Genomic DNA, 128,147 nt, shown 5'->3' on the forward strand with positions numbered 1-128,147 from the left:
CGTCGCAAGCAAGGATGTGTTGACTGCCGAATGGCTGGAGAGTGGGGGCAAGCCATATGATGAAATCTCCAGGAATACATTTAATCACAGTTGGCAACCCTAGCTCTAACTCACACCAAGTCCTCTTCACACAGCACTCCTGTGCTCATTGGCTCGCAGTCCAGCATTGCCTTGGTTTTTAAAGTTCTCATCCTTGTGCTGAAATCCTCCATGGCTGCACCACTCCCTATCCCTGTTGCTTCCTCCAGTCCTGCAACCCTCCAAGATCTTTGTACCCCTCCAATTCTGATGAGCATCATTCCCTCACTTGGCATGCTGGAGTATAGAATCAACAATGTTGGTAACGTTGTTATCTTTAAAAATAAAAGATGAAAGGCTTGGCTTTATATAGCACCTTTCACAATCTCAGAACTTCCCAAAGTGCTTTAGAGCCGCTTTAGAAGTGTTGTCACTGCTCTACTGTCCAAAACATGGCAGCCAATTTGTGCACAGCCACATCCCACAAATAGCAATATCATGATGACCAGATCATCGTGGTATAAGTAAAAGGATGAATATTGACCAGGACGATCCCCCATTTCTCCTTTGAAATAGTGTCACGGGATCTTTCCCCAAGAGGGAAAATGGGACCTTGGTTTAAAAGGCAGCACCTTCTTAGTCCTGTGCTGGTGTGTCACCCTCGTACTCAAATCTCTGGGGTGATGCTTGAAGCCACAATCCTCTTCCCTAGAAGTAAGAGAGCTACCTACATGAGCCACGTGATGCTATGGAAAGTTCTGTCTTTAAGTACCAGGCCAGAACTTGAGCATCTACCTAGGTATATCAATCCAGTAGAATGCTCGAGGAGTGCCGCATTATTAGGATTGTTATCTTTCAGCTGAGACAACTGATATTTTGTTGATTACCTGCTTTTTTGAGGATAAAAGGCTGTAGTGGAAAGGTTGGCATTCAAAGATCAAAGGAGTCAAGAGACTTCTTCATCTACTGTCTTCTAATAGTTAAGTGGAGAAGAACTACACTAATATTGCTTTTCCAAATGTTCAAGCTACTAATTTGCCTTTGTACATTATTACAATCCATTACTGGCAAAAGAAGCAGGGCAGAGATGAGGAGAATTAATTTTTATTCAGCGATCTGAAGAGTGCTACCTGAAAGGATGGTAGAAACTGATTGAGTGGCAAGTTTAAAAAATATAGAATTACATATATATTTGAAAAATTGCAGGTAATGGGCAGTAATCAGGGGAATGGAAATATTGGAATCAAAGAGGCCCAATTGATTGAATGGATTCAGGCAGAACTTTTCTCTCGTCAGACAGGTGCACACCCGACCCGAACGAGAGTAAAATAGTGTGCGATGATGGTGGCCAAGTGTCCTGATGTCATCACTCACTCTTGCAATATTTCATTTGGCAGTCATGCACGAGAGGTGGTAGCTTGCCCATCGACAACTAAAAGGCCTTTCAAGGCCCTTAATCAATTAATTAAATTGGATTTTTCACTGTCTGCCCAACTGCTCGGGTTCTGGATGTTTTATGAAACCTCACTTACAGGCGGGTTGAGGTTTCCAACAGGAATTGAAAATTTTTTAAAAATGTTTAAATCTCATTTATAACATGTTCCTGTTCATGTGACAGAGTCATGCTTTTAACATTTGTAAGTTTTTTATTTTTGATCGTGAAAATCTTCAGCTCCCTGAGGCAGCTCTGTGCCTCAGGGAGCTTTCATTGAGCGCACCCACGTGCATGCGCAAACTTCCACGCTCGCCCTCCTCCCGCCCCCACTCTGGCAGCGCTCCGCGTTGTAGCACGCGTTTCACGCTGACTGGCCGTTAATTGGACAGCCAGCGTGAAATCGATGTCGGGGCCCGATCGCGGGCGGTGGTCAGTTTCACGACTGCTACCAGGCCTGCCCGCTGCGCCCGCCCGACAAGCCAACCCCTTGTGTGCTATATGATTCTGTGACCTACTTCCAAAGAACTGAGGACCACCTGAAGATAAAGGGGCTGCCCTGCCAATTGCAGCACGCTCAGGAAGTTTGAAGACAGCAGGCTATCTTGTCTGCGAGCACCCAACATCCAGTTGCTTGAGTCTTTATACCTTTTATGACATAATTTCCACTTAATGATGCCTAAAGACCCAAACATTCCTGGAGCGACAATTTCAGATTCAAGCAATATACTGGGCACCCCTGGAAGTTTGTAATCCATCCCACTGATTTAAAGTAACGAGTAATCCACAGAGAAAATGTGCCAGGATGATGACATATTATTCTGGTGGAGGCAGTTAAAATGATTTGCGTGCTCCAAACACAATTTAACCATGACAAATGGATTTCCTCTCCACCAGCATAAAACAACAATTAATGTGTTTTGCACGGACAACATGCTCAGCTCCTAAAAATCCAGGATTACATTGTGAGAAGCCAATAATGATTGCAATGAAAATAAATATAGCAAGATAAATGATAGTTATCTTCACTGAAGCTCCTGTTTTGAGAGATGGGAATCAGATTGACAACTAGACGCTAGTGAGGGATCTTTGAAATGTGCAGCATTTCCTCTGATAGCTCATGCAAATGGCTGCTTTACTCAGTCTGCATTTTAACAGGGCTATGGGGCAAGGGCAGAGAGAAAAATAACAAAAAAAAAATTGATTTACGCTCAATGAAGTTTCTGAAGTGTCGTTACGGTTGTAATATAAGAAATATTGCAGCCAGTTTGCACATAACAAACTCCCACAAACAATGTGATAATAACCAGGCAATTTGTTTCTGCAGTGATCTTTGTTGAAGAGCAAATATTGGCCAGAACACAAGAGAGAACGACTCTTTTTCAGAGTAGTGCCAAGGCATGTTTTATGTTCACTTGAGAAGGCAGACAGGGTCTCAGTTTAACATATCGTTCAAAATATGTCACCCTGAATAGCTCTTTCAAAGAGCTGGCACAGGCACCATGAGTCAAGTAGCATCCTCCGGTTCTGTACGATTCTAAGTCCAGGACCTTAGAGAACAAGTCACATGGCCAGTTAGTGTACTGTCCTTTCAGCTCTGGGTTTGAATCCAGCAAACACTGACAAGTTTCTTCTTCTGGGCTGTGTTCATCTCATGTTTGGACAATCTCAACTCAGTTCATAGCGGCGGTGGATCCACAACTTGGCATTGGTTTGGAATCAGTAATAATTATCATGGAATTTTCATTTTCGTTTAGATTAGCTGGTGTTGGAAAAGGAGTAGGGTGTGATTTTGTGAGATATGGGCTGAGGCACATTATTGAAACACAGAATCACAGATTCTTTACAGTGTAGAAGGAGGCCATTCAGCCCATCGAGTTTGCACTGGCTCGTTGAAAGAGCATTCTATCTAAGCACTCAGGAGTCAGAGCCACGCCCACCGACAATTAAAGGGCCAATCAAGGCCATTAAAAATCCTATTGTGCAAGATTTTATGTTGCCTGTGCGATTTTGCACTCCTTGCACGGGCAAAACAGGCAGGCGGGGAACCCGCTTTTAATGAAACCTCATCCTATGGTTGGGTAAAAAGGGTCTGGAGCATTGCCATTGTAGTTAATGAGGAGTTTAGGAGATATTTTGCTGCTGTTTGCTTTGTGAAACTTGACAGCTTTATCTCTGTTTTGATCTTCAGTCTTTGCATTGCTAGCCTTCATTTCGGGACTCATTGGTATCTCCAAGGCCCCTGGAAGGTTTATACCATGTGGACCCTTCCAGTCACCTGACAGCCTTCTGTCTCTCTGGCAATGTGGATAGTCTACTCCACTAGTGGGATCTCCTCTGAGGAGGAAGCGAGGGGCAGAAGGGAGAGGAGGCCAGATGTCCTTCGACAGCGTCCAAAGGAGTGACCTGTGTGAGGAGAGGTGCAGGCACAGGGGGTGCAGGGCCAGCAGGTAGGCCAAGGCAGAAGAGGCCACAGAAGACGCCACTATCCTGCTGCCAGGGTTTACAGGCAGCGATGCAGCTACCTCAATGCAGTGCCAAAGGAGGCTCCACTGCTCCAGGAAGACTGTAACCTCCATTTGTCAGATGATTGGGCCTGAGATCAGCTCCAACAGTGTGGCTCTGAAGGTCACAGTGGCTCTCAACTTCTAAGCCTCCGGCTCTTTCCAGGGCTCAGTGAGGGAACTGTGTGGAGTCTCCCAATCAGCTGTCCACAGTTACGTGAAGCTGGTGACTGATGCCCTGTTTAGGCAGGTATTGGCATTTATATCTGGATGGATGAGGCCAGCCAGGCTGAACGAGCCAGAGGGTTTGCAATGATTGCTGAGTTCCCCTGTATCCAGGGTGCAATCAACTGCACACATGTGGCCATCAAGGCGCCAGCGGGTCAGCCGGGTGCCTTCATCAACAGGAAGGGCTTCCACTCCATGAGCATCCAGATAGTTTGTGACCACAACACACAAATTCTGCAAGTCTGTGCAAAGTACCCTGGCAGCTCCCATGATACTTACATTCTCCAACACTCCCAGGTGCCAAGGCTGTTCATGGATCCAGCCTGATTGGATGGATGGATGGCTGCTGGGTGACAAGGGCTATCCATTGAAAAGGTGGCTTATGACACCTCTCCACCACCCAAGAACAGAAGCAGAGCAGGGGTATCATAGGAGTCATGTCTCCACAAGGGTGTTGGTTGAGAGGACCATTGGCCTGCTGAAGGTGATATTCAAATTCCTGATGTTCAAGTGGAGCACTTCAGAGCGGGTGTCACGGATAGTCATTGCATGCTGTGCTCTCCACAATCTGGCTCTGGCAAGGGGGGACTCACTGGAGGAAGAGGATCTTAAGGCAGCTCCACAGGCCATAGACGATGACTCCAGTGGATCAGAAGAGGAGCCCATGGAAGAACACAGTGAGGCCATGGAGGCAGACCTTCAGGGGGGCAGGGACACCAGGGATGCCTTGATCCAATGCTCCTTCAGCTAGGCTGCCAAAGATCTGCTTCCACCCCATGCTGTGAGTACTGCCTCCTTACCGGGTGTTTGAAATGACCCATTCCAGTGAACCCAAGACCACTCAGTGCCTGTGCAATAATGTTTAGAGCCACTCACATCCAGCATGAGATACTGGCGTGCCCTGCATCTACAAACAAGTGAAGCATACTCAGGCCATTAAGACAAAAGCAAAATTTATATCATGTTGGCACTCAAGGAACATAACAATATAAGGTGTTAATGGTCACAACAGTAAACAAATTAACAAAACATGGCAGAACAGAAGATCATTCGTGAAAAGCCCCTCTTGGGCTCACGGTGCCTTAAACTTGCTTTTGGGGTCTGTGTCTTGGTGATCCCACCCCTACCCCCACCACCTGTCCCCTCACTGGCAGTGCCATTGAAGACAGCCCGCTGACCCTGATGTCCTGTTGGCCTTGATGACCTTGGCGGTCATCCTCTGGCCAGTGGAGCCTGTGCTGGCCCCGTCTGGGAGGGAGAGTCCAGCGCCATGGCTGGGCACTCCTCAGTCATCGAGCCCTCATCAGATGCCATAGTCATTGGCAGAAGGTGGGGGAAGCTGCTGCCATCATTCAGAGTGCCCTGAGAGGGACCACAGAGACGACAAGAAGCTTGTACGCCAACATGAGGTCGACCTGGACCTCACTGCTCGCTATTGTTGGACGGATACGAAGCAGAGATATTAGTTGCCTCATCCATTTCTCACATTGGCCATGACCTCCTGAAATCATTGCCTGTTTGAGGGCTTGCAAACCTGAGTGTAACCCCGGAACCCCTGATTCTGTCCCTGGAGCTGAATTTCCATATGAGTCACCGCTCTCTCAATGGAGGAGGTTGTGCGCTCAGTGCTGAGGCTCATGCTCCGCATGGTCTCCTCCATGACAGAGACCACAGCACGCAAACCCTCAGGAATCTTTGCCAGATTCTCCCGCACATCCTGCTGGACAGCCAGCATTTGCCACCTAATGGATGACCGCAGAGGCTCATCATCTGCCTCGGACTCAGCATGGTCCTGATCTCCAGCAGTCCTCCGGCTGCTGGCACCCTGGACACTCTCTGCCTCCACCTGCTCCTCATGCGAGTATACCGTGCCCTCACTGCTATGCACCAACATTGTGCCAACGATCTATTGCCCTGCGAGGTGCTGGTATCTGCACTGGTGCCTGGTGCAGAGAGGGGGTTGATGCAGATGCATCTGGTGGGCATTAGTCCTCCAGTGTCAAGAGTGGATGAACAGGGTCCTGTAATCGTTTGCCTAGGTGGCAATTCTAAGGGAGAAAAGCAACATGTCACTAGTATTAGTCACCACACTGTCACTGTGCATGCTGGGCAGGCTGGTGAGACAATGGAGATCTGCATCATGGTGCTACGTCTTTCAATGATCAATGGGGACTCTAGGTTTGAGGCTTCCATTACAAATGAGACAATACAACAACATTTACACACTCCGACGCTCTCACATCTGTGCACTGCACTCTTAAGTTTGTCAGAGATCCCTGCCTCTCCATGACTGCTGGAGTGAGATGGGCATGTGCATGCCATCTCTAAGACATCCATCTTGTTCCTTGTCAATATGAGCAGGTTTTGGGGGGGGGGGGCAGTGGGGCTTCTGCCTGTTCTTGACCTCTTGATGTTGTTATGGGTCGTCTTCTCCTGAAAGTCCACTCTCTACCTGCAGCGCCATTGCAGTCTGGCCAACCCCACCTGAGGGGCACCTTGCAGGGCACACCCGAGTCATGGCCCTCAACCCGCAAACCAATTAGGCCAAGCAGCCAGAGCTCACCGCCTTGGCCGGCGCCTATGTCAGTGACAGGTGGCACTCAGATTCTTTACACTCCTGAGCACCCTGGTGGGGTGTGGGGGGAGGGGGTTGCCAGCCGTTAACACTTCTCCACACAGATCCATGCCAACTGGATACTCACCCTTGCTGATTGCAGCAGATCATTGAACCTTTTGCAGCATTGTACCCATGTGAGCTGCAGAACATCATGGCCGCTGAACTGTGCTGCTGCTTCTGCCCATGCTTTCTTGGTCAGGTGCGGTGACCCCCTCTTGCCTTCCCTGGGAATGAGGAGGTCCCACCTAGAACTGATCTTCTCTACGAGGATTCCCAGGCACTCACCCAAGAACCATGGGGCCGAGTACCCACAGGACTTGCCCTCCAGCTTGGTGTGCCCAGCAGCTGCAGCTGCCACTGCAGCTGAAAAACACAACTCCAAAGATACAACGCGTCCTCTGGCAGCCTTCAGGGAGCTGCCTCTGCTGCTTTTAAATCCCCCACTGGGTCACCATTGATCCTGGCCCTCGACAGTCTCCCAAGCCCCGCCTGGCCCTTCCAGCCATTGAGCAGACAAGTTTCACGCTGGGCGGCCCTTAGTTGGCATCCAGCATGAAATCACGTTGGAAACGCTATCTTGCCCGGGAGTGGATTATACGTCCACTTCCAGGCCCCGTTGCCGCTGTTGGAAATTAGCTGTTGTCTGTATATTTCGAGAAGAAATTTGATTATCATGGACTTGGGCAGGCTAAGTGAATCGGCTAGAACATGGCAGATGGAATGTAACGTGAATAAGTGTGAAGTTATTCACCTTGGTAGAAAAAAAAACACGAAGGCAGAGTATTTTTTAAATGATGAGAGGTTGTGAAGTACAGGTGTCCAAAGGGACCTGGGTGTCCTTGTTCATGAGTCACTAAAAGCCAGCATGCAGGTGCAGCAAGCAACGAGGAAGGCAAATAGTATGTTGGTCTTCATCGCAAAGGGACTTGAGTAAAGGAGTAAAGATGTCTAGCTCTAGTGACATAGAGCATTGGTGAGACCTCACCTAGAGTATTGTGCACAGTTTTTGTCTCCTTATCTAAGGGAGGACATACTTGCCATAGAGGAAGTGCAATGGGGCTTCACCAGATTAATCCCTGGGATAGTACGAGTGCCTTAAGAGGAGAGATTGAGGAGACTGAGTCTGTATTCTCTAGAGTTTTGAAGAATGAGGAGTGAACTCATTGAAACTTATAAAATTCTTACAGGGCATAACAGAGAGGATATAGATAATGGTACGACAAGGATGGGAGGAGTGTGCAGTTTCTCTACAGGTCGCACCATAAGTGTAAATCTTTAATTCACTCACCAAAATGGCCAAATGTTTACTTCCACTATTGTCAAAACCAGAATAAAAGAGACTTTAGCCAGGCTTCTTTCAATAAGGTTAGAATCATTTAATTAATTATGTCTTTCTTAAAACAAGTTGAAAAAAATTGGTTAACGTACAATTTGTAGTCCAAAAGTGTAACTACCTACCCCTTCTAAACTCAACACACACATTCATAAACACACACAGAAAACTGAGGACAACACAAATAAGGTCTCTGCAGAGGTTGTCCAATTGGAAAACTTTATAGAAAAGGATAAAATTTGAAGGGCTTTGATACTGTTGATCCAGTTGTTCCTATGTGCGGAGATTGAGTGCTGGTCATAGGAGTTGTCTGGACATTCTTTCCAAAGGAGCTTTAACAGGGAGGAGAATAGAGCCGGATCAATCCTTGAGATCTCTCTCTCTCTCTCTTGTCTCAGCTTTTCAGGTTTCCAAGCTAGTAGTTTTTTGTCTCCAACAATTAAAGTAATTAAAGTTCAAATAAGCAAATAGCTCTCGCCTCCTCAAGTGCTTTGCTGGACATTTAGCTGAAGTCGTGTGATTTCTTGGAAAAGGCAGGCTGCTCACAGTCCAAGGTGAACTTGTAACCCTTTTAAAAAAACTCCAGTTCAATTCCTAAGAAAGTGTCCTGACATTCCAATGCCCTTCCAATTTTTCAAGATATGCATAGTTCATGAAAATATGGATTCCTAACAATAAGATATTTCCCCTGGTTGGTGAGTCCAAAACCAGGGGGACAATATCTCAGGATAAGGGTAGGCTATTTAATACTGAAATGAGGAGGAATTTCTTCACTGAGAGAGCAGTAAATCTTTGGAATTCTTTACCGCAGAGGGCTGTGGACTGTTGTAATACGCCTTTAAGGGATATCCACATGCCATCACTAGAAGGAAAATGTGTCAGGGATTACAGGACACATCGGGCAGATGTGATGGGTTGTCTCGGGAGTGGCCGGTCAACGGTCCAGCTCCTGCAATCGGACGCTGACTGCAGTTTCATGCTGACTGGCCAATTAACGTCCAGCCAGCGTGAATCGCGCGCTGAAATGCTCAGCGCTGCCTGGGTGGCGGGGGAGGGGGGTGGCTGTGTGGGAGGAGGGCAAATGCGGAAGTCAACCCATTCGCATGGATGTGCTCAGTCAAAGACCCCTGAAGGCACCGAGGCTGCCTCAGGGATTTGAAGATTTTTAACATGAAAAATAAAGAATGGAAAAATAAGAGAAACATGAGCAGGGACATGTTAAAACTGAGTTTTAAAAGTTTTTATTTTTTTAAAATCACTGGTTGAAACCTCATCCCATTAACCTGTACCAAGTAGAAACCCTGAATCTCTTCAATAAAAACCCTTATACTTGCTCGAAGGTCCTCCAGAGCTCAATCAGCAATATCCAATTACAATGCTGATTGATTATAAAAATTCAACCAAAGCATATAGTATTCTGGAGCTAAGTGAACTGGTAGAGGATACATGAAGTTGAGAATTGATGTGCAGTAACCAGGAACCAAAGCACGGCAATCTAGTGCTTGCCTTTGACCGTTTCCATTAAAAACAGAGAAATCATTCTCTGAGCAGCCTGCAGTTTTTCAGCAGACCCATGAGGAGAGCCAGCAAGCTGCTGAATTCAGCTGGAACTAAGATCTCATAATTATTATGTGACAGGATGAAAATCACACTTTGGGCACTGAACTGAAAACTTCAATCATTTTCTCATCTTCATAAGTGTGACAGCAAGCTGCGATATTAACACAATTCCTGCAATGCAGATGCAGTTTTGATTTACTCTGCTTTGTGTCAGCATATACAACAATATGGGATATTTCCAGCTCTTTTGACGGACCCAATGCTTGGATCCTGTGGCCACATCGCTGACCACAGGTTAGCCAATCAGAGCAAACTTACTTTAGACAATATAGAAACATAGGAGCAGGAGTAAGCCATTCTGCCCCTCGAGCCTGCTCCACCATTTAACTAGATCATGGCTGACTTTCTATCTCATCGCCACCTTCCCTCATTATCCCCATTTTCCCTTGATGCTACTGGTATCTAGGAATCTATCGACCCCTCCTTTGAACATCCTCAATGACTGAGCTTCCTTGAGTAAATAATCTGAAGTGGTAAACATTGGAGGAAATTGCACCTCAATTTCTAACACGGGCCAATTAGAGATGGGCAATAAATGCTGCTCTTGTCAGGGTCGCCTATGACATATGAATGAGTAAAAGTTCCTGTTGTATTCATAAATTTGTCAGCTAGGACTCAGCAGTAACGCTTGCACCTCTGTTGCTCTTTATAGGAGCTTGCTTTGTAAAAGATCGCTATCTTGTTTCCTACATTACAATAGTGGCAACACATGAGAAGTACTTAATTAGCTGTAAACCATTTTGGGATGTCCTTGTAAAAGGTACTATGCAAATGCGAGTCCTACAGGTATGAAATACACACGTGCAAATTTCTTTGTTACACAATCACTTGTTGATTAGTTGCTTATTGTGAGGGTCTAAGACCTCACAATGTATATTTTTATAAACTATATAGATACCCTCATGACTATTTCTAAAATTTTTAAAGCTGAACAAAGATTCTTAAAATGGTTGAATCTATGTCTGTCTGTGACGCCTGAACAAAAGGAGCTGCCTTGCAGTATAGGGGAAATTCACACATGTTGTTTCTGGGGAGCTACTAATGATCCTGTGGGCTGCACAGGACAAACCCAAAGAGAGATATGCAAAGGCCATCCACATTTCATAACTCAGGCTGCTAAGACAAAGGGCTCTGCAACCTTCCTTTCAATTCTTAACAGTTGAAACATCCAACATTCTCAGCAACCCAGGCAAGTGATACACATCCTTGTCAAAAGCAGTGTGGAGAGGTGGGAGTCATGTGACATAGGTCTCTGGCTTGTGGAACCAGTAATATTGCCTTGTTCAATTGCAAAACTCAGTCTGCTGTTTACCATTTAACTAGCAGCCTCACAGAAAAGGAGTTCTGGTTGAACACCTCACCCCATCTACACTGCTTATGCAGGAAATTCTGTACTATTGCCAACAAGATTGATTCATCTCTTGTGCCAATCTCATTGTGTGAAGTCAACACCATCAGAAATGTGAATCATATAGCATCGATTTTCAACCTGCCAACCTCCATGAAGGATTACCTCACTGGGCTTTGATTCTGGACTCTGGAACCCACGTGAAACAATTTTTTTCCTCTGTGCCCCTGCACTGTAAATATTTATTTTCTTTACCCCTCTCTTTTCTGCCTGAATGTGGAGGCAACGTTACGGCAAATAGACTAACCCTTTGAATTCATCCTATCTCAAGTTTGCTTTGGGGTTATTAATAGAAAATTGGATTGCACGAAAACCAAGGGGTTGGGGAATATGCCACCGCTTGTAAAGAGGGAAACAAATCAAAACACCTTTCTGTTTACAGATGAGTGGTGAGAGGAGAAATTAATGCTGCTTAAATTAAGACCCCCCCGCCCACCTCCCCCCCCCCCCCCCCCCCCCCCCCCCCCCCCCCCCCCCCCCCCCCCCCCCCCCCCCCCCCCCCCCCCCCCCCCCGCCTCCCACTCCATCTTAGGTGATATTTCATTACTTATCAAGAACTAGAAATCTTTTTGGAGACATAAGAATAAACCCGCTCTGAAGAAGAGTCATACGGACTCAAAACGTTAAACGTTGTTTCTCTCTCTGCATATGCTGTCAGACCCGCTGAGTTTTTCCAGCATTTTCTGTTTTTATTTCAGATTTTCAGCATCCACGGTATTTTGTTCTTTCTAAGAATAAATCCTCTTGCTTAAAAGTGATTGGCCAAGATTTCCGATTGATTGTCCCAAGTACATTACTGAATGTTTTACCTACACAGTAATAGAAGTGGAGCCCAGCAAAGTGGAGAATCACTTAGGAGGTTGATCTAAGGTACAAAAGCCGGGAAATCCTAAATAGAAAAAGGCCCAAACCAATCAATGCTTTATATGCAGCATTCACTGCATCCATCTCTTCCAGTTAGTGCCAACTTCCATTTAATTATATACTTGCAATACTGTTAAATCCAGGTTTTAAGAATATACATCACGTAATGTTCTTGGCCTCTTCCCCACATTAATTTTCTTACCTCTGCATAACGTGTATTTGATCTGTTGTCACTATGCCTGAACAACACAGTACACAGAGTATTTAATTTAGTATGTGTTAACCTTTAATCTATTTCCACTGAAAAGTTATCAGTGTCAGGTATGATAAATAGGAGATCTATTGCTATGCAGAAGTGATTTAATAGCCTTACCAAGATATATTGTCATGCAAATAAGTTCAACTAATGGGAATTGATGGTGACCTTTGCTTTTTGGGTTCTTCAGAAGGTTAAAAAGTCTAAATTTGCTTACTAAGATGAAAGGGAAAGCTCAGTAACCGTGAGGAAGAAAGGAGGCTTGTGTGGAGTATAAACATTAACATAGACCTGTTTGGCTGAATGGCCTAATCCTGCACTGTAAAATATTATGTCAAAAATATTGGATTGACAGATCTCAAAGACCAATTTACTCTTTGTACTGGCAATATAACTCCACAGAAAAGCCCCAATCTAACTGCAGTGGAAATCGGGTTCTGCCTGTTTAGAAATTGGAGACCCAATCCAGGTCACCTGTCTAACAAGGCCGGCTGCAGGATTGGGCCATATTGGACTTCTGGTCTTAAATGCTTAGTGCCAGTAGAGCTGTGGTCACCAGTGATGGACCTAGGGTTAGCTCATTGCTCCTGGTGTGGAGTATGTGTTGTGGGGAGGGCGTTGTCTGGGGGAATTGGGTGGTGGTGTTGGGGGGAAGGGGGGGTGGGGGTTGATGAATTGCAAGATTGGCTGGCTTGCAATGTCCGAGGCACAGTTCTGCTGGTGGGGGCAGTGGGAAAAGGAATTAGAAGTGGGGGGAGCGGTGAGTGGTGGCCATCAGCAGCCTGTGGTTTTAATGTGGAAAAGCAAAAAAGCGGACATATCTTATCTTTGGCATCTCTTTAAGATTTGGCTATTAAACACCTGAGTAAGATCAACAACAGCTTACATTTATATAGTGCCTTTAACTCAGTAATACATATGGTCATTTGGTAGTACAGATCTTGAGTATTGCTGGAATAAAGACATTCTAATATATCCATAAGACATGAAAGAGATTGTAAACTGTTTAAGTCGAAACCTTACCTTCTAACTTATTTAAAAAGTGGACTTTCCTGAACCAAAAGATGGCTGCTACTAGTCACATGAATCACAAGCTGGCTACAGTTTCTGGAAATTTCCAACAGCAGCTTTGGACAAAAGCTCAACCCTCATCCTTGTGGAATCTCATGCCTCTCATTGTGAGAGCACATTACAATCAACAAAACCAGGTATTCGCAGACGATCTGTCTCCCCAGCCTGGTCCTAAAACAATGGAGAGCTATCAAGACATGTTATACCTGTAGAGGTGCTAATTGCCATTATCTACCTCTTAAGGTGAGCAATAGATTTTGACGAGAGGCATAGAAACTGCTTGTTAGCCTGAAATTGACTCATTAATGGGCAATATCACATGGTCTAAGCTTCTGGCCTTTGGAAATTTTTAATATTACATTTCTGGACTTGCAACTCAGCCTGCTGTTTAATCTTCAGCCTGCAAACAGCACAGCAGGACTCCAGGCTGACCAACAGCCTGAATCAAATCTAAGCCTCCTCGAAGCCTGTTTCTCTGGAAGATTCCTGCCATTGCCTGCTGAACAGAGCATGTTTCTGTATACCAACTTTATTTTGTTGCGTCACCATCAACTTTAAAAGAATTCTGCAACTCCTGCTTCAGTTAGCTGAACCCGCCTGGACCTGTAACTCCTCCATGAAGGAACCCTTACTGGCATCTGATTTTCTGGACTCTGGCAACCACTGCACTGATATCCACATCTGTGGCTCTTTTTCTTTTAATTTATCCCTAGTTGTAAAAACTCCTCTTTCTATCTTCTTGTTGTGTACTTGTGTGTGTGTATGAAGTTGTGACCATTCCCCGGGTTTGAATGTATGAATAAATCATACTTCTAATTCACCCTAAAGAGAGTTTCCTGTGAGTTACTTTAAAATTGACCTCACAAACAGAGAATTTGGGAAACACTCCACAGCCTCTTTCAGAAATTAAAACACCTCTGCTTATGGGAGGTGGCAAGAAAATAAAGGAGTTTAGTTTTGCATCTCTCCCCTGCCCACTATCAAAGCTTTTCATCCTGCATTCATCAGGACAGCAAGATCAACAAACAGTAAAGGGAACAACAATTTATACTGCATGAGAAGAGAGTGCTGATTGGATGTATCGTAAAGATCCCAAGGCACTTCACAGGATCATTATCAAGAAATTTAGCACTGGGCCACATAAGATAGTAATAGGGTAGGTGACTAACAGCTCGGTCAAAGAGGTAGGTTTTAAGGATCATCTTAAAGGAGCAGAGAGAGGTAAAGGTAGAAGTGGTGGATTTTATGGAGAGAATTCCAGAGCTTAGGGCTCAGGCAGCTGAAGTCATGGCCAGCAATTAAAATTGGGTCACTCAGGAGACCACAATTGGAGGATCACAGAGATCTCAGAGGGTTGTGAGGCTGGAGGAGGTTACAGAGACAGGAAAGGCAGTGACCATAGAAGGATTTGAAAACAAGGATAAGAATTTTAAAAATGAGGTGTCGCCTAACCGGGAGTCATTGTAGGGTCTGCACTGGGAACACAGGGGGGGGATGAGTGATTATTGTACTTGCTGCAAGTTAGGGTAGCAGCAGCATATTTTGAATTACCTCAAGTTTACATAGGGTGGAATGTAGGGGGTTGGCCAGGACTGTGCTGGAATAGTAAAATTTAGAGGTAACAGTTGGGCATGAATGAGGGTTTCAGCAGCAGATGAGCTGAGGCAGGGCAGAGTTGGGCAATGTTACAGAGGTGGAAATAGGTGTTCTTAGTGATGGCACAGACACATGGTTGGAAGCTTATGCCAGGGTCAAATACGACACCAATTTGATGGAAAGTCTGTACCAGCCTCAGTCAGTTGCCAGGATGAGGGACAGAGTTGGTGGCTAGGGAATCAAGAGTATGGTGGGGACCGAAGACAATTGCTTCAGTCTTTCCAATATTTAGTTGGAGGAAATTTCTGCTATTCCAATACTGTATGTTGGGCAAGCAGTGTGACAATTAAACACAGTGGAAGGGTTGCAAAAGTGACTGCTGCATGCTCCCTGACCCAAAGAATGAGAGCATTTGCATAGCACTTTTCACAACCTCAATAAAGCACTTTACAGCCAATGAAATACTTTTAAACTGTAGTCACTGTTATATTGAGGGAAATGCTGTAGCTAATTTGCAAAGCAAGATCCCACATAAAGCAATATAATAATAATTGTTGGCACGAAAATGATTTTTTTGTGTTGTTGGTTTAGGGTTAATATTTGCAATGGCATCAACTTTTCTTTGGAATAGTGCCATGGGATCACTTACATCTACCTGACAGAGCAGGCAGGGCCTTAATTTAACATCTCATCTGAATGACAATGCATCACTCAGTGCTGCACTGAAGCATCAGCTTAAATTATATGTACTCAAATCTCAGAATGGCATCTAAAACCACAATCTCTGATTCATAGGCAAGAGTACTCGAGCCACAGCTGATACTTTATAAAGTCTGCAAAGTCAAACATTTGACAGAATGGTGTGTAAAAGCCAGTCTTATAGTCATTGAAGGAGAGTTAGTTGGAGGATGAGGACTCAGTGATTACTACAAAGATCTCTACTGCCCAATATGTAATCTTTCTAGATCCAGCCCCTATATTGATGTCAGATGTCCTAACTTAGCACTTTTCTGAGAAGCCTCTAACATCTATAAGTGAAATTATAGTAGCCAATGTCGTGAGTGCTTTTTATTCTGTAAGTCATTCGAACCACTGCATGTATTCTGTTTATTTTGTTCCAGCTTTCTAATTTCATCTATGTTATGATGAGCATACCTATCAGGAAAGATTGCTCATCTGTAAATGGCTGCTCAAAAATCAAACTACAATTGTATATTGAGGCTTGCTGAATGCCACAAATCATTATTCAATTTTTGGAATCCCTGCTTTCCAGATACATAGTATTCCCTGATATAGAGGGTCCAGGCTGGGGCTGGTTGTCGTACCTAGCACAAAGAAAGGTGGTTGTGGTTGTTGGACGTCAATCATTTCAGTTCCAAGACATCACAGCAGGAGGTCCTCAGGGTAGTGTCCTCAGCCCAACCACCTTCAGCTGCTTCATCAATGGCCTTCCTTCCATCATAAGGCCAGGAATGGGATATTCACTGATGATTGCACAATGTTCAGCATCATTCGCAACTCCTCAAATACTCAAGCAGTTCATTTCCAAATGCAGCAAGACCAGGACAATATCCAGGCTTGGGCTGACAAATGGCAAGTAATAGTTGCATACAAGTGCCAGGCAATGACCACCTCCAACAAGAGAGAATCTAACCATCACCCCTTGACATTCAGTGGCATTGCTATCGCTGAATCCCCCCACTATCAACATCCTGGGAGTTACCACTGACTAGAAACTGAACTGGATTAGATATATAAATACTATAGCTACAAGAGCAGGTCAGAGGCTTGGAAGCCTACAGTAAGAAACTCACTTCCAGACCCCCTAAAGCCTGTCCACTGTCTACAAGGCCCAAGTCAGGAGTGTGATGGAATGCACTCCACTTGCCTGAATGAGTGCTGCTCCAACAACACACAAGGAGCTAGACATCATCCAGGACAAAGCAGCCCACTTGATTGTCACCCCGTCCACAAACATTCACTCCCTCCACCACCGATGCATAGAGACAACAGTGTGTGTCATGTACAAGATGCAATGCAGGAACTCACCAAAACTCCTTAGATAGCACCTTCCACACCCATATCCACTACCATCTAGAAGGACAAGGGCAGCAGACACACGAGAACACCTCCAGCTAGACATTCCCCTCCAAGCCACTCACCATCCTGATTTGGAAATGTATCGCTGTTCCTTCACTGTCACGAGGTCAAAATTCTGGAACTCTCTCCCTAACAACACTGTGGTGTACCTACACCACATGGACAGCAGTGGTTCAAGAAGGCAGCTCACAACCACCTTCTCATTTGATAACCTACCACTCATAAGTCTATGGACAGGATTTTCCGGCCCGGGTGTATGAGAAAAATCCAAAATAGTGCAGGTTGAGGGTAGAACTTCGAAATGGGTGGGTTGATGGTAGAACACAACATGTGCTGGTCAGGGATTAATGCTGGAGTATGGGGTATGCATGCGGATGGTGAAGAGAGCACTGAGTCACAGGGTTTAGTCTTGGGATCCTGAATTATTTCTAATTTATGTCAATGACTTGTATTACAAACTGGTCGAATGTGCAGACAGTGCTGGAGCTAGGAGAGGGACTGGGAAATCAAGTTGATTACTAGCTTCGTGTTATGATGCAGCAGGTGATGTGTGCCAGGCAGAACAAATCCACGAGGGGAACTTGATCATGCAATCGTAACAGTTTTGCAATTTGTATTTATTTCGAGATGCGGGCCCTGAATTCAGAAGTAATAAGTCCACCAAGACTTCAGAGATTTTTTAGAAGACTAAATTAAACATTTATTAGCAAAAAAAAAGATTTCAAGCACACATGTAGGTCTACAAATTATTACTTTAACTCCTAAAACCCCTAATTAATCTGGCTTCCAGTTACACTCCCGTTAAGGCAACAGTAAAAACAATTAGGTTTTAAACAGATCTAGGCAAGTCAATGCAATACCCTGGACAGTAGAATTCAAAGTGGCTTTTCCCAGCTTTAGTTTCTGTAGACAGCAGCTTAATGCACAAACACTGGAAGCTTCTCACACTTCTGGTAGATCTTACAATGCTTTCCCTGACACATAGTCTCACTCTCCTTTATAAATGTTTCTCCCTTTTAATGTAAATCCCATTGTTCCTATACATCTTTGGAACTTTACCTTTCTCATAATATAAATCTTTTCACAGTGCTAATATTGTCGGTATCCTTTGGGAAAAATAAGCACTCTGCTTAGCCTAGCTTCTCTATGAAATTCAAACTGTCCTGATCTATCTAAAAATGTAAATTTTCCTCACCTTACATTCTAAGACTTCAGCCATGTTCATGTATTTAGCATTTCAAACCTAGCTTCTTTTGATGAGTCCGGACCAGCTGTCTCTAATTCAATTAAATCACACACACACACACACACACACACACAGAGGCACACACACAGAGACACACACAAACAGACACACACACGGACAAACTAACCAAACCCCACTATTAACCTATTTTTTACAATAAATCACAATAATATTATGTTCTGATTTTAAGGAAGGCTGGGTTGTTTTTAATCTATTCATTCATGGGATATGGGTGTTGCTGGCTGAGCTAGCATTTATTGCCCATCTATAAATGCCCTTGAGAAGGTGGTGGTGAGCCACCTCTTGAACCGCAGTCCATTTGGTTAAGTTACATCCACAATGCTGTTCGGGAGGGAGTTCCAGGATACTGACCCAGTGACAGTAAAGGAATGGTGATATAGTACCAAGTCAGGATGGTGTTTGTCTTGGAGGGAAACTTGTAGGTGGTCGTGTTCCCATGAACCTGCTGCCCTTGTCCTTCTAGGCAATAGGGGTCAAGGGATTGGAAGGTGCTGTTGAAGATGCTTTGGTGAGTTGCTACTGTACATCTTGTAGATAGAACACACTGCTGCACTTGTCAGTGGTGGAGGGAGACAATGTTGGAGATGTTGGATGGTATGCCAATCAAGCGGGCTGCTTTGTCCTAGATGGTGTCGAGCTTCTTGAATGCAGTTGGAGCTGCACTCATCCAGGCGAGTGGAGAGTCTTCCATCACACTCCCGTAGATGGTTTTCAGGCTTTGGGGAGTCAGGAGGTTAGGTACTCTCCACAGAATTCCCAGCCTCCTGTAGCCACAGTATTTATATGGTTGGTCCAGAACAGTTTCTGGTCAATGGTAACCCCCAGGATGTTGATGTGGGGGTTCAGCAATGGTAATTGTCGTATTGTTATAATGATATAAGCACTAATCACTCATAAGGGATTGTGTAAATACATTGTGGGTTCATTTATTGAGACTAGGCACATGAGAACAGATATACATGGATAGCAAGCTTGAAGATATCAGCAACAGAGCTGCGTGTGTGTGTTTGTGCTCTGTTCAAGAAAAATGAAACTAAGACTGGATCGCATGATACACCTCCCTTCTAGTTATGTCATGCTGCTATCCCTTAAAGGCATATTACAGTAGAATGTTAAAGGGAAATGGTTAGATTCTCTCTTGGCTCCTGTAGATGGTCGTCAGGCTCCAAGGCTCACTAATATTTTTGAGGGAAGGAAATCTGCTGGCCTATGTGTGACTCCGACCCACAACAATGTCATTGACTCATAACTGCCCTCTGAAATGGCCTGGAAGCCAAGGGCAATTAGGGATGGGCAACAAATGCTGGCCTTGCCAGAGGCACCCACATCCCATGGAAGGAAAGAAAAGAAGGAAACTGACGGTTGATTTGGTCAAATTCTTCCCAGAGGGAACATGTGAGGCTCAAGTTAAAAATGAGGAAATCAGGGGGAAGAACTTTCTTCAGGGCTGCCCAAATCGATAGCAAAATATCAGATAATTCACCTGGGAAGAGCTGTTTTTATACCTTGCAAATAATACATCTGCACCATAATACACCTGCATCTGCACCATAACACACCTGCATCGTAATACACCTAGACTGTAATACACCTGCATCGTAATACATCTGCACCTGTACCGTAACATACCTGCATCTGTACCATAATACACCTGCACCGTAATACACCTACACTGTAATACACCTGCACCTGTACCGTAACACACCTGCACCATAATGCACTTGCACCATAATAAACCTTCACCTGTACCATAACACACCTGCACTGTAATAGACCTGCACCTATACTGTAACACACCTGCATCTGTACCGTAATACACCTGCACTGTAATACACCTACACTGTAATACACCTGCACCTGCACCATAACACACCTGCACCGTAATAGACCTGCACTGTGAGTTGTCAAAATTCACCAGGACCACTCACCAGGAAGGTCTGATATATATAAAAGAACCCTTGTTTTGCAACTGGTCCTTCAAGATCCATGCATTGGGAACCAACAGTGCTAGGAGAGATCCCTAGAGTGTTAAGCACAGCTTTAATACATTTCTCGAGAAAGTTGGGATTTGACTCATTATTGGGGCTAATTGTCTTTTTGCAAAAGTTCTCATGTTGTTACATATTTTAGTGTGTTGAGATAGGTTCACAAGCAGTGCTGTACTGTCCTCTACTGGCTTAACAATGGATCAGGTATGGCATGATTTATTACTGTAAGAATACATGCACATGTATGTAAAGCAAAAATATACAGGACTATGGGGAGAGAGTAAGACTAATTAGGTCACTCTTTCAGAGAGCCAGCACAGTGATGATGGGAAGATTGCCCTCCTTTGGTATTGTATGATTCTACTTTTGTTGAAGTTACTGTGTACAGTTTGGTCAAGCAGTACTAACAGGAGGATATACTGGCAGACCAAGGTTGCTGGTGGTTGTAAACACAGTGGGAGCAACAGGTTGCCTGGGAAATCAAAATAGATCAGTAATGTCCCTTTAATAGCTCATAATAGCAGAGGAAAGAGAAGTTCTGCTAGAGCAGGGGGGATTTAATACTTTCAGATAGTTTCAGTTACCTCCCCGAAGCTGGAAATTTTGAACTAGCTTCTATTCTCTGCACAGAAAAGACTCAAATCAGTCAATTTAAGTTGTGCGCAATTTGATAAGGCACAAAATTTCAGACTATTCTTTAAAATCAGTAGGAGACTGCAGGGTATTCTGGCTGCTTTAGAATTCCTATAATTCACCATTTCAATTTCTATCCTGAAGCACTTTACTTCTAATTTTCTCTACTTCTCTCTCTGTAACTGGAGGGGTTACATAGAAATGGGCCATTTAGTCCAGTCTGGTGATGTTCCTCTTCCAAATGAGCAATAGTCTCAATCCCATCTGCCCACTCGCTTTCTAATATCCTTTAATTTCCTTTTCTTCAAGCACATATTTAATCTATTAAAATATTGACAAGCTATTCCCTTCAAATCCAGTAGTGAATTGCAACCTTTTGTGTAAAAAAAAGATCTCTCCTGCTCCCTGTCCTACATCGCTTGCATTTAACCTTAAATCCGTGTCCCTTCATTCTGGATCTCTTGACAATCAGAAACACATTTCAAACAATTCCAGCTTCAACAGGCCAAATAATGGCATGAATACCAAGCATATCAACAAAAATAAAACTGGTCAGGAGCACAGGTGACAAAATTGCACTCCAGAGATTTCCTTAAGTACAGTCGCATTTCCGAAACTGTGCTCCTACCTCAAAATCTTGCCCGTTGGAGTACATCAGAGGCCCGCAGGCAGCCGGATGAAGAGCATCGTGACACAGGAGGTCATTGAGAAGTCATGGCCCAGCATGAAGCCCTATCCCCTGGGAGCACATCATGGAATCATGTTCCTTTCCCATCCATTTGTTTATTCTATACTCTCAGGGTGAATGTACCATTTTTGATGGTTTGGGGCATTTGTTCTATTTGAGGGATTAGTCCTGTAAGCAACTTTAGCACACACTCTAAATGGTTAGTTCATGAGGCCTTTCAAGGGGAGTTGATGAAGTTCACATGCTTCTGTCTTTCCAGGGTGGTGTGCTCAGCTTCTCAAGAATTTGGTCATTCATTGATTCATCATCACTTGGTTTCTAAGCAGTAAGATAATAAAAACCATTCTCTGAAGTGATAACACTGCTTTCCTTTGAGTAGCTGCTGCAGAAATTTGGGTATTAGAATAGGGAACCACATAAGAGTGTCAACATATGCAGGAGATTCCCCAAGGGCCTGCCAATATCTGCAGGGGATCCTCCGGCAGTGTGCCCATGTCTGAATGGGAACCCCAGGAGTATGTCAATATCTGCAGGGGATCCCCCAGAAGTATGCCAATGCCTAAATGGGAACTCCATGGGTATGTCAATATCTGCAGGGGATTCCCAAGGAGTATGCCAATATCAGTATGAGTGTGCCAATACTTACAGGAAGTAGAGGGGTGAGTAACCAAGTTAATCAGGAATTTAAGGTGAAAGCTTGAAGAAGTTGGGGGTATTTTGCTTGGAAAGAGAATACTTCAGTTGACTTCACTGAAGATTTCCCTGATTATAGAGGGATGGCGCAGACAGAGGAAAGGCATCCACAATGGTGATAGGTCCAAAGACCAGCAGGCAAAAGTCCAAGATAAAGGAATTAGAAATATGAAGAGAAATCAGATGGAATAAGTTACAAGGAAGAATGTGGAAGTGGACCATTTGGGGCATCTGTTGCAAGTACTGAAGTCAGATAGAGCATAGCAGAGAATTATGGAAATGCTATATCTGATTCCCTGCCATGTGCTCAATTTCTGGAAGCCTTGCAACATTTACCTTTAGAACCGTAGTCCAGAGGTTGGTCATTTCCCAGACATTATCCGTCAGCCCAAAGAGGAGGGAACCACGCTCTTCTAAAAAGATTGTGGAAGGAGATTTGTTTTGGGCATTTCTTGCTATTTGTCTTTTCTGGAAAGCTACATATCATGGGTGGTGTGAGTTGTGAGTGATTTACAGGGTGTATTAGCTCAACTTGTATCGAAATTCAGTGAACTAGGTCCACTTTCTTAAAAGCCATAAAAGATTGATGCTTACTTTGGAAACTATACTGGAGACCACTTTGTTTGATGTTCTATTTTTGATTAACTCAAAGTTATGCAAGAATCCAACCCAGACTTATGGGGACAATTACTCTTTGTTTCTTTGCTCTTCTAGTGCACAAGTCTGCACTGTATAAACTAGCCCTCCCATTCAGCATGAGTTTGACAATCCTATTCAGAGGGATGACAAAGAGACTGGTGTGTAGCGTAGAGAATTAGGAGGAAAATTGCAGCACAGAAATAGGCCAATTGATCCACCAATTCTGTTTTATCCACTGTCTATGCTGAACACTTCCTGCACCCTCTCCTATCTGAGTGTCACTCCCTGCACTCATTTCTGCCTATGTATCACTCCCTATGCCCATCTAGCCCATTATGCCCAGCCTCCTCATATTTGATCCCCATACCTGCTCCTCACTCACTCCCCCCATCACTCCCACTACTCCACATTCTTTCCCCACATCCTCTGCTGCTCTTTCAGAGGTAATATGTATAATAACAACAGTTGGAGCATGGGAGCAACAAGAAGCACGTTCAGGACAATGAATTTCCCTGGGAAGTCACCACCAGGTAGAGGAACATGATGGACTAATTGGCTAGAATTTCTAAGATTCTATGAAATGTGAGGAGGAATTGAGCACTGAATGTTCATGTGCTGCTAAGATATTATCTTGACAATTCAAGATAAATACGTCTTTAACAGAACATAAAAAATGATGGCAATGGGAGTTCTATTCTCCCAAACCATTTGTTCTAATTATTTTCTCAAGACCAACCTATTGTATTTATTGCTTCAAAACCTTCAATAATTTCAAAGCAATATTCATTAAACAAAAACAGGGGCAAGTGTACAGTCAAAGTAAACTGCCTTAGTGATAAGAAAGTCTGCCACTTTCTTATTTATCTTTGATATTTGTTCGTCTTTTGGTTATTTGTAATTTATTTGTGTTTTGGTCTAGAGAAGCCATATTTTGCCATTCGACTCATAATATGTCATCCACCTTAACTTCAGAAGGTATACAAGGTAGCCATGTAAAACTCATTGTTAATCCTGGGGCCCTTTACATAACCTGGTATGTGCCTCCTGTGCCATTATGGAGTTCAGGATTGTACAGCCATTGAGAGAGAAAAATTGTTTTTTAAAAGGTTGAATTGTAATAATTTCCGAGCATTGTCCATTTAAGATATTCTGTGCACTGCTCTCCCTGAACAGGCACTGGATAACCTGGTAAAGGCTGCAGTGTTACTCATTGCATGACACAATCTAATTAATTTCATGCTCTAAAAAGGGATGGTTTGGCTTGAACATTTCTCAAGTAGGACAGAAACCCAAGTGGAAAGAAATCTGTTTATTGCTAAGAGTGAGGGCAGGTGCTAGGAGACTGGAGAATAAAGGAGCGATCACGGATGCCCTTGAAATTAATAATAAATGTAGCTTCTACAATAATATTCTCTATCAAAATTCCCAAATGCTGACAATTTACCTTTACATGATTCCGGATCCAGTCAGATTGGGGGCTGCCTCTTCTCAGGGTGCGGGCATCTCTGGCTAGGCCAGCATTTGTTGCCCAACCCTAATTTCCCTTGAGAAGGTGGTGGTGAGCTGCCTTTTTGAACCGCTGCAGTCCATATGGTGTAGGTACACCCACAGTGCTGTTAGGGTGGGAGTTCCAGGATTTTGACCCAGCGACAGTGAAGCAATGGCAACAGTTGCTGAGTATAATAACTCGACAGAGCAGACAAGAACAGTTTCGTCAAGAACAGTTAACGTTATTACAGAGAGATTTACAGATGCTCTCACGCTCGACCAGGGCTCTCATCCAGAAGCTCCGGATCAACCGCGCTAAAAGCTCACTGGTCAGAGCCCCTGCAGTGCATCACATGATCTCCGATTGCTAGAGGGGAATACTGCCAGTTACCACATTTCCTCCCCCTTTAGTTTTTTACAATTGCTATTTACAGGAAAACATTTGAACAATCCAACAAACATATGTACAATTTCAGCTGATTATAAATCAAGTCCCTGAGGTGCTCCTCTTATACAGCTAGAGCAGTGTAGCTCTACCACGGGATTGACAAGGTCTGGAACTGCAGTATGAGACACACCATCGGAATGTGGCAGTTCAGGATTTGGCAACTCTTCAGAGATATTTGGAATGTTTATTCTAGGTCGATCAGGCACCTCAAGAAATGATGGTTCAACTCTAACCACAAGTGGAGGGAGGCGATGGTGTAATGGTATTGTTGCTGAACCAGTGATCTAAAGACCCAGGCTAATGCTCTGGGGATCTGGGTTCAAATCACCATCCATAGCAGATGGAAAAAAAAATCTGGAATTAAAAGTCAATTGCTGTTTAAAAAAAAGCCTACCTGGTTCACTAACCTCCCTGGGGAAAAGTAATCTTCTGACCTTACATGCGACTCTGAAATGGCCCAACCATCTTCAGTTGCTTCGTCCATAAGGTCAGAAGTGGGATGATTGTATGATGTTCAGCACCATTTGCAACTCCTCAGAAGCAGTCCATGTGCAAAAGCTGGATAATATCCAGACTGGGCTGACATGTGGCAAGTAACATTCACACTACACATCTCCAACAAGACAGAACCATTACTGAATTCCTGACTATCCCCATTCTGGGGTTTACCATTGACCAGAACTGAACTGGACTAGCCATATAAATACTGCAGCTACAAGAGCCGGTCAGAGGCTGGGGATAGTGTGATGAGTCACCCACCTCCTGACTCCCCAAAGCCTGTCCACCATCTGCAATCAGGAGTGTAATGGAATACTTGCCTGGATGACACCATCCAGGACAAAGCCTCCCACTTGATATTCACCAGTGCACAGTAGCAGCAGTGCAGTGTGTACCATCTACAAGATGCACTGCAGGAATTCAACAAGGCTCCTTAGACAGCACCTTCCAAACCCGTGACCACTACCATCTAGAAGGACAAGGATAACAGATAGATGGGCAAACCACCACCTGGAAGTTCCCCTCCACTCACCTGACTTGGAAATATATTACTGTTCCTTCACTGTCGATGGGTCAAAATCCTGAACTCCCTTCTTAACAGCAATGTAGACATGGACACATGGACTGCAACAGTTCAAGAAGGCAGCTCACCACCACCTTCTCAAGGGTAACTAGGGATGGGCAATAAATGCTGGCCCAGCCAGTGAAGTCCACATCCCATGAATGAATTTAAAAAAAGATCAGTTGATTGTTGGAATATCTCTCTGACACAAATATGATTTACGTGCTTTCGGAATATTCTATGTCCTACTTTCACTTGATAACATAGTGGACCAGACTCTGAGACAATGGTTCCAGGAACCCAAAAGGGTCGATGGCCAAAATTCCATACGTATACCATGCCACCCACGCTGAAAGTGCGAGCTTTACTGTATATGTCATGGTTAAACTTCTGATTACTTTGGCTCTGTACCACCTACCCCTCTAAGTCTGGCAACACGAGATATAGACATGTATGCAGACGGTATTGAACCCGTAGGCAAGTGTGGCATTGTATGATAACTGAAAAGAAACCGGGAAAGTCAAGATTCCAGAATGCCTTCCAATAGCTTTTTCATACCAGATTTTAAAGTTTGTTCTGCCCTCTCGGTTAGGCCATTCGATGAGGGATGGTAAGGGCTGTTTTTATATGTCAGATTCCATTCAGATTCATAAATTTCTGAAACTGTGCTGGTTAAAGTAGTGCCATTATCTGAAACAACAAATTCAGGTAAGCCACATATGCTGAAACTGTGACATACCTTCTTGATAGTTGCATTTGACATTGGCAACTTGACTTCATACACATCCATCTGGAATGTGCATCTACGATTAATACAAACATGGTACCCAACAATGGTCCTACATAATTGGTATGTAATCAAACCAGGATCTTCTGTGGCTATCAAGTCCTGAAGCAAGACTTGAACCTGGAGCCACTGGCCCAGAGGTAGGGAACACTACCCACTGCACCACAAGACATCCCATGCAACAATGATTACAATTCAAAAATACTACACTGGCTGTAAAACATTTTGAGACGTCCAGTGGCCATGCAAAGCACTATATACATATCCAAATCTTTCCTTCCTCATGAATCACAGGTGGAATATAGCTTAGCTAAAGGCTACACAGGTTCTGTCCAGAGTTGGAGTGCAGTCTTGACCTGGCAGTTCAGTGTTATACTGAGGGAGGGAGATGTTATACCAAGACCCTGTCTGCTTGCCCAGGCAGGTATAAAAGGTCCTGTGGTCATATTCATAAATGAGTTAAGGAGATCTTCTGGTTTCCTGGTCAACATTCCTAACTCAATCCACACCAAATAGATGAACAGATCACCCATCTCTTTTTCTGTTTGTACAATTTTGCTGTATATAATTTTGGTTGTTACATTCAGCACAGGAAACAACAGTGATCACTCTTCAAACATCTCCCTTGGCTGAAGTGCTTGGGACAACCAGCACATGTGTTAAGGTGCCATATAAATGCAATCCCTTTCTGTACAGCAGTACTAATCCCTGCCATTACTAAATGTTCAGCCACAAATGCAATTTATCTCCTTTAAACACAAGTCTTTTAAATTCGATAACAGCCTTAATCAATGGTTGGTGCAGGCTGTGATGCTTGTATGACAATTTTGAGGTCAGGGCTGTCGGGGTTGACTGGAAAGTTGAGCTCACAAATTTACCTACGAGTCGATTGTTTTAAAACAAGGACAGCAGTAGGCCATTCGGCCCCTCAAGCCTGTTCCAGTGCTGAATTAGATCATGGTTGATCTATTATTTAACTGCCTGCCTTGGTTTCAAAATCCTTAATACCCCTAAAAAAGAATCTATCAATCTCAATTTTGATACTTTCATTTGACCCCAAGTTTCAACAGCTTTTTCAGCTACTTTTTGTGTGAAGAAGCACTTCCTGACCTCCGCCCTGAAAGGCCTGGCTCTAATTTTAAGGTTCTGCCCCTATATTCTCAACTCCCACACCAAACGAGTTTCTCTATATCTTACCCTATTGAATCGCTCAATCATTTGACACCTCAATAAGATCACACTTCCACACTCAACAGGATACAAGCTTCAATGTGAGGAAATAAACTCAAACTTTGAGGGAAGGGGAGCTTCAAAACCCCCAGGCCTGATTTTTAAGCCAGAATTAAAACATAGGAAAACTTAATTTTACTGGAAATCATGTCCACCTTCAACATTTTCCTTCTTTATTCTTTGATGGGATATAGGTGCCCTTGGCAAAGCCAAGATTTGTTGCCCATCCCTAGAGCAGTTGCGTCAACCGCTTCTGGAGTCACATGTAGGCCAGACCGGGTAAGGATGGCAGATTTCCTTCCCTAAAGAGGTATTAGTAAACCAGTTGGATTTTTACAACAATTGATGATAGTTTCATGGTTACCATTACTAAGACTAGCTTTACATTCCAAAATTATTAATGGAATTTAGATTCCACCAGTGGTGGGACTTGAATCCGTGCCCCCAAAGCATTAGCCTCTGGATAACTAGTCCAGTGACATTACCACGACGCCTTCATCTCAAAAAGAGGAGGCAGTGACAAAAATTTCAACTTATGCAAAGTTTTATTTAATATGGAAATTCATTAAGTTTCAGGTTACGCTGAACAGATAACGCAAAGAACTAGTTTTGCATCAGAATTTAATTAAAAACCATTTTTATGAGAAAAAGAAAGCTATCATACTTGGTGTGTTATTAATATTAATAAATGTCCACCCACCAGAGAATCACTTTTGCTGGTGGAGATAAAGTACACTTGGATCATTAAGTACCATAGGGAAATTAAGGAAAAATATCACCTCCCTTGTCACCTCCTGTTTTCATAACATGCAGACATTTAATAACTTGTATTCTATAATGTTCCAGGATTTGTAATTCATTGAACATATTCCTAGAAGATTTGTTTTCTTTCAAATACCAAATCTGGCTTTGCTAATCTCTAAATCTTACATTACCCTACGTTGGAAGAGAACATGGAGGCGGGAAGTGATGGACATCTAATTGAGTTTATTTAAAATTTGGGGATTTTGATAGGAATTGATACATTAGGTAGAGAGAAGCTTTTTTTCCACTGGTGGGGGAGTCCATGAGAAGAGGGCTCAACCTTAAAATCAGAACCATTCAGGAGAGAAGTTAGGAAATACATCTTCACACAAAGGATGGTGGAAGTACACAACTCTCTCCCCTAGCAGATACTAGCTCAATTAATCATTTTAAATCTGAAATCAATTGACTTTTGCTACACAAAGGTATAACAGGATATGGAGCCATGGTAAATGGAGGTTCAGATATGGATTAGCCATGATCTCACTGAATGGCAGAACAGACTTGAAGGGCTGAATAGCCTCCTCCTGTTCCAAAGCTCTTTTGTTCTAAAATTGAGGCTATAAGAGCAGAAATTGAGGCCACAATGCCCAAGGAAGCTTCTGGCTCTGGGAAAACCACCGTTCCTTTGTTTTGGTCCATGCATGTGCAGTACTAAACAATAATACGACAGTAATAAATATGGATCATCCCCAGTGCTGCCTTGATTTAACACAGTCAGGCCTTCCTGATCTGTTTGACTCAGCAACTCACTGAAGAATGTCACTGAGCCAGCAGAGAAGTTAGATCCTCCACAACAACAAGGGCTGTTCCTGGATAAATTATGAGAAGTTTATTTAAGGGAAATAGTTTTTCCCCATTTCAACTGGCGATGAGTCAGTAACTGGAAGTGAATCAGCAACTGGAGATGAGATAGCAACCAGAAGGCATAAGATTAAGGCAAAATACTGCGGATGCTGGGAATCTGAAACAAAAACAAAAAATGCTGGAAAAAACTCAGCAGGTCTGACAGCATCTGTGGAGAGAAAGACAGAGTTAATGTTTCAAGTCCGTATGACTGAAAAGTCACACGAACTCGAAACGTTAACTATGTCTTTCTCGCCACAGATGCTGTGAGACCTGCTGAGTTTTTCCAGCATTTTTTGTTTTTTGTGTGAGCATAAGATTAAGGTTAGTTCCAAATGACACAGGGAGAAGTTAATATAGGGAGAAGTTAGGATGTGGAATGTAGAAACATGGTGCAACACAATCCACAGAACCGTAGAAAAGTTATGGTGCAGAAAGGCCATTCAGCCCATTGTGTCTGCGCCGGCCAAAAAAGAGAAAAAAGAAATAGCCGCTCAATTTAATCCCACTTTCCAGCACCAGGTCCATAGTCTTGCAGGTTACAGCGCTTCAGATGCAGGTCCAGGTACCTTTTAAAGGAGCTGAGCATTTCAGCCTCAACCACCAATGTAGGATCACATTTGAAGGAATATTATCATAAAAAACACTTGGCAGATTGATAATAAGTTTTAAAAGGGAAAGAGGATAAATCATCATCACCAGATAAAAAGTACAAGTGAGGAGCGTGATGAAATACTCTCCACTTACCTGGATAAGTGCAACTCCAAAAGCACTCAAGAAGCTCAACACCATGCAGGGAGCAGCCTGCTTAATTGGCACCCCATCCAACACCTTAAACATTCATTCCCTTCACCACTGATGCAGGGTGGCAGCAACTTGTCAGGCTCCTTCCAAACCCCATGACCTCCAGCATCTAGAAGGACAAAGGAATCGGACACACATAACACCACCACCTGCCAGTTCCCCTCCGAGCCACACACCATCCTGACTTGGAACTATATCACCGTTCCCTCATTTGCCAGTGATGCTCACATCTCATGAAAGAATTAAAAAATAATGGGCAGAATGTTCTGTTTGGCATGCGGGGGTTGGGCCCCACCGGCTGATGTGTAAAATGATGCGCGGTGACGTCGGGTGTGTGTCCTGACATCACTGTGCATCATTCCGATCTTCCGCCCGCCGAACTGTCAAAGGCCTGTTAATAAACTAATTAATGTAATTGTCAGGGCTGCCCGTTCAACCTTAAGGTTGGCGGTGGGGGGGGTGTGGTGGGCAGGCGAAAAGCCCAGGCGGCCTTCGCATTTATCATGAAACCTCATCCACGGGCGGGATGAGGTTTCATGAAGGGTTTATTAATTTTATGAAAATTCATAAACGTGTCCCAGCTCATGTGACACTGTCACATGTGGGGACCATGCCTGAATAATTTTGTTTTTTCTTTCTTTCTGAACTTTACAACTGCGCTTAATCTCCCCCGAGGCACAGAGCTGCCTCAGGGAGATTTCTGCGCACATGACGCAGGCCCTGACTCTCCCTCCTCCTCCTGTCCATACAGGGCTACTGGGTGCCTTGAATGGCCCGCCTACATAAATTGGTGGCGCGCAGCCGATCGCGGGCGGCTCTCAGCTCCACGCCTGCCTGCGCCCGCCTGCGCCCGTGCCCACTCTTGCCTGCGCCCATGCCCACTCCTGCCTGCGCCCGTGCCCACTCCTGCCTGCGCCCATGCCCACTCCTGCCTGCGCCCGTGCCCACTCCTGCCTGCGCCCGTGCCCACTCCTGCCTGCGCCCATGCCCACTCCTGCCTGCGCCCATGCCCACTCCTGCCTGCGCCCGTGCCCACTCCTGCCTGTGCCTGTACCCACAACCGCCTGCACCCATGCCCACTCCTGCCTGCGCCCGTGCCCACTCCTGCCTGCGCCCGTGACCACTCCTGCCTGCACACATGCCCACTCCTGCCTGCGCCTGTACCCACTCCCGCCTGCACACATGCCCACTCCTGCCTGTGCCTGTACCCACTCCCGCCTGCACCCATGCCCACTCCTGCCTGCGCCCGTGCCCACTCCTACCTGCACACATGCCCACTCCTGCCTGCACCCATGCCCACTCCTGCCTGTGCCCGTGCCCACTCCCGCCTGCGCCCGTGCCCACTCCTGCCTGTGCCCGTGCCCATTCCCGCCTGCGCCCGTGCCCACTCCTGCCTGCGCCCGTGCCCACTCCTGCCTGTGCCCGTGCCCACTCCCGCCTGCACCCGTGCCCACTCCTGCCTGTGCCCGTGCCCACTCCCGCCTGCGCCTGTGCCCACTCCTGCCTGCGCCCGTGCCCACTCCTGCCTGCACACATGCCCACTCCTGCCTGCGCCTGTACCCACTCCCGCCTGCGCCCATGCCCACTCCTGCCTGCGCCCATGCCCACTCCTGCCTGTGCCCGTGCCCACTCCTGCCTGCACACATGCCCACTCCTGCCTGTGCCCGTGCCCACTCCTGCCTGCACCCATGCCCACTCCTGCCTGCACCCATGCCCACTCCTGCCTGCGCCCCTGCCCACTCCCGACCGGCCTGCCCGACAGGGAGAAAATTCACCCCATTAACTACTAAACTAAATCTTAACTTTACATTAAATTGAAAGTGTCACTTCTGCTTGCCCTGTCACTGTACTCTTCACATCTGCCTTTCTTAACTTTAGCTTTATTTTCTGGATTTTCCTGACCCCTTCCTCCCACCATCAAATCTGCCCTTGCATTAGATGGAAATGCGCTGCCCATTAGGTCGTTTCCCTTTTATCTTGACCATTGCACCAAAGAAATGAAAATTGATGGTCCAAAGTTTGGAAAATTGGCCCCAGGTCATCTTTTCTAACCAATTATTACTTGTCTCCTCCTTCCATTTTGGAGGTGGAGGAAAGTGTTTCATTAATTTGATAAAATCTACAATGCTTTTCAAAACCCAGAATGAAAGGATCATAATAATCAGATCAAGGATAGACACGTTTTATGCATCACAACATTACAACATTTTACAGCAGAGAAAGAGGCCTTTCAGCCCATCACAACAGTGTCAATTCTATCAAAGGCTTTTCCTTCACTGTTCCACTGTTATTTGTAAAAGTTAGTTTTTGAAATATAAACCCTTTTCCTTTTTATAAGCTATAACGGTTTCTGGTTTCGCCACTGTTCCTAGCAGGACATTTCACACCTTAACAACCTTCTATATAAACAGAAATCTCTCTTCCCTTTGCCCTCTTGTGTTGATTGGAAACTTACACTCTGTAGTTACCGATTCACCAACCATAGTTTGTCCACATTTCCCTTCTGAAAACTTCTCATCAATTTTAACTATATCAAAATGCCTGAAAGTCTACAAACCTTGCTACTGAAGCAAATATAACTCCTCTTATGTGGCTCAGTGATCTTCTCAAATGAGTTATGAATCTTACAGACTAGGAAGGTCACAGGTTTGAACTCTGGTTTATGTTGAGTTGGGTAACGTGAAGTGAGATTGCAAAGTGGGTGCGACAATTGATCTCAGTGCCTGTGAACTATTTTGGCATATGAAGAAAACAATCGGGCAGGAGTCCCTTCGTCAAAGCTATCTATTAGCACAAGCAGCTGAGAAATTCTCTGTGGCCAAATATAAATAATCCAGCGAACAAGGGTTCAACTCTCACAAAGGCACTTTGGGAATTTGAATTCAATTTAAAAAAACATTTAAAATAGGGAAATAAAAAAATTGGTATCATTAAAAGTGAACATTAAGCTGTCAGATTGTTGTAAAAATTTAATTGGTTCACTAGTGCCCCTTTAGAGGAATAAACCTGCCGTCCTTACCCAATATGGGTCTATATGTAACTCCAGTCCCACATCAACAATGTTGGCTTTTAACTGCCCTCTCAAATAGTTCAGCAAGCCACTCAACTACATCAAAGCAGCACCTGCAGTTCAAAACACCAATACCACCAACCCTCACGTGGCAATTAGGGATGGGCAATAAATGCCACTTTTGCAGTGTCACCCATTTCCCGAGAATAAATAATAATTAAAGAAGAAAAACAGCCTCCCAACGTTTATTGCCCAGGTTTGCACGCAGAGGATGGAGTACAGAGGGCAGTCGACGTGATAACACCTGCTTTTTGCTGCCACCCAAGTCAGGTTTACACCCATATTCTGGTACCAGTCAGTGCTTTCAGAAGAAGGGAGAACCAGAACTTGTAAGTGGTTGAACTAAACTGCTGAAACTTTATCTCAATTCATGCAGGTACCTAGAAACCTCAGTTAACCTACATTGTGATTCATTGATACCTGTCCAATGTTTTGTAAGCAATGCTGTCAGTGTAACTGTAACACTGCAATCATTGGTGTGCTTTCTGAGCAACCCTAATTACCTAATTAAACATTCGTCAATAATAAAATGTATTCTGCAGCAGAGAGAATTCAAGCACCAGTGCACTGAGTGGAGACGTTCCAAAGCAATCTGTCTGCATAAAACCCGATATAATCATTCGTACAAGGAGCGAAACAGCACAAGAAATTGTCTCTTCAATTACTTGCTCCACATGCTGCAGTCATCAAAGGACATTAAGGGACTGGCAATGACAGGAGGTGTGATTGTCAATGGAGGAATAATAGATTTAAATGTTACCAGCTGTTCATTTTAAGAAGCCAAGTAAGGTGCAGGTTGGTGCAAAAGACATCTGCCATTTTTCAACCTAATAGTCTAGCTTCCATTGGATTGAAATCAAGCAGTGGGCTGTTTCTAAGCATTGCCCACTATTTAGTGAGGGTGCTCATTTGGGTTAATTCTATCATTAAAATCTCAGTTGATGAATTTGATAAGAATTGCTCAATCAAAAAAGACCGAGGTCCATCTAGTTTGCCTTTCCAATGAAAGGCCATTGAGCTGAAATGTTAACTCTGTCTCTCTCTTCACAGATGCTACCATGCTGTTTTTATTTTGCCTTTACCATCCTGATAGCTGCATGATAATGGAGCTGTTGACTGATCAATGCAACTCTATGAACTAGACCCAGACATGAAGTGAGGAAAACCCCAATGGTGCAGAGCTTTGGGAACCCTTTCTTCTTCCCAAGCACTGCCACACTCGTCACATATTATGCCTCAAATGTGAGGAACACAAAATATGCTTGTGTTAAACTCATCCATTATTAATATCACAACCCATAATTTCAATACCAAAGACTTAAACCAGGCACCAAAGTGAGGATTTTCTGAATCCACACTCTCAGCTGGAAAGCAAATGGGGAAACCCTGAGAATCGTGATGTGTGTTCCTAGCCCATGAGGTTCACATCTTTTGAATATTGTTTGACTTACCATGTAATTTCAGCACTTCTTCTGTATTTCATACAGAAGGAAGCCATTCTGTCCATCATGCCTGTGCTGGCTCTTTCAAAAAGCTGTCAAATTAGTCCCCATACCACTGCTCTCTCCCCATTGCTAGATATCCTTTCCTTTACAGATATTTATCCAATTCCCCTTTGGAAAGTTCCTATTGAATCTGCTTCTACCACCCTTTCAGGCAATGCATTCCAGATCACAACATCTTGCTGCGTATAAGAATTCTCCTCATTCTCCTCATATTTTAAATTTGTGTCCTCTAGTTACTGCCCCACTTGTCAGTGGAAGCAGTTTCTCTTTATTTACTCTTTTGTAATAGCAAATATCTTTATTATATCCGTTCTGTACCATCTGTGCTCTGCGGAGAACAACCCCAGCTTCACTAGTATTTATTTGAAAGACTTTGAATGTTTATCTGGAGAAAACATGATTAAAACACAATACAGTGGATGAATCAATAGGCTTTACACACACCAATTGATCCTTTGGTTGGGGAGTGGTGTTGCAGGGGGAGAGGGAGGGAAAATTCCTGCAATTCTCTTGGCTAGTAGGGCTCACTCAAAACCAAGACAACTTGCATTTATATAGCATCTTTAATGTAGTAATGCATAGCATGGTGACTCACAGGAGCATTATCAAGCAGACTTTGGCACTGAGCTACATAAGGAAATATTAAGACAGATGACTGAAAGTTTGGTCAAAGAGGCAGGTTTTAAGGAGCATCTTAAAGGAGAGAGAGGTGGAGAGGTTTAGAGAGGGAATTCCAGAGCTAAAGGCCTCAGTAGCTGAAGGTCCGGCTGCCAATGATGGAGTGATTAAAATCAGGGATGCGCAAAACAACAAAATTGGAGGAGCGCAGAGAACCTGGGAGGTTGTAGAATTGCAGGAATTTACAGAAGAGGTTAAGTCTGGACTTAAGCCAACATGCACTGAACTATAAAAGACATCATTATTAAACCTACACTGTGTACTTTTAAATTAAAATCATAAATGCTTTGTTTGTGAACACATTAATTTTAAAATTTATGTAGGGCCGGTTAAGGGGACAAGGCAAAATCTCCTGAGCAAGAATTTTGATGAGATGCCTGTAAATGTGAATGCGATAATAATGAAGGAAGCAAAAAGACCAGCTTGAAATTAAGCCTGATCACAGGCACAGCTGCTAACTGTCCAAAGAATCTTAATTGTATCACATTAATCCAATATGGTGTAAATGAGTAAAATGAGAGGATGACTGTGTCACTACAGCTCTGATATACTGCTTTCGAATGCAAATCAAATCACTTCCCTTGTGATCCAGGAGCTGTATTAAAGTGTCAATCAAACAGAATCTTCCACAGGCTATGGAAACTAGTTAATCTCTGTGCGAAGCTCGACTCTATCCACCCTGCAGGCAATTTCATAAAGGAAAGTGTTACAGAAAAAGGAGTTAAGTTACAAGTGTTTTAAACCTATGAACTTCTAAAATACCACTCACCACCGCCCACCCAACACCCCACCCCCCTCTCCCCACCATCACCCCAATACAGGCAGGATAGGTTTGGCATTAAAGAGTTAAACATGGGGAAGATGAGCCTAGCATGCAGCACACAGCTTTAAAGAGCCTCAGATATGAGGGTGCCAGAGTGCCTCACTATGGAGGCGTAAGGCACTGCAATTGGGACCCTGATTTAAAAATTTACAGTGGGTACACAGGTGGGGTGGGAAACTCAGCAGTGAAAGGGAGGCGGGAGCTGTTGGATCCACAAGGGTAAATGCCTCCTTCTGTACTGCGGCGCTCCCATGCCTCCCCTGACCCATGAAGGAAGCCCTCAGCTTCCCTTGATCACAGGCCTCTTCAACTCTCAATTGCTGGGGTCAGTGTCCAAAGGTCCTTTGTGCCGCTGGGGTTTCCTCCCAACTGTCGGCCATATTTTCCATTTGACTGGCTATTGCATGGAAAATTAAGCTAAAAATGTTAAGTTTGGCAGGAATTCCGCAATCCCAGTCTTGCCAGATTTTTCAGCCTTTGTCATCAAGTTGGTTGACATCCAAGCAGAAAACGAAGGAACAGCAATATAGTTCCAAGTCAGGTGGCTGCGTAACTTGGAGTAGAACCTGCAGGTGGGAGGTGTTCCTATGCTCCTGCTGCTTTTGTCCTTCTTAGATAGTACAGGTCGCAGGTTTGGAAGGTGCTGTCGAAGGAGCCTTGGTGAGTTGCTGCAGTGCATCTTGTAGATGCTACACACTGCTGCTACTGTGTATCAGTGGTGGAGGGAGTGAATGTTTATTGCAGTGGATTAGGGTGTCAATCAAGCAGGCTATTTTGTTTTGGTTGGTGTCAAGCTTCTTGAGTGTTATTGATGTCACATTCATCCAGGCAAATGGGGAGAATTCCAACACACACTGACTTATGCCTTGTAGATGGTGGACAGGCATTGTGGAGCCTGGAGGTGAGTTACTCTCCGCAAAATTCCCAAACTCCTGTCCTTGTAGCCAAAGTATTTACATGGCTGGTCCAGTTAAGTTTCTGGTCAATTGTAACGCCAGCAGTATGTTGCTAGTGGGAGATTCAGTGATGGTAATACCATTGAGTATCAAGGGAGAAGGTTAGATTCTTTCTTGTTAGAGATGGTCATTGCCCGGTACTTGCTTGATGCAAATGTTTTTTGCCACTTATCAGCCCAAACCTGAATATTGCTGTATGTGGGCATAGACAACTTCAGCATTTGAGGAGTTACAAATGGAACTGAACATCATGAACATCAGCAAATGTGCCCACTTCTGACCTTATGACGGAGGAAAGGTTATTAATGGAGCAGCTGAGGATGGTTGGGTCTAGGATACTGCCCTGAAGAACTCCTGCAGTGATGTCCTGGGGCTGAGATGATTGACCTCCAACAACCACAACCATCTTCCTTTGTGTTAGGTATGAATCCAACCAGTGGAGAGCTTTCCCCTTGATTCCCATTGACTTCAATTTTACTGGGATGCGTTGGTGCCACACTCAGTCCAATGCTGCCTCGATGTCTAGGGCAGTCACTCTCACCTCTGTAATACAGCTCTTCTGTCCATGGAGCAGAATTTTGCCCTCATCAGGAGGTCTTGGCAGGGGTGGGCAGGAGCAGTCGGGAAGCAGACTGCCGCCCACGATCGGGACCGGGCCGTGATTTCACGCTGGCGGGCCGATTAAGACCCGCCCAGCGTGAAACGCGTGCTGCAGTTCTCAGTGCTGCCTGGGTGTGGAGGAGGAAGGAGGGCGAGTGCACAAGTTTGTACACGTGTGCAAGTGCGTGCAGGAAAAGCTCCCTGAGGCACAGAACTGCTTCAGGGAGCTGAAGATATTTTTAAAAAATAAAGAATTTTAAGGTGTTAAAAAACACATCCCCTCGTGTGACTCTGTCTCTGAGCAGGGACATGTTAGAAATTAGGATGAAAGTTTTAAATTTTTTTATATGACGGATCGAAACCTCATCCCGCCCATGGATGAGGTTTCGCAAAAAATGCAGAGGCTGCTTGGCCTTTTCGCCTGCCCGCCAGCTGTAAGGTTGGATGGGTGGCGAAAAATTTCATTCAATTACATTGTTAATGGCCTTAATAGGCTTTTTCATTGTTGGCGGGCACACTGCCAACTTCCGCGCACCTGCCGACTGAAATATCACGCGAGTGCGCGATGAAGTCCGGACGTTCGCCTGACATCATCGCGCGTCACCTTACGCTGGTTCAGGTCGGGCGCCCGTCTGCCCGACAAGCTGAAAATTCTGGCCCATGTTTCGACCATTTCACTCAAGAGGTCAGAACCTGAATGGCCCTTGTGGAACCCAAACTGAGCATTCAGTGAGCAGGTTAGTGCTGAGTAAATGCCACTTGATAGCTTTGTCGATGACACCTTTCATCGCTTTGCTGATGATTGAGCGTAGACTGGGTGATAATAGGCCAAAATGGGTTTGCCCTGCTTTTTTGTGGACAGGACAAATTTCCACATTGTCAGTAGATGCCAGTGTTCTAAGTGTACCGGAACAGCTTGGCTAGGAGTGCGATTAATTCTGGAGCACAAGTCTTCAGTACTCTGGTATGTTGTCAGGGCCCATGGCCTCTGCAGTATCCAGTGCCTTCAGCCATTTCTTGACATCATGTGGAGTGAATCGAATTGGCTGAATAGTAACATCTGCGACGCTGGAGATCTCAGGAGGAGGCCAAGATGGACCATCCACTCGGCCCTTCATGCTGGGCTCTCCCGTCATTGAGTATGGACATGTTTTTGGAACCTCCTCCTCTGGTTAGTTGTTTAAATGTCCACCACCGTTCATGGCTGGATGTGGCAGGACTGCAATGATTTGATCTAATCCTTTGGTTGCACGATCAATTAGCTCTGCTACTTCCAATTTTTAGCATACAAGTAGTCATGTGTTGTAGCTTCACCAGGTTAGCTTTTCATTTTTAGGTATGTCAGGTGCAGCTTCTGGATATATCTGTAAATGTACAGAAGGGCCAAAGTAGTAACTTTATAGGGAAGAAGCACTTGTTTGAGAAGCAATGTCAGAAAAAGGGCCTTACAGGCATAAAGTTGCAACACAGCATTTACTGTTGAACTGCTCAAAGTCCAGACTGTTGTTACCATGAGAGTTGTAACAAACAACATCAACCTTCTATATATGTTTTGTAGATAAGTTCACCAATTCAAAATATTAATCTAGATTAGCTAGGTGGAGGCTGAAATGAAATGTCTCCAGGTTAAATATTAAAGGAACGCACAAAAAAGATAACATCAGCAGCTGAACAACTTGCAGTTTTTGGAAGCACATTGTAGGCTCTTCCCCAGGGCCAATCATAAGGATGCAATTACCACATCGCTATATAAATAAACGTCTCTCTCTCCCATCGCCATAAAGAAACAGTACCTGAAACTGTGCCTTGGAGGTTACACTGCAGCTTGACAACTTGCTCAGCTCTAAAGCTTCAAATCAGCCCTATTTGCCATTGCGAGTTTGTAACCAGGTACCATCTTGCGCATGAGACCTTTCCGGAGAGACTACAGTTCAGGTTGACACAGCAAATCATCATTTTCTAATCCGCTGCAGGGTAATATTTACTGTGGGCAGAATTTTGCCGTCGGCGAGCAGGGGGTGGGGCCCACTCGCCAATGCGTAAAATGACGCAGGATGACGTTGGGCAGAACCCCCGACGTTGTCCTGCCCCATTTAAATTTTCAGGAAGGTGGGGCGCAGTGAAATCAACTGTGCGCCCACCAATGTGTCAATGGCCAATTGAGGCCATTGACAGGATCATTAAAATGATTAAAGGACCTGCCCTTCCAAGCTTAAAGTTGACGAGTCAGCCAGGAGCTCCGGCGGCAAATAGAGAAAACAGGAAACCTCATCCACGGGCAGGATGAGGTTTCATGCAGGGTTTTAAACAGTTTAATAAAGTTTTAGTGTAATTTATGAACATGTCCCATCTCATGTGACATTGTCACATGAGGGGGACATGTTAAGGATTTTTTTTCTACTTTTAATGTTTTTAAAAGCGTAAGTGATCTCCCTGAGGCTGCACTTAGCCTCAGGGAGATGTGCGCTCTATCGTGCACATGCGCAAAAGAGCACATGCTCACTTTTGAGGACTCCCCCTTGTCCACACAAGGAGCGCATAGTGCTTCCCGCCGGACATCACGCTGGGCAGGCCTTAATTGGCCCGCCCACACAAAATGGCCGCGGGGCCCGCTTCTCCGGCAGGGATCAGCTGCCCACCCGCCGGAGATTGGTTCAGGCCCGCCCGCCCGGCAGGCAGAAAATTCTGCCCTGTGTTTTAAAAGAAGAACATTGCCCTTTGTTTCAAATTAACGCAAGAACAAAATAATCTAATTAGCAGCAAGTTTCCATTTTCACTTTTCGAACTTGTTCTCACGTCTGAGAAGGTGAAAGTAGGTGAGTGCAACCAACCAGGGAGCTCCATTGCAGGGCCTACAATTGACGTAGGACCTCCACCGCGCCTGGGTCTGCCTATAATGCATACTGCTGCGCAGGTAAATGCAGCTAACATAGGGATTAATTACCAGTTTGTGTAGCTGTCACTGGAGGCCATTAAGTTGACAACAGGTTATTTTACAATTGCAATTAGCAATGTTGCTTGGTGAGTGTGGGGGATGATTTGCTATCTGTCTAATTATCCCAAAACCTTTTGCAATGGGAACCTGTCTGGAGATACTGCAGCAGACCATATTTTTTTATTCAGCCATAGGATATGAGCATCACCAGCATTTATTGCCTATCCCTAATTATCTTTGTTCAGAGGCATTTTTAAGAGTCAACCACATTATTATGCCTGGAGTCACATGTAGGCCAGACCAGGTAAGGACAGCAGATTCCCTTATCTAAAGGACATTAGTGAACCAGATGAGGTTTTTACAACAATCATTTCATGGTCATCATTAGACTTTTAATTCCACATTTGTATTGAATTCAAATTTCACCATCTGCTGTGGTGGGATTTGAACCCAGGCCCCCCAGAGCATTAGCCTGGGTCTCACTGAATAACTAGCGACATTACCACTATTATTCTTCCTCCTCCTCGTCCTCCTCCTCTTCCTCCTCCTCCTCCTCCTCCTCCAGAATCACAAGTACAATCTTTTCTAAGTGGGATCCGCCCCTTCCTGCTGCAATGACAGGAACTTAAATCCCAAATTTGGAATCCCCTAATTAATATATTTTTGGCTTCAATACGGAATCACGGAAGGCTTCAAAACTTTGGGAAATGCATCATAACATTGTCATTTTTGGTTTCTATTCTGGGAGGGCCTCCTCTACATCCAGCAGTAAGTTGAGCTTCACAGCAGGGAGAGAGCAGGATTTTTGCCGCAGTGTGTGAGTGGGTGAGTAATTTATTGCTGCCTGCCGGAGTGCTGGATTGCTGGCTCGTTAGCAGCATCCCACTCACCCCCATCCCCTCCCTCCCTCCCCGACACCGCCCTCCCTCCCTCCCCCACCGCAGTCATTTTTACTGGAGGCTGGACTTGGAGTGGAATGGCTACCTGCCCACAAGCACAGAGTAGCTTATGAAGCTAATTAACATGCCATTTAGTCATGGATCAATAGGCCGACTGGAATTTTCCAGCCAATCATTGGGATCCTTATGGCTCCGACAGCACATCAGCTGTCTGGAGGCGACCTCCTGGAGGCAGACTGGGACACCATGCTCCGGGTAGATTTCCGGGCAACCCCTCCCCCTCTCCACTCCCCCAACCCTCCCCACAACACCGCCCCCTCCACCACCACTCCCCCCAACACAACCACCTGGCCATAACACTATGGACTCAAAACGTTAACTCTATTTCTCTCTCCACAGATGCTGTCTGACCTGCTGAGTTTTTCCAGCATTTTCTGATTTTGTTTCGGATTTCCAGCATCCGCGGTATTTTGCTTTTATCACCCGATCATTGCTGTGGCCATGGGCTCCCAGTGTAGGGTTTTCTCATCCACAATAGTGGCCCAGCAGCTGTGGCCATCTTTTTTTCATATTTTTCAAAGTTGCTGTCAGGGCACTTCAAGATGGAAATGTTTTCTCTCGCCCTCACCTGCAGTAGCAGGCTGTGGTTCCTTCCCTGCTGGAAGGCTTTCTATTGGCCCTCCAGTTTTGAGCGCCCACCTGCTGTCTTTAGTTGCACAGGGATTGTGCTACCTGGCCACTAATTGGCTAGTTAGGGCAAGATCACTGTCAGGTGATTGTACTCCAACAAGTTGGTGGGGGAGGGTTGGGTTGGGTGGGGTAGGGTAGGTAGAAGGAAGGTGTCTTAGCCCCCATTTGACCCCAAAGATAGGGTCCCCACCCAAAGCCCAAAATCTAAATCCACCATTGAAAATATCATGTTTTGTGCATATTTCAGTTTCATTTCCCCTATGAGCCGATTACGCTAACATTTTGCGGATTTGTGGGAAAGAGCACAGACCCCGACTCTCCCTCCTTCCCCCACCCACCCACAAAGGTAGCGCTACCGGACGCCTGTCAAGCTGGGCGGACCTTAATTGGCCCGCCCACGTAAAATGGCGGCATGCAGCCGATCGCGGACAGTGATCGGTTCTGCACCCACCCACGCCCGCTTCTGCTCAGCCCCTCCAGACGGGGAGAAAATTCTCTCCCATAAACTTCAAACATATTCAGCCAAACTGAAGCATTGATAATGGATCTAGATTCAAAGCTGCTCAGTGGGAGCTGTCGGTCTTTTTTTGGATTTGTGGAGAGAAAAACAAGAGTTAACGTTTCAAGTCAGTAGTCTTCTTCTTTAGACCTGCTGAGTTTTTCCAGCATTTTCTGGGGTTTTTTCGGATTACCAGCATCCGTAGTATTTTGCTTTTAATCCTTTTTTGGAGTTCTGCTCAGCTTTTTTAAACTGTATGATAGATAAATTCATATTTAATGTCCCCTTGTATCTGAATAAAAGCTTAATTATCACACACCAATATAAGGGCTTTAAAATGGTGATGTATATTGCTTTAGTAGTCTGGGTCAAGAGGTGAAAAAGTCAGCCAACATTGACTTCCTCCCTCACTCCCACCCATCTCCTTTTCTTCTCCCAACATACACTCTCTTCCCAAACATCTCCATCCCACTGCCACTAAACAACTATCTCCCTCCCCCATGCACACACCTGCCTCTCTCACCCTCACATACATACACCTCCCACCCTTACACTTCTGCCCCATTCACCCCTCCTTCTGCTCCCCTAACCCACTCCCCTACTGCCCTTTTCAGTTCATGCCAAGAAAGGTACAGAAGGATGAGCGGATAAGGTTAGATGAAGGGAGAAGTGGGACGAGGCTTGTGTGGAGCATAAACACTAGCATAGACCAGTCAGGCTGATTGTCCCAATTCTGTGCTGGATTCTATGCACCCTCAGTGTGGATGATGCTGCTTCCTATGGCTGAAACTTTATATAATTCTTCCCCAAAGGCTTTTTGAGGAATAAGATTCATGTAACAGATTATTGTTAGCAGTGGAACGCCACTGCAGCTAATTCATTCTCAGTTCAGAGAGAGGACAGCAGGGAATGCCGACTGTTGGGTGCTTGGAGGAGAAGGACCATCAGTCGTGCTGAAATAATTAACTCTGTCGTGTGCCACTGCAGTTGAACAAGGCTTACAAGAGCACCGCAATCAATTGACCTATACTGACTTATTGCATGTCGCTGAGTTAATCTGACGAGATTGAAATCACCCAAAAAAAGATTTAAATGGATCAAAGGAACAAACTTCAAACTAGCAGAGCACTCATAGGGTGAGATTCTGATTGGCTGAGAACCACTTTAAGACTTACAATTGAGGCTATCCTTCGAGCATGTCACTGGATACCTTGAGACGATATTGAATTGTGAAAATGAGTTGTAGCAAAGTTATCATCAATGCACAGAGGAGAATAGGTTACAAATATAACTGGAGACCACGTACTAAAGATGCAAACTGATATGAATTGAATTTATCTATTCTATTCTTCATTTATCCTATAAAGTGCAAAATAAGATAATTAGAGCATTGCCCATTCTGAATGTCCTTAGGGTTTTCAAATTTGCCAGTCTGGCTTATTGAATCGTCTGTCCAGATGTTTCTAAAATCTAAACTCCGCAATCAAAATTTAGTTTTAAATAAAAGCCCATTTCCCCCTTTGCTTCCAACTATTATATGGAGGTTTTGGGAATTAACACTTAAAAACAAAAGCTTTTCACAGATGTGCTGATCTCCACTCCCTCTTCATGTATTGCTTTGTACTGAGAGTATCAGCCTTGGATTATCAAACCCCAAAACTCAATCGAGAACCCCTTTCCCCTGAGTCAGTTACAAAATAAATAAATTTAAAAACAAAAAAACTGCAGATGCTGGAAATCCAAAACAAAAACAGGATTACCTGGAAAAACTCAGCAGGTCTGGCAGCATCGGCGGAGAAGAAAAGAGTTGAAAAGACTCAAGAAAAGACTCGAAACGTCAACTCTTTTCTTCTCCGCCAATGCTGCCAGACCAGCTGAGTTTTTCCAGGTAATTCTGTTTTTGTTTTACAAAATAATTAAATCCTGGTTTCCCTGTAGTTAAACAAAACCTTCTATACTGCACAGTCAGCTTGGCACTGCATTTATCATCATGAGACGAAAATCCATCACAACTAAGTATAGGCACCAAAAGAAAATTAGACACTTCAATCATCTATGCAGCTTAAATACCAACTTGTCCTATTAGGATTCAGAGGACTTTGGAGTTTGAATCTTTCTTTACAATTTGTGTCGAGTCAGTGGTGATATGAATGGCACATTTCCAAAATCCAAGACAAAACAAAACCAAGTTCAATGTCTGGATCAGGAATATTTCTCAGTAACTAAAATAAAAGTAAAATGCTGCACATTCTGGAAATCTGAAATAAAAGCAGAAAATTCTGGAAAAGGTCAGCAGGTGGCAGCATCTGTGGAGAGAGAAACAGTTAACATTTCAAGTCCAATATGACTCTTATTGGACTCAAAATGTTAACTCCGTTTCTCTCTCCACCTCCAAACCTGCTAAGTTTTCTTAGAATTTTCTGTTTTTATCTCTCAATAACTGCTCAGCTCTCTCATACTCCATTTATATTGATACCAGTAATTTCCAACTGTTGCTAACAACCACTCCAATCAAAACTACAGTCACATTCAATTCTGTAGGTTTCAGGGTGGTCCTGGAGGTCTTGTGGCGCAGTGGGTAGTGTGTCTGCCTCTGAGCTAGAAGCTCCAGGTTTCAGTCCCACTCCAAGATTAGATGACCAAGGAAGGGGTGTTCATAATGTGGCCAAAAAAGTTGAGTATCAACGTGCAAATCCTTCCAACACACAGCAATGGCAGATGGTAAGAGCAGGAGAGATTCCTGGTCAACCGTGTGATGGAAAGATAGTTGAAGCCTCTACCATCACCATCCATAGTTCTCAACTACAACATGCATGTAAAAGTGTATGTTACCATGGCAACTTGGACTCCTTGAGCCAACTTTAACACACCATCATCACCACAGGCCAATTCCCTCTCTTAAAGGGGCACTGTTTCCATTAATAAGAAATGTTCTGGCGCAAACAAAAACACATATCTCATGGCATAGCATCCCAAAGTGCTTTAGAACCAATGAAATATTTTTATCGTGCAGTCACTGTTGTAATGTAGGAAGCTCAGGGGCCAATTTGCACACAGCAAGCTCCCATAAGTAGCAATATGATAATGAGTAAATAACCTGTTTTTATGATGTGATTGAGAGACAACTATTGACCAGGGCACCGGGGATTACTCTACATGTTCGTCTTTGAAATAGTTCCATGAGATATTTTACTTCCACCCGAGAGAGCAGACGGAACCTTAGATTAATGTCTCATCCTGGCATTTCTAACAGTGCAGCACTCTCTCAGCAGTGTCAGCCTTGAGTTTCATGCTCAAGTTTCCGTTGACGAGATGAGGGGGGGTGCGTATGGCTGGAGGACTTGAGTCAGAGGTAAGAGTGCTACCAAGTGAGCCACAGCTGATACAAACTAGGTGCTATTAGCACTGGTTACGACAGCACCTTCCAAACCCATGGACTCTACCACCTAGAAGGGAAATTGCAGTAGTTGCATAGGAACACCATCACCTCCAAGTCACATACTATCCTGACTTGGAAATATATCACTGTTCCTTTGTCATCACTGGGTCAAAATCCTGAAGCTTCCTCCTTAACAGCACTGCAGGAGTTCATTTGCCACCCAGACTGTAGTGGTTCAAGAAGTCGACTCACCACCACTTCTGAGGATAAATGCTAATGCCGTCCACATCCCATGAATGAATGAATTTTTTTAAAATGATTTTGGAATTCTCAAACTCAACGCCTCTACTGCCTCACTTTCTCTTTCTGTTTTCAAACCCTCCTAATGGCCCCTCCCCTCAATCATATTTTTCCTTCTCAGTTTTTTCTCCCATTTGTGACCTCTGCCCTTTAATTGTCCCTCCATACAAGAAGGACGTGATAGTAATGTAGGGTGTAACTGTAGTCACCTGTTAGATGAGGTAATGCCTGCTTTCAACATTCATGTCATTCCATTCAAATTTTGACAGACTTTTTTTTGTTTTCTTTAACCCTGAAGGCACCATCCCTTTAAAGGGACATGGGGCACATATCCAAGGGCGAAACTAAAATCACTGGATCAAGAACAACTCGAGCTTAAAGGTGTGGCCAACACAAAGTACAAATTGCTATGTTCAGTGGTCATATTTTACTTGTGAACTCATACAAATAGTGCATAAAGTCAGGTCAATGCAGAACGATACCTTAAAACAGTTTTGCTGTGTTGTGAAAGTTTGTAAACCACAAGACCCAACTCATCAGCATTTCCTGAAATACTGAGAAAAAGATGAGATATTTAGAACGAGTTGGATGTATTTCTGGAGTTATCATCACATGACCCTCCCACCATCCTGCCCTCATTAGTCACCCACCCTTGTGCTCGCACACCTCCACACAATTGGAAAACACAACAGACTCTAAGACTGGGTGATTCATGGATTATCAGTCAAAAAGCATCTTGATCCCATTTCAAATATTTCTATAACCAATAAATGAAATTTTCAAACAAAATGGGAAAAAAACACTTTCTTAATTTTATTTTCAAAGGTTGTGCACAATGAAATTAAATTTTAATGCTTGGAGACTACAGAGAAATTCTGGAGGGGTCAGAGCTCCTCGGCTCCACACAGAGAATCAATGAGCTGCAAAAGAAGTCACGGACTGCCATTGTCCGATACATCCTGGCTACGTGCAAGAATCCAGATCATTTACCTCAATATGTGTAGGGTGAGTTCAATATGGAGCCAGATTAGGCTTCTTCCGTTGAAAGAAAGACTTGTATTTATATAGAGCCTTTCATGGCCACCGGACATCTCAACATCCTTTATAACCAATCAATATTTTATTGTGAAGTGCAGTCACTGTTGTGATGTAGGAAACACAGCAGCCGTTTAGCACGTAGCAAGCTCCCACAACCAACAATAGCCAGATAATCTGCTTTTGTGGTGTTGATTGAGGGATAAATATTGCCAGGACTTCAATTAGCTAGAATTTCTTTAAACTTCACTTTTAGCATCCGACATGGATGAATGCTTCATTGATTTTCTGAGGATTTAATGTGTATATTATAAGCTAGTACATGATTTAATTCAATTCATGCCTAAATGGGTTGACCCAATTTATAACCTTCCACTTCACAAATCTGCCATAGATCATGATGATTCCAATTGAATATGGTTGCTAGGCACTTGAAGGTACAGACACAGCTTTAGATAGATTAATGAAGACAATGGGCTTCAATTTTTCTACTTCCACTGACTTCACAAGCCAAGCAGAAGATCACCAGACAGGCAGGCAACCAGATTTCAAATTTAACCAAGTCAGTATCATTGTGGACATTAAGGTGGGGGTTAGCAAGCTGTCTTCTAACACAGGGATGCAAGTTCAAATCCAGCTAGACCAGCTGAAAATCTCTGCTCCCTTTGTGGATCCCGTGTTAAATAAGCTTAGAGACTCTCAATTCAATTCATTTTAGGCAACAGCCAAAGGTTAAAACTGTTCCTAAATAGACCAGAGAATCATGCAGCACCTGAGTAAGCCATTGTGGTCAATTTGTCTGTACTGGCTCTTTGAAAGAGCTATCCAATTATCCAACTCTTTCTCCCAGAGCCCTGCAACTTTTCCACTTTTAAGTATCTATCCGATTCTCTTCGGAAAGTTATTATTGAATCTACTTCCACCACCCCATAGAGTACATTTCAGATCATAACAACTTGCTGCCTAGAAATATGCTCCTTGTGCCACCTCTGAGTTACCTTAAATCTGCTTCTGCTAGTATTCTTGCCAAAGGCCAGATTTTCTTATTCAAAACCAGGACAGAGGTAGGATGATGCCAGCGGCCTGGCCACATTAGCTCTGTTCCTGACTCTACTAACTTTCCCAAGGACAGGTGGGGAGAGCTGGGGGGGACGGGCATGCTGGGCATGAAGAGAAGCCACCTGCCTCGATGATTGGGCATTTTGAGGTCATTAGGAAGTTGGTTAAAATCTCGCCTTCTGACATTCCGAGATCTTCATAGTGACCATCAGGAGCTTTGTAAAGCTGACCAGCAGCAACTTGGCGGGAACAGGAGCAGCAACACCGAAACAGTTTTATTGGATGCAAACGAGTGAAAATTCAGGCAAAATACTACTTAACAGCAATGACATTTTAATAACCAACCTCTCCCTGTCCTATCCTGGGTCCCAGATCTCCATTTACCCTGGTCACTTTGGAGATGAAGATCCTCTCATTTTTTGAGACCACACACAGATGGCAGCCACAGCAAACCTGATTCGGTCCAGAATGTGTCTCGCCTCCAACCCCATCCCCACCCTGACCACCGATTGGGTGGCAGAGCCATCCCTCAGGTCATTAAGACCCTCAGTCCGTGAAAATTGCGCTTGCCAGCAGGCTGGAAGTGGAGGTGGAAAACACGGCGCATGATTATTCCCTCCTTCTGATTCCCACCTCTGATCGGAAAATCCATCCACATGTCCCCATCGCCTTTACTTCCAACGCATTATGCAAATCTGAGGCAAAGTTGGGAGGATTCCGCCATGCCCAACCCTATTCAACCTGAAGTCTGCACACATGCACGCTCACCAGCTGGAAACCTTAGATTGTGATCAGTCACCATTTTCTCCCCTTCGATGGACTGAGGTCAGTTATTGTTTCTTACATTGTAACAGTGGCTATACTTGATAAATATTTCATTGGTTGGAAAGTGCGTCGGGACATACCAAGGTTATGAAAGGGGCTGTTTAACTGAAAATCTTTCTTCCTACACCCACAGTCATTACAGGTAAGACCAACTGACTGGGCAGAAACTGGGATGGAATCGGAGCTACTTTGGTCTCCATGTTTCAGTATCAGTCTGTTTGGTCCTTACCATTGGGGTAACTGCCCTTCCTAAAATAACTTTCTGAGACATAGTTGGTTACTATCAGCAAACATTATGTGGTTGCCCAGCAACGGTTCAGATATATTTGTAGAATTTGTCTACATTTGACAGTGGGCAACTGGTTGTACCGGCTGAATAGCTTTTGTGATTGCTCTATTAAAACAGAGCTCATTCTGATTACAGCATCTGTCAGTGCGTCACAGGACTAGGCACTTAGTCTAAAAGCAAACACCCGAAACACATGAGCTACTGACAGTCATGAATCGCGTGTGCTGAAAACATTTCATAATGGTAAGACTGAAAAATGAGAAATTTAAATCAGTGTTTCTGAAGTATTAATTATTATCTATCTTTATAGGAGTTTATGGTGTATAAGGAGTAAATGCTGGATGTACACAGTAGGTCAGTCAGCTTCTGAAAAGGGACAGATAAGCCAGAGCTTCAGGCGGACACTATCCACTGGCTCTACATCTACTGGTTCTAATGAATGACCTGTACCCAAAGTGTGAAGTTGCTCTTTTCTCTTAAGTGCCGAGTAACCGGCCATGTATTTACAGAATTGTACTGAAAAAATGCTACAAGATAAAGGCTCAAATGATGTGGATCAATGGACTGTGCTCTTGTGTAGTGAGTTAGACGGTGAGGGGTTCAAGCCCCACTCCATGAAAGTTGAGCATAAAATCTAAGCTGGTACTGAGGGAATGCTGTGCCATCTTTCTGGTGAGATGTCGAGGCTATCTCTGCCCGTTAGATGGCTATAAATGATCCCATGGACTTACTTGAAAGATGGGAGGTATCCTGGCCAGCAATGACTACACTTCAGAAATACCTAATTGGCTATAAAGCATTTTGTGATGCCCTGACACTGTGAAAGGTGTCATGTAATTACAAGTCTTTCCTATTTACAATACTCGTTAAGCACCGGTTTCTCATACAAAGTTCAGTGTGAATAGTATATAGCTCAGTGTGTTAGGGTTTTATAGAGATTCCTTGCAGATTGCCCAAGGGACTGGTTCTGCTGAATTTTGTTGGTATTTTCAATGGGCTCCCAAGGCACCATCGTCTCGTGAATTTGTTTATTTGAACACATTCCATAGCTTTAGAAGCTTCTGCAGTGCAACAGGTTTCTACGTTTCCCTGCCGCACAGTGCACAGACTATTTCCTTTTTTTAAAATATTGTAGGAATTCAGCCTAATATTTCTGAATGTAACCTTTTTTTTAAAATCTTGTCAACTAATGGCAGGTGCCAGTGAACAATCCATGTTAACCTGATATTGCCCAAATTTACCATGCAATTTGTGACTAGAATGTGAAACTTGCTGCCACAGGGTGTGGTTGAAGTGAATAGCATAGATAAATTTAAGGGGAACCCAGGCAAGTACATGAGAGTGAAAAGAATAGAAGGATTTGCTGAAAGGATGAAACGAAGTAGGACGGGAGAAGGCTCATGCGGAGCATGAACAGCTGCGTAGAATAGTTGGGCCGAATGGCTGTTTTTAATGAGTACATTCTATGCAATTCGAATGTTTAGCATGACAAACATCTTGGGATCTTTCACTTTGTTAATGGTGCTATGTAAATGCAAAGCGTTTTTGACAGATTGAAATATGAATCTCAGTCATTGGACAAAGAGACTTAGAGGTCATTCGGATTGAGGAATTCTGATCTTTCACAGTGTACAGGAGCATGAGTATAATATGGAACTTGACTTACAGACACTCCCCATTTGCAAGTTGCCAGCAGTCTGACCCTCGCCCAAAGCAAATATCCAATCCAATATGACAGCTATTGCCCTAGAGTATTGTGTACAGTTTTTGTCTCCTTACCTAAGAAAGGATCTACTTGCCACCAAGGGAGTGCAACAAAGGCTTATCCAAATGATTCCTGGGATGGCAGGATTGTCCTGTGAGAGATTGAGGAGATTGGGCCTGCATTCTCTAGTGTTTAGGAGAATGAGAAGTGATCTCATTGAAGCATACAACATTTTTATGAGGCTCAGCAGGGTAGTGCAGGAATGATGTTTGTCTTGGCTGGGGGTGCAGGGTGGGGGGGGGTGGTGTTGGGGTGTGGTGGTGGGCGGTGTGGGAGGGGTGGGGTGAGGGTGGGGTCTAGAATTTGGGGACACAGTCTCAGAATAAGGGGTAAGCCTTTTAGGACTGAAGAGAAAGTTCTTCACTCAGAGGGTGGTGAGTCTTTGGAATTCTCAACACCGGAGGGCTGTGGAGGCTCAGTCACTGAGTATGTTCTAGGCAAAGATTGATAGATTTCTAGATATTTAAGACATCAAGGGATATAGGGATAGCTCGAGAAAATTGTGTTGAGGTAGAAAATCAGCCATGGTCTAGTTGAATGGTGGAGCAGTCTTGAGGGGTTGACTGGCCTACTCCTGCTCCTATTTCAGCACAGTTCGTGACTCCTCAGATACCGAAGCAGTCCATGTCCAAAAGCAACAAGATCTGGTCAATATCCAGACTTGGGCTGACAAGTGGCAAGTAACATTCATGCCACACAAGTGTCAGGTAATGACCATCTACAACAAGACAGAATCCAACCATCATCCCTTGATGTTCAATGGCATCACTACCACTGAATCCCTCACTATCGACATCCTGGGGATTACCATTGGCCAGAAACTGAAATGGACCAGCCATATAAATACTGTGGCTAAAAGAGCAGGTCAGAGGCTAAGAAGCGTGCGATGAGTAACTTGCCTCCTGACTCCCCAAAGACTGCCCACCATCTACAAGGCACAGGTCGGGAGTGTGATGGAATACTCCTTGCTTGAATGAGTGCAGCTCCCACAACAATCAAGAAGCTCAACACCATCCAGGGCAAAGCAGCCCGCATGATTGGCATTAATCCACAAACATTCACTCCCCCCACCACCGACGCAAAGTGGCAGCAGTGTGTCCCATCTACAAGGTGTACTGTAGGAACTCACCAAGGCTCCTTAGACAGCACCTTCCAAACCCACAACTACCACCATCTAGAAGGACAACGGCAGCAGATAGATGGAAACACCACCACCTGGAAGTTCCCCTCCAAGACACTCACCATCCTGATTTGGAAATATATCACCATTCCTTCACTGTCTCTGGGTCAAAATCCTGGAAATCCCTTCCTAACAGCACAATGGGTGTACCTACACCACAGGAATTGCAGTGGTTCAAGAAGGAAGCTAACCACCACCTTCTCAAGGGCAACTAGGGATAGGCAATAAATGCTGGCCCAGCCAGCGAAGCACACATCCTATAAATGAATTTTTTTTTTCATTCCTATGTTCCTATGACAGCAAATGTGTGCAAGCCTGTGAATGTAGATTTTGAGATGAGAACAGGGGGATGTAAATAATAATGAAAGTATCTTGTGGATACTCAGTATTATTACAAATAATTTCTTCCATTCTAGATAGGTGTTCATTGTCCATCCCTGTTTCCCCCTCCCTGCCCTTCTCTCCCATTTTCCCCACACTCTCCCACCATCCTCTTCTCCCTCTTCCCCCCTCGCTCCCATCTGTCCTTCTCTACCTTGTCCCTCACTCACTCCCCTGATCCCTCCCCTCCTCTCCTCACCTACCCTCCTCCCCCTGTCTCCCTCCCTCTCCCATTCTCCCCTCTCTCCAACACTCCCTTCCTCTCCAAAAGCTCCTCTCCGTCTCTCTCTCTCTCTCCCCGTCTCTCTCCTGCCACCCTTCCCTCTCTCCCTCCCTCTCTCCTTTCCCCGATCCTCCTGCAAGCTCTGGAATCGCACTTTAAAGCTCAGGCAATTTCATTCTATTTGCATTTATATTTGACTGGCCTGTGCTGTTTGTACTTTGCTTGCCGGAAGGATTGGAATGGGCAGTTGTCTCATTGGTGGATAAATCATTAATGCAGACAAATAGGCATATCAGCAACCTGAGATATCAGTAAATTAATTGTCATTTTTGAACAACCACACCCATTGTTTCAAAGTTGCTGGCAGAGTTTGGTCCAAAATAAATAAATAAATTGTATTTATATAGTGCTGTTCACATCCCAAAATGTTTCATAGCCAATGAAATACTTCTTAAGTACACTTCAAAATTGGAAATGCAGCAGCCAATTTGCACACAGTAAGCTCCTACAAACAGCAGTGAGATAATGATCATGTGAGCTTGGTTGAGAGGTAAACATTGTTCTGGAGAACTCCACCCCTCATCTTTGAAGTAGTGCCAGTGAATTGTTTAAAATCTGCCTTAGAGGCAAACTTACCCTCGGTTTGACATCTCACCTGAAAAATGGCATCTTCAACTCCCTCAGCACCTCATTAAAGATCAGCCTGGATTTTGTGCTCATGTCACGAGCTTGAATCCATTGCCAAAAGTTTATAATAATATTGGCAAATTGCCTGTTGCAATGCCCACAGTCATTTGATGAAGTTCAGTTTGTTTTAATGTAGAAGATGGCAATGGTGTTTGGAGAGACAATTTAGACACACTTTTTAAAGCCACATACGGACAGAGTCTACAATTACATTGTGACAGCTGACATGGCAAAATTGAATGGGAACTGTTGGTACTGGAATTTACACTAGTAAATATTGGCACAATAGTGTGGACAAAGGTTATTAACTCAGAAAGTAAGGTTTTGAAACTGGAATTTAATATCTTATGAAGCCCTTTGAGACCCCTGCACTCCTCCATTCTTGGCCTCTTGTACATCCCCAATTTGCATCGCTCCACCATTGGCGGCCATGCCCTTAGCTGTCCACACCCTAAGCTCTGGAATTCTCACTCCACACTTCTTTGTCTTTGAACCTCAGCCCCTTCCTTCAATATGGTCTTCATAACATACGTCTTTAGCCAAGCTTTTGTTCACCTGTCCTAATATAGGAAGTTAGGAGATAAATTAAAATGCAGGACCTCAAATGTAGTAATCTCAGGATTACTCCCCACTCCACATGCTAACGAGAGCAGGAATAAGAGGATAAACCAAATGAACACGTGATTGGAGAGATGGCGTAGCCGGGAGGGATTCAGATTCTTGAGGCACTGGGACTGGTCCTGGGGAAGGTGGGACCTGTACAAACTGGATGGGCTGCACCCAGGCAGAGCTGGGACCAGTGTGCTTGTGGGGGCTTTTGCTAGTTCTGTTGGGGAGTATTTAAACTAGTGTGGCAGGGGGATGGGATCCCAGGAGTAGGATCAGATAGGTCAGATTCAGATCAGAAAAATAGAGGTAGAACATTAGCTAGGGACATTGTGGTTGACATGGAGTTACAGGAGAAGCAAAGTTTACAAAGTGTCCAGCAAGGGAAATTGACAGTGTTAAACTGTTAATACATCAGTGCAAGGAGTATTACAAACAAGGTAGATGAGTTAAGGGCACAGGTAGACTCATGGCAGCAGGATGTCATTGCTATAATGGAGACCTGGCTAAAGGAGGGGCAAAACTGGCAGCTTAATAGCCTTGGTTATAGAGTCTTCAGACACGATAGAGTAGGAGATAAAAAAGGAGGGGCGGTAGCACTAATGGTTAAAGAATCAATTCCAGTTGTGAGAAGGGACAAACGAGGCTTTATGGATTGACCTTAGAAATAAAAAAGGGGCAGTCACACTACTGGGAGTATACTACAGTCTGCCAAATAGTGAAAGGGAGATAGAAGAACAAATATGTAGGCAAATTTCTGCTTGTAAGAACAAGGGGGCAATAATAGTAGGAGACGTCAACTATCCTAATGTCAACTGGGATTCAAATAATATAAGGGGCACTGAGGGAGAAAAATTCATGCATTGTGTCCAGGAAAAATTTTTCGACCAATTAGTGACAACCCCAATTAGAGGAGATGCAATTCTAGACCTAGTCTTGGGGAACGAAGAAGGGCAAGTGAGTGAAGTGACAGTTGGCGACCATATCAGGGACAGTGATCACAGTTCGGTTAGATTTAGCATTACCATGGAAAAGGACAGAGATAAGGCAGGAGTAAAAGTCTTGAACTGGGGGAAGGCAAATTTTGCAGAAATGAGAAGGGACTTGGCTGAGGTGGACTGGACAACACTGCTGGAGGGTAAAACAGTGGAAAACCAGTGTGAAGCACTAAAAAGCGAGATCCTAATTGTACAAAGTAGACATGTCCCCTACAAAAATAAGAGTGGTACTGCTAAAACAGGGTACTGCCTAGAGGAATAAAGGGGAAGATCAAACAGAAAAAGAAAGCGTACGATAGACACAAAGAACTAAACACTGCAGATAGCCTAGACGAATATAGGAAGTGCAGGGACGAAGTAAAAAAGGAAATAAGGAAATCAAAGAGATGGCATGAAAAAAGATTAGCAAGGAAAGTTAAAGATAACCCAAAGATGTTTTACCAATACATTAATGCTAAAAGGTTAGTTGAGGAAAAAGTGGGACCTATCAGAGATGAAGATGGAAACTTGTGTGTGGATACAGAGGCAGTGGGAAGGGTTTTGAATGAATATTTTGTCTGTGTTTACAAAGGAAAGGGAGGATGTAGATATAGTAGTCCAGGAGGAACACCGTGAGATATTGAAGGGGATAGTGATAAAGAGAGAGGAAGTACTTGAAGGGTTGAAATCCTTGAAAGATGATAAGACACCAGGGCCAGATGGATTGTTTCCGAGGCTGCTGAAGGAAGTCAGGGAGGAGATAGCAGATGCTCTGAGAATGATTTTCCAAACTTCACTAGATACAGGGGAGGTACCGGAGGACTGGAGAAATGCAAATGTTATTCCAGTGTTTAAAAGGGGATCAAAGGAAATGCCAAACAATTATAGGCCAGTTAGTCTTACATCGGTAGTGAATAAATTAGTAGAATCAATCCTGAGAGAAAGGATTAACTATCATGTGGAAAGGCATGGACTAGTCAGGGATGGTCAACATGGATTTGTTAAAGGAAGGTCTTGTCTCACAAATTTGATTGAATTCTTTGAGGAAGTTACAAGAAGGGTTGATGAAGTTAGTGCAATGGATGTTGTGTACATGGATTTTAACAAGGCATTTGACAAGGTCCCACATGGCAGATTGGTCAGGAAAGTAAAAGCCCATGGGATTCAGGGTTGTGTGGCAAACTGGATAAAAAGTTGCAAATGGAACGTTGTCTCAAGTGGTGTTCCACAGGGCTCGGTGTTGCGACCCTTGCAGTTTGTGTTATATATTAACGATTTGGACGTGAACATGGGGGCACGATTGGGAAATTTGCAGATGACACAAAGATTGGCCGAGTAGTGAATAGTGTAGAGGATAGCTATGATCTCCAAAACGATATAGATGGGTTGGTGGAGTGGGCGGTAAAGTGGCAGATGGATTTCAACATAGAGAAGTGTGAGGTCAAACAGTCACAGGGATTACACAATAAATGGGAATATACTAAGAGGGGTAGATGAAGTGAGAGATCTTGGTGTACAAGTACATAGGTCCCTGAAGGTAGCAGTTCAAGTAGACAAGGTTGTAAAGAAGGCATATGGAATGCTCTCCTTCACTGGCAGAGGGATAGAATATAAAAGTAAGGATATATGTTGGAATTGTATAAAACACTGGTGAGGCTACAACTGGGTATTGTGTGCAGTTCTGGTCACCACATTACAGGAAGGACACAATAGCTCTGGAGAGAGTACAGAGGAGGTTTACAAGAATGTTGCTAGGGTTAGAAAAGTGTAGCCAAGAGGAGAGATTGGATAAATTGGGGTTATTTTCCTTAGAACAAAGAAGGCTGAGAGGTGACTTGATTGAGGTGTGCAAAATTATGAGGGGAATAGATAGAGTGGACAGGATAAAATTGTTTCCCTTGATGGAGAGTTGTAGAACCAGGGGACATAGATTCAAGATAAGTTGCAGAAGGTGTAGGGGGGACATGAGGAAGAACATTTTTACGCAGAGGGTAGTGGGTGTCTGGAATTTGCTGCCCAAGTTGGTGGTAGAGGCGGAAACCCTAAACTTATTTAACAAGTACCTGGATCTGGACTTTAAGTGCTGTAAGCTGCAGGGCTATGAGCCGGGTGCAGGAAGGTGGGATTAGAAAGGACACCTGGGTGTCCTCGGGCCGGCATGGACAAGATGGGCCGTATGGCCTCCTTCTGTGCTGTAACTTTTCTATGGTTCTGTGTCTCAGTATCAGAATTTAGTCTGATAATGCTCCTGTGCAGCATATAAATATATACACTTCTACTATATTTGATTATTAATTTCCAAAATTCTGAATCAATGTTACAGAATTTGAATAGTTGAATCCTCTGGAACCATGAAACCTGCTGAACCCCAGGGAGAGATCATACCCTTAATGGAATCAACGCTATCTGAAGCATCACCAGCACAGTTTTCAGAAGACCCCACTTTGAGCTCTGAAGGCACTGAGCCCCAGGGATTTGGTGTGCCCTTCTTAGCAGTGACAAGGTTGGAAGCATCACCTCAGCTTTGCTCTGAAAACCCAACCCTGGGGTCTGGATTGATATTAGAGGATTCCAAGGATGACCCTTCACTCACTGTTAAACTGTCTGAGCCCCAGGAACAGGGCGTGCCCTTGTTAGAGGCGCCAACATCAGAAGTGTCAACATCGCTGCCGTCAGAGGGCCCGTCAGAGTCTGTCCGTCGCAAACGCTGGCGCAAACGATTCAGTAAGTCTGGAAAAGCATTTGGTCACCTGTCCTATATAATATCTCCTTCAATGGCTCAGTGTTCAATTTTGTTTAAAGTAGCTTGTGAAGGTCCTTGGGATATTTTACTACATTAGATACACCAAATAAATGTAACTTGTGATATTATATGACCTTGGATGACCATTCTCCTACCCACTCTCTTCACTAACACTAGTAAACAGAGTTTTAATAACCCCACATAATATGCAGCATATTGAAAGGACCTAGTATTGACATAGAAAACCTTTTCTCATTCACCAGCTCCTGAGCATGTGCAGATCAGAAATACCCTGTATTAGAAAGATTGGTTGATGAAAGACCTGGATTTACTTAGTTCGCCTTCTACCATCCTGGTCATTGTGATAATAGAGTTGTTGACTAATCATGGCAATCAGTTTCTATCAATGAGTCTACAAAAACACAGACATGAAGAGAGGAAACCCTTAATGTGATGGAGGGCTTTGAGAACCATAAGACCAAAATTACCTGTTCCTCCAAATTATGGTACACTCACCACATCTGCATTTTTAACCGCTCTATCATTGGTGGCTACACCTTAAGCTTCCTAGGCACAAAGTGCTGGAATTCCATCCCTTAACCTATCCGTCTCTCTGAGATGTTCCTTAAAACTCATGGGCAGAGTTTTTAATTCGGTGGACTCCAGCGATCGGCAGATCCAGGAGCGGATGGGGTTCAGACCGTTGATCGCAATCATCCCCCAACTGGCCAATTAACAGCCAGCCAGTGTGAAATGTGCACTAAAATGCTCAGCACTGCCAGGGTGGGGGCAGGAGGAGGGCAAATGCTGAAGTCAGCGCAGGCGAGAGGAGCATGGAATGAAAGCACCCTGAAGGCAGAGTTGTCGTAGGGCGCTGAAAAATCCAAAAGCAATAAATAAAGATTTTGAAATGTCAAAAAAATTTCCACGCATCAGAATCAGTCACCGGCACATATGGATGATGAAAATTCTGTCCAAACTGTTTTTAAAAATTTAAATATCAGAAACCTCATCCCGCCCTTGGATGAGATTTCCTCAAATTGGCCTGTGCACCGTGACGTTGGATTGGCAACGAAAAGTCTCCACCAGTTACAACGTTAATGGCCTTAATAGGCCTCTTAATTGTTGGCGGGCACGCTGCCGAATCTCGCACGTGCCGCTGACTGAAATGTAGGGAAGTTCGCCCGACGTCATAAAGCACTGTTTCACGCTCCAGCGGGTCGGGCACAAGCCCGCACACCGAGTGAAAAGTTCGGCCCCGTGTCTTTGACCAGGATTTTGGCCGCCTATACTAATGCCTCCTTACGGGTCTCGGTGTCCAATTTCGTTCCTGTGAAGCATCTTGGGATGTTCTACTAAGCTCAGAGCGGGTCTAAATTCAAGTTGTTGTGCCTCGAGCTAAAGTTGGTAATAGACAGATTTCCTGCTTAAGTCGGGGGTGACAGCGTTATGTTCACTGGTCATCTTGTTCCCTAGGACCCCGCAGGCGGCCACCCCGTGCAGCCAAGAGGATCCTGGTGCTCCTGTGTGCAGTCACCATTTTCTCCGCAATTGTAGTTGCAATGTATTTCATAGGTAAGACAACAAAAAGTTTCTCTGAGTAACACTGCGTAAGGTGGGGATTTTTAAAGGGACCATCTTTAATTTTAAGCTCAACTTGACTAATTAGTAGTGTGTCCTACATCATCAGGCAACTGCCATTCCTTCTTCCTGTAATGCACTCGCAGTAGGGGGACGAGGTGATGGTGTACTGGTATTCTTACTGGACTGTAATCTAGAGAGCGAGGGTAATGCTCTGGGGGCCTGAGTTTGAATCCCATCACAGCAGATGGTGGAATTTGAATTCAGTAAAAGTATGGAATTAAAAGTCTAATGATGACCATAAATCAATTATCAATTGTTGTAAAAACCCATCTGGCCCACTGGCCTCTTAAGTGAAGGAAATCTGCTGTCTACCTGGTCTGGCCTACATGTGACTCCAGACCCACAGCAATGTGGTTGACTCTTAACTGCCCTTAAGAACATTTAGGGATGGGCAATAAATGCTGGCCTAGCTAGTGGTTCCCACATCTCATGAATAAGTTAAAAAAAATAGGCTGACACCCCAGTATATCATTTACACTCTGCAGCATCACTTTATAGGTTAACCGATCAGCAGTAAATGTAGCTCTAAATTATGAGCTCTTGTTTTATGAAGCATTGCAGTGCACAATTCTTACCCAGTGCAATCATCTATCTTATCAACCAAAAATATTGCTCTTAGTTCAGATGTAGAAGACACTTGTTATGCAGGATTTAGCAGGAGTCCTTCCCCCACCTCCCCACCAAACATTCAACGGATCCTTTCACTTGCCTCCAGTGTTCTCCCTCTACCTGGACCCCTCCCCCTGGCCATTAACCTGCTCTTGATCTTTTCATTGCGAACTGTCAGCATGACACCAGCTGTCTTAATTTCTCTGCTCCTCTGACCCACTCCAACCTGTCTCCTTCTGAACTTGCTGTGATCTGTTCTCTCAGATCCAATTCTGACTTTGTTACCAAACCTGCTGACAAGGGTGGTGATGTTGTTAAAAGCAAAATGCTGTGGATGCTGGAAATCTGAATTAAAAACAGAAAATGCTGGAAAAACTCAGCAGGTCTGGAAGCATCTGTGGAGAGAGAAACAGAGTTAACATTTCAAGTCTGAAGAACAGTCATACAGACTCAAAACGTTAACTCCGTTTCTCTTGCCACAGATGCTGCCAGACCTGGTGCTGTTGCTGTCTGGCATACTGACCTCTACCTTGCAGAGGCAGAACGCCAACACTAAGACACTTCTTCCTGCCTTCCCTGGACCATGACCCCACCACCAAACATCAAGCCATTGTTTCCAGGACTGTCACTGACCTCACCTCCTCTGGAGATCTTCCTTCCGCAGCTTCCAACCTCATAGTCACCCAACAGCACCAAGCCCGCTTCTACCTCCTTCCCAAAGTCCATAAGCAGGACTGCCCTCGTAGACCCATTGTTTTCAGCCTGTTCCTGCCCTACTGAACTCATTTCTTCCTATCTTGACTCTATTGTCTCCCCTTGTCCAGTCTCTTCCCACCTACATTCGTGATTCCTTTGACGCCCTACATCACATCAACAATTTCCAGTTTCTTGGCCCTAACCACCTCCTCTTCACCTCCATCCCCCACCAGGATGGTCTGAGGGCTCTCCACTTCTTCCTTCAACAGAGGCCCGAACAATCCCCATTCACCACCACCCTCCTCCGCCTGGCTGAACTTGTTCTCTCACTGAACAATTACTCCTTTAACTTGTCTCACATCCTCCAAATAAGAGGTATGGATATAGGTACCACCAAGGGCCCCAGTTATGCCTGTCTTTTTGTGGGATATGTGGAACATTCCTTGTTCCAGTCCTACTCAGGCCCCCCTCCCACAACTTTTTCTCCGGTACAGCAATGACTGTTTCGCTGCAGCTTCATGCTCTCATCTGGACCTGGAAAAATTTAGCAACTTTACTTCCAATTTCCACCCCTCTCTCACCTTCACATGGTCCATCGCCAACACTCCCCTTCCCTTCCTTGACTTCTCTGTCTCCATTTCTGCGATAGACTGTCCACCAATATTCATTGCAAGTCCACCGACTCCCACAGTTACCTTGACTACAGCTCCTCACACCCGGCTTCCTGTAAGGACTCCATCCTACTCTCCCAGTTTCTCCGTCTCCACCGCATCTGTTCTGATAGTATTACCTTCCAAAACGAGCCAAAGGTTTCCTCCTCACTGTGGTTGTCAGGGCCCTCAACCGTGTCCGACCCATCTCCCGCACTTCTGCACTCACTCCTTCCCCTCCCTCCCATAACCATGATATTGTTCCCCTTGTCCTCACTTCTCACCCCATCAGCCTCCGCATTGAAAGTATCATCATGTCACCCACTAAACATATCTTCCCCTTACCCGGCCCCCCGCCAGCATTCTGTAGGGGCCGTTCTCTCCATGACACCCTGGTCTACTCCTCTATCATCCCTAATACCTCATCCCCTTTCCAAGGCATCTTCCTATGCAGTCGCAGGAGGTGTAATACCTTCCCCTTTACATCCTCCCACCTCACTGTCCAAGGCCCCAAACACTCTGTCCAGGTGAAGCAGTGTTTCACTTGCACTTCTTTCAATTTAGTCTACTGCATTCACTGCTCACAATGCTGTCTCCCCTACATTGGGGAGACTAAATGCAGGCTAGGTGGCTGCTTTGCAGAACACCTTCGCTCAGTCCACAAGCATGACTACGACCTTCCTGTCACTTGCCATTTCAATTCACCGTCTTGCCCTCATGCCCACATTTCTGTCCTTGGCCTGCTGCAATGTTCCAGTGAAGCCCAATGCAAACTGAAAGAACAGCACCTCATCTTCCGATTAAGCAATTTACAGCCTCTGGACTTAACATTGAGTCCAACAACTTCAGACCATGAACTCTCTCCTCCATTTTGTTTTGTTCTCAACCCCCCACCGCGCCCCCCCACCCCCCCCACCCTTCCCCCACAGGGCCAGTCCATAACTTGTTCTTATGTTTTGCTTTCACAGAGCACTGACCCTTGTTCTGTTATTAATGCATTCTGCTATATCTGACCTTTATGCCACTATTAGCACCTGCCTTTGATTTAATGCTATCATTACCACTCTCTTTGTCTTGTGTCCATGACATCTTTGTCAAATCTCTCCTGAGCTCCCACCTATCCCTGACCTTCTATTTTGTTCCACCTGCTTCACCCCATCTCTCCAACAATATAAAACCCATCACATTTCTACCTCTCTTCAGCTCTGAGAAGAGTCATACGGACTCAAAACATTAACTCTGTCTCTCTCCCCACAGATGCTACCAGACCAGCTGAGGTTTTCCAGCATTTTCTGTTTTTATTTCGTATTTCCAGCATCCGCAGTATTTTGCTTTTAATTTACTTGTTACACTCTGTTGCATCATTCTAGAGGCAATGGTGAAACATCAGAATGCATTTCACCTCTTCCTCACCTAGAGTTATAGAGTCATTATGGCACAGAAGGAGACCATTCAGCCCATCAAGTCCACGTCAGTTACCTGTAGAGCAATCCAGTCAGCCCCATTTCCCAAATTTATTTCCTTTAACTGCCCATCCAATTTCCTCTTGAAATCATTGAACGTCTCCGCTTCCACTACCTTCATAAGTAACGAGCTCTGGGTCATTACCACTTGCTGCGTAAAAATTTCTTCCTCATATACCCCCTGCGTTTCTTGCCCAAAACTTTATACCAGAAGTAGTTGGCAGTGGGGTGCTGCTCCATAAATGCCCAGAGTCCTTCAGTGTCTTTCCCAAGTGCTTACTCTTCACGTATGAACTTAAAATCAAAATGATCATCTCAGCTTTTCCTCTTCCCAACCGAGGGCTGGATGGAAACCAATTCTAGTACGTCTAATTCCAAGGCCACTATCTGTTATCTCAGAGTCTGGTGACTAAACCTGGGATCTTTTTGGTTTCTGGAAAATACTTGCACCTCACTGATTCAAGCTGGAAAAGTGGGCAGCAGCTCAACTTGGCATGGAATCAGCAATCTCATTCCTTACGGGAACACAAAACAAAATACTGTGGATGGTGGAAATCTGAAATGAAAACTCAGTAGATCAGGCAACATCTGTGTTACCCCAGAAGATGCACTGAGAGACCCCTCTCCCCCAGAACTCTCCAGGCAAGGGCTGCGTGGGAATTGTCCAGGAAGTTTAAAATTCCTTTGGGCAGTTACCCTACCCCTGGAACCGTCAGATACTCCGATTTAAGTCAGAGTCTTCGGATGGTTCCTACTCTCTTAGTCGAATAATTACCCAGGAAATGTTAGCAGAAATAAAACCTCTTGTAACTCCTGGGTAACCATACTGCTGACAGCTCCACTCCTGACCTTGCACTAGACCCTACCCCAAACCCCGACTACCCCTGCAACACCCTAACTAACCCCTATCTGCCCCTCCAACCCCAACTATCCCCTTCACCCCCCGACTACCTCTTCAAGCCTAGACTACCTCCCAATCCCCCAACTACCCTACCCACCCCCCAACTACCCTCCTGACACCCCAACTACCATTTATCCAACTGCCTGCACCCCCAACTGACCACCCGGCTACCCCCCACCTCCCAAATACCCTCCCGACCCCCCAACTACCTCCCCACCCTCCTGAGTAAGCCCGCCACTGACCAACCACCAGAGTGCGCCCCTCCCCGACCCATCCTACAACATACCACCCTCCCCACCTCAACCAGCCATCCTAACCCTCCACCTTTCCTACCCACTGACCTTACACACTTACCTTCTCCCTGGTTTCTCAAAGTGGCTGGGACCTTTCAATGTACCTGCTTTATGCCAGCTAGTGCTATAAAAAGGGGGCCTGTCTCCCTTTCCTCCAATGCTGCTAGACTCAAGGACTGGGGAACCTTAGCACTGCACATTTCTTACCAGGCCTGAATTGGAAGGATGGGTGCAAAATGTGCAGCTCCCTGACTAAGGTAAGTAAAAAGGAGCGGAGTGGCAATCCAACTGTGTGTCCTCAGAAGTTCTGGCCCAATGTTTGAGTAAGGTTATATCTCTTCAGAGCTGGAAGAGGTTAGAGTTGTAACAGAAGCAAGTACAGAGACAGGAAAAAGTGGGCAGGAGGGGAGGACAGAAAAAAAGGGAAGGTCAAGTATATGATTAAATGACAACAGGAATAATGGTGCAAGTTAAGAGACAAAAGATGGGTCTAGAGGAGAGGCAAATGCCAACAGCAGAATCAATACCAACGATTGACATCCAAAAAAATGTGAGCAGTAATTACAACGTGAAAGTTGTTGAACTTAATGTTGAGTCAGAACATAAACCAGATTAACAGGATTTTGGAATTTATTTGGGTTGGGTTTTAATTTTATTCCTTTTGTCACTTGTTCAACTTACTGGCTGAAGTCAAGATGATTGATTGTGCAACAAAATATAAAGCAAAAACGTCAATATTCTCATTCCCACCCAACTGCCCTTCGATAAATATTTCAACCAAAGTTCCCAAACCCTTCACAGCCTTTCAGGATTCCAGTAGATTTTCTTCTGCACCCTCACACTGACTAACAACTTCTGTCATACCAAGGAAAATTAATTGCTTCATCACGTTTTGCATCTGATCTGGTGGTACATCAAGTGCACAGCACAGAAACAGTCCATTCAGCCCAACTAGTCCATACGAGTGTTTGTGCACCACACGAGCCTCCTCCCACTCTACTTCATTTCCCTCCTTCCATTTCCTTCTCCCTCATATGTTTATCTAGCTTCCCTTTAAATGTGTCTATGATATCTACCAAAATACTCCTCCGTAGTAGTGCATTCCACATTCTGACCATTCTTTGGGTCAAAAAATTGCTCCTGAATTCCCTATTGGAATTATTAGCCGCTACTTTATATTTACAACCTCTACAATAGACTTCCCCATAAATACAAACATTCTCTATACATCTACCCTATCAAATCCTTTCATTATCCTAAGGACCTCTGTCAGGTACTGCATTTGTAGTACAGAATGGCCACTGAGGATATCCCAGAAACTAACAGCACTGTATAAGTGAGATGGCACTAGAACCTGGCTCTCAGGGTTCCACCTCAAGTATTCCCTCACAGTGCTGGGGGCATGGCATCACCCTGGACAGAAGTAAATGGTTGTGCTGAATAAAGATGCAGGTCACAAGGGCCTAGGGTTTTCTTTGCATTTCGCCCACATATACCAGTTAACTGGACTCAAATCAATTACACACAAGAATGTTGAAGGAGGCCATTCAGCCTATCTAGTCTGTTCCACCAGTAAGTGAGATCATGGCTGATCTGGATCTTAACATCAACCACCCACTGTGAGTCCATACTTTCGGATAGCCAAAACCTACCCATCTCAGGTTTAAAATTGTTAATGAGCAAGCTTATACCATTTTGTGCGGAAGAGATTTCCTCTGTGTGAAGAAGTGCTTCCAAGCTGCTCTGCTGAATTGCATTGGCTCTGATTTTAAGGTTATGTCCCCTTGACGTAGACTGCTCCTGTGTGGCTTAAAAGATTGTGAGATTATGAACGAAACTACAGTATGTTCAAATTTCTTTGATCTTCTAAGATTCCAGAGCTCAATGGATGATTGTACAATACCCCAGTCTGCCTGATGAACTGATATAAAAGCCATTTTCTTTCCACCAATGAAAGCCAGCAGTAGAATTATTATTGCGCTGTCTTGCAGTGCAAATTTGGTGCAGTGAGCTCCATGCACCAGAATTATTTTACCCGAAATATACGTGTTTGTGGAAGATGTGACCTTTCTCCAATCTAATGAAATGATTTAGGTATTTCCCGCCTGTGTAAATGATGTTGGTAAATGTTGAGTTAATGTTGATAGGGTTAGAGTTAGTTCAGTTAGTTCAGGTTAAACTTGAATCCCTCTCAGTTCCTCAATTTTTCTGAAGTAATAAAAACTAAACCACAGTCCAAGAGAATATAAATTAATTCATCTACTGACTTCTGTGGGAGGGAAGCGCTCTATCTTGGTTATTGAGAGACCTACACCACATGGACTGCAGCAGTTCAAGAAGGCAGCTCACCACCATCTTCTCAAGGGCAATTAAGGATGGGCAATAAATGCTGGCCTAGCCAGTGACACCCACATCCCATGAGTGAATTAAAAAAAAAAGATGCTTTTACTGAAAGTCATGGTCACTGGTCATCAGTTTCAACTCTAGGGTTGGGGATTTAAAAATGCAAAGATCGAGAAACTGAAAACAAAGTTCGAATTTAAGATTTTTCAATTTATTCAGTCATGGGAAGTGCTTGTCACAGACAAAATCAGGCACTGCAACGCTCCAAGCCTCCTTTGACAACACCTGCCAAACCCATGACCTCTACCACTGAGACAAACAAGTGTAGCAGACGCATGGGATCACCATCAGCCCTAAGTTCCCCTCCAAGCCACACACCATCCTGACTTGGAACTATATCATTGTTTCTTCACTGTTGCTGGGTCCAACTCCTGGAACTCCCTCCCTAAAGGCACTGTGGATATACCTACACCACATGGACTGTGATTCAAGAAGGCAGCTCACCATCACCTTCTCAAGGCCACGTAATGTTCGCCTTGCCAGCGACAAGCACAAGCAAATTTTTAAAAAGATATGTAACATGGCTGGCGATTTGTTGTCACCTGTATTTTTATCTCATGCAAAGGCAATAGTGACCCCATTCGGTTCTTGTTTAGGGGAGGAATGTTCCCTGGCTTTGAGACCAGGAGGACTCATTGATCCTCTTCAAATAGAAACATGGGAAAAAACACCTACCCTAATGGACCAAACCTCAAAAAGGCAGCATCCCCTCAGTAACTGCACTCGAGTGTCACTTTAGACTGTGTACCAGGTGTGAATCCACAAGCTCTGACTCAGAGCTGAAAGAGGTACCAACTGAGCTAAGGCTACGTTTTTGGGTGAAGTTAATAAGGAAATGTTCCGGAAATGGTTTGAGATTTTAAAGGGGAAAACTTGTTGATTTTTTTCAATGCAAAAAATATCCTTATTTCTGAAAGGAATAAATTGTATATTTATATTTCTCAGTGTGTAATTATAGTGCCCTTCATCCTTAGGGCAAGCAGAGTGAATGTGTTTGTAGCAATGGCCCACAATGAGTTTCAACTATTGAATTTTATTTAATTGTGAATAATGACCTTTCAAATAAAAAAGTAGCATCCAGCAAAGGTCTTTAATTATCTAATTCAAGAGTGCTCAAGTTTAAGGCTTCACAACAAGGGATTGACAAAGCAATGCAAAACTTCACCTTTGAATGATGAAATCTCAGTATGAACATAACAGAAACTTACACGCCCTTCATTAGATGTGTAACATGAAGGAGTGTTTGTACAGAGAATTATATTACAATATCTTACTTCAAATAAAATTAATCTTGCTCATCATTTCCACCGAACCCCTGTCACCCTGTCCTGAAGGTACTAACGTATTCTGCGATAACTTTTAAAACATTTACTTATTCATCTGGTGTGGCATCACTAGCAAGGCCAGCATTTATTGCCAATGCCTAGTTGGCCTTACGAAGGTCGTGATGAGCTGACTTCTTGAACCGCTGCAGTCAATGTGGTATAGGTAGCGTTCGGGATAGGATTCTAGGATTTAAATGCAGCAATGATAAAGGAACAGCGATATTGTTCCAAGTCAGGACGTGTGTGACTTGGGTTGGTGGCGTTACCATGCATCGACTGTCCTGTCCTTCTGGGTGGCAGAAGTCTGGGGTTTGGAAGTTACTATTGAAGGAGCCTTGGTGAGTTGCTGCAGTGCATCTTGTATATAGTACACACTGCTGCCGTTGGGCAAAATATTGCCATCAGTGTGAGGGGCAGGCCCAACACATCAACGCGTAAAATAACACGAGATGACGTCGGGCATGCATCCTGATGTCATGGCGCATCATTTCGATATTTTGTTTGGTGGGCGCGCGCTGGAGGCGGCTGCACACCCACCGAACTGTCAACGGCCTATTAAGGCCATTAGGAAAATAATTTACCTGATTAACAACACTGCCCATCCAACCTTAAAGTTGGCGGCAGGCAGGCAAAGAGCCCAGGCAGCCTTCATGTTTTCCAGGAAACCTCATCCACGGGCAGGATGAGGTTTCCCGAAAGTTTTATAAAATTAATAAATAAAATCTGTAAACTTCAGCAACATGTCCCAGCTCATGTGACACTGTCACATGAGGGACATGTTTAAATAATGTTTTACTTTACTTTTTTAAAACTTTTATTATCTGCTTAATCTCCCTGAGGCAGCTCTGTGCCTCAGGGAGATTGCTGTGCTCTTTCATGCGCATGTGCAAAAGAGCACAGGCCCCGACACTGCCTCTTCCCCCTGCCTGCACAGCTACCAGCCACATGTTACGCTGGGCGGGCCTTAATTGGCCCACCCACGTAAAATGCAGCGCACAGCCGATCGCGGGCGGAGATTGGCCCCACGCCTGCTCCCGCCCAGCCAGCCCACCATAGGTAAGACTCTACCCAGTGTGTAGGTGGTGGAGAAAGTGAATGTTTATGGTGGTGGACGGGATGCCAATCAAGCAATTGTTTTGTCCTGAACAATTGGCGCTAACCAGAGGGGCTTCCACTCAAATATCTACCCTTCAGGAAGAATGCTGTGATTTGACAGCTCAATGTACACTGTCCAACTGGAGTGCTCAGTCAAGAAGAGGAGGAACCCTGGCTGATTTCTATTCCACTCACTTAGGTCGGTCATAATGCATCAATACTTTCCTAACAAAGGGAAGCAAGCACACAGCATATCAACTCAATGACCTTAATTCATGAGGTGCCAGTTGTGGCTCAGTGGGTAGCACACGCACTTTTGAGCCATTCGAGAGACTTGAGCACAAAATTTGGGCCAACATTCCAGTGCAGCACTGAGGGTGCGCTGCATTGTTGGAAGTGGTGTTGGTTAAACCAAAGCTCCATGCCCTGTCAGGTGGAAGTAAAAGATAAACAAGGGAGTCTTAGATAATCTTTATCCCTCAACTAAAGTCATTGAAACAGATGATCTGGTCATTACTCATTGTTCTTTGAGGGATATTGCCAGAGATATGAGGGAGATCAAACTTGCTCTCACAACTTCTCAGAGGCCAATAGGTTATCCTATACATTTCATTTTCTGATTATGGGGATGCACATGAGAGATAGAGACCCCAGCCCAGTGAGTTGTCCTGACAACACCTTCCTTTAATTTTTTTTTTGTGTTTTACGTTAGTGAGACATTTGGAGAGACCTATTGAAAATAAAACCTTGATACCAATCGGGGGCAACGGACCAACAACTGACTGCAATGAGACTGACACATATGTCAACCATACAGCTTCAAGCACAGGTTGGTGTTTTGTTACAGTTTTTGTAGTTTTGTTGGACAAAGCTTGGTTTTATTTGTAAGCACAAAATGAAGGTTGACTGGACTGGAGACAATTCTGTTTATTCCTGTTGACTGTCGATAGTTCAGCCAATGCTTCTCTTTCGGTTTGAATGATTAGAAACAGCTGATATTTAAACAGTCCTAGAGCTACTCTGCTCTGGGTAAATGTCTTATCCTGGTGTTACTCTGCTCCCACTGTTAGTCCATTCCTGGTGTTAGTCTGCTCCTGCATTGAGTCTGCTCCTGGGTTTAGTCTGGTCCTTGATTTGGTCTGCTCCTGGTGTAATCTGCTCCTGGGTTTAGTCTGCTTCTTGATTTGGTCTGCTCCTGGTGTAGTCTGCTCCTGGATTTAGTCTGCTCCTGATGTTAGCGTGCTCCTGGAGTTACTCTGCTCCTGGTGTTAGGTTGCTCCCGATGTTAGGCTGCTCCTGGATTTAGTCTGCTCCTGGAATTAACCTGCTCCTGGTGTTAGGCTGCTCCCGGTGTTAGGCTGCTGCTGGATTTAGTCTGTTTCTGGTATTAGTCTGTTCCTGGAGTTACTCTGCTCCTGGTGTAGTCTGCTCCTGAGTTACTCTGCACCAAGTGTTAGTTAGCTCCTGGTATTAGTCTGCTCCTGGAGTTACTGTGCTCCCGGATTTACCCTGCTCCTGGTTTTGGTCTGCTCTTGATTTTAGTGTGCTTCTGATGCTAGTCTGCTATTGGAGCTAGCCTACTCCTGAGAAGGTGCTTTCAATGTTCTTTTTGAATGCAGTGATGAAATAAAGCAATTGAATCAATAGGAATCTGTAGGCAGCGCAAACAGTGAAATCAGTTTTGACTATCAATGATTTGCACTCAGTGTCTTTCAGAATTAATACTGAGAACTCTCTATTGGAGATACGTCACCAAGCATGGCAAGTATGGCTTCCTGTTTGTGATGAGAAGTGGAACTCCTCACTGGGAAAACGGATATGCAGATACATGGGACATATCAAGTACGCTGTGATTCTTTGCTTGATACATTAGAGCACAATAAGAATATTATAAACCCTTGTTGTTTCCTCCACATGCCTGCTGGAGTTAGAACTGGGCTGATCGGGCAAACTTGCACTGGCCTTCCACAGGTCCCTCTGAAAGGCCCCAAGAGCTCCCAGAGGGTCCCAGTCCCTTGTCCAGGCCCAGTACCATGGTGAAGCTACAAGGGTCAAACAGAGACTGAACAAGGTCAGCTTCATTCAGGACCCAACTTATCTAGTTCTGGCCTTTTTCTGGGTTCCAACAGACTCCTGTCAAAATTAGAGAGTTAAGTATAGGAGAATCTGTCACCTATTTACAGGATAATATTCAGCCTGCAGAGTGCTATAAGCAGAATAATAAATGATTTGTAGTAAGTTATGTACAGTATGCTTTGAAAATAATTATTTAAAGGATGATTAGACAGACTCAAGACTATCATAAGCAAGTAATGTCCAGCATGAATGGTATGTACAGAATAAGAGGAACGCACTCAGTAACATCACCCAACTTTGCCTTTGTCTCAACTCATCTGCTGCGGAAACCCTCATTCATGTTTTTGTTACTTCTAGACTTGACTATTCCAATGCATACCTGACTGGTCTTCCACATTCTACCCTCTGTAAACGTGAGATCATTTAAACTCCACTGTCCATGTCCTAAGTCACACCAAGTCCCTTCCACCTATCACCCTGGTGCTCCCGGTTAAACAGAGCCTTGATTTTAAAATTCTCGTCCTTGTTTTCAAGCTCCTTCAAGGCTTTTCCCCTCCCTATCTCTGTGATCCCCTCCAGCCTCATAACCCTCTGGGATATCTGCGCCTCTCTAACTCCAGCCTCTTCAGCATCCCCAATTTTAATTACTTCACTATTGCTGTCTGTGCCTTTGGGCTGCCTGGATCCTGAGCTCGAGAATTTCCTCCCTATACCTCTATGCCTCAATACCTCTCTTTCACCCTTTAAGATGTTCCTTAAAACTTAATTCCTTAATCAAGATTTTTTGTCACCTGTCCTAATTTCGTTTTATGAGGCTCAGTGTCTAATTTTGCTTTATAACGCTACGGTGAAGCACCTTGAGAAGTTTTATTATGTTAAAGGTATATAAATATAAACTGATGTATATTATACAACCTGCGGTGTGTAATATGCAGAATAACATGCGACTTAATTGACACCGTACAGTAGCAAGACTTCATGGAGATCCAAAGATGTTTTAAATGACAAGAGAGAAGCCAACAGTGACTAAAGACAGCCTGCAGCACTTCAACTTCATGGCTTAGCAAAGCGTGACATTGTGGTTTATTTAGCAGCTTCATGAGAAGGTATCACAGCTGGTGCCCATCACACTCTCAATCTCATAGCAGACACTTCAAGTGTTAAACACAGAGAGATCCTCAAACTTTGATCCCACTTTTCAAAAACTAAGTAGTTACAAAGATTTGAATTATAAAGGGAAGTTGATTTGCCTCCATACCGAAATGTTGCACTCAAAGCACAGCAAGAGGGTGAGAAATATTAATGTTCATGGGTTGGCTGTGATTTTTGGTTGTAAATTGACATTGTTGACATCCTTTCATCTGCATAAGATGATGGACATGCAGCAAATCGAATCCATTGCAGATGGTGGGGTGGGGGGTGGTGGTGGGGTAGGGGGGGGGGGGGGGGGGGGGGTGTGTGGCGGGGGGGGGTAACTCCATATGGTGCACTTCGGCTGATGGTTGAAGAGACCAATCCATGAGAGGCAGCTTCTGCCACAAGTGTCAATATGAAGTTGTTGGTGCCTGTTGGCAAGCTGCTGTAGCCATTGATATCTTAAATTGACAGGGACCAAATAAACTCCAGAAGGTGTAACATCAGTCCAAATAGTTGTGTTTTACTCTACAGGTACCTGAATTCCAGTGTAATGAATATAAGCGAGATTGGATCCAATTACACACAAGGATTTGTTGAACTCACTGATGGACAGGACAATGATTTGGAAAAGATTTGGAGCTACAGGTTTGCATCATTCCCTCAGACCAGTGCAAATTTAGAATTATACCCCTTCCAGGGATGAGGAACCTCACTTACCTGGATAGATTTGAGAAGCTGGAATTGTTCTCTTGAGAGAAGAAAGGCTCTCATGAGAGGACATTTGACAGAGATGTTCAGAATCATGAGAGGCCTAGGCCAGGTAGATAGAGTGGAACTGTGCCCATTGACAGAAGGCTCGAGAACCAGAGGACACATTTAAAATAATTGACAAAAAAACCAAAGGTGTCATGGGGAAAATTGTTTTCACACAGTGAGTGGTGAGGAAGTAGAATGCACTGTCTGAGAGGGTGGTGGACGCAGTTTCAACAACGGCTTTCAAAAGGGAATTATTGGAGGACATGGGCAATTCCTGATGGGCTTTCCTGGCCAAAGAAACCTGCACCGGGAGACCACATTTGGCAAATCAGTTCTCGTTTATTTTAATGGGAGTCAGAGTGGATCCAAAGCTGCCTGACTCCAAAGAAGGAAACTACTAGCAAAGCAGTACATGTAATAAAGTCAGAATTCATAAAGCACATCCTCACGTCCAAATGTCTCAATGCGCATCACGCTAATTACTTACTTTCAGATTGCAGTGAATGTCATTATGCAGGCAAATTTGACAACCATTTTATCTCAGCAACATCTCACCAACAGTGAACAGCAGTTAATCTGAGGTTTTCTTTGGTGATTGGGAGAACTTTGACCAGGACATTGGGAAAATACTTCGTTCCTCTTCAAATTGCATTGAGAATTATTTGCCTTGCGGGAGTCTTGTGCAAAATCCCAGTTTGGGGGACCTACATTTCACTAAACAATGCTCCTAAATACTATCAATTCATCTGGTAGAAAGCCCACAAAGGTATGATTGTGAAAAATCATTGACAAATTGATCTGGGCTCAGCTGTTACAATTGTTGTTCCTTCACTGAATGTGTCTGGAGGGTCTGACTCACCTATCAGCCCTGTGCAATTGTACTGGTTACTCAGTGCAAGGTGCCATCTGTGGTTTGTGAGTTGCTTGCTTGTCTTGGAGTGAGAAGGTTGTGGGTTCATATCCCCCTTTGGAGATGTAGGCACAAAATCTAGGTTGAATCCACAGTGCTGTGCTGAACTATCAGTTGAAATGTTACAAACAAGACAAGCCCCTGTCTTACACCGACACCCTTTCATGTAAGAGATCCCATAGCTGGTTTGCAGGGGAGTTCTCTTTGTCAATATTGATCCCTCAACCAAAAACACTATCACATTGGCTTTTGTAGGAGCTTGCTGTGTGCAATTTTTAAAATTCATTTACAGGATTTGGGCATCGCTGGCTAGGCCAGCATTTATTTCCCATCCCTAATTGGCTGCCATATTTCATACATGACAACAGTGACAACACTTTGAAAAGTGGTTCATTGGTTGTAAAGCACTTTGGAATGTCCTGAAGCTGCAAATGGCACTGAATGAATGCAAATCCTTCCTTTCTTTCCTTCAAGGCTTTTCCCCTCCCTATCTCTGTGATCCCCTCCAGCCCCATAACCCGCTGGGATATCTGTGCCTCTCTAACTCTGGCCTCTTCAGCATCCCCGATTTTAATTACTTCACTATTGCTGTCTGTGCCTTTGGCTGCCTGGACCCTGAGCTCGAGAATTTCCTCCCTATACCTCTATGCCTCAATACCTCTCTTTCACCCTTTAAGATGTTCCTTAAAACTTAATTCCTTAATCAAGTTTTTTGGTCACCTGTCCTAATTTCATTTTATGAGGCTCAGTGTCTAATTTTGCTTTATTATGCTACGGTGAAGCACCTTGAGAAGTTTTATTATGTTAAAGGTATATAAATATAAACTGATGTATAATGCACAACCTGCGGTGTGTAAAATGCAGAATAACGTGTGACTTAATTGACATCATACAGTGGAAAGACTTCATGGAGATCCAAAGATGTTTTAAATGACAAGAGAGAAGCCAACAGTGACTAAAGACACTTCAACTTCATGGCTTAGCAAAGCGCGACATTGTGGTTTATCCCTAACACCCTTGTTAGCATCAACCTGAATCAGCAGAATAGGGAGCTACATCCTCACACTTATTTGTTAACTCCCTTCAGTGACAGGTATTTGCAATCCTCACAGCATCTTACTGAAAATTAATCCTCCTTGTCTCTTTCTCTAGGGCTAGCTGTGCATCTGGAAAAGTAATAAAACTGAAATGTTCTGGTGAGTGCAGTTGTTGAAAATAGAATGTTCAATAGATGTTGCTTCAATCCATTGTTCTCAAACTGGGAAACACACACTGTGTCTTTCAGCACCGGCAAAGAGTAATGTTTCACCTTCCAAATTCTCCTCAAAGTCATACACCTCGCTGACTTAGACATATGTCGGCTGTTCTTTCATCATCGCTGGGTCAATATCCTGGAACTCTCATCATGGCAACCCCAGTATCACCAGGACTCCAGCAGTTCAGTTCTTAGAGAAAATAGCATTTCCTTGGTAAACTATTCTGCCACAGCCAAGCACGTTTAACTTATTTCCGACTGATTGTGTGGCTGGAACAGTTGAAGGTGAAGCTTTCGTTAGTGGTTTGGGTGGTGAGGTGGAGCAGGGGAGCATTACTCTTAAGGGGCCTGTTATGTCCCTTTTATTGGGTCGCTTTGCTCGTGAACACAGTTGCACGCCTATCTACCAGTGGCTGAGTGGCAATCAATATACTGCAGATGCAGACACCAATATAAGGTGAAGCACATGTTGTTTATTTACGCAAATAACAGAGCACTAACACACTGTGTGCTTCTCCAACCAGACCCTATTCTAAACTACTGATTAACAATTGTAGCCCGCGCTTAACAGCAATTGGGTAATACAGTCACATGGTCAATCTGCTCACATTCTCTGAAAGGTGTATTGCACCTCAGATCACCACAGGGCCCCATCTTCAACTTGAGACAAACCAGAAAGGAATTGTGTCATGGTAAAAATTTGTTTGACCAGTAAAAAGTTGGTTATCCTTCAAATTGGTTGTTGTGAAAAATTATACGAAGTTCGCACCATCATGCCTGAAACCTGAAAAGTGAGAGAGAGAATGAAGTGGAAAAGGGAAGAGGGAGACTTTTGCATAGAACTACTTGGGATTTACAGCAGGGAAGTAGTCCATTCAGCCAAACTTATCTATGCTCTGCGTGAGCCTCTTCCCTCCTTACTTTGTCCCATCCTATCAGCATATCACTTAATCTGTTTGAATATTCTTGAAGATTTTTAAAGATGTATCTCCAGGAGCCATCGAGGATCCTCAGGTGTCACCTTGAGTCTTATCACTTGGCAGTGCAGTAGGTCTGTACAGACGCGCAGTGACGACTGTGCGCTGTAAAGGCTGAGTATTTTTAAATATTACATAATGATCTAACATAATTTTTCTTACTATACCAATTATTCATAGAGATAATTTGTCTCCCTTGCACCACATGTATGGGAAACTAGAGAAGCTGGATACAACCAGTAAAGAAGCTGGGATTGTTTTCCTTAGAACAGAGGGGATTTAATAGAGGCGTTCAAAATGACGCAGGATTTTGACAGAGCAAATAAAGAGAAACTATTTCGAGAGGTGGAAGGGTCAATAACCAGAGTTCACAGATTTAAGGTACTTGACCAAAAGAACCAAATGGAGATGACAGGAATGTTTTCTTTAATGCAGCGAGTTTTTGTGAACTGAAATGCGCTGCCTGAAAGGATGGTGGAAGCAGATTCAATAACTTTAAAAAGCGAATCGGATAAATACTTAATGGAAGATTTTTCAGGGCTATGGGGGAAGAGCAGGGAAGCAGTATTAATTGAATAGATCTTTCAAAGAGCTGGCACAGGCACAACTGGCCAATGGCCTCCTCCTGTGCTGGAGTCAATGATGCTATCAATTCTCCAGGCTAGGGGTGACTCATCATCTCATTTCCCTCTCACCCTCCCTGAGGAATTGGCAGCTTCCACTCATTACCTCCCACCCCCACCCTATCCCAATCTCCTTACCTTTTCTGTCAGTCCGACTCTGACTCCTGCTGTCCCTCAGCTGCACAGTTACTGCCTCTGATAGCTCACTGAAGTGGCCATTCTTCATTGTGAGACTTGACAATGAGCTAAAAAGCTATTCAACCTGGTTGTTCATCACTGCCCATCTGGATCCTGTTATCACATGACAACATGAATGCACATACACACAAAAGCAGCAAGGGTCATTGGATGGAAATCAAGGGTGTGAATCTAGGACTAAAGACCAGAGACACTGAGGTAATCTTAAAACATTGCCAACACTCTAGCCAATTGATAGTAATTCAGCACAGACCAGAGACTTCCCCAGGGATATTCCTTAGCTTGCATACTCAGTAGCCTATTAAGAAAATGGAACGAAGTTGCTTTGCAAGTCAACTGTCATAATTCCGTGAACTCTAACATGTGTTAAAATGATGGTCCCTCAAATTCTTATCTTTCAGCAATTTAAATCCACTATGGCTCAGTTTGGTAACACCCTTAATCTCTGAATCACAAAGTTCTGAGGCAAAAACTTGAGGCAAAAACACAAAAATCAAGGCCGACAGCCCAGTGCAGTACCGAGGGAGTGCTGCACTCTCAGGGATGCTGTCTTTCAGAGGACAGATTAAACTGAGGCCCTGGCTCCCCTCTTGGGGAAATTGAAAAAAAAACCCAGGGCGCTTTTGAAGAAGACCAGGAGAATTCTCTCTGGTGTCCTGACCAACATTTATCCCTCGACCAATCACCAAAGCAGATTATCTGCTCATTATCACATTGTTGTTTGTGGGAGCTTACTGTGTGCAAATTGGCTGCCATGTTTCCTACATTACAACAAGGATTTCACTTCAAAGGTGCTTAAGCAATTGTAAAGTACTTTGAGATGTCCGGCGGTCGTGAAAAAGGTTATATAAATGCAAGTTTTTGCAATCTTTACATTGCTGTCTTTCTCAACATGAAGCCTGTGGAGAGAAGCACGACTTTTTCATGATAGTTGGAGGACAGGAAGCCAAAATGGGGAGCTGGCCTTGGCAGGTCACATTGTACTATCAGTACAAGCACATGTGCGGAGGTTCCATCATCGACCGTTACTGGGTCTTAACTGCAGCACACTGTGTACACAGGTATGTCATCCTTTGGCTCTACTTGATACGTGGGTGATAAAAATTAAATAATATTCTATGGAATATTTATATCTTAATGTACATTCTGGAGTGTGTTTGATGGTTTAGGGTTTTGGTGACTCTGTATCGTGACACCACTATTCCTGGTCATAAAGGAGATGGTTAATTGGGTAATACCCCAACTCCATCAGTCATGACTCTAGATCACATTGCTAAAAGTGACTGGGATTGATTTTACACACATCATTTATATAGTGTAACTATCCTCCACTCACTGTATTTTGCTGGAGAAATCGCTTTGGTTTTACTCCAAGATTTTGCTGCCGTTGCATCCATGAGTTCTGTTTGCTGTAGCTCGTAGAGGCTCATTGTGGCCAGAATTTTCTGCTTGTCGGGCGGGTGCATGCTCGACCCGAATGAGCGTAAAATGATGCGCAATGATGTCGGGCGAGTGTCCCGATATCATCACACACTTGCACGATATTTCAGTCAGCAGGAGTTGGCAGCACGCCCTCCAACAATTAACAGGCGTATTAAGGCCATTAACAATCCAATTGATGTAAATTTTTCGCTGCCCGTCCAACTTTACAGTTGGCAGGCAGGCGAAAAGGCCAAGCGGCCTTTGCATTTTTTGCGAAACCTCATCCATTGGGGGGATTAGGTTTCAAACTGTCATTAAAAAAATATTTTTAATTTCCATACTTATTTCTAACCTGTCGCTGCTCATGTGACGGGGATGAGGCCCTCGCACTGGCTAGACGACACAGGCGTGCTCAGGATGCCCTCATAGCTGCTAGATTCGTGGAGGATGATGACAGAGTCTCATGTGGGGACATGTTTTTTAACATCTTACAATGCTTTAATTTTCATTTTTAAAACTGTTCATCTTCCTGAGGCAGCTCTGTGCCTCAGGAATCTTTTCCAGCATGTACTCGTGTGCATGCGCGAAGGTACGCCCTTGCCTTCCTTACCGCCCCCCACCCCCACCACCCCACCTCACCACCACCCCCCACCCCCCCACAGGCAGCGCTGCCACACGCGTTTCAGTCCAGCCCCGACCGAGGGTGGCAGTTGGCTTCCCGACCACTCCTGCCCGGTCCTGCCGAGCCTAGCCGACGAAGGCAAAATTCTGCCCTACAAATAGACTCTGTAGACTGTTTGCTGTAGTGTACTATTCAAATAGAATCTGCTGAGTGAATAGACTCAGTTTGCTCTAAAGTTGACTGTTGGATATGAGTCAAACTTTAAGCCCCGTCCCAACATCAACTTATTGTCTGACACAGTGGTTATCAACAGCCATCATGTGTTTCAAAAGACAATTTTGTTTTTATGCTCTTCAACACAAGGAACCTGAATATTGAGAAATGGAACATTCAGCTTCTCTGTCATTCAGTAACAGTATCAAAGCATGGCTTCTTTATGTTTGACACAACCAGGCAGATGAGTAATGCCTTCATTACTATTCACCAATGATGGATCTTAGTGCCAATACCAGAACATTGCTCCCTATTGTATCAGCTTGACATTTCCACATTATACATGTAAACATTCTTATTGTTTCTGATGTAAAGTCATTAAGCTGAAACATTCTCTCTCCATAGATAAAAGCAAAATACTGTGGATGCTGGAAATTTGAAATAAGACCAGAAAATGCTGGAATACACAGCAGGTCTGGCAGCATCTATTGAGAGAGAAACAGAGTTAACGTTTCGAGTCTGTATGACACTTCTTCAGAGCTCTGCGGAGTTTTTCTAGCATTTTCTGTTTTTATTTCTCTCTCCATAGATGCTGCCGGCCCAGCTGAATGTTTCCTACATTTTCTGTTTTTTATTTTAATGCATATTTACTAGCTGCTCCAGTGGGGTTATAAATGTTACCCACAAAAACAAACTACATAGTGGCATTGTCACTGGACAAGTAATCCAGAGACCCAGGATAATGCTGTGGGGACTTGGGTTCAAATCCCACCACAACAGATGTTGAAATTTGAATTCAATAAAAACCTGGAATTAAAAACCATGAAACCATTGCTGATTGTTGTAAAAACCCATCTGGTTCACTAATGCCCTTTAGGGAAGGAAATCTGCCATCCTTATCTGGTCTGGTCTACATGTGACTCCAGATCCACAGTAATGTGGTTGACTCTTAAATGGCCTCTGAACAAGGGCAATTAGGGATGGGCAATGAATAATGCTGGCATAGGCAGTGATGCCCACATCCCATGAATTAATAAAAAAAAAACAACCTCTGACAACTCAAACCCATTCCATGTAGGGGCCCTCAGAAGAGATTCCACCTCATAATGCTGTTGGGCTGCTTTCAAAAGCAGATTGTAGAGATCAATGCCCCAAGTTACACAACTCAGTTCTAGAGGCTGGAGGACCTGAAAATTAAAAACTGAGATTAATAGATTATTATTAGGCAAGGATATTAATGTTTACAGAAACAAGGTGGGTAGGTGAAGTTAAGATACAGATCAGTCATGATCTAATTGAATAGTGGAATGTGCAAGGGACTGAATGGCCTCCTCCTTTTCCTATGCAGTGAGATATCTCCAATCTAATTCTGACCTCTTGAGCATTTCTGATTTTAAACACTCCACCAATGGCAGTCATGCTTTCAGATGCAGAGGTCCTAAGCTCTGGAATTCCCTCCCTAAACCTCTTCACCTCTTGTTCTTTGAGATGGCCTTTAAAATTTACCTCTTTGACCAAGTTTTTTGTTCGATGTGCTAAGACCTCCTTATGTGTCAAATCTTGTTTCATAGTCACTCCTCTGTAGCACCTTGTGGCGTTGTACCGCTCGTTGTAGAAGTTTCTAGAACTGGGCAGGGCAGCTAACAGTGTCTTTCTGTTACAGGTCACCATTTGCTTACAACTGGCTAGTGTATGCTGGTATTCTGGACAGGCAGGTCATTCTGTTCAGCAGTGTAACCAGCTACGTGGTCGAGAAAATCATCTACAACAGTAACTATGATGATGAGACGCATGACTATGACATCGCCCTCCTAAAGCTAAAAAAACCAATCGAATTTTCAAGTATGAGCTTTTGTTTAATTCGGGAGCACAAATTGTTCTTTCCTCAGCCAGAATCTGTAGAATGAATTCCTAGTAAAAGGCAGCAGAAATTTCTAATACAAAGATGACTTTATTCTCTCTCCCCCTCCGTCAACCACCTCTCCCCCACCTTCCCCTACCACTTCTCCAAAAGTTGCCTATCCTTTCTGGGTAAAGGGTCCTTCCATCCCAGCCAACTTTTTCTGTATTCCATTCATGTGTTCATTCTTCATACCCCAGCCTAGAATTTTTAAAAATTCCTTTATGGGTTGCAGACGTCACTGGCTGGGCCAGTATTTATTGCCCATCCCTAATTGCCCTGGAGAAGGTGGTGGTGAGCTGCCTACTGGAACCACTGCAGCCCATGTGGTGTAGGTACACCAACAGTGCTGTTAGGGTTAAATAGGCTGTTCACCCATGGCAGGCATCGCAGAGGACCTGATCCTTTCCTCTCTTGGCAAACATTTTTCAGCACTAATTAACCTATAATAAACAGGGCAAATAGCCAGAATTTAATGCCCCCCTCCAAGGCGAGTTTGGTGGCGGGTTTTGGTGCAATTAAGGGCCTCGTCCCTTAATTCACCCAGCAGCAGGCAGGGAACTGACCATGCAGGAAGCCCAAGAGCCACCCTTGCTGCTGACCTCCCTTCCCCTCATCTCCTCCATGATTCCCCACCTGGCGACCCCGGCCACCCCCCACCCCCTCTCCCCCTCCCCGCCACTATCGCATACCTGTGAGTCCATCAGCGATCCTAAACCATGGGTGGGCCATAACACCAGCAGTAGCCACCACCTCCCTGGTGGTGCCAATGAGCTGGCCTCTGATTGGCCACTGCTATCGGGGGAGCAGGATCTCCCCCTCCCCCCACCCCCACCCCGGGTCCTTGATCCTGGGGAGGCCTGCCTCTGCCCAGTTTAGTGCCTGATTTGTACTTAATTTGATGTGACTTCTAAAAGGATTCCCGCCGGCTTCTGATTGGCCACATTAAATTCCACCCATTTAATTCTGGTTGATTATTTTTTTCTCCTTACCCTAATCATTGATACCAGTGGCAATCCTAACCTCTGCCCGAGCCAAGCAGCACAGACTAGAGGTCAGATTATGCTTTTTATGAGGCCTCCATAGCTCGGTACAAAGAAGAAAGTGGGGAGAATTTAGCAACAGATTGGGAGAACGCCATCAAACACATTACCAAGAGATTTACTGGACAACTTGTGAGGAAATTTCCCAGTTTTGTATAGCAGCCAGATATAAACTGACAGCTCCAGCTGTCGCACTGCTGAAATATTAATGACTAGAGTATAATAGCTGGTGGGCTTTGGATGCATAACCTGTGTTTGTATTCCTTTGAGTATAGACCACTGAATGGTGATCCAATTGAAGGGTTTGAAATGTTAAAACAATTTGAAAGCATAGACACAGAGAAAGTATTTCCTCTGGTAGGGAATCATGAGCACAGGGAAATAATCTTAAAATCAGAGCCAGGTCACTCAGGGGTAAAATCAGGAAGTACTTTTATACACAAACGTTGGCAGACATTTAGAACTTTCTTCCCCCAAAATGTTATGGATTTTGGGGAGGGAGGGGATAAAATAGATATTTTTAAACCTGAGATTGATAGATTTTCACTCAGTATGGGTGTAGAGGGATTGGAGCAAAGGTGGGGTTGCCAATTCTGGTTGAGCATTTTCCTGGAGATTTCATTGCATGAGCTGCTGCCTCTGCCAGCCATGCCCATAATCAGTCTTTGTCCCCCCACCAAACTCCAAAATTTTTATTACTCATAATCCAAATGTTCAATTAAACTGAGGAAAAGGAAACTACTTCTTTAAAGCCAACAGGACTGTTCTCCTATATTGCTCACAGCAGCGTCCACGAGATTAATCTTTAATTCATGGAGACCTCAGGACAACTCTGAACAACCTTGGCAACCTTAAGCAAAGGAGTTGAGGTGCAGAACACCATGAGTTAATTAGATGGTAGAGTAGGCCTGTGGGGCTGAATGGCCTTATGTCCCTATGTTCCCATGATGCTCTCAGTCATAACTTTAAACAATGTCCATCCCATCCTTCACAGCAGAAAGCCCTGGCCAACATTCATCCTTCAACTAACTCTAACTAAAATAAAACTATCAATTGTTCACTGGCACCTACGGAGCAATCCTGTCGGCACAAAATGGCCACCAAATTTTCCTACATAACCACAGTGACCACACTGCAAAGTAATTTATTGTGTGAGGAGACAGATCCAAGAGAAGGAATAAAGCATAAGAACTTTCATAAGAAATGATGGAAGCGTACGGGAGGGCTTCCAGCATTTGTAACGAGAGAAGAGCAAGGTTAATATTTTAGTTGCATTTCCTCCAGCAACAACTAACCTGTCTTTTCCCTGTACAAAGGCCGGGTTTGTATTTCCTTCTCTTTTTATTTCAGATTCCTAACACTTACAGCATCTTTACATTATCTCCTGTTTTACAGATACGGTGAGGGCAGTCTGTCTGCCAGAATACAATCAACACGTTACACCAGGCAAAGAGTGTTGGATATCTGGCTGGGGTCATGTAAGAGCAGATGCCTGTAAGTATTACAGACACCAGGCTGAAAATTGTTTCTACAGCAGGAACCTTTGGATTTGCCTCATTCATTCTCAGCTTTTTCTTCCAGATGAACTAGAAAATATTTTAAAAGAAGCTTCAGTCCCTCTCATAAGCACTGAGAGATGTAACAGCAGCTGCATGTACAATGGCGCCGTCTCTCCAAGAATGTTATGTGCAGGATACAAGGAGGGTAAAGTTGATGCATGCCAGGTAAGCTAAGGTTAGAGAAAAAGAAAATGGATTGAAAATTACTTTGCTTCTCATTTTAATAAGTCCGTTCACTATCTACAAGGCACAAGTCAGGAGTGTGATAGAATTCTGTCCACTTGCCTGAATGAGTGCAGCTCCAACAACACTTCAAGAAGCTCCATACCATCCAGGACAAAGCAGCCCACTTGATTGGCACCCCATCCACCAGCTTAAACATTCACTCCCTCCCCCACAGACGCACAGTGGCAGCAGTGTGTACCATCTGCAAGATGCACTGCAGCAACTCAAGAAAAATCTGCAGACAGTTCCTTCCAAACCCACGACCGCTCCCGCCTAGAAGGACAGGGGCAGCAGATAAATGGGAACACCACCACCTGGAAGTTACCTTCCACACTACCATCATCCTGACTTGGAAATACATCAACATTCCTTCACTGTCACTGGGTCAAAATCCTGGAACTCCCTCCCTAACAGCACAGTGGGTGTACCCACACCACATTGGCTGCAGTTAAAGAAGGCAGCTCACCAAACAACTGACAGGGCAAGTGGAGCACAGCAATACAGTTCCCAGAGAGTGGCATACATCATTGTCACTTGCTGCAGGCTCCATTGCCAGGCACTGCAATGGGGGTGAGGACTTGGGTGATGAGGAGATGGAAGAGCTGCACATCTCCTTCAATGATGTGGATGTCAAAGGGAATGACGATGATGAGGTCCTCCAAGGCAAGGATGCTGGTGATGAGGCCATCACACTGGCCAGATGAAGAAGGTGTGTTCAGGAGGCCCTCATGGCCACCATGATTCATGGAGGATGAGGATGAGATGCAGTGAAGACAGTCCTGACATTCTCACCTTGCGTCTGTGAATGTTTGACTCCTGTGTGGTTGATGTGTGGCACGTACCCTCAGTGCTCAGGCTCATATTATGGAAACGCAGCAGAGGCCCTAGTAGTTGCTAGATTCCAGGAGGATGATGACGACATGCAGTGAGGACACTCTGTGGATCTTCACATTGCCTCTTGTGAACGTCTGACTCCTCTCTGTCTGAGGACAGCCTGCTTGTGCTCTGTGATCAGGGTCATATCATGGAGATAAAAAAAAAACTGCGGATGCTGGAAATCCAAAACAAAAATAAAAATAAAAATACCTGGAAAAACTCAGCAGGTCCGACAGCATCTGTGGACAGGAGCACAGTTAACGTTTCAAGTCCATATGACTTTTCAACAGAACTAAAGAAAAATAGAAAAGAGGTGAAATATACAGGTGTCCCAACACCCCTTAAACCAGCTTATATTTCATCTCTTTTCTATTTTTCCTTAGTTCTGTTGAAGAGTCATACGGTCGTGAAACGTTAACTGTGTTCCTCTCTGCAGATGCTGTCAGACCTGCTGAGTTTTTCCAGGTATTTTTATTTTTATTTTTGTTTCACATCATGGAGATGCAGCCTTAAACTTTAAGTGCACCTGATCCTTTGTCAGCCTTCAGCAGCTGACGCCTTCAGGAACACAGGATCACTGGTCACAGATACTGAAGGAATGGGGGGCCAGTCCCTTCTCAAAGATGCTGTTAGCACACAGAGAGAATGTGACACCTGCCCATGACATTCTGGCAGCAATGACAAGCACCATTGAGGTGCAAGCATCACTAATGTGTCCAGTGAGTGTGAAGCTGGACCATCACTTTTCTCTGAAGGTTACACACTGCACAGGGGAGAGGCCCTGGACTAAGGAACCAAGGTTTCACATCTGAGTGACACAAACATTGTTCATTATAACAAGGAGCCATAGACAAGGAGACATTCTTGGGAGTTTATTTACAATAGTGAACATAACGTACAATTGATTAACACGCGAGCCCAGGCTGTGCAACTACCATCTTCTTAACCTTCCTAACACTGCTGCTATGTCTTGCTGCTCCCCCAACATCCAAGCGGAGGCGGAGGTGGCCTGCTCACTGCTAGCCCTGTCTTTGATGACCTTGGAAGCTGTCCTCTGGAGGGCCAAGACCTGGAGGCCCCAGGCCTGTTTTGGATGCCCTGCAGTGGGTCAGCTGCACCCTCTCAGGCTGTTGAGCTGGAGCTGTGGGGGTCACAGGAAGAGGTGATTTGGATCGGCTGGACATTCCCAGAGTCAACTGGGTAGATGGCCCCGGGGTGTCGAGCTGCTGGTCCTCCTCCCTATGGGTGCCCAACAGCCCCTGGCTGACTCCTTGAGGAGAAGAGGAAGCTGGAGTGAGATCGAGCTGCCCTGCACTCTTCTCAGGTGGACACTGTTGGAGGTCAACTATGGCATCAGCGATGGAGTTCAGCTTGCACAGTAGTGCAGGACCGCTCTCCTGGTCTCCATGGTGGCCACCATCCTACAAGTGTTGACCTCAGTGCATTGGCATGCCAGCGCTATCACCTCAGACTGAAGAGGAATAGACTTCTCCATCATGCCTTGCAATCTGAGGAGTGCAGCAGGCATCCCTTCCTGTTGTTTCCAAGCTTGCCTTTATAGCTCCAGTAGCTGAGGTATGATCGAGTCCAGAGGCTTCTCATTCGATTCGGACTCAGCAGATTTCTGGTCTCTAGCAGTCCCCCAAGTGCCGGAAACCTGGGAAGTCCCTGCCTCTGCCTATTGTAGATCAGACAGTGTGATGTGCCCACCAGATTGTGACCCTGAGGCTACTCTAGAACTAGGTCCCACTGAGGCATATGTCCCATGCTGGTGGGGGGGTGTGGGTGAGCGCTGTGACGGGTCTTCAGTGAGGGTGACATCAGATTCTTCTTCCGATGTCTTGGAAGCTTGAGTCAAGGCCCTGGGCCATGGACCCCCTTGGCTGCTTCCCAGATGTCCCTGCGGAAGCAAGGAGAGATAATTAGTGCATGGCAGGGGACTGCAGAACAGGGAAATTGACTTACAGCATGATTGTCTGATGGATGTTGCACTGCTGGATCCTCACTTTGTTGAGCACCGCCGATTTCACTGTCATCACAGGAATGGTTCAGATCATCGTTGGCCAGCTGGATGGCTCTGTTTTCAAAGTCTGTGAGGAACTTGGTTTCAGGAATTCCTTCACCGGTCAACAATCTCTCCCTTTTGTTGTGTGCCAGCTTGTCCTGCATGAATACAGATGAAGAGGGTGTAAGCAGGATGCCTGCCGGGCCAGATGAGAAGGATGCCTGGTATGTGTGGGTGGTGAGTGGTGCCATGGACCGGATGAGGTCACTATCTGCAGGGCAGATGAAGGTGTGTGTGAGAAACTGAATGGTGATGTCCCTTGAACTGGCAATGAGTGTGATCCCTATGGATTTGTGAATCTGTGAGTTGAGAGTAATGAGAAGAGTGGTTTACCCTGGCTGAACGGAGAAGATCATTCATCCTCTTTCAGCACTGGGTGGCTGTCCTCTTTTGCAGGGCGTTGATGCTGACCATCATTGCCATCGCCTCCCATGCTGGATTGGTGACTGTGCTTGCTGGTCTTTGCCCAGAGCAGGGGTAGAGGACTTCACAGCAGGCCTCCACTGTGCCCATTAGGTGCCCGAGGGAGGGGTCGCTAAATTTGGGTGAAGCATGTTTCTTCCTTTTGGCAGCCATGACTTTGCAGAAGCTTTCAACCCCTTAGAGAGAGCCAGCTCTGTACAGGTTCTCCCTATAAACATGGCACCTGGATTAGTGACGGCAGGGTAGGCGAATCAGAGGCCGCCTTGCTAGCGATCCAGAGTGTTTTCCATGCATGCATTATTAGTCAGGCAGGAATGGGACACTGTGGTGCAAAAAACCCCATTGCGGCGGCAGGTAAAACTACTTTATCATGCCCGCTACCGCACTTAGTGCAAATCTGGGACGATTCCGCCCAGACGGTTATACCTCAGAGGAGTATAGAGGATGAGCTCCCTCTGTCTGCCTTCACAATGCTTGACCTTAACCTGAAAGGTGCTCCCTCTAGCATTCCAATGCGAGCTTTCCACTTCCCACACCCCTCAGCTCTCCGACCTGTCTGAATGAGATTGACAATTTGCATTTGATTGTGGACAGTTTTGTACGGCCAACCCCATGGACAAGAGATTTATTGAACAGTGACTGTGAATATACATTGCAGGGAGACAGTGGTGGCCCTTTGGTGTGTGAAGATGTCCAAGCTTGGCATTTGACCGGAGTAGTGAGTTGGGGCGTTGGCTGTGCTGAAGCTAATCACCCGGGAGTTTACACAAAGGTGTCCGAGTTCCTAGATTGGATATACAGCACCATTGAGGTAAGCAATCCACTTCTAGAGAACTAAAGAACAATACTATCGGTCTTATCCTTCATTAATAGATTCTCAGTTACGCCCAGGTTACCTCTAGCTTTTCTATCTGTCTATCTCTCAGCTGCGCTTTGGCTGAATGAGCAGTTTTTGAATACAGTTCCTATCATTTAAAACCCACACTTCTAAAAGGAGCAGTTGCTTATATCAGCCATAAAATGACATTGACGTTATGCGTTTGCATTAACGTCGATTTCAAAATCACCGGTTATTGAATCTTAAATGCTGTGTTTGTTTTGTGCAAAACCTGCTGTTTCCTCGCTAATTTGCACCTTGTTAAGGTGCACTAAATGCAAGGACAAATGAGTGAATAACATCTCATTAACACCCAACTGCTATCTCTGTACTTATGTAGTAGTGTATGGTAGCATAATGGTCATGTTACTGGCCTCATGAGACTGAGACTAGTGATCTGGAGACGTAAACTCAAATCCCACCATAGCAACTGATGGGATTCAGTAAGTCTGAAATAAAAGCCTAGCATTAGGGATGGTGACCATAAAATTACTGGACTGTCATAAAAACCTAGATGCTTCCATAATGCCCTTCAGGAAGATCTATTATCCCTACCCAGTCTAGCCTATACATAAGCCCAGCCTCTGAAATGGCCAAGCAAGCTCATTTGCATTCAAGAGGGCAGCAGTCCACTGTTTTCTTGAGGAGAATTAGGGAAGGAGAGTAAATGCTGGCTTTGCCAGCAATGCCCACGTTATGTGAATAAATTTAAAAATAAACCCTTCTAATCCCCTTTATTCAGAGTGGTGAGAATGTGGAGCTCTCTATCATAGGAACTAGGTGAGGTGAATAGTGGATTGTGATGCATTTAAGGGGATACTAGATAAGAGACAGAAGAGAATAGAGAGTTATGCTGATAGTCCTCAATGAGGAAGAATGTACGGAGGAGCAAGCGGAACCAGCATGAACAGGTTGGGCTGAATGGCCTGTTTCTCTGCTGTATATTCTCTGTAAGTGGTTTGGAGTCACAATTTGCAGTAAGTTCTGACTGCAGTTTGGATAAAGTGAGTTGCATTCATGTACAGCATTCAAGTTGATTTCTGTAACAGCTGGGGAAGGAACAACCTGTGTGTGAAATTAAACAAAAGTTCGCCCTTGAAAATTCACTTGGAATTTTTAGCTTCATGAGGGTGAGATAGTAGCCAAGAGTGTTGCTGGGTTATACCGCCCATTCCATATGGGGCAAATCCTGTTCACACAGACACACCCAATATAAACAGTGGCAACTTGACCTGACAAAAATGGTCAATCCTCAAACAGTGACGGTAAAGAAGCTGTTGGACCATGGAGGGCCTCACATTGAAGCTGTGCCTTGTCCAATTGCCCGACACCCGCTGATGCACATTCTCCAGCATAAAGCATTGAATTATCATCTGGAGCAGATAATTCCCCTGTCTCCTAATCAAAGGGTACGGACACCAATTTTAATGCTGTACAATCACTGTGACCTTCTAGTCAATCAACACCAAGCCATATCTGTTCTTTTAAAGAAAGGTTTTGCCAATGATTATTGCAAGTCTAGCCAATCAATCAATTAACCTACTCCAGCACAATCTGATACAGGCTTTATACTCTGAATAACGATCAGCTTTGATTATTATCGATCAAATAGATCAGGGAATAATGGGCACTGGAACTAAGGCAGATAAATGGAGTTGCGGTGCAGATGGTCTATGGTTTCCTTGAATGGCAGAGCTGGCTCAAGGGGCTGAATGGCCTTCTGCTTTTCCTGGGTTTCTAATAGAAGAATAAAAATCTTGATTGTGTAACTTGTTTTCTCTCTCTCAGCGTTTGGACACCTCTGCCTCTTAGAAAAGATTCTAGAATCTTCTGAACAATGTGCGGAATGCAATGCATGGAAGAGGAGCAGCCCGTGACTCAGAGTGATCCGAAGGTTTCACACGTGTGCTGTTCCCTGGCATTAGACCTCGAGAATCAGTTTGGGTTATTCTCTAAATATGAGGGTAGTCAAAAAAATTATGACCCCAGGCTCACTGAGTGAGGTCAATTGTGTGTTTTTTTTTAAAACCAAGTCCAGTAATCTGGTTTTCCCATAATGGGACATTAGAGTGCGTGATGCCGTCAGAGACAGCATCTATGATTAACTCCTCTAAAAAAAAAGACTGCTTTTCACATAACTAAACCCCACCAGGTAAACAGGGTTGGACATTCTTTAGCTTCTTGGGTCTGAGCATGTTGGCATTTACCTTATCAAAAATTAAAAGACAGTTTTAAAACAAATCCATTGTTTGCAAGTTTGTCCCCATTTCCAGTGCAGACTTTGCAGAATGTCGTGGAGAGGATGTGCCACTCAGATGGCCATCTTAAGCGACTGCCTGCCAAAGTGAAATCACGCAAATTGGCACTGTAGCCAAAACGAATCACCTCTTCATTTTTTTTATACATCTCACTTTGGTCAAGTGTACAGCAGTGAGTGTCGTTGCTGCAGTATAGTGCAGGAGCCTGGTGCCAAAGCTTTGCCAAAAATGGCCCTGAAAATGAGAGGTAATTTTTACCAAAATTTGGCAGCAACACATTGAACAAAAAAAGCAAAGCTTTCACCAGATGAAAGGTTTTCGGTTATTTCCAGTGCCAAGAAATCACACAGTTTAGTAATATTTAGGACAAACATGTAAAACCATTGTCCAGGACCAGCGACAGTCAGAAACATCAGCTTTACATTTTGATGCGGAGTTGCTAATGATGCAAGAATTTGAAGGCGGAGGTGAATATTTAGTGCCATGCTTGGATTTATATCCATTGCATACTGAGCACTGAAATCAAAAGTTAAAAAGGGAAAAATGTCTTGAAGTTTAATTGTTTGCGAAAACTGTTCAAATTTTCAAGGAAGAACTTGATTTGAACTGACCTGCAATAATTCCAAGTGTTGGAAGCTAATTGTCCTCAGTTCCAGCTGTACAATGGAGATCTGGGATCAAATCACATGCTTTGATAATGTGTAGGATGAAGCTCAGCCTAGGATTGCCCACTCTGATTGTGCCACTCCTGTAGTTCTGTGCTCCTTTGACACTCCAGTGCAGTACTGAGGGAGTGCTGCACTGTCAGAGGTGCCATCTTTCAGATGAGACATTAAATCCAGGTCCCTGCCTTCTCAGGTGAATGCAGAAGATCCAATGGCGATATTTCAAAGAACAGGGAATTCTCCCCTGGTGACCTGGTCAATATTTGTCCCTCAATCAACATTACAAAAAGTGGTCATTATCACGTTGCAGCTGATGCCAGTTTGCTGTGGCCAAATCTGTTTCCTACATTACAACATGTCAAAAAGTGGTTCATTGGTTGTAAAGCACTTTGGGACATCTGGTAGTTGTGAAAAGCAATGTACAAATTCAAGTCTTCCTTTCTTTCCAATTCCGGCCCCATTTACATCCCTGATTTCCACCATTGGCAACCACGCCTTCAGCTGCATGAACCGCGAAGCTCTGGATTTCCCTGCCTCAACCTCTCTACCTCTTGATCCCCCTTTAATGTGCTCCTTTAAACCTCTTTACCCAAGTTTTTGGTCACCTACGCTAATAGCTCTTCACGTGGCTCGGTGTCAGATTTTTGTCTGGTTACGGTCCTGTGACATTTTGAGATGTTAAACGGACATTAGTGGTAAAATATTCATATTATGTACATTAATAAATATAACTATATCTATACTGGTGATGATCTGGACCTTGCTGCCTCTGAGGGTGGTGGAAACGAAGATGATCAATGATTTCCAAAGGAAGTTAGATGTGTACTTGAGGGGCTATGGGGGACTGGAGCTGACTGGAGTGCTCTTCAAAGAGCCAGCATGACCCAATAGGTCAAATAATTTCCTTCTGTGTCACAATGAATCTACAGTTCAATATAAATGCAAGTTATTGTAGGCAGAGAGAGAAAACAGATTGTTATTAAAAAATGCAAAATTTATTAATAAATTCCAGCAAAAGTGTTGAGTCCATCTTAATATTTAGAAATATTAGTGTTAGATTTGGAAAGTTATGGTTCTGCTACAAAACCTTTCAAAGGTGCTTCTGCCCTCAATATAAAAAAAGCCCACCGAGCAACCAATGCAAGTATTTCCCCACAAAGGGTACAACTTTGTCACATCCCATTCCATGTGGTGCCTCGCTGATGTAATTTTTTAACCGTTTATCATTTTTCTTTGTAAAATTTATTGAGAATAAACCACTCTTTTATTCATCTTCGCTTCACTCCCATGTGTCCATTTTTGTTTCTATCGTTCTCAGACATTGATCTGGATTCACCAATCCCACACGCCCTGTACACACTGCTACAAAGGCATAGCGGGACAATTAGGTCTGCAGGGTTTAAGGAGAGAGAGAGAAAACAGAGAGGTAGAAAAAAGGGAGAAGGGAGAGAAATGGAGAGATTTTCAATCCAAGTCTTGAAGAGAGAAACTAGAGGCTTTTCACAGTCAAGACTCATTCCATTAACAAAATTGCTCAAAAGATTCACAGTTTGACTTTCATTCTGAAAGATGGAACTCTCTACCTGCATACCCACTTGATGTGAGATTATCAAGCAGTAAATTATGAGTACAAAGGAAATCAAGGTTTATGGCGATAGTGCATGATAGGATGGTGGAGTTGAGAGAGACAATCAGCATGATCAGATTGAATGGCAGAGCAGGCTTGGAGTCTCCTCTAACTAATATTGTTATGAGCAGTTTGGTTCTATGGTGACAAGTTTACTGGGACCCCTCTGGATGATGTATCCCTAACACTGTTTTCACATAAGGGGGGTGGGGAGGCTGCTTTGATCTAAGAGTCCAATCTGAATTTAAGTCCAGATCCCAGATATGGAAAATCTATTTTCTAATGCACTTCATTTCTCCATGCAGCCCCTTGGTTATTGCATTTAATGTCATTGAGCTCAAGCACCAGCTATAGTGGTACAACGTATGAATCTAGGGCGATGAATCAGCCTTGGACAACTCCTCCCCTGTAAGTACACTGATCACACTTTGATTCTGGTGTTTCACGGCCAGCTGGAGTGGTGTGTTCTGATATATGTCTTCAGCTTTCAGGTTTGCATTGTTCCTTATCAGTGTCTTTATAATAGTAGCATTATCATTCAGGGCTGCCAGGTGCAGCAAGGTCCACCCGAAACTATTGGCAGCATTAACATTGGCTTTGTGATCAAGTAGTTTCACTAGAAAGGGGAGCCTGCCTTTGTGGGCAGCAAGGTGGAGTGGTGTCCATCCAGATACATCAGTGACATTGGGATTGGCTCTGCTGACGAGGAGCTCTGAGGCAACTTCCTCGTGGTTATAACATGTTGCCAAGTGCAAAGGAGTCCATTCCATATCTCCAACAACATCAAGGTCAAAGAAACCTCCAATTAGCAGATGAACAGTTGTTATTTGCCCCTTCATAGAAGCAAGGTGCAGAGGCGTCCAATTATGTAAGGCTATTTGGTTGATGGTCGCCCCATGTTTCAGGAGATTTCTACAGATTCCTGTGTGACCATTCAGTGCCGAGAAATGCAAAGCGGTGACATGAGAGTCATCCAGACAGTCAACATCAGCTCCACTGATCACCAGTAGCCTAGCAACTCTGAAGAAACCCCTTTCAGCAGCCAAATGGAGTGGAGACCTGAGGCCAACCTGTGTTTTGTTTAATTTAGCTCCTTGCCCAATCAGAAGCTTGGTGATATTATAGTGGCCATGATAAGCTGCAAGATGGAGGAATGTACGATTGTCATTCTCCTGTAGGTCGAGATTGGCCTGGCGACTGAAGAGAACTCAGACCACATTTTTGTGGCCATTCTGAGATGCCAGGTGGAAAGGTGACCAGCCATCGTGCTCCTTTATGTTGACTTGAGCATCTTTGTCCAACAGCATCCTGCCAATCCGATCATCCCCATTTTGAGATGCAAAATGCAGAGGTGTCCACTTGTCCTCATCTGTTAGATTCACATCAGCTCCCTCCTCAGTTAATAACAGGGACAAGTCCACAAACTTATTCTGTACAGCTATAATCAGTGGTGTTAATCCTCTGGATGTTGGGCATTTACAGAGCCCCCATACTTCAGTACAAGTTTGACAAACTGCACATCTCCAGTAAAAACAGCCAGGTGCAACAAAGTGTCGTTCTTCACAAAGTTCAGGGTGACATGTTCCTTCCTTAATATTTTCTTCAAGTTACTGATGTCTTTATCTAATAGGAGCTGCACAAGTTCCCTTCGGAAATCAATGAAGCATTTATCTATAATAAGAAAACATAATTAGAGTGTGTAGCTGAATGGTGCTTCATGCCTGTGATCTATCATTAATTTGGAACTTGCACTATGTCAATCTGTACCATGTTTTGTATCTGACCCTAGCGCTGCCTGATTATCAAAGGTCAGAAGTGAAAGATCGAGGTGCAGGAAGCAGTTTTCTGGCTTGGTCCTGGGTGCTGTTTTGTAGGTAAATTCATTTGAACCATTCGAAAAGGTGTTCTGGAATTTTGTTCAGTACAAACTCTTGTAGGTATTTGGGATGAATATTTAGCATAAATTTTGAGTGCAACAGAAATTTGAACTTTCAAATCCAAACAGACTGAAAAATCTAATACATGAATAGAGGAGAACATTAAGCAGACTACAAAGGAACTTAAGAACAGGAAGACAACGTTCTACCCCTCGAGCCTGTTCTTTCATTCAGTTAGATCATGGTTGATCTGTATCTTAACTCCAATTACCCACCAGTTATTGGGAGTTAGAAATTGGCCCTACAGTGTATAGTGAAACCTATATGTGGGGAAAAATTCCATCCTTTGTATTTCTACTGAACTCAAACACCAAGGGAACTTTCCCAACACTTGTTCACGATAGTTCTGCAGCAGTTACTGGAGTAGACCATCACAACGCTGAGAGTGGTAAATGTTAAAGCTCCTGCCATGGCTGGGGACACTTGCGAATGTTCCTGGGGCTGACTCTGCTGTACACTGAGTAACACTTTGCTGCAAACAGTTTCTGCTATACTAATGACTGACTCAGCAAAATGTAAGACGAGTCATTATTGTGACTTAAAGGCTTATCCTTAGCCTCTCCTTTTTCAAAAACGGACTTGTTAAAATAATGAAGAAAATTGATTTATGTATAAAAATGCACATTTACTTCCCCTGGATTCAGAGTGTGTTTGCATTTCCTGTAAAAATGTGTCAACTATGAGTGGCATCTCAATCTGATACTGGCATTGAACCTATGCCAATGAATGTGGAATTACAGACCAAACTTTGGGACTAATCTATCTCTAATACATTCATGTACAACCATTTGCACAGGTGAAAAGATAAGTACACACCTTAAGGTATTGACTAAAGTTAGGGTATGATTTCATTGGCACCAACCTTCATTTGACACCTCACCCAAGTGGTCATTTTGCACTTCTAAGTCTAGACTGTAAGGGCCCAATTTTAAAACTGTGTAAATGGGTGGGTTTTGAATGATTTAAAATCCCACTGTAAGTGTCAGTAGATTTTGAGGGGCATTAGGACTAAACTTAGTACTGTGCACGCCCATTCAAAGTAAATGGGCAGAGCCAATAATCACACAAGTATAAGGATTGTACATATACCGTGGCTATGTTTTGTTGAGATATATATATTTTATATATTACATATTTAGGGAAATTTATAGTAGACAATTAACATGCAGATTGGTATAGCAGCATAGTGGTTAATCATGGCAAGACTTTAACTCCAAAACAAAAAGAAAATACTGCAGATGCTGGAAATCTGAAATAAAGACAGAAAGTACTGGAAATTATGAAGAAGAGCCATATTCGACTTGAAAATTTAACTCTGTTTTCCTCCCCACAGAAGCTGCCAGACCTGATGAGCATTTGCAGCTCTTTTTGTATTCCAAGATTTTAACTCATTCACATGAACAGAGTTAAAATCAGGTCCACAGGGTGAACATTTCAACAGGTCATTGATCTAAAATGTTATTTTTTTTTCTTTGTTTAATTGCTTCTCTCTCCATGGAAGCTGCCAGACCTGCTGAGTATTTCCAGCATTTGCTGTCTTTATTGCAAATTTCCAATATTTTGCTTCTGCATTAGTGGATTATGCTATTGGTCTAGCAACTCAGAGATGAAGGTTCAGAATCCCACCATGAAAAGTTGTGAGAAAATGGCCATGTACACTGCCAGATTCTAATTTAAAATCCAGACTGGTTCTCTGATGACCTATAGACAGGGGAACCTGCTGCTCACTACCCAATCAAGTCCGCATGTGACTCCAGTCCACAGTGTATGGTTGACTCTTCAGTCCTATCTATCTACATGAGTGAGTTTTGAATTAGTTAAAATGGAGCCCTTCATGTCCTCGCGATTAGTTTCACAAGCAGCAACAATAGGCGACTAGAAGCTCCATCATCTTAGGGTACTGGGGAATGTGACCTATATTACAAATGGGGAGGAAATGTATCAGGACTTGGCTTTTTCTTTCCCACTCCTCGAATGATCATAACAGGGGTTTTTTTGTAATTTATAAAGGTGAAGGTATTAATTCAATGACTGTGCTTGCCTTTTTAAACGTCCTTTAAAAGCAGTTCACTATATATTTGACCAGTCAGTGAAATAAAAAATTTATATCACACGTGCACACGTCACATCATCATGACACCTGCCAGAACTGTTCACATTCCAAGAGCAAATAAACAACTGAAATTCATTCTATTTAAAATTGTGCATCTGCTAGGCTCTAGTTGTAAAGAACATGTCAGATTGCAGTGTTCCCTGAATGTTCTTGATTTGCTACTGTTAACCAATGTGACTGCTTCATCACCATGTGATCAGTCACAAACTAACAATCAATTCCAATTGTCCACACGAGGCAGCCATTTTATGTCGAAGGTGTCTCTTCCTTCTATCACTTTTTACTCCATTTTCTTATTTTCTCCTAATTTGGTTAGTCTTTTTTTGAAAAAATATTGTTTTTTTTGCTTGTGGTTAATTTTTTTCTCTCCTGCTGGTCTCCGCCTGTTCAGTATCTCTGCTCCACTCGGCCACATGTATCAAGGTTCCAGCCCAGTTACAAAGCACAATGCATTCGTCACTTATAACTACAACCTGAAAATTGGGAGGTGCCATGATGTCTTGGTGCAAGCAATTTTTTTTCTCACCTGGCCTCAGGTTGTTGTCACAGGTACAATAAAAGCAAGCTGGATTCTGCAGCATGTGCCCAGTGCATATACTCACCACTGCTACCAGTCTCTGGCAACAGATTCAACTTCTGCAATTCACCATTTGCAATCTCTGTAATTATTGTTCCGTTCTGCAGGGAGAGAGAGAGAAAAATGTTGAGCAGCTGTTGGGGAATTCTTATTCTTTTATTTGCTTAAGTTACACTCAATAAGTTGCTGTTTGCCTTCTGAGTGTTCGCTGACTGAACTATTGTGCACATCAAGGTGGGGAATGTCAGTGCTGAGGAAACTCCACTTTCTGGAGTTTAAGAAGTGATCAAATTGATACATTTATAATTCTTTGCGGGTTTCACAAGGTTGATGCTGAGGCATTATTTCTTCAGGCTGAACAGTCTAGAATTAGGGGCCATGGTCTCAGGATAAGGGGTCAACAATTTAGGGCTGAGATGAGGAGAAATCTTTTCCCTTGGAGAGTTGTGAATCTTTGGAATTCTCTAACTAAGATGACTGTGGATTCTCAATTGTTGAGTACATTCAAGATTGAGATTGATAGGAACAACAGCTGGATACTATTGAGATGCACATGCTGAGATGGATGTAAGGAGTGACAAGATGATAAGCTTGGGAGCCAGTATATCAGGGGGTCAGTGAGGATTTTGGAAGCATCGAAGAAAGTAGCGAGAAGAGATTGAAATGATATGGTCATCCATTGTAGAAATAGAAAGGCCATGTAGTGAGGCGATTGAAGCAGGTGGGACTGGCAGGAGAAGAGGAAGGTCTAAGACCAGAGGATGCAGTGATGAGAGACTTAAATGCAGCAGGATTGGAAGAGGAATTTGTGACTGATTGGAGGAGACGGAGAAGGTGATCAGCCAGCACTGTGGTGATTCCTGGTAAAGTGGGAGAAATTTAAAAAAGAAGAAAATGAAGAGATTGTTGAACACCAAAGGACTCAAGGCGGGAAAGTGGAGTTGAGGTAGAAGATAATTTATGATCTTATTGAATGGCAGAGCAGGGTCAAATGGATGCATGAAATACACCTACTCCCATTTCTTATGTCCTTACGCTATCCAATACTGTAGCAGCTGCAGCAACGCCCGGTCTGTGTACCCTCTCTCTCCGTAATTAAACAAAACCACAATCTCGATCATGGTATAGCAGAAGAATAAATTCCAGAAACAATGGCCCAGATCTTCTAGTCTCCGGATCATTGAAGACAGGACGTACAATCCATGATATGTGTCGGGACTTCCTGGCCTCTGTGGGAATTACCCAGGAAGTTTGAACTTCAGCTGGATAATTTCTCTGCTCCCCAGGACTCTCCAAAAAAGTCTCTGACTCTGAGTTAGAGTCGGAGACTCCAGATAGTTCCGACATACTCACCTCAATAGATACCCAGGAAATGTTAGATGGAAAAATCCTAGTCTAACACTTGGGCAACTACAAAACTGACCCCCCAATCACTCACACTGATACCCCCCAACTACCCCAACCAACACCCAACTACACCACTGACCCCCGACTATCCCGAACCCTCTGACTACATCCATTAACCCCCTGATTATCCCTCCAACACCCCTGACTACCCCAAACCCAACCTGACATGACTACCCCTCCCAACCATGCTAACTGTCTACCCCACTGACCAGACCCAACTACTCTCCCCCACACAACTTCCCCTCCTGACCATGCTAACCCACCACCACACCCCTAACCCCCCACCAACCAGACCCAACTACCCCCAACACTTGACTATCCCCAATGGTCTGGCCTGACTATCTCTCTTGACCCAACCCGACTATCCTGACCTATTTACCCACTCACCCATCTACCCACCTCACCTACCTACCACCCTACCCACCTGCCACCTCACCCATCTACCACCCTACCCACCTGCCACCTGCCACCTCACCCAGCTGCCACCCTACCCACTTACCAACTTACCTTGCCAACCTAGTCACCCTACTTAATCACTCATTCACCCACCCACACATTCACCCATTCACTAACATTCGCACTGGACATTTAAGTTTACCGTGTCAAGCTAGTCCTTCAAAAAAGTGGGCGTGTCCCAACCTCCCCTTGACCCAATACACTGCAATGGAGTTCTTTGTGGAACTGTACACTCTGCATTTTGGAAGAACATAAGAACTAGGAGCGGGAGTAGGCAATTCAGCAGCTCGAGCCTGCCCCCCCATTCATTACGATCATGGCTGGATCTCATTTCGGCCTCAACTCCAATTTTCCTCCCTCTCCCCATTTACTGTCAACCCATTACCAATTAAAAATCTGTCTACCTCCTCCTTAAATTTATTCAGCATCCCGGCATCCACTGCATTCTTGAGGTAGTGAATTCCACAGATTCATGACCCTTTGAGAAAAGACCTGGCCAAAAATGCAGGGCAGAGTCGGGGAGTGGAAAAGTACAGTAGGAGCAGCAATCTGGCAGCGATTGCCACTTCATGGAAGATCCAGGCCAATGCGTTCATTCGATTTGCTATAGAATCTTACAGCATAGAAGGGGGTCAATTTCCCCCTCATGCCTGTGCCGGCTCTTGGAAAGAGCTGTCCAATTTAGTTCCACTTGCCAGGTTTCTCCCGATAACCCTGCAGGTCAGTCCTCTTCAATTGCCTTTCGGAGACTCCGTTGGAATCTTTTACTCCCACCCTTTCAGGTAGTGCATTTCAGGTCTTAACAATGCTCTATGTGAAGAATTTTCTCATTTCCCATTTTACCAAACATTTTAAGACTATGGCCTTTGGTTGCCGCCCACACTTCCCAGAGGAAGCAATTTCCCTCTACTTGCTTACTGACTCTGAGTGAAACGGGTTTATAAAATTACACTTAATTTGCAGCACAGAAACAGGTCATTGACCCAGCTGGTCCATGCCGGTCATTACGCTCCCCATGTGCCTCATTCCATCCCTCTTCATCTCACCCTATCTGCAAATCCTTCTATTTAGAACAACAATACTTACACCAATCAAGCACAACCCTTTCCAAGTAACTGCTAATGAGAAAAAAAATCACCTTACCTGGACATTGCTACTTGATGGAAAAGCCAACTTTGGTACTTCTGTTGGCTTGTTGATTTGAATATCTGGAAATTGTAACAGGCTGTACAGCATTTCAGTTTCCATAATGGTTTCTAAAAAAAATATTTACAAATTAGTTTCCTACCTATCGATTTATTAGCCTGAATTTCCTGGAAATTTCCAGTGTAAGAATGGTATAGGGGTGGAGCTGCACCATATCTTTTTCCCAGGCAATTCATACTTAACTGCCTTGAGTCAGCTTTACAGCAGAACATTGCTACGCATTTATTTCCTCAGTTGTTTGCACTGTTCTCAAATTATGTCCATCCACTGAACTCACAAACATAGCTCTGCACCTGTGTACAAAAGACTAGAGAGTTTCCTGCACTTATGTCAGTTCTCTTTGGGTGTAAATTTAACTATTTCTGGTATTTTATAGTTAATGTTTTGCTAATTTTCCTTCATTACTGAGATCTACATTGTATTTTCCTTTCTATATTTTTTAATGGCACCAGTACTTGTTACATTACAAATAGGAAATCTTCCACAGTTACACCTTTATAAACATGCTGCACATAATGTGCATAAATCAGGTTTCAATGGTTTCAACCTTTAATTTTCATAACATCTGCAAGGTAAAGATGGACTTAAAAAAGAGGGATGTTGCCCGGTCTGTGCTTTCCACAGGCCCAATTGTTTACTCTGATTTCCGTTTGTTTCATGTTGGGTTTATATCTGGGTGGAGCTGATAAGATTCTCAGGAAATCTAATGCAATAGAAACCAATATTAGTTGCAGTGCAATATTGGTTAAGTCAGATTGAGGAAAGTCCGACCCACATAAGAATATAAGAAATAGTGGAAGCAATAGGTCATGCAGCCTCTTGAACCTGCTCCAAAATTCATTAAGATCAAGGCTGATTTTCTATCTCAATGCTATTATCTCCATATTGCTTATTGTTCATCATACAGCCTTAGTGAAAATAACAGGCATTGTGAGTGCATTTGAAATCTTTTTTGAATATTGAGGGTTTTTTTATATATATTGTATATTCCTACTTGAAATGATTGATCCCAGATTTTTGCCTGTCTATCTCCCCCTCTCTTATTCAATTTCTGGGGAATGGGGCCCGGTATGTGCTTGGTAAAGTAGCACAAGACCTGAATCGCAAACACAGACCAACGCTTGATTTCCCCATGGCATGTCACTCAGGTCAAGTGAGTAGATATTCTGTTGGCTGGTCAGCAAGTTAAAGCTCTGGTGGCAGAATTCTTCAACTGGCATGAGAAATAAGAGCGCGATGAGATTTATTACAGCTGCCTTTACACTGAAAAAGACCCATTTCAAGTGTCGCTGGCTTCTGATCCTAAACTTATCAGTTGCATTAAGGGCAACCACTTAATAAATGACCACAGACAGATTGATTTTAGGGCTCATCCAAATCTCTGCTGCCTTTTCTATAACTTCCATCCCTGTGCTTGCTGGCCTGCATTGACTCCCGGTCTGACAATGCCTCAATTTTAAAGTCCTCATCCTCATGCTTGAATCCCTCCATGGCCTCACTCCTGTCCTTCTTTGTAAGTTCCTCTAGTCATCCAAGAACTCAGTGCTCATCCAACTCTTGTTGCATAGATCTCTTCATTTCCTGCACCTCAGCATTGATGGCCGCACCTTCAGCCATCTAGGAAATCAATTCTGGAATTCACTCCCTGCCTCTCTATCCTTCTTTTCTCTTCCTTTAAGACATGCCATAAAACCTGCCGCTTTGGTCAACATTTTAGGCACCTGTCCTATTGTCTCCTTCTTTGGTTGTTTGTCTCTTTTTTGTCCCATTATGCTCCTGTGATGCACATTGAAACATTTTACAATGTTACTACATAAATGCAATGTTGGTTTTGTTGACCCCAACTGTGCAAGACTCAGGAGTCAAGATGAGCCAGTGGCTCTTGCATAGTGCTAAACCAGTAAAAACGGCCTTGATGGCAGGTCCAAGAGTCCTGAAGAAAGTTGTTGGTCATAAATCAAGAGGCAGTGACAGAGCTACTGCGAACAGGTACTTGTTATAGATGTTACATAATACAGTTATTTGAAATTTGTTTAGTAACAGATGTTGAATTTTTGACTGGAATCCAAGAAAGTGTTGGCAGGTTGGAAAAGGTTGAGTCATCACAGAACAATATGTTACGAATTCCCATGTGCAAGCTGGACATGGCAAATACAAACACTTCTCTAACCCCTGACCTATATTTTGCATGTAACCAATGTTCACCATTCTATGGCTTCACAACACCTTTAAAGGCATTTTGGTCCACTATAAATAATCTCATGCCTGAGAACGCAGGCCATTGTTCTAGCTCCTGATCCCAGCATCTCTTCATCAAGTCAACCATCTGTGCACACTCCTGTGGAGAATTCTCCAGAAATAATTTAAGACACAGTCTCTCTCCTGCCACCACTTTAACAAACACAGCCATTGTGTTTGTCCCTGGAACAAGAAGGAACAGTCAGAATGATTCAGACACTCAACAATGTCAGTTCTGCCTTAAATGGTGCTTTGCGTCTAAATGGTGTGCAGGAGCAGAGAGACCTGGGTGTGTATGTACATAAGTCATTAAAGGTGGCAGAACAGGTATAGAAAGCTGTTTCTAAAGCAGACAGTATTCTAGGCTTCATTAGTAGGGGCATAGAACACAAGAGCAGGGAGGTTATGATGAGCTATATAGGACACTGATTAGACCTCAGCTGGAGTATTGTGTACACTTCTGGGCGCCACACTATAGGAAGGATGTGAACGCATTGAAGAGAGTGCAGAAGAGGCTTACGAGAATGGTTCCAGGATGAGACACTTCAGTTACGATGAAAGATTGGAGAAGTTGGGACTGTTTTCCTTGGGAAGGAGAAGGCTTAGAGGAGACTTGATAGAAGTTTCAAATATCATGAGGGTATGGACAGAGTAGATAGGGAGAAACTGTTCCTGCTTGTAAATGGATCATGAACCAGAGGGCACAGTTTTAAAGTGTTTTGCAAAGGAAGCAAATGTGAGGTGGGAAACAACTTTTTCACACAGCGAGTAGTCAGGGTTTGGAATGCACTGCCTGGAGATATGGTGGAGGCAGGTTCAGCTGAGGCATTCAAGAGGGCATTGGATGATTATTTAAATAGAAAAATGTGCAGGGTTACGTGGAAAAGGAGGAGATTGGCACTAAGTTAAAACGCTCAGAGAGCCGGTGTAGACATGATGGGCTGAATGTCCTCGTTCTGCACCGTAGCAATTCTGTGATTTTGCCAAATCAAAGTAAGACCAACAATGGTTGTACTATTGCTTAGATACACAAATACACACACACACACACACACACACACACACACACACACACACACACACACACACACACACACACACACACACACACACACACAAGTGCATATAGATGGAAGGCATTGATTGGATGGCTACTTGAGCACATATAAAGAGACAGTTACTTCCACAGGGATATATATATATATATATATATATAACCAAAGGCTGGAAGGTAGGATTAGATTGAAAGCTTTTATATGGCTGCATAGACAGGATAGGCTAAATGGCTCCCTTCTGTGCTGTAAATCTTTCTTTATCTCTATTCTTATGAAACATGGCCATTAGTTCTCCTCAACAATATAAAAACCCAGAGACAAAGAAACAGCAGTTGAATCATTGGACGGAATCCTGGGATCTTTGAGAATGTATTAACAAATTTATTTTAGCTCTTACTTATGCATTGAGAAGGTTTCATTGCTGAGGCAGCATGCTGGTTAACATACTTGCATATAATTTCTTTATGCATTTTTGTAAGAGAGTCACTAACCCAGGTTGGTGCATTGGTTAGCACTGCTGCCTCACAGCACTAGGGACCTGGGTTCGATGCTGACCTCAGGTGTCTGTCTGTGTGGCGTTTGCGTATTCTCCCCATGTCTGTGTGGTGTTCTGGTTTCCTCCCACTGTCCAAAAAGAGGTGGTGGATTGGCTGCAGTAAATTGCCCCTTACTGTGAGAGTGTGCCCTGTGATGGACTGTATCCTGCCCTGGGTCTATCCTGTCTAGCACCCATTGCCTGTCAGGATAGACTCTAACTCCCCATGACCCTGAATTGGTTTTGGAAAAGTGAGTGAGTCAATAACCCATTTATTTTAATGAGTGTGTTAGAACTGGGTATTAACAAGTCCTCATAAAACTCACTTGAAGCATCATGAATCATAAACTATCAATTGCTTGGCTGAGGAGCAGTGATGCATAACCTCTTTAGGTGTCTCTTCCATTGTGACGTTAACACAAATCAAGCAGACAACATATTCAAAATCATCCACTTTCCACAACAAGAAACTCATGATCATCAGAAATAGCAGCAGGAGCAGGTCATTCAGCCCCTTGAGCATGTTCTGCCATTTAATAAGATCTTGGCTGATCTGATTGTGGCCTTAACTCCAATTTCCTGCCTGTTCCCCCCACGCAACCCCCCCCCCCAACCCCCAACCCCCCCCATAATCCTTGAATCATCAGTCAGAAATCTGTGTAACTCAACCTTGAATATATTCAATGACCTAGCCTCTACTGCTCTCTGGGGAAGAGGATTCCACAGACTAGCGAACATCTGAGAAGAAATTCCTCCTCATCTTCATCTTAACTGAGAGACCCCTTATTTTTAAATTGTGCTCCCTGGTTCTACAATCCCCCATGAGAACAAACATCATCTCAGCATCTACCCTATCAAGGCTCCTCAGAATCTTATACGCTTCAATAAGATCACCTCTCATTCCTCTGAACTCCAATAAGTATAGGCCAAGTCTACTGAACCTTTTCACAAAAGACAACCCCTTCATCCGAGGAATCATTCTAGCAAACCCTTCTCTGAATTGCTTCTAATACAAGTATATCCTTCCTTAAATAGGGAGACCAAAGCTGCACGCTTCAAAATTTGTGATCATAATTAAATGTTATGATAATAACGAACACGTCCATCACAATATCGTCCCGCAGTGGAGGGAAATGAAAATTGACCTTCTTCTGAGTAGATCAGGATCATGCTATTCACCAAGGTTTGTGAATTTTTCTAGAAGGAATTAGCAGTTACCACGTATACAGGAGCAGTCTGGATGTATGAGCTTTCAGGAACAGTGCTACCTGCATAGGACTTCTGTTGAGTCAGGACCTCCTACGTAACAATGGAAAAGCTGGAGGAATAAAAGTTTCCAGTAAGTTTCCTCATGACAGAAAAGCAAGTTATGAAATTTTAAGTTGAATGACCAAGTAGTTCTTTTTAATGCAACAGCAACAACTTGCAGTCATATAGCATCTCTGACATAGCGTAATATTCCGAGATGCTTCACAAGGAGCATTATCCAACAAATTTGATGCCAAGACACATAAGGATATATTGGGCTGTAGACTTGAATCTTGATCAAAGAGGTAAGTTTAAAGATAAAATAGAGAGGTATCTAGGCAGAGAGATGTAGGAGGGCAATTCCAGAAATGAAGGCATAGTCACTAATGGTGGAGTGATTAAAATTCCACAAGAGGATATAATTGGAGACATGCAAACAACTCAGAGGGTTGTTCTCTGGAGAAGATTACAGAGATGGGGGGGTGGGGGGGAAGGGGAGTTCGGCCTTGAGGGGTTTGAAAACAAGGATGAGAATTTTAAAATCAAAGCGTTGCTTAACTGTAAGCCAGTGTAGGTTGGTGAGCACAGGGGTGATGAAGGAACGGAACTTGCTGCAAGTTAAGATCTCTGCAATGTTCTGTGTTTACTACATAGGAGGCAGTAAAAGCTTTATCAACAAACTCCATAATAACTGTTTATGTGACTGATAAATGACTGTAATTCAGCAACGGTGAATGGTATTATGACTCTAGTTTTCAACTAGTATTAGTGACAGAATTCAGCTGCCTGCAGGTTTGAGACTTTTGTCTCTCTCTCGCTAAGCAAATGTAACTTAGGAGTTACTCAAGAAGCAAAGATTCAGTGGAGGAATGTAAAGCAAACTCACACAAACCACACACTTATTGGAAAAAGAAAGGACAGACAGAAAGAATTACATTTGTAAAGCACCTTTCACAACCTCAGGACATTCCAAGCACTTTACAGTGAATGAAATAGCTTTGAAGTGTAGTCACAGTTGTATTGTGGGAAATCCAGCAGTGTGCACAGCAAGCTCCCACAAACAGTAATGTGATACTGCACAGTTAATCTGTATTTATAAAATCAAAAAGATAAAAACAAAAAACTGCGGATGCTGGAAATCCAAAACAAAAACAGAATTACCTGGAAAAACTCAGCAGGTCTGGCCGATGCTGCCAGACCTGCTGAGTTTTTCCAGGTAATTCTGTTTTTGTAATCTGTATTTACGTTAACTGAGAGATAAAAGTTTGGCAGGACATTGGCAAGAACTCCCCTGCTCTCCTTCGAATAGCACCATTGGATCTTTTACATCCACCTTGGAGGGCAGAATAGACCTTGGTTTAACGTCTCATCTGAAAGAGGGCACTTCCAACAGTGCAGCACTCCCTCGGTACTGTACTGACATACTCAAGCCTCTAGAGTGAAACTTAAAAACATCACTGAGTCTCATTAAACATCATGTAAACATCATGCTTGACTCCAGAAGGTCTGTACAGTAGTTCAGGTGGCATGTCGGTGATGATTCCTCTTACCACAGACCTTTCAATTTGTTCCATACTGCTCAAATCATCTTCCCATTTTGATAATCCAAAATCTGCAATCTAAAATATATATGTCCTTTAACAGTTACATATTAAATCTAAATGTTGTCACAATGGTAAAAGCCTATTATGCCTCTGCTCTATTGCAGGCATTGTTTTGACATCATTAAGAAAGGTGCAGGAAGTTGGTTTCTTGGCTCCATGCCACTTTATAATCGGCAACTCTGCTCACCAGCATTTAAAGAGATGGTTTCACATTTATTGCACTAATATTGGTGCACCTCTTTCACGTGGCCTCTCACCACTTGCCAGAATTTGAATCCTTTCAATTAATGACTTCAGTTCACAGCTACGCTATAATTTGCATGTGATAGCTACAAGGGAACCATGTTAAGTTGAAGTAAGATTTTCAATTTTAGCAGATTATCTCATCTCTTACAATAGCACCACTTCTATCATTTGATATCAAAGAACACCATGCAGCCTGACCCTTGGGGAATGGCTAGAAATAACAGTACCCAAACACATTTTCTCCTATATCTTTCCATTATATCAATCTCTAATATGGCCTCTCTTGCAGTTGACGCTCAGTTTATAATCTCATGCAGACAGCATATGTGACAGAGCGGCACACGTGACAGAGCAGCACACCCTCACTGCTGCACTGGAGTGTCAGCCTGCATTATGCGGTCAGATGTCAATAGTGGGTCTACAACCCACAGCTTTCTGATGGAAAAGCTATCAATGAGCCAAAACTTATACCTAATCAGGACTTGGATCACATACGTAATGTAGGAAATGCGGCAGCCATTTTCACACAGCAAGTTCCCACAAAGCAACAATGTGATACTGAGCAGATAATTTGTTTTAATGGTGCTTATTGAGGGATAAATGTTACCAGGACACTAGGGAGAACTCTCCTGCTTTCCTTTGAATAGTGACATTGGATCTTTTACATCCACTGGAGAAGGCAGGCCTCTGTTTAACACTGAATATCTTTAAAATCTCAGTTATAATACACTCCAGTCAGACTATTTAACACAGCAACCTTGATATGAAGGTTCTCATCCACAAGTACGTTTCCAGGTTTCAGATCCAGGTGAAGTATGGGTGGGTTCATACTGTGCAGAAATTCATTCCCATTGCCAGCTCATGAATAATACGGAACTTCATCAGCCAAGTTAACGTGTACCTGACAGCAGCTTATCCGGAACCATTCTCCATGTATTCCATTACAATCCGAGTAGGTTTTGTACAAATCCCATATATTGGCAAAATATACTTGAATTTTATTTTCAACATCTTTGCTGCCTCCTCTGCCAGATGGCTCATGTTCCTGTAACAAGTTAATGAGAAAAGATAGCTATAATTATCAATTTCCTGCAGCAACCCTACCATGAATCATTCTTTTGCCACACTTGAAATATTAGCTCCCCTAGATCTTGCTAAAGTTATATGAAATATAAATGTAAAAGTTAATTACAAAATTATAATTTAAGACAAAGATTGTGTACTATTTCTTATTTTTACTATTCAAGGCGTTAGCATAGTTTACTATAAATATTTATGGCATAACTCATTTAGTCTCCTACTTATCCATTAGATAATATTACATCGTATTTACAGCACAGAAAAAACCATTCGGCCTAACTGGTCTATGCTGGCAATTTGCTCTACATAAAAGATCCAATAGCACTACTGAAAGGAAAGCAGAGGAGTTCTCCCCTATGTCCTGATAATATTTTTCCTTCAATAAATTCCACTAAAACAAATTATCTGCTCAGTATCACATTGTTGTTTGTGGGAGCTTGCTGTGTGCAAATTGGCTGCTGTGTTTCCTACATTACATATGTGATCCAAGTCCTTATTAGATATAAGCTTTGGCTCATAGATAGTTCTTCCATCATTGAGTCAGAAGGCTGTGGGTTGAACTCCCACTGCAGGTGCTTGAGCTTATAATGCAGGCTGACACTCCAGTGCAGTAGTGAGGGAATACTGCATTGTCAGAGATGCTGCCTTCATACGATTTTAAACTGAGCCTCATCCGTAAGATAGGCCATATTACAGACTGATATAGTGGAAAGATATAGGTGGAGAAATTCATTTGAGTAGCATCACTTATAACAAGCTCCTGGGGGTCTGTGAGTACAGCGTTCTTCACCCACCACTCTTCATGTACTCCTTTCAACATATGCTTTTATTCCATTCTTGCTCATGAGTTTACCTAGCTTCCCCTTAAAGGCATTATGTTATTTGCCTGTTTGCCTCAGATGGACTGCAGCAGTTCAAGATGGTGGCTCACCATCACCTTCTCAAGGCCAATTAGGAATGGGCAACAAATGCTAGCCTTAGCCCAGGTGGTAGTGAGCTCCACATTCTAACCACTCTCCAGCTAAAGAAGCTGCTCTTGAATTGCCTTTTAGATTTATAAGACTATCTTATACTTATGGTTCCCCAGTTCCGATCTCACCTGCAAGTGGAAACATCATCTCCAGATTTACTGTATCAAACCCTTTTCCTAAACCTTTAGCTTCCCTTTAAAGAGAAAAGAGCCCCAATCTTTTCCAATAGACATTATTATTATTCAATAAATTCATTTGGCAGTTCAAGCCTATAATAAAGTCTGTTGGAGGTGTTCTGTTCTTTTTGAGGACATCAAACCATAAAATAAGAAATAGCAGCTGGGTTAGGCCATATGGTCCCTCGAACCTGCTCCGCCATTCAATAAGATCAAAGCTGATTTTCTATCTCAGTTCCACTATCCTGCCCTACCCCCATACCTCTTGACCCTCTTTGTGCTCAAGAACCTATTAATCTCATTCTTGAATATAAACATTGACTGAGAATCCATGGTCCTCTGAGGTAGAGAATTCCAAAGATTTGTAATTTTCTCAGTGAAGAAACTTCTCCTCAGTTCAATTCTAAATGACTGACCCCTTATTCTGGAATCATGACCACTAGTTCTAGACTCACAAGCAAAGGAAAACAGCCTTGTATCAGTCTAGACATATCCTCTAAGAGCTATATAGTTTCAACAAACTCACCTCTCATCCTAAACTTCAAAGAATATAGGCGCAGTCTACGTGATGACAATGAGAACCTTGTGGAAACACAGGATAAATCCCCCCCCCCCAAAAAGCAAACAAAGGTTTTCTGATACCAGAGCTTTAGAGAGCTAGAAGACCATTGGCTGTAACTGTTTGTGCCTACCTCTCAAATGAAGAGGATTCCTCACATAACAAATGGGAGCACTTCACAGCCAGGTTCAGCCTCCACAGTTTGTGTTTTGCTTTGAAGACATTTGCAAACCCTCCTGATGCAATCTTGTTGAAAGACACAAATTTGTCCCCTGTGAAATAGTTGACATTGGCAGAAGGCAGCTGATGGAAAGGACCCCTCAGCTCATCTGCCATTGCGAGAGGAGGAACCAGCTTCAAAGACAAGTCATTGCCAGTTGAACTTCCTGCTCAAGAGTTAGGGCAGGGCATTCATTGTCAAATGAAGCTTCAGGGCTTTCAATCAGGAATGTTGTAACACAAGATAATTATCATGCTGGGTGTTGTTTCATCAAAGGCAGGCAGCTTGATGCCTAACCATTCCCATTAAAAACACTGATTTGTTTACTATGGTTACTCAGCTGGACTGATGTGGAATTTTCCCCTCAAAAACATAAGGAACAGGAGTTGAATTTGCCCTTTGGCCCTTCATGCCTGCTCCACCATTCTGATTATGGCTGATACTCTACCTCAGCTCTACTTTCTTGCATTATCCTCACACCCCTTAATTTCCTTAATACCCAAAAGTCTATTACCTCGTTCTTGAATACAATCAATGACTGAGCATCCACAGCTCTCTGGAGTAGAGAATTCCAAAGATTCACAATCCTTTAAGTGAAGAATTTTCTTCTCACCTCAATCCTAAATGATCAATCCCTTATCCTGAGCCTGTGACCCTCATATTCCCCAGCCAAGGGAAATATTTTCAGCAACTACCTTGTGAAGCCCCCTTAAGAATGTTAAATTGTTTGGGTTTTGAAATGCAACAGTACTACAAGTCCTATCTGGCTTCTGTAGTCATGTGACCTTTGCCATGAGGGAAGCTCTATAAGTTACCATCTTATATTTAGTTCAATAAAGATCTCTCATTGAGACAGACACTGAGAAGGCAGTACTGTCTTGGAACATGACACAAATATGTTTCAATTGGATCACTTCTCATTCTTCTAAACTAGTTGAGGCTGTTCACATGTTTCAAATATCACAGTGTCTCCTGATAATGCAAGATGTCCATGCAAGATGGCCAATGAAACATATGTGCACATCCTTGTATGCACAGACAACCAATGATGTCATTGGCTGGAGAGACAACACTAGCAAAACCCATCTTTAAAAAAATTCCTGTGATAGAGGGGAGGGGAATATTAAAAGAATCAGCAAAACTTTGCTTTCCCTTCCTGATTACATAAGCAAAGGGTTAAAAAAAAACCATGAATGATGCAGGCTGTGTATACAACTGCTGTGACAAGCCTGTGACATTGAACTGAGATGGAGATCAAGGGGAAAACAGTACACATGGCTACTTTCTGGCTCAGATTTAACTTTCTGTGTCAAGTCATGCATCTTGTTGGCAGCAAGCGCAGCCTTAAAATGCAGTAGTTTAAAACTTTCATTTAAAGTTAGCTCGTTCTCTTCCTCTGCTTTTGGGAGGGAGCTCAAAATGGTGTTAATGATTCTGCCACCCACTTTAAACTCTGTCTCATTGTCTTTTCCACTAACTTTGTGGAAAGTGTAAAACTCGCTGCTCATCCTATCTCCTGTTATGTGCTACAGCTGAAGACCAATTTCACCGTCGCTGACTGATTCTGGACCACAGGACACTGATTCATGAATAGCAGTTATACTGAGTACAACAAACCAACTGGCGCAACTGTGTTATGCTGATGTTTATGCCCCACACAAGCGTCCTACTGCTCCTCTAGTTTATTGACTCAAAGATAAACGTTGGTCAGGATACTGGGGAGAACTCCTTCACCCTTCATCAAATAGTGCCATAGCATCCACCTGAGAGAGGGCAGACAGTTTAACATCTCCTCTGAATAGGGTTCCGACCCTCCAGGATTGGCCTGGATCTGCAAGAATTGAAGATCAATCTCCAGGACACTACTGTGTGCAACTCTGGAGAAAAATCATTGGGACATTAAAAAAGATTGGGTTTTTTTGTCATTTTCTTTAAACATTTTCCTTTACCAGATATAAAAATATTGAAATTGGGGGGAAAGGCTGTTTGGCTAACAGTGAAGCATTATTTGGGTAATGAGTCTTCTTGCTTTCCAATTATATAGAAACGCAGAACATAACAAGGGTGGACGTGTTGGCTGACTAATGGCTGTAGAACGTGGGGTCAAGTCATGTGATGAAAGCTCCAAGAATACATTTAATCACAGTTGGCAACCTTACCCCTAAAAGATAGCACCTCTGACAGCACAGCACTCCCTCAGTAATGCACTGGGATTGTCAGCCTAGATGTCCCAGAGGGCTGTGGAGGCTCAGTCGTTGAGTATGTTCAAGACTGAGATCGATAAATTTCTACATGTTAGAAACATCAAGGGATAGAGGGATAGTGCAGGAAAATGGTGTTGAAGTAGGATTTCAGCCACAATCTCATTGAATGGCGGAGCAGGCTCGAAGGGCTGAATGACCTACTCCTGCTCCTATTTCTTATGTTCTTATTTGATGATCAGGCCTCTGGAGTGGGGCTTAAACCCTTAACCTTATGTTTGAGAACCAGTAGAACTGAGCCACAGATTGACACCAAAACAAAGCTGAAGTTGGCAAAATAAAATTTAGGTTTGAGTCATCTGCAATCTCATAAAATGTATTTATAAAATGTGGCACTGCCTTTTGCTTATAATTCAATTACTATGCTGGAGGATGAAACTGTGCAGAGCCAGGATTTCATTGCTTTTTCAATGTTGTGGGAATGGTGCTATGTTGTTTTCTTTTTATTATTAATTCACGGGATGCGGGTTTCGCTGGCTGGGCCAGCAATTATTACCCATCCCTAATTGCCCTTGAGAAGGTGATGGTGAACTGCCTTCTTGAACTGCTGCAGTCCATGTGGTGTAGGGACACCCATAGTGCAGTTAGGAAGGGAGTTCCTGGATTTTGACCCAACGACAGTGAAGGAACTGTGATATATTACCAAGTCAGGATGGTGAGTGACTTGGAGGGGAACTTCCAGTTGGTGGGATTCCCATCTATCTGCTGCCCTTGTCCTTCTAGGTGGCAGTGGTCGTGGGTTTGGAAGGTGCTGTTGAAGGAGCCTTGGTGAATTCCTGTAGTGCATCCTGTAGATCGTACACACTGCTGCTACTGTGTGTTGGTGGTGGAGGGAGTGAATGTTTGTGGATGTGGTGCCAATCAAGTAGGCTACTTTGCCCTGGATGATGTCAAGCTTATTGAGTGTTGTGGGAGCTGCACTCTTCCAGGCATGTGGGGAGTATTCCATCACACTCCTGACTTGTGCCTTGTAGATGCTGGCAGTCAGGAGGTGAGTTACTTGTCGCACGATTCCTAGCCTCTGACCTGTTCTTGTAGCCACAGTATTTATATGGCTAGTCCAGTTCAGTTTCTGGTCAATGGTAACCCCCAGGATGTTGATCGTGGGGGATTCAGTGATGGTAATGCCATTGAACATCAAGAGGCAATGGTTGGATTCTCTCTTGTTGGAGATGGTCATTGCCTGACACTGGTGTGGCGCAAATGTAACTTGCCACTTGTCAGCCCAAGCCTGGATATTATCCAGGTCTTGCTGCATTTGGACATGGACTGTTTCAGTATCTGAGGAGTCGCGAATGGTGCTAACATTGTGCAATCATCAGCGAATATCCCCACTTCTGACCTTATGATGGAAGGAAGGTAATTGATGAAGCAGCTGGAGATGGTTGGGCCGAGGACACTACCCTGAGGAACTTTTGCAGTGATGTCCTGGAGCTGAGGTGACTGATCTCAAGCTACCACAACCACCTTCCTTTGTGCTAGGTATGACTCCAACCAGTGGAGAGTTTTCCCCCTGATTCCCATTGACTCCAGGGCTCCTTGATGCCACACTCGCTCAAATGCTGCCTTGATGTCAAGAGCAGTCACTCTAGCCTCACCTCGGGAGTTCAGCTCTTTTGTCCATGTTTGAACCAAGGTTGTAATGAGGTCATGAGCTGAGTGGACCCAAACTGGGTGTCAGTGAGCAGGTTATTGCTAAGCAAGTGTCGCTTGATAGCACTGCTGATGACCCCTTCCATCACTTTACTGGTGATGGAGAGTAGACAGATGGGGCAGTACTTGGCCAGGTTGGATTTGTCCTGCTTTTTGTGTACAGGATATACCTGGGCAATTTTCCACATAGCCAGGTAGATGCCAGTGTCGTAGCTGTACTGGAACAGCTTAGCTAGTGATACAGCAAATTCTAGAGCATAGGTCTTTAGTACTATTGATGGAATATTGTCAGGGCCCATAACCTTTGCAGTATCCAGTGCCTCCAACCATTTCTTAATATCACGTGGAGTGAATTGAATTGGCTGAAGACTGGCATCTGTGGTGCTGAAGTTCTCCGGAGAAGGCCAAGATGGATCATCCACTTGGGACTTCTGGCTGAAGATTATAACAAATGCTTTAGCCTTATCTTTTGCACTGATGTGCTAGGCTCTTCCATCATTGGGGATGGGGATATTTCTGGAGCCTCCTCCTCCAGTAAGTTGTTTAATTGCCCACCACCATTCATGACTGGATGAGGCAGGACTGCCGATCTTAGATCTGATCCATTGGTTGTGGGATCACTTAGCTCGGTCTTTCACTTGCTGCTTATGCTGTTTGGCACACAAGTAGTCCTGTGTTATATCTTCACCAGGTTGACGTCTCATTTTAGGTATGCCTGCTGCTGCTCTTGGCAAGCTCTCCTGCACTCTTCATTGAACCAGGGTTGATCCCCTGACTTGATGGTAATGGTAGAGTGGGTGATATGCTAGGCCATGAGGTTATAGGTTATGTTTGAGTGTAATTCTGCTGCTGCCGATGGCCCACAGCACCTCATGGATGCCCAGTCTTAAGTCGCTAGATCTGTTCAAAATCTACCCATTTAGCATTGTGGTAGTGCTACACAACACAATAGTGTGTATCCTCAATGTGAAGGCAAGACTTCATCTCCACAATGACTGTGCAGTGGTCACTCCTACTGATACTGTCATGGGCAGATGCATCTGCAGCAGGCAGTTTGGTGAGAATGAGATCAAGTATGTTTTTCTGTCCTGTTGGTTCCCTCACCACCTGCCGCAGACCCAGTCTAATGGCTATGTCATTTAGGAGCTCAGTCAGTAGTCGTGCTACCGAGCCACTCTTGGTGGTGGACATTGAAGTCACCCACTCAGAGTACATTCCCAGTGCTTCCTCCAAGTGGCGTTCAACATGGAGGAGCACTGATTCATCAGCTGAGGGATGGTAATCAGCAGGAGGTTTCCTTACCCAGCTTTGACCTGATGCTATGAGACTTCATGGGGTCCGGAGTTGATGTTGTGGACTCTCAGGGCAACTCCCTCCCGACTGTATACCACTGTGCTGCCACCTCTGCTGTGCCTGTCCTGCTGGTGAGACAGGACTTACCCAGGGATGGTGATGGCAGTGTCTGGGACATTATCTGTAAGGTATGATTCCGTGAGGATGACTTTGTCAGCTGTTGCTTGACTAGTCTGTGAGACAGCTCTCCCAATTTGGCACTAGGCCCCAGAGGATTTTGCAGGGTTGACAGGGCTGAGATTGCCGTTGTCGTTTCTGGTGCCTAGGTCAATGCCAGGCGGTCCGTCCAGTTTCATTCCTTTTTTATGATTTTGTCCAGTTTGTTACAACTGAGTGGCTTGCTAGGCCATTACAGAGGGCATCTAAGAGTCAACCACATTGCTATGGGTCTGGAGTCACATGTAGGCCAGGCCAGGTGAGGATGACAGATTTCCTTCCCTAAAGGGCATTAGTGAACCAGATGGATTTTTACAACAATCAACAACGGGTTCATGGTCATCATTAGACTTTAATGTTTATTGAAATAGAATTTCATCATCTGTCATGGCAGGATTTGAACCCAGTGCATTACCCTGGACCTCTGGATAGTCTAGTGACAATAGCTCTATCTCCTCCCCATAATCAGCTAATCAGCCTTTATCCAACATCAGAGCTGAACATAGTGAACAACTTGCTAGGCAAACATCTGATTGACACAAACCACAAGCCTGACACTAGGGTTTAGGGATACTCTTATAACTAATTCCCTAGGCACTAGTAGGAGCAGAAATACAAGATTGCCTTATGTGATAAGATGTGAGGTGTGATTACGCCAAAACACCGGGAATGCTTAACAGGTCTGAGTGAGTAGCTGAGCCCTGCAGAGCTGGCGTATCCCTGACTGAATTGTTGGCAAGATGGCTGATCTTCACCAGGGTGAAAGGTTAGGGGTATTGGGAGTGGTCCTGATTTCCCTGTGGCTAGGGTGAGAAAAGAGAGCCACGTTTTCCACTCCTGATTGCTACCCTGTCACTGCTGCTGAAAGTGTGAACATCTGATGAGGACGAGAGCAGGCTCAGCTTGATAATTCCCAATGCAATTGTCAATGCTCGCACTTCAATTACAACCAATTGGCCAAGATACTTGGGGACAGCATTGCCAAGGAAACCATACTCCAACACAAGGTGGGTTCCTTCAGAAGGATCAGAATAGCTTGCACATTGGCATGGGAGAAACAATGACTGGAGGTTCCCCATTTAGCAACATAGGAATGGGAGGAGGCCATTCAGCCCATCAAGCCTGTTCCAACATTCAATAAAATCATGGCTGACCTATGACCTAATCCCACCTTTACCACATATCCCTTAATATCTTTGGCTATTAAAAATAAATTAATTTCAGTTTTAAAATTAATTGATCCAGCACTGCCATTTGTGGAACAGAGTTCCAACTCTCTACCACCCTTGATGTTAAGAAGTGTTTCCTAATTTCACTCCTGAAAGGTCTGGATCTAATTTTTAAATGATGCCCTCTAGTCTTGGATTCCCTAATAGAAATCGTTTCTCCCATTCCACCCTATCTGTTCTTCTTGATATCTTGAAAACTTCAATTAAATTACCACTTAACCTTTTAAATTACAGGGAATACAATCTCCCCTTGTAGGTTAACCCTTGGAATCCAGGCAACATTCTGGTAAATCTGCACTGCACTCCCTCCTAGACCAATATATCCTTCTTAAGTTGTGTTGCCCAGAATTGCCTGCTGCACGCCAGGTCTAGTCTAACTTACTTTTAACTCTTTGTGTTAGATTCCCATTTTCAAACTTTCCCTATTGAGGCTGGAGAGTCAAGACGTGAAGCTCAACTGGGATTTACCACAACTCCAAACTCTCAAGCCAACATATTTCCCCTCCCTGCCAAGGTCACTGATCTGAAACTGCTCATTCATTCATTTTCACCTTTAGCCTGGGGCTGTTGCCATCATCTTGCTTCTTCTCTGTTTTCTTCAAGCCTCCCTCAGGCCACATCTCAATGTTATCCACCCATCCAATGTTTCCTTGTCCTCTTTTTAAATATTCCTGAGAAGAGAAACATGTATCCGAAGCCTTTTGTCTTGCACTCATCAGGAGAAACACAAGAGTACCAAATTTCAAACGATCACAACAACTTATACTGCAGGAGAAAGGGATGCTTATTGGTTGGGAAGTCAACTCTGATTGGCTAAGGCATCGCCATGGAGAAAGCAACGGGGAACAATCGGCTCCAGAGTAATTCGAAAAAGGTGTAAGGCTTGAACAGGTTCCTCTTGTTTGCAGAGAACGGGTCCCTGCAAATGAATGTATGTCACTTCTAGCAAGTGTAAATGAGCCACATTACAAGCTTCACTGATTATCTTAAATTATTCTTAATGTAGCTATTGGTGCACTCAGGATCATTCAGCAAGTGCTGCCCAATTGCAGAATCACATCTAACAGTAGATGTTCTGTTTCGGGATTTGCAAGCACGGGCTGTTTGAATATGGTCTGTACTCTGTATATTATGAACAACCGAAGGGACAAGCTCATTGATTCGATCAGCTAATCATTAAAATGTACAGACTATGTACTGGTATTGCACCGGCACTAAAATTCATTCATGATATTGCTATATTGTGTGATGGGCAGAACGTCTGGACTGATGGCAGCATCCTGTTAGTGGAAATACTACTCACACCCCCACTGCATTGTGGCAGCGTGAAACGGCTTGCTTAACCTGTCGTTCAAATTTTCTCAAAAAATCTCAATATCTCAAAAATCCATCCCAGTCCTATTTCATTGCACCTTTAATTTAATAAAACAACCCAATGCATTTCACCAACTGAAATATTCCAAGTTACAGAGACAAGGCTGGCTGTAAAGATAGGTTATTGAGAAATTATTAAAGGAAGGGCTGCATTTGCTGCACAGTTCAAGTATGTTACTCTGTGACTTCATTGCCAGTGACAGAGGGTGCAGCAGCAAGGACCAAAGATGGTGCTGTTTAAATCATCGCAGCTCTGTTTTAATCAGCGGTGTCATTTTATCCATCCTTAAGGCAGCCTTAATGGCTCCATGAAGTTAACACAACAGTTCCAAATCCACTAAATGGATTAATATGTATTCAACCAATTATCTAAAATCGGGGCATCACTGGAGCAGAGGAGATTGAGGGGGGACAGGATTGTGGTGTATAAAATTATGAGGGGCATAGATAGGGTAGACAGGAAGGAACTTTTCCCCTTAGCAGAGAGATCAATAACCAGGGAGCATCGATTTAAGGTAAGGGGCTGGAGGTTTAGAGGGGATGTGAGGAAGACTTTTTTTCATCCGGAGGGTGGTGGGAATCTGGAACTCACTGCCTGAAAGGGTGGTAGAGGCAGAAACCCTCATAACATTTAAGAAGTATTTGGATGTGCACTTGCAATGCCGTGGCATACAAGGCTATGGGCCTAGTGCTGGAAAATGGGATTAGAATAGTTAGGTACTTGTTTGACTGGCACAGACTCGATGGGCTGAAGGGCCTTTTTCTGTGCTGTAGACCTCTATGACTCTATGACACATTTTTAACCCCCAGTGGGACACATGTGGAGTAAATAGACTATTTAGAGAAAAGTCCCAGATTATAAACTGTTCCATTAAATGTGTTACTTCTCCTGCACATGAGCTTTCTCCACTTCCAAAATGCACGTGCAGCACATATAGAATAATATAGTTTCTCTGTGTCTCTGTGGGGGACTGTGCGATGGCATACTGATGTCACTACGCAGGCACAGAGGGGCACTGGCTGGCTGGGGCTGAGTGCAGTGGAGTGACACCATTGATTTTATGCCCCTGCACAGACTGATATTGGCGGCCATCTTGCGTGGCCATCTTGCATTGGGAGACCCAGTGTTAAAGGAACAGAGAGTGATGGAGCTACAATGGGGTTTGCAGGGGAAGTTCCAATGATTGGGGCCAGAGCAGTTGACAGCTCTCTCTACAATAGTGAGGCATCAAGATGGGAGGGAATTTGCAAAATACCGGAGTCAGAGGAGCTTGCTGAGCTGCCCATTCAAACCTTGCAAAGATTTGGCACTCAATAGGCTGAATGTTTTTACCTCATTCCCAGATTTATGGGGCTGAAATGGATTAAGAGACTCTTTAAAAACTTTCTGAATTGTATCTCCCTGTTGTGGCACTTCCCTTCATTTGTGCGCATCCCCTTAAATTCCATTTGCACATGAACTTCCTCTCTCACTCCTGTGTCCTTCCGAGAACCATCTGAGTTTTCACTGGCTGCTATAAAGAATTATGTAGAGAGAGCTGAAAGTGGAAAGAGAGTGGGAGTTAGGATTAACCTTCAGGGATTTCTGCCAGTCCTACATGTTTTTCTCGATAACTTAGTTGAAACTTTTTCCCCCTAGGGAATGCAAAAAGACTATTCTACCACAAATTGGCAACACAGTCAATTGTCAAAAGCTGGGTCAAAGAAGTAGATCGCAAGAGATCTTGGAGAGTTTCATTTCATTGCTTTTATAACCAGTGTGACTTTGGCAGAACACCTTGGATTGGATTAACTTCTACAGAGAACCATGGAGTTCACAAGGGGAAAAAGTGTGGATAGCCATCGCCATCTGTTGGACATGTTTCCACATGCAAAGAAGCCAGTTTGCTAATAGACAATCAGAATGATACAGCACAGAAGGAGGCTATTTGGCCCATCATGCCAATGCCGGCTCCTTGATGAGCTATCCATATTAAATAGATTAACCCATTCCTCTGCTCTTTCCTCATAGCCAAGTATATATTTCTCCTCAAAGCATTTATTCAATTCTCTTTTGAAAGTCACATGAATCTGCTTCCACCGCCCTTTCAAGCAGCGCATTCCAGATCACAACAACTCGCTGTGTAACAAAATGTTTCTTTATGTCGCCTCTGGTTCTTTTCCTGAGCACCTTAAATGTGTATCCTCAGGTTACTGGTGCTCCTGCCACTGGAAATAGATTTTCCTTATTCACCCTATCAAAACTGCTAAACAGCGCTGCTAAATCTTCTTTAAACCTTGCCTGCTCCCACAAAGAAAACAACCCCAACCTATTTCCTCAAAGTTACAATTCTCCATTCCTGGCGACATCCTCATAAATCTCCTTTGAATAAACTCAAACCATCAAATAAATAAAATTATTGAACTTAATGGAATATTTGTGCATTATGCAAAATCGCACGTTGAATTGGGTACCCAATGGCGAAAGAGTAGTAAGAATTCAGTCTAACTATTCATTAGCTCAGGGTAATGAGTACACTGAAACTCAAAGAAAAGGGTGGTTCCAGTTCCAATCACCAAGATTGACCTTAGCTAGGATGGCAGGACAGGCACTACAATTGGGCTCAGTACCCTGGGTTAGAGAGGGCAATATTCAACCAAACCTCCAACTCCTGACCACTATCCACTGATTCCTGCTGCAAAATGCTTGTGAATGTTGAGTTAAGGCAAGCTTGGATTTGGTAATGTGGGTTGTCACAGTCAAATAGCCTGCTGGCCCTTGTTGTCTACACTCACACATGACGAATACCCCTGTGTTTGTATCTCTCTCTGAGTTAGCAACTATGGAAAGAAGAAGAAAAAAATATTTCCTGATAATCCGATGTCATCTTTTATAAACCAACTCATCCAATAATCTTACCTGCTAAAATTATAGCAGATGGTACTTGATTCTTCTGTTTGGGTATTGGTGACAGATAGAAGGATGACAGAGGCAAAATATTGCGACTGCCATTTGTTTCAAGAGCTACAGTGACATAAAAGTCTTCCTGTGCATGAAGAAGATATTCTTAACACTCTTTCTATCCTAGTCCCTCTGAACTGACCAGACATCCTGGTTTTGCCAGAACAGTCCTGGTTGATCACTAAACATCCCAGCATCCTGACAGTTTTCTCAAAATTGCTCAAATGTCCCGGTTTTCAGCTCCCGAGTCCCCTCCCCTTTAACACACCCCTTGCTTGCTTTTTACTGTTAGAAAATCCAAAAAAAAAGCCCTCTCACGCTGTGCTGCAGCCTGAGAATTGGAAAGCCACCCGCTCACTGACCCTTATGCGGCTGCACCAGGACAATCCCAGAAATCCTCCTCATCGGAATCCACAGGCGGGGGGGAAATAGCCTCTGGGTGACGAAAGAAGATTGTTAACAGTGTCGGCCAACCACAAGCCGTACTTGATGAGATAGTCATATGGCAGTAAACCACCAATCAACAGAGTGAAGTGGCAGGCAAGTTTGGTTGAGCCTTGACACATTCATCCAAACTCCTCAATGCCTTTTCTCAGTTCCACTCAGATTAGGACATGTGGTTCTTTGAACAGAGATGGCTCCATTTGATTCCACTGGGATATTGCTTGGTTTTGGAGAAGCTTGGCTACTGTGTATAAGAGAATGTAGAAGGTTTGTTGGTTTTTGTTTGTCTGTTTTCTAACCGAGACAGCACTGCATTTATTGGAGTGTTCTCCTTAGGCGCTGATTAGTCAGGGTTTTAGGATTTTAGGAAGGATTATATCAGTTTGTGAATCTCCATCATATATCGACACAAGTGGAGAAAGGAAGCACATTTTTCTATGAATTTTATGAATAGTTATTTTGTGCTTAGGCAACCAAAGGATTTACTGCTTTATATCATAGTCTTGTTTGTGCTTTTATCTTCATTCTCTTTTGGTGTAAGCCCTGTCATTTACTCTCGACCTTCTTTGAAAAGCAATTGTTTGCAGGTCACACGTACTGCTTCTATTTTTCTTACTGCTGTAAGTTCTTGATAAAGCACAATCACAACTCATTTTGCTTGTTTTACCTCTTTAGTCTTATTCACCTTAAATAGTTTTGGACGTACGAGGGTTTCTGTGCTGTGTTTAGCTCTGGATACGTTTCAGAGCTTCTTAAGTGAAAAATAAGCTGTAGAAAGTTGAGTCACATCATTTAGTGTCAAAGAAGGCAGCCACTATAGTTCAAATGTTGAAAGTTTTACATATTGCAGCTTTTTTATAGTCCTCCATCTATCTGTGTGGACAATGAAAGTGATTCTTTTACTGGACTAGAAATGGGTGCTGATTGATAGAGAGAAGCAAACGAGCGGACCAACACTCCAGGACCTCTATCTGATGAAGTTGAAGGGGTTGTCAAAGGCAATGCCATTACAGAGGGAGAGCTAAATGGCTGTGAAAAATGGAAAAGACAATTCCATTTGTCATGGCCAGGGAAGGCAAGTCCTTTTCATAAGCACAAACATGGTCTGTGTTTGTATGGAAGCTTCTGGAACTGTCGTTTATTTCTGAAAATGGACACTGACAATACTGCTTAAGATAGCTGCTGAGCTCAGGTGACTTTTTCAACTTCTGCCTCAAACCTCCAGAAAGTTCCTGATTGAATGACAATGGGGGCCTCCCCCCACTGCTGGAATGGACATAGCAAATGAAGACTATCTGTGGAATTTATACCTGATATTGTTTGGAGATTTACCCAAACACCCAAACTCCATGTCTCTGAGTTGGAACCCGAGCAACAAGGGCTGGACAGAAATCAGTTCATCCTGAGTAAGTATGAAGAATTCATCCATTCTCTCCATTGTATAAAAATGGCTTTCCGGGTGAGCAATGCCAGTATCGGACCTGTGACCGAAAGTGGTCATAAATAACGAGTTTTTATCTGAAGAGCCAGAAAGACCTGGGCAGCCTGCAGAAAAACACTGAAAGAGACAGCAGCAACAGCAAAAGGCAATGTCATATTTACCTTTAAGGACCTGGAGGCCATGCATCTTAAAAGAGCCTCCCAGCCTGATTCCAAAACTGTAAAGAAATTGAACATCTTGATACAAAAACCACAAGTGCCTAGCTTTGTGATCTACTGAACATTCATATCTTTGAAGGAATCCTGATATCCAACTTCAGCTATTTGGACCCATCTGAACTACAATTCAAAGTCCTTTCTTTATTGGGCCCTCATCAACTGTTCTTCTTCCAACTCATAAACTATGAATTTTTCTCTTGGCTTACAGCTTGTAAAAGTAACCTATTTTCTTTAGCTGTATCTCTTTTGTGTGCGTGGGAGTGATTGTCATAGCATTTAGACTTTCAGGGTGAATATGTGAATAAAAAATATTCATATTTAAACCCACAAAAGCTTGCTGCTGTTATTTCTAAATTGACCACACACTCTGGGGGTTAAGAACCACACATATCTTCATCTCCAAAATCACACTGATTATGGAGAGTAAGGGAAAGAGTACAAGGATTTCAGTTTATCTCTTGTCACCTGTCCATAATGCCATGAAATAAAATGTCCTTTTCAGCTTATAAACATTATGCACTGTGCCGAAGGTGATTCAGGGCAGTTTGTTGCACCTTTGTAGCTACTGGAGATCTTTCCCGAGGTGTTCCACCATTGCAAAAATAATTTGTTGCAGCAACTGTTGTGAAACTAAGTGGTTATTATTCTCCAATTCAGAAATAATGGAATCATGTACTGTGACAGCTGAGAGGAAGAAATTGTTGGATGCATAAGTATTTTGCATCTAGAATTATATTTTGTAGTGTAGCTGGTAATAACTGAGCTGATGTAAAATGTCTCACAGGCCTAGCTTTATAAAAAAAAACCTTTGATGTGTTTCTTTTTAAACTGGCAATGTCAAAAGTTGAAGAAGTTTTCAATGAGTTTGCTGATTAACATTGGAGTGGGACACACAATAACTGTGCTGTAGATTGGGGCTTTTCTTTAGAATATGATGTACGATTCTGAAAGCGCTGTCATTGTAGTTGTTAAGACAGTGCCAAAAAAGAGTCAAGTACTTGGCCTAAAAACATTTTGGAACAAGCTAACATAAATGAATGGAAGTTGCTGTAAATTTCATTGTTGAATTGAAAGTAGCTTCAATGCTATTTGATGTCAACTGCTCATTTCCTTTTCCTGTTGGCCCTGAAAGTATTGATGGTAATTTTATATTTCCAGACAGTGTAGTCGCCCGCTCTATTTCTTTTCTACTGCTAGAAGTGATGACAAGTGATATTGGATAAGCAGCTTATAAAAACAAAAAAACTGCGGATGCTGGAAATCCAAAACAAAAACAAAAACAGAACTACCTCGAAACGTCAACTCTTTTCTTCTCCGCCGATGCTGCCGGATCTGCTGGGTTTTTCCAGGTAGTTCTGTTTTTGTTTTTGTTTTGGATAAGCAGCTGTTAGCCCTAATAAAGCAATGCTGTCACCCAACTCCAACAAAACTCCAATTTGTTTTGATGTTTATCCATTGATGCCACCGAGTTGCTGCTTTTGAACAGCAGCACTGATGTCACTTGATTCACTGCCTGGTCCTTCATCCATTCAGTGGCATTTTTACCCTCAGCCTGCCATAGTTACAAAGCCTTGACTGGCTGGGACTCCTCAAGCATGGCGTGAAATACCTGTCTCTACTGAGCATCTTCATTTAAATGCCAAAGTCTTTACTTGCAGGAGTTTCATTGGCCAGTCCATCTGTTCCATTTAGGCTATTCCTTGGGTTGGGTTGGAGTCATTATGAAGGAACCAGTCCCTCTAAAGATGAATGAGACAAGCTTATAAAGTCCTCTTTTACTTGTCTGACAGAATGTCTCTCTTGTCATCACAGAGGTGGCTGTAAACTTACATTGAAATTACATTGTAAATTCGGGAAAGTCCTTTACCACATCTGAAGGGTCTGATGCTCCTTCTGACAGTTGCAAAGTTCTAATAAGGGAACAGCAGAGGGCAAGAATGAAGAGCTAAACTGAATAGACATGTGACTTTGAGACCAATAAGTCACATTAAATCAGACAATGTGCTGTTATTTCTGGGGCTGCTCAACGCTGGCTGATTTCTTTTAACACTAAGTATTTGTCACTGCTGAAGAGCACGTTCCATACACAGAGGTTTTGTGGTTTTCATTTGCTTCTGCATCGGCTAAGTACAAAACAGTAAATGAGTTACTTAAGTTTTGTTTTCTCACTACATAGTAACCCTCTTGTTGGTCTTGATCTTTATAAACAAAATCCGTCTGAGACAATTTAAGGTCAGGAACAATTTAACAAGAGAATAAGTCAATGGCTGTGGTCCCAACAAACAAGCCACTAGCTAATGAAGTCAGAACTCTTACTTTCTCCAGCCCAGCTGCGCTGTAAAGATTCAGGGCCAAATTATATCAATCTTTCATCTTGGATTTCTCCCAGTGAATGATCAGAAAAGCAGAAAAAAGAATTGAGTTGTCTACTTCCTCTCAGAAAGATCTCAGTTACAATTCTTTATGCGAGCCTAAAGAGAAAGATTTGCAATTATATACTGCATTTCACACCCCAATTTCAGGATGTTCCAAAGCACCTCACAGCCAGTGAAGTGCAGATACTGCTGCAATGTAGGAAACACACAGTCAATTTGCATATATTAAGGACTCACAAACAGCAATGTGATAACGACTAGATAATCTGTTTTAGGTGTTGGTTGAGGGATAAATATTGGTCAGGACACACTCAGTCGAAGTAGTGCATGGGATCTTTTGCACCCATGTAAAAGACAGCACCAACAATCATAAAGCACTGTCTAAGCGCCAGCCTAAATTTTGTGCTCAATGTTAATTATATTTACTAAGGTTAAGGATACACAGGTGAACAGCATTGATTGATGAAGTACCTTGAGCACATATAAAGAGAGACTTGCCCCTTTAAGGGCAAGTTTAATTAGTTTATTTTAATAATTTTTCAAAAAATCATATAAAGAGGTATTTGGCGCCACAGTGCATCATAGGTGAACATTTTCCCCCCGTTAGAGGGGGGGAAGTGCAGCAGCAGGCGTGGGTGGCCGGCCTTCCGATCAGCGCCCCCAGTCAGGGGGGCACCGCCATTTTATGTGATGTCCGCCAGGAATCATTGTGCACTCCCTGTGCGGGCGGTGGGGGTGGGGAGGGTTCCCTCAGCTGGGAGTGCGCTGTTTCAAGCATGCAGGCGAAAGAGCGCACTGATCTCCTTGAGACAAAGTGCTGCCTCAGGGAGATCAGCTCCGATTCAAATGTTGACAGAAAGGTAATAAAAAAACTGTCACTTGAGTTGGCACATGTCCCTAACTTTTATTTAAACATTTGATAAATATTTAAAAGCCCTCATGAAACCTCATCCCACCCTTGGGTGAGGTTTCATGCTTTTTCTGAGGCCCGGCCTGTCCGCCAACCTTAAGGTTAGATGGGCAGGTCCACCAATCAAGTTAATTAGTTTTTTAATGGCTTTAATGGACTGAAAGTCTAAATGACAGGGGGGGTGACGTCGGGACACACACGACGTGCCCACAAAGCCAGAAACAACATTATAATTTGATTTATTAAGTTTCTTTTAAAGTTTTGTCTTTTGTTACACTGCCCCTTTAAGGGACTGTTAATTTATTAATTAGTTCATTTGTTTGCTCAAAAGAATTTAAGGAGAGTCTTCTCTAAGAATAAAGAGACTGGAGTGTGTGTACCGACTGGAATCGTACCAAATTTCTAGGCAATAATGTAAAAGTGTCCCTTTTAAAGGGGTTCATTATTTGTTTATTTGATTTGCTTCTCATGGGTTTTTCCAAGAGTATAAACAGAAGCTTCTGGGACGCTGGGTGTTAGGTAGGGAGGAGGTAGACATATGTAACGTTGCATTCCGTAAATAAATCTAGTATTAAGTAAAAGATTGGTGTCTCGTTTCCTACTTCACCATCTGGCTTCAGAATGAATTAACACTCAGTCTCAGAGATGGGACTCAAACCTACAGCCTTCTGAGGCCAAAGTGCACTGAGCCACAGTTAACACATAGCTTACACAGCCCACGCAGTGAATGTCAGCAGGCCACTTGACCATATCTGGTAATAAGTCCATGACTTTCTCATTAAACGTTTATACGGTCTACTCCTTCTAGATTGCATGATACAAATAATCTGATAAACTAATTAGTTTTAGTGC

At 43.8% G+C, this 128,147-nt stretch overlaps 2 protein-coding genes across 3 annotated transcripts; one reads left to right on the forward strand and one right to left on the reverse strand.

Moving 5' to 3' along the window:
• Positions 1-50,114: 50,114 nt before the first annotated feature.
• Positions 50,115-92,939, forward strand: LOC121269637 (transmembrane protease serine 5-like). Of its 2 annotated transcripts, XM_041174389.1 has the most exons (13): positions 50,115-50,207; positions 58,107-58,507; positions 60,003-60,101; positions 70,318-70,434; positions 71,312-71,447; positions 73,350-73,463; positions 75,637-75,680; positions 78,436-78,598; positions 81,458-81,636; positions 84,133-84,231; positions 84,319-84,461; positions 88,544-88,696; positions 90,551-92,939. In XM_041174389.1, the coding sequence occupies exons 2-13, from the start codon at positions 58,135-58,137 to the stop codon at positions 90,572-90,574; spliced, it is 1,644 nt and encodes a 547-aa protein (XP_041030323.1). In that variant the 5' UTR covers positions 50,115-50,207; positions 58,107-58,134; the 3' UTR covers positions 90,575-92,939. The 2 variants fall into 2 exon arrangements, with proteins under 2 accessions (XP_041030323.1, XP_041030324.1); XM_041174390.1 differs by lacking the exon at positions 73,350-73,463.
• On the reverse strand, positions 92,701-112,448 carry LOC121269569 (ankyrin repeat and protein kinase domain-containing protein 1-like). The gene is given in 11 exon segments (XM_041174269.1): positions 92,701-94,777; positions 94,780-94,983; positions 97,965-98,040; positions 100,946-101,058; positions 103,235-103,429; positions 106,105-106,154; positions 107,558-107,703; positions 108,692-108,771; positions 108,774-108,979; positions 110,854-111,106; positions 112,223-112,448. Coding segments are annotated over 11 exon segments (2,643 nt in total). The 3' UTR covers positions 92,701-93,683.
• Positions 112,449-128,147: the final 15,699 nt, after the last annotated feature.

The sequence above is a fragment of the Carcharodon carcharias genome, chromosome 25 (assembly GCF_017639515.1).
Source record: "Carcharodon carcharias isolate sCarCar2 chromosome 25, sCarCar2.pri, whole genome shotgun sequence".
NCBI classification, from domain to species: Eukaryota; Metazoa; Chordata; class Chondrichthyes; order Lamniformes; family Lamnidae; genus Carcharodon; species Carcharodon carcharias.

Bases quoted from the DNA above. Each gene is read 5' to 3' on its own strand.
- LOC121269637 (XM_041174389.1), top strand. From the start codon at position 58,135: ATGAAACCTGCTGAACCCCAGGGAGAGATCATACCCTTAATGGAATCA. The intron at 60,102-70,317 runs GTAAGACAACAA...GTTTTACGTTAG, and splicing joins AGTTGCAATGTATTTCATAG to TGAGACATTTGGAGAGACCT. The intron at 78,599-81,457 runs GTATGTCATCCT...TTTCTGTTACAG, and splicing joins GCAGCACACTGTGTACACAG to GTCACCATTTGCTTACAACT.